The 114,033-nt window shown below is 45.1% G+C and overlaps 1 protein-coding gene across 1 annotated transcript; it reads left to right on the forward strand.

The window, feature by feature from the left end:
* Positions 1 to 14,141: 14,141 nt before the first annotated feature.
* On the forward strand, positions 14,142 to 70,105 carry TYR (tyrosinase). The gene is made up of 5 exons (XM_073569262.1): positions 14,142 to 15,086; positions 20,458 to 20,674; positions 32,812 to 32,959; positions 62,657 to 62,838; positions 69,601 to 70,105. The coding sequence occupies exons 1-5, from the start codon at positions 14,256 to 14,258 to the stop codon at positions 69,816 to 69,818; spliced, it is 1,596 nt and encodes a 531-aa protein (XP_073425363.1). The 5' UTR covers positions 14,142 to 14,255; the 3' UTR covers positions 69,819 to 70,105.
* The last annotated feature ends 43,928 nt before the right edge of the window (positions 70,106 to 114,033 follow it).

Here is a 114,033-nt window from a genome sequence, read left to right on the forward strand (position 1 = left end):
TAGTTATATTCTTGTATATAGGAGCAGTATTATAGTAGTTATATTCTTGTACATGGGAGCAGTATTATAGTAGTTATATTCTTGTACATAGGAGCAGTATTATAGTAGTTATATTCTTGTATATAGGGAGCAGTATTATAGTAGTTATATTCTTGTACATAGGAGCAGTATTGTAGTAGTTATATTCTTGTAAATAGGGTGTAGTATAGTAGTTATATTCTTGCACATAGGGGCAGTATTATAGTAGTTATATTCTTGTACATAGGAGCAGTATTATAGTAGTTATATTCTTGTACACAGGGAGCAGTATTATAGTAGTTATATTCATGTACATAGGAGCAGTATTATACTAGTTATATTCTTGTACATAGGGGCAGTATTATAGTAGTTATATTCTTGTATATAGGAGCAGTATTATAGTAGTTATATTCTTGTATATAGGAGCAGTATTATAGTAGTTATATTCTTGTACATGGGAGCAGTATTATAGTAGTTATATTCATGTACATAGGAGCAGTATTATACTAGTTATATTCTTGTACATGGGAGCAGTATTATAGTAGTTATATTCTTGTACATAGGAGCAGTATTATAGTAGTTATATTCTTGTATATAGGAGCAGTATTATAGTAGTTATATTCTTGTACATGGGAGCAGTATTATAGTAGTTATATTCTTGTACATAGGAGCAATATTATAGTAGTTCAAGATTCAAAGAAGCTTTATTGGCAGGACTAAATACACATTAGTTTTGCCAAAGCAGGTGTACAGAAGGGAATAGGGATAGGGACTGTAGGGATGTTGGGAAGGGGCTGTAGGAAAGGTGGATGGGGCAGATCCAGGTTGGGGCTATAGAAGTCCATGGCATAGGGAAGGTGGATGGCGGCATGGGGGCAGATCCAGGATGAGGCTATAGAAGTCCATGGCATAGGGAAGGTGGATGGGGGATTGGGGCATATCCAGGGTGGGGGCCATAGAAGTCCATGGCATATCAGAGTTCTCTTTCTCGCAGTCTATGGCATTCGTTCACATATTGCGCTGCTATCTCCACTGCTCTCTCTTCTTCCCCCAGCAGGATGTATGTTTTCTCTTCCTCCTTCATGGTGGTGAAATCCGGGAAGAGATGTGAGAGTCTCCTGAAGTGAGTGTCCCTCACTGCTGAGTACATGGAGCAGTGTAGCAGGAAGTGGGTCTCATCCTCCAGGGCCTCCTGGTCACAGTGTTGGCACAGTCTTTCCTCCCTGGGCTTGTAGCTCTGCCTGTGTCGGCCGGATTCGATGGCCAGACTGTGGGCACTGAGTCTATACCGGCTCAGGATCTTGCGGTCTTTGGGGTCCTGGAGTTTCTCCAGGTATGGAGCCAGTCTGTAGTCTCTCTGTAGACTCTGGTACATGGTCAGTTTCTGTGAGCTGATGATGTCGTTCTTCCAGTCACTTACATACCTCTCCTGGCCTTCGTCTACCATCTTCCTGATTCCGGCTTTTGTCAGGTTGTTGTGATTGGTTTTCTGGTCAGGTTGGGTTTGGGTGAGCTGTTCCGAGGGTCCTGGTTTTTCTGTTTCCCCTACATGTGTCAGGGCTTTATGGTGATGGGAGCTTGGATTGCTCCTACGTAGGTGAGCCCGGAATGACAGTGCCCTCCTTACAACCGTTAGGTGTAGAGGGAATCTGCCCAGCTCGGCCCGGCAAGCACTGTTGGAGGTGCTCCGATGGACTTGGAGAAGGTGCTTGCAGAATTCCAGGTGGAATATTTCTGTTGGGCTTGAATCCCACCTTGACCAGTCTGGGTAGGTGTGAGGACCCCAGACTTCGCTGCCATACAGGAGGATTGGGGCGATGATAGAATCGAAGATTTTTAACCAGACCCTCACTGGTGGCTTTAGATGGTAGAGTTTCCTTCGGATGGCATAGAAGGTTTTGCATGCCTTGTCTTTCAGGGTCTCTATGGCTTGTTTGAAGCTCCCTGATCGGTGAATCTCTAGGCCCAGATAGGTATATTTGTCCGTAGTTATATTCTTGTATATAGGGAGCAGTATTATAGTAGTTATATTCTTGTACATAGGAGCAGTATTATAGTAGTTATATTTTTGTACATAGGGGCAGTATTATAGTAGTTATATTCTTGTACATAGGGTGTAGTATAGTAGTTATATTCTTGTACATGGGGGCAGTATTATAGTAGTTATATTCTTGTACATAGGGGCAGTATTATAGTAGTTATATTCTTGTACATAGGGGCTGTATTATAGTAGTTATTTTCTTATACATAGGGGCAGTATTATAGTATTTATATTCTTGTATATAGGGGCAGTATTATAGTAGTTATATTCTTGTATATAGGGGCAGCATTATAGTAGTTATATTCTTGTACATAGGGGCAGTATTATAGTAGTTATATTCTTGTACATAGGGGCATTATTATAGTAGTTATATTCTTGTACATATGGGGCAGTATTATAGTAGTTATATTCTTGTACATAGGGGCAGTATTATAGTAGTTATATTCTTGTACATAGGGGCAGTATTATAGTAGTTATATTCTTGTACATAGGGGGCAGTATTATAGTAGTTATATTCTTGTTTATAGGGGCAGTATTATAGTAGTTATATTCTTGTACATAGGGGCAGTATTATAGTAGTTATATTCTTGTACATAGGGGGCAGTATTATAGTAGTTATATTCTTGTACATAGGGGCAGTATTATAGTAGTTATATTCTTGTACATAGGGGGCAGTATTATAGTAGTTATATTCTTGTACATATGGGGCAGTATTATAGTAGTTATATTCTTGTATATAGGGGCAGTATTATAGTAGTTATATTCTTGTACATAGGGGCAGTATTATAGTAGTTATATTGTTGTACATAGGGGGCAGTATTATAGTAGTTATATTCTTGTATATAGGGGCAGTATTATAGTAGTTATATTCTTGTACATAGGAGCAGTATTATAGTAGTTATATTCTTGTACATAGGGGCAGTATTATAGTAGTTATATTCTTGTACATAGGGGGCAGTATTATAGTAGTTATATTCTTGTACATAGGGGCAGTATTATAGTAGTTATATTCTTGTACATAGGGGGCAGTATTATAGTAGTTATATTCTTGTACATAGGGACAGTATTATAGTAGTTATATTCTTGTACATAGGGGCAGTATTATAGTAGTTATATTGTTGTACATAGGGGGCAGTATTATAGTAGTTATATTCTTGTATATAGGGGCAGTATTATAGTAGTTATATTCTTGTATATAGGGGCAGTATTATAGTAGTTATATTCTTGTACATAGGAGCAGTATTATAGTAGTTATATTCTTGTACATAGGGGCAGTATTATAGTAGTTATATTCTTGTACATAGGGGGCAGTATTATAGTAGTTATCTTCTTGTACATAGGGGCAGTATTATAGTAGTTATATTCTTGTACATAGGGGGCAGTATTATAGTAGTTATATTCTTGTACATAGGGGCAGTATTATAGTAGTTATCTTCTTGTACATAGGGGGCAGTATTATAGTAGTTATATTCTTGTACATAGGGGCAGTATTATAGTAGTTATCTTCTTGTACATTGGGGCAGTATTATAGTAGTTATATTATTGTGCATAGGAGCAGTATTACAGTAATTTTTTTCTCGTACATAGCGGGAAGTACTATAGTAGTTATATTCTTGCACATGGGTGCCAGTATTCAGAGGTGTTTCTAGGCTTTCTGGCACTTGGGGCAATTATTCATTTTGGCACCCCCCCAAAGCACACATGCGATTTGCACACTTAGTCATGTACCAACGAGCTGCTCTCCCTAATGCTGTCAATGTTCAGTGAAGAACTGAGAGAAGCAGGAAGAGAAGCTCGTTGTCACAGGACCATAAGTATGAAAGTCACATATGAGTGAAGTGTCCGTGTGATGACTATGGGAACCTGCAGAGCTGAATCCTGACATTGCAGCTTCTGAATTCTCACATGAAATGCACTACACACTTTTAGGATTCTCCCTTACCGGGGGCAAGAGTACACGGTCATGTCAGCACAAGTATGTGATTTATATACTTCTGGCCACATTCCGACTAGACGTGCCCGGCCTCGCTCCGTTCATTTTCATTGAGTGAGGCCACACATGTCTAGTCAGCACGTGACCGCATGTATGTAAATTATCGGAATGAGAGAATTCTAACAGCGTTCAGTGAGCACTGAGAGAATTCAGAAGTCTGGAGTCACATAGATTGTCTGCAGATTCAGCACAGACCTGGACAACCCCTTTAATGTTCCTAACATAAATAAAAACATGAGAAGTCAGTTTCACAAATAATATTTAGAGCCAGGTACCTTATAGATGACATAGACTCTGGAGTTGTTCTCCTTCTTTTCTTCTTCTTGTCCAGACCCCATGATGAGTTTTCTCATCACCAGCCATCTCTGCAGACTTCCATCTTCTCCGGTCTTCTGCAGCAAATCTCCACACGATGCCCTTAAAGATAGAAGTTTCATTATAATGCTTCTGAATAAAAATATCTGCAGTACGCTGAGCCCCGGAATAAATAATTGCCCCTGCACAAAATATGACCCACACTGTCCCTCTTATGGTACATGCTATTCACACTGACCTCTCCTTTCCAGACTGGGATACCTTTTTTACACTGTCCTCTCACACTGTGTTGTCCATATAGGGCTCAGTCGCTATACTGTACCTTTTCATCACACTCCCCCACCTTGGTATACTGTCCCCTCCTGGCTGTACCCTTACACTGTCCCCCTATGCTACACCCCCACTACTCAGTCTCTATTCTGTGCCCACTCATACTGTCGCCTCACACTATACCCCTCCCTCCTCATACTGTCTCCTCTCACATTCCCCTGTTCACGATACTATCTCCTCATATATTTACCCCTTCACTCTCTATAATGTCTACTCACACATACTCCTGACTCCCCATACTGTGTCTGCACACATCCCAGCACCCTCACTCCCCATAGTGTGTCCACGTACATTTTTCCCATCGCTACTCATACTGTGTCCACATACATTTACCAGTTCCCTCCCCATACTGTCTGCACCCATCTCCCCACTCACCATACTGTGTCTGCACCCATTCCCCATACTGTTTCCTCATACATGCCCTCATCCATACATACTCTTCATTTTGTCCTCAAATCTCTCCACACACATGAAATCCCCCCATCCCCACTACCACCGATGCTTCTGGGTGCTGGCGAGTGATGTCAGCAGTGTGATCACATGACCTTATCACGCTGCTGGCGTCGCTCTGACCCGGCTGTCAGAGGTTCACTTGTACTGGCGTCTGTACAGACGCCAATACTATTCACCCTTGGAAGCCAGCGTGCGGCAGCTTCTCTGCGCCAGCTGTCAGCTTGACAGCCAGCACGGCTGACTCCCATTTTGGAGGGGGGGCGGCAGAATGCAGTCGCCAGGGGAGACACTGCGGACTGCCGCATTAGGTGGCCCGACTGCGCCCCCCTGCCGGCTGCACCCGGGGCACATGCCCCGGCTGCCCCCCTAGATACAACTCTGTCAGCAATACAGTAGTTACAGTGCTATAGGTGGTATATTTTTGTATATAGGCAAGTGTAAGGCATCAAGACCCATTCCCAATCTACTAACTATGTACTTTCTCTGATAAGGGTGGGCTAAAAGAACGCTAGGGGACCCATGGTATATGCCTGATCACATGCTGCAGTTCATTCACCACTGAGTAGATCAGATCACTTGAATGTAAGTTTCTGATTAATACTAATATAAAGTCCTGATTGTAAATTAGATTCTATTGAGCACAGCTGATTCTGGCTTATTACATGTAAGTTGAATAATTTCTTTGTGTGAGTTTCCTGTAACTTTTTGACTTGTCCCATCAGTGACTCCCGGATACTCCAGCGGGGAGTCTCATGGAGTAATGCATGCAGGATTACAGGCCTCGTGCTCGTCAGGAGTCTTGTGCTGAGCTCCTGATCCAGTGAAGCCTGCAAGCTCTGAGCGCTGGTCATCTTATGACCTGCACATGCAAACAGCAGATCCTTTCATCTGCCTGCCACAATATTACCATCTCTGAATACGTTCTAACAGACACCAAAGTATGTGACTGTCATCAATGAATCCAATTGGAGGAAACACCTAGGGGAAAGGATGCTTCTCCCTAATATCCTCAATGTAAACTGACCTTACTGAGGAGAAATAACAGAGTAGTATCATTGTTCATTTTCCTCATTTCTGTTGAGGATATATTGTGTTTTTGTTTAGCTCCCAAAAACGTAGGCCAATAGTGCAAAATCCCCCCACCACCCTCCCAATAAACCGCTATTCATTTCTAGGGGATCCCAATGGTTGAACCCACAACAAGTAGAAAATAATTATCTATCCCATGGATAGGTGTCAAATTTTCAGACAAACCATTAAAATGGAGTGGCATAGTTCACCTGGTGATGGCAGATTCTCTAAGATTGTTAGGGCGATCAGCACGGACCGGAAGCGATGGTACAGCAGGCATGACTTCCCGGACGACTCTCAGTGGGGACCAGTACAGCTGGGTATGCAGGACAGCACATGAATAGGTAGACCTGAAGCAATAGAGGAAACAGAGTCATACAGTTGTGGCCAAAAGTATTGACACCCCTGCAATTCTGTCAGATAATTCTCAGTTTCTTCCTGAAAATGATTGCAAACACAAATTCTTTGGTATTATTATCTTCATTTAATTTGTCTTAAATGAAAAAACACAAAAAGAATTGTCCTAAAGCCAAATTGGATATAATTCCACACCAAACATAAAAAAGAGGGTGGACAAAAGTATTGGCACTGTTTGAAAAATCATGTGATGCTTCTCTAATTTGTGTAATTAACAGCACCTGTAACTTACCTGTGGCACCTAACAGGTGTTGGCAATAACTAAATCACACTTGCAGCCATTTGACATGGATTAAAGTTGACTCAACCTCTGTCCTGTGTCCTTGTGTGTACCACATTGAGCATGGAGAAAAGAAAGAAGACCAAAGAACTGTCTGAGGACTTGAGAAACCAAATTGTGAGGAAGCATGAGCAATCTCAAGGCTACAAGTCCATCTCCAAAGTTCCTGTGTCTACTGTGCGCAGTGTCATCAAGACGTTTAAAGCCCATGGCACTGTGGCTAACCTCCCCAGATGTGGACGGAAAAGAAAAATTGACGAGATTTCAACGCAAGATTGTGCGGATGTTGGATAAAGAACCTCTACTAACATCCAAACAAGTTCAAGCTGCCCTGCAGTCCGAGGGTACAACAGTGTCAACCCGTACTATCCGTCAGCATCTGAATGAAAAGGGACTGTATGGTAGGAGACCAAGGAAGACCCCACTTCTTACCCCGAGACATAAAAAGCAAGACAATGACCCAAAACACACTTCAAAAAGCACTAGAAAATGGTTTGAGAGAAAGCACTGGAGACTTCTAAGGTGGCCAGGAATGAGTCAAGACCTGAATCCCATAGAACACCTGTGGAGAGATCTAAAAATTGCAGTTTGGAGAAGGCACCCTTCAAATATCAGGGACCTGGAGCAGTTTGCCAAAGAAGAATGGTCTAAAATTCCAGCAGAGCATTGTAAGAAACTCATTGATGGTTACCGGAAGCGGTTGGTCGCAGTTATTTTGGCTAAATGTTGTGTAACCAAGTATTAGGGTGAGGGTGCCAATACTTTTGTCTGGCCCATTTTTGGAGTTTTGTGTGAAATGATCAATGTTTTGCTTTTTGCTTCATTCTCTTTTGTGTTTTTTTCATTTAAGACAAATTAAATGAGGATAATAATACCAAAGAATTTGTGTTTGCAATCATTTTCAGGAAGAAACTGAGTTTTATCTGACAGAATTGCAGGGGTGTCAATACTTTTGGCCACAACTGTATGTGTGGCAGCTCAGGAATAGCAGGAATGTGTAGGCAATGTGGAATCATGTTGCAGAAGTGCGTAAGCAAACAAGAACAGTAGGATTGTATGTGTGAGCAGCACCAAAAATAGCATATATGAGTAGACCTGAAAATGTTACATATGTAGACAGGGAAGCAGTAGATGCAGCAGAGCCATATGTGTGGACAGTAGTGGAGACCTCTTGGCAATTGACTGGGGACACATTAGGCTGGTGCACACAGACTCAATAAGAGCCAGAGAGTTCTGGCACCGCCCCCTATGCATACAGCGAGGAAGCATGCAGAGAGCAGGCAGGAGGCAAGAGGCATACAGCATGGAGCCGGCAGAAGACAGAACCCACAGCATGGTCTGGAGTAGTGGGTAAGTTGGTGTGTAAGTCAGGTGAGGGATGGGAGGCCATGCAGTGAAGTCCGCAGGGTTGTTACAAATATGTTCCATTTATGATGACTCTTTGTTTCCTGTCTTTCATCCAGTTCCATATCCGTCTGTGTAACGGGAGTGGTGGAACCACTGTGCCTTGTTCAGAGAAGAGCTTGGAGGGGCTTAATTTGGTGCTACAACAGAACTTACTTTGATTGAACGGCAGCTGACCCCTAAGGGACAGGACGCTGGAATGGCCAAGAAGGGAATTTCAGCTGGTACAGGCAGACATGGCAAGAACCCAGGAGAAGCAGGTGTTGACCCCCTAAGGGACAGGATGCTGGAATGGCCAAAAAGGACATTTTAGCTGGTACAGGCAGGCACAGCAGGAACCTAGGAGCAGCTGTGTAGTGAGTTCATTTTCTGGTCTACCAGTCAGGCTCCCTCTGGTGGTAACAGGAGGTAGTGAGGCTGATTTAATCAGTAGAGATCTGCCACATGATAATGAGGATGACGATTGGACCTCAGGAATCTCAGACTGGATTTAAGACAGCGGACGCCCTACTCTGGTGCTGGTGATTCCTTCTGCTTGTCAGGTCTTGGTTCTCAGCTCTGTTACAGTCAGCTCAAGCTAAATTTCTCTGCTAATGTTCACACTTGATTTTGTTGTTCTATTCAGTTTTTTGTGTGGTCAGCCAGCCCCGACTTGGGCTGTGCTGAATTTCCACTCTTATTTATCTGTATTTGCCAATTTGCTTTTTGTCCCTTATTGGATTGGCCTCTTTTTGCTCTGTCTCGGAGTGTTTCAGAGTGCTGATATAGTGTGAGAAGTCTAGTGACTTCAGGGTTAATTTTATCAGAAGTGTTGGACATTATTTTGTAGGGTTTTGGGCAGATTGCAGACAGTGTCTTTCCTTTCCTCTCCTTTCTAGTTAGTTTGGGCCCCATCGTTTGCTCAGCCTGTTTTCCTACCTGTGTTTGTGTTTTCATCTTGTTTCGCCATCAGTGCATGTGTGGGGGCTGTCTATTCCTTTGGGGTCTGCTCTGGGGCAGTTGGTTTTCCCTTTTCTTGCTTTGGGATTATTTGGTCCTCCGGCCGTGATGAGGCGTCTGGGTACATCGTAGACACGCTCCACGGCTGCTGCTGGTTGTGTGGTGGGATCAGGGATCTGCAATCTGCATAGTTACCAACCTCTCTGTTTTTCTGGGCTTAGCATGTTTAGGCTTTTTCCTCCTCGGTGACCCATTCATAACACAGCTGGTAGACAGGCAGATATGGTTGGTATACAGGTGGAAACCGGCAGGTGCAGATGGATGCAGCTGAAATACAGGTGGGCACAGGCAGGTGCAAGTAGGTACGGCTAGTATACAGATGAGCATAGTTAGGTACAGTCAAGTACGGCTGGTATACAGGAGGTAACAGGCAGGTATATGCAAGTACGGCTAGTATGCAGGTGGGCACAGGCAGGTACTCTGGAAGACACAGGCAAGGACAGGCAGGAATGAGGCAAGAACATGCAGGTACCTTCAGACACTAGCGGAACTAGCAGGTACTGGCAGGTACTAACAAACTGGGGACCTGAGAACTAGCAAGCATGCTGGGAATAGACTAACCATGTTGTTCAGGTGCCTCCCATCAAGTGGCGGTGCCTTAAATTATAAGTGTTTCCCAGCCACTGGCTAGGGATACTTTAGGACAGTGCATGCTGTTGCTTTAAAACGGAGGGATCGCGCATGCGCCTTAAGCACAATGCCAGGGGATCTGCGAGCTATGCACAGACCCCAGGAACAGCCAGAGGAGGAGGAAAAGGAAGTGCAGGAGAGGAGATGTAACAGCATCTCTGCTGGGGGAGAAGAGGAGCATGCAGGGATGCCAGCGCTACAATCTGCTTCTGGAGCTTCAGTATAAGGCTGTTATGTGGTTCTGTATCAAATGCCTTTGAAAAGTCCAGATAAATCACATCAGCTGCATTACCAACATCCAGATTTGCACTTACCTCTTCATAGAAACCCAACATACTGGATAGACACAACCTATCTTTCATGAATCCATGCTGGTTGTCAGCTTTTATATTATTCTCTGCAGGTCATCTGTTTTAATGCACTCAAACGCTCTGCACACTACTGATGTCAGGCTTACCAGATGGTAGTTGGCTGGATCCACTTTCTTACCTTTCTTAAATATTGGTACCACATCAGCCATCCTCCAATCCTGTGGCACCAAACCTGTTACAAGAGGATCTAAGAATATGAGATACATCGGTCTGTCATTTACATAGTTAAAATCCCCCAAAATAAGGACCTTATTATTATTTGCTGCCTTTTTAATTTGTTGCAGCATTTCATCCTGTTCCTGTTCAGCTATATTAGGACACTTGTAGCAAACTCCAATTAGCAGCTTTCCATTATTGTCATCCCCTTGTAGATTTACCCATACTGACTCTACATTAACGCAGCGCCCCCCAATGTCATCATTGAGCACAGGTCTTAAGTTGGATTTAATAAAAATACACCTCCCTGCACCTTTTTTGTTTTTCCTGTTCTTTCTGAGTGTAGTGTAACCGTCTATGTTTTTCACCCAGTCATGGCTTTCGCCCAGCCCGGTTCCAGTAATGCCCAGTCTCCAGTTCATTCATTTTGTTTTCAAGACTTCTTGCATTCGCCATCAGACTATTAGCGCATTTATTATTCCTACTCACATACCCACTTTCCTTGAAGGTCCCAGCCCCCTTAAATCCTCATTGACCCCTACTGTCTCACTCACTCAATTTACTCTATATATTCCCCTGTTAACACAACAACTACCCTCCTTCCCCCAGATTCTAGTTTAAAAATTCCTCTGTCCGTCTGACTATTTTTTTCCCCCAAGCACAGTTTCACCCTCCCCATTGAGGTGCAGCCCGTCCCTACTGTAGACTAAACCAAAAAATAAGGAGAAAGTTGATACCCAAGTAAGTGTATGTATCTGTATCATACAAGGTTGAAGAAGACACCACAACACTTTTAAACAAAAAGCTACCTGAGAAATAATCACTAAATAACCGAAGATCATTTAATGCAACAAATTTCATTTTTTTAGAGAGACCACCCAACGCGCGTTTCACACGTTGCTTTGTTAGGGAGTGACCGTAGAGTCTGTAGCCGACAGAAGTCATCACAGTTGTCCATGAACACAAACCCTTCCTTCCTGCACCAATTTCTGCACCACTTATTTATCTCCCTAAGCCCCGGCTGTCTTTTTAGTGGCACTGGTGGTATTTCTGAAAATGCAACCTTGGAGCATATACTAAATGAGGATAAACCGTACAAATAAAAGCTGAAAGCAATTGAAAACTAGTAAGGGAAACACCAAACTATGCTCCTATAATATTGTGTTTAACAGTACAATTATCTTCTGCCCCGTACTTAAAATGTAGCTTCTGCACCACTCAGCAACCTTCGCCGATAGTCAATGGAACTTGTTCTCCAACCAACAAGGTAGTCATAGTGTCAAAATGCAAACCAAAAGCTAACGATCGCTACAAGGCCAATGCAAAAATATCAAAAACTGTTGGTTTCCTAATCACAAGTTGCAAATTGCATGTGTCTAAGGCCCGGGATCACACATGCGAGAAACACGAACGAGTCTCACATATTAATACATGGCACTGCCACCGGCACTCGGGAGCGGAGTATGCGGCAGTGGCGGGTATTGTCTTGCGAGACTCGGCCGTGTTTCTCGCATGTGTGATCCCGGCCTAAGACTCGCAGTTGTGTGATACTTGACTGTAGAACGGGCATAAAGTTATTAAAATATGCCTTAGAATTTTTTGTAGTTTTACAAGCTTTTTTGTGTTCTTTCATGTCTTTTATGCTTTTTTTTTTTGCAGATGTTTATTTTCGTATAGAAAAATATTCAGCTTAATACATGAAAAAATATCATTGGCCCAAAAAGCAAAATGGGAAAAAAGAAGCTCAAAAATCTCATTTATATATACCAATACTGTCTATTTCTTTTAGGGGGTATGAATCAAGATTTTGTGCTAGATTTCTGCGCACACAATTTTTAGACAAAAATTTGAGAATAATTCTATTTTATGCCTTTCTTATCACATATCAAAATTGGCCGTGATTAGTCGTGCAAATGATGGTTTTGCCAGATTTATAAATTGCAACTTTTCAAAAAAGATGTAAACTCATTCCAGTAAGTGTGTGTTATACCGCAAAAATGATATAAAAAGTGTGATATCTAGAGACCCGTTGATATATGGTATTTGGTGCAAATAACGGCAACACGTCCGCAAGCAAAAAGGATTTGAAAAAGTGCTCTTATCATCACTTTCCTGTAAGTTTACACTACCTATTTCTTAGCTTAATTTGTGTCAAAAAGTTATAACATTTTGTTGCTTTTTTGGCCATACTGCGTTGCACAATAATTCGTTTCACATTGTTCAGGAAGCCACGACCCTTGTGGGATAAGGCACTGAAAGGGTCTAAGGACCCTTTCACACGTCAGTGTCTCCGGTACGTGTGGTGACAGCTTTCTCACGTACCGGAGACAATGACACACGTAGACCCATTCAAATGAATGGGTCTATGCACATGTCAGCGTGTTTTCACGGACTGTGTGTCCGTGTGCAAAACACGCAGACGTCCATTTTCACCCGGACATAGGGGCTGCAAAACGTGCCGCACACGTGCACACGGAGAACAGTGCACACTGTCTTCTGTGTGCACGGACGGCCACCGGGGAAGTAGCGCTACTGTAAGCCGCCGTTCCCCTGGTGGCAGGTGCTCAATGCGGCTGTCATCCATTCTCCCCTGCTCTGGCAGCGAAGAGAGGAGAATGAATGAATGAAAAACTGACCTGCTGTGACCTCAGGACCGTGGAAGAATGCAAGTGATGAGGTCATGGCAGTTCAAGCTCTGACACAGTGACCTCATCACTTGCATTCTTCCATGGTCCGGAGGTCACAACAGGTCAGTTTTTCATTCATTCATTCTCCCCTGCTGGCGCTCCTCGCGGCAGAGCAGGGGAGAATGGATGACAGCCTGCTTCAGCACCAGCCTCCGGATTTTTTTTCACCACTTAAATATAAAAGAACCTAGACATGTTTGGTATCTGCAAACTCGTACTGACCTGCAGAATCATAACGATAGGTCAGTTTTTGAATTTAGTGAACATGGTAAAATAAAAAGAATATTGTGGAATTGCACATTTTTTTTTTGCAATTTCACCGCACTTGGAGCTTCTTTTTTTCCATTTTCCAGTACACTGTATGGTAAAATCAATGGTGTCATTCAAAAGTACAACTCATCTAGCATAAAACAAGCCCTCACAAGTTATGGTTCTTGGAAGAAGGGGAGTTAAAAAACAAAATGAAAAATGGAAAATCGTCCAAGAGTGAAGGAGTTAAAAGATGTCTTGTGCACATAGCCACTGAGCAGAATCTCCAAGTTTTACCTTACCATCACTTTTTTTTATTTATTTTTTATTTCAATTATTTTCAATTCCTGTGGTTTTATTTGTGCTGACATCCCCACACTGATTTTATGCCTGGAGCAAAGATCTGAAATCACGTGTTGCCCTCAATCTATAAACCTCGTTAGTTCCACTTTTCGTATAGCATTTATCTAATTTGTCCTGTGTGGATCCAATTTTGACCATTTAATTAGAAAAACAAACATCTAATTAAGAATGAAAAATGAGCCGGCAAAATATCAAATCCTCAACTTTTGCAAAAAAAAAAAAAAATGAGGAAAAAGTGAGGATAAATTTTGCAATTTAAAAAAAAAAAAATCCTTTCACATTCCAGTGCCTGTGAGTTCAAATGAGAACTACTAAGGAGGGAGGGAGTCAAAATTTTCTTCACTAGGAGTGAGAGTCAAACATGGTTTAAGCTTCAACACGTGATTAAGCCAATTAATAAGTGAGGAGGACACAGGAGAACTTCCTGCCCTGGTCTGTTGTGGAGGGCTGAGGAGTTTGTGAAGTCCAGGGCACCAGGATGAGAAGTAGTATCATGCTATTTGCAGCTGTTGTCCTACTCTTTGCGTTGCCCTCAGCTTATGGACAGTTTCCTAGGGCATGTAGCTCAGCAGAAGTCCTCTTGAGCAAAGAGTGTTGTCCAGTTTGGACTGAAGATGGTTCTCCATGTGGAGAAGCTTCTGGGAGAGGAACATGTCAAGATGTTGTCCTGTCTAACTCGCCATTGGGTTCACAATTCCCCTTTAGCGGCATTGACGATAGGGAAAACTGGCCAATTGTCTTCTACAACAGGACCTGCCAATGTCAGGGCAACTTCATGGGCTACAATTGTGGCGATTGCAAATTTGGTTTCATTGGTCTAAACTGTACGTTGAGAAGAACAATGATCAGAAAGGAAATCTTTAGGATGACAGCGGCGGAGAAGGACAAGTTCATCGCCTACCTCAATTTTGCCAAACGCAGTATCAGCTCCGACTATGTAATTGCCACCGGGACCTACGAACAAATGAACAATGGCTCCAACCCGCTTTTCACAGATATCAGTGTGTATGACCTGTTTGTGTGGCTGCACTACTACGCCTCCAGGGACGCTTTCCTAGAAGGTGACCTCGTGTGGAGAAATATTGATTTTGCCCATGAAGCACCAGCATTTCTGCCCTGGCACAGGTTCTTCTTGCTTCATTGGGAACATGAGATTCAGAAGCTTACGGGTGATGAGAACTTCACCATCCCCTTCTGGGATTGGAGAGACGCCCAACAGTGTGATATCTGTACGGATGAATTTTTTGGGGGAACTCGCCCGGTCAGCGACACTCTCCTGAGCCCGGCGTCTTTCTTCTCCTCTTGGCAAGTAAGTCTTTTAAATTAACTTAATATACAAGGTGTGTGTTTTTTGTTGTCTTTTTCCTTTGTGCACAAAGTATTTTTTTTTTTTTTTTTTTTTAATTTATTTTTTTACTTTCTCCGCCTCCACCGCAGCCGTGCTGCAACCCTCTCTTTACGAGGCTCGGAGCACAATTGCATGACACTTGGCTCCCACTCGCAGCAGAGCAGGAGCCGAGGGTCATTAGTATGTCACATTGGATGACCCTATGTGCAAATATGGATAAATTTGCACGATCAGTATTTTTCCATCATTATGTTGTCTTTTTTTTTGCGTATTTTCATGTGCAAAAAATAAAATAAAGCCCAGCATATTACAGTAAAGTGGGATTTTATAGAAATATCATGTCCACTGTATTTTATTATTATTATTATTATTATTATTATTATATTTTTTTTTTTTTTTTTTCCGCTGACCTGCGGCGCGTCTCGTGATGAATGATTTTTTTTTTTTTTTTTTTTTTTTTTTTATTTTTGCATATTTTCCCCATAGACTTGAATGAGATTAGGAATATCCTGACTCAAAGCAATATTACTCAAAATCTGACTCTGAACTACCAAAAAAATGAGGCAAAATCAATAAAAAAAAAAGTAACCTAACTTTAGAGTGTGTTCACACGAGCGCATACGTTGAACGAGTGCAATCCAATATAAATTGGTCCGAGGGCAATGTAGATCTGCGTCTTCATTTGCTTTTATCTACTGCATTTGGTGAGCGAGGGAAAAAAATCTCATCATGCTGCAATGTTGCTCCGAAATCGTATGCTTGACGATAAAAAATCAGGAGCCATACAGCATCCGACAGATCACCTGCTCAAGTTGTGACCCCGGTCTATGACTGATTGAGACGTCAGACCTTTTTTTTTTTTTTCTTTTTTCTCTCCAAGCGTGGTTTTTTTTCTTGGCTTGCACTTGTTTCTGGAATAGTAAATGAGGTCATTCACACACACATGATTTTCCAGGGACTTTTGTGTCTGTGCAAAGTGGCGAGTCAGGTCAAAAAATTTTCCATGCAAGTCTATGGGTGTGAAAAAATATAAACATAAAAACCGGACTGCACTTGGACGACATAAGAGTGATCTGTCTGTTTTTTTTTTTTTTTTCAAAAAAGCTTCGAATGTGCACATAAAATTGTGCATAGAAAAGTAAATGTTGCATTTTTTTTGTGCAGTTAAAGCTTTTCTGTGTTCTTTAAAAAAAAAAAAAACAACAAAAACCTGCTGCTTCAAATGAGTGAGTGGAAATATCAGATTTGATATTGTGCAGTTTGGTGAAGAAAAAACAGTTTATGTTCCGTGTGATCATGGCCTTGGCTAACTGGTAGTTGATTTCCTGCAACATGAAATCTGCCTTTTGGGAATGTGGCCTCAAACCGCAGGAGTTTTCATGAAATGACATGCGCTTTGCTTGGACAGCTAAATGCTGCATTCACACATTGAAACTGAAAACCGCACCGAGTCGGCAGCACTGTTTTGCAGACGCCTGACGCATTTGTTATTGGCCTCAAGATAAGACCAGGTTCACGGTCACAGACCATGATCTCCAGATCCAAGCCTCATGTGAAGCTGCTCTGCACGGTATCTCTATGTATGATCATGCCATATTGGGATTGCAGAAGAACAAACAATGGTTCATATCATCTATTTTTTTTTTTTTTTTTTTTTGTTCTTTTTCCTGTAAGATTCTATTAAAGAGGTTGTCCCATACACTTATAACAACCCCTTTTTAGTATTACATTTTACACTTTATTTTCCTTGTATGCGATCCTCTGTTTGATGCGGTCACTTGGGGGAGTATATTCGGGCTTTTCATTAGACCACATTCACACAGTTCGTATTTGGTCAGTATTTTTACATCAGTATTTGTATGTCAAAACCAGGAGTGGAGCAATTAGAGGGAAAAGTATGAAATAAACATGAAAGTACAGTATTTTTCACCCACTACTGATTTTGGCTTACAAAAATACTGTGAAATATTGAATTTGGCCTTTTGCAAACTATAGAGCCACCCTCGCCTTCCCAAAATCAGCTGATCAGCATGAGTCTAGCTGCTCCACGGCTATCCACAAGTGGCCACAGATTTCCCCTTTTCATGGGACTGTCACATCAAGTTATACATGGCAAGGAGCCATTCTCTGTTCTGCAGGGGTGGGTTCCAAGACAGGCTCCGCCCTCTGAGGTCCTCCCAGGCTTAAAGACATATGAAGTTGGGAGCATGCCATGAGGAGACTTTTCTAGAGCTTTATGGAAAAAGGTTAGTGATGTTATTTCTGGCTAGTTCTGGACTCAACATCAGTGCAGATGATGTGACCGAGCTTGTATTGCATGCTATCCATATATTGCGTTGATCCAGGGAGCTAGTCTGATTGCCGTATGTGGAGTCGGGAAGGAATTTTTTTCCCCAATGTGAAGCTTACTGTTGCCACATGGGGTTTTTTTTTTTGCCTTCCTCTGGATCAACATGTTAGGGCAAGTTAGGATAGGATATGGGTTGAACTAGATGGACTCAAAGTCTCCCTTCAACCTTAATAACTATGTTACTATATCATAGGAGACTCCTAGCTCGTTCCCCAAAAAGGCAAAGATGAGAGATCAGATGGATAAACACTTTGTGTAAAACTTGCATTTTTTTCATTGTCGTTACGAGTCCAGTGGGCGGTCCTATTTAGTATTTGACAGTGTTTTTTTCCTGTATGACTACATGCGGAGATGGCCGTCAATCACCGAGTAGGGCTGGCCGCCCACCGAACTCCTGTGCATGCAAACACCAGGTATTCACTTGTAACTTTTTTTTTTTTTTTTTTTTTTCTTTTTGTGGCATTCAGTATAACCTTTGGCTCCACTTCTCGTTCTCTGTACCGTGCTGTCCAGAGATTGGACTGCATCTATTGTACAGCGTGACAGGTTACCTTTTAAGGGAGCAGTGCATGACACCAAAAGTCTCTTTACTATTCTTTCGCTGTGTCTTACAAACCCACTCCGGCTGGAGTTAGAACATTGGTATTTATTTTATTATTTCCTGTAGTGTTCCTTTTAAGTTAACCACACAATGGCAAGTTCACAGCCAAAAGAGAAATGGTTGTCTGTGCGTCACTATTAATGTGAGCGTTCATTCATAGGAATCCATGCTGCTGCCGATTAGACTTGCTTTGGTTAGTGATGGAACATTATAATCTGTCTAGTGTTGGATATTCGGGACGTTGTAGCTGACTGAGCATTATGTCCGCCTGCGCGGGTATTAGCACTTCATACTGTAGTAAATATCCTTCTGGATTAAGCCAGTATCACAAAAGTGGCAATGAAAGTCGGGTTGTAACGATTCAGACATGACGTTTGATTGCTGCAAGTTGCTATTTACAGTTATGGCCAAAAGTATTGACACCCCTGCAATTCTGTCAGATAATACTCAGTTTCTTCCTGAAAATGATTGCAAACACAAATTCTTTGGTATTATTATCTTCATTTAATTTGTCTTCAATGAAAAAACACAAAAAGAATTGTCCTAAAGCCAAATTGAATATAATTCCACACCAAACATAAAAAAGAGGGTGGACAAAAGTATTGGCACTGTTCGAAAAATCATGTGATGCTTCTCTAATTTGTGTAATTAACAGCACCTGTAACTTACCTGTGGCACCTAACAGGTGTTGGCAATAACTAAACCACACTTGCAGCCAGTTGACATGGATTAAAGTTGACTCAACCTCTGTCCTGTGTCCTTGTGTGTACCACATTGAGCATGGAGAAAAGAAAGAAGACCAAAGAACTGTCTGAGGACTTGAGAAACCAAATTGTGAGGAAGCATGAGCAATCTCAAGGCTACAAGTCCATCTCCAAAGACCTGAATGTTCCTGTGTCTACCGTGCTCAGTGTTATCAAGAAGTTTAAAGCCCATGGCACTGTGGCTAACCTCCCTAGATGTGGACGGAAAAGAAAAATTGACAAGAGATTTCAACGCAAGATTGTGCAGATGTTGGATAAAGAACCTCGACTAACATCCAAACAAGTTCAAGCTGCCCTGCAGTCCGAGGGTACAACAGTGTCAACCCGTACTATCCGTCGGCGTCTGAATGAAAAGGGACTGTATGGTAGGAGACCCAGGAAGACCACACTTCTTACCCCGAGACATAAAAAAGCCAGGCTGGAGTTTGCCAAAACTTACCTGAAAAAGCCTAAAACATTTTGGAAGAATGTTCTCTGGTCAGATGAGACAAAAGGAGAGCTTTTTGGGCAAAGGCATCAACATGGAGTTTACAGGAGAAAAAAAGAGGCATTCAAAGAAAAGAACACGGTCCCTACAGTCAAACATGGCGGAGGTTCCCTGATGTTTTGGGGTTGCTTTGCTGCCTCTGGCACTAGATTGCTTGACCGTGTGCATGGCATTATGAAGTCGGAAGACTACCAACAAATTTTTTAGCATAATGTAGGGCCCAGTGTGAGAAAGCTGGGTCTCCCTCAGAGGTCATGGGTCTTCCAGCAGGACAATGAACCAAAACACACTTCAAAAAGCACTAGAAAATGTTTTGAGAGAAAGCACTGGAGACTTCTAAGGTGGCCAGCAATGAGTCCAGACCTATTAGAAGTGCCAATTCTGGCGCTTTGACCTGCTTTAAAAAAAAAAAAAATAAAAAATCTTTATTTTTATATAGCACTAACATATTCCGCAGCCTTTTACAGTTTGCACACATTTTCATCACTGTCCCCGATGGGGGCTCACAATCTAAATTCCCTATCAGTATGTCTTTGGAGTGTGGGAGGAAACCAGAGTGCCCGGAGGAAACCTACGCAAACACGGGGAGAACATACAAACTCCTTGCAGATGTTGTCCTTGGTGGGATTCGAACCCAGGACCCCAGCTAACCACTGAGCCACCGTGCTGCTTTTCCACTTACCCTGTGGCGGTGGCAAGTGGGGTAGATGTCACCTTTGTATTGTCCACTGGCTATTTGGGGTTGGCCACCCTTTTAAGTGAGTGGGGTCTGGGTTTTGCTACCGGAACCAAAATTTTTATTTTGTGTGGTGTGTTTTTTTTTTTTTTTTTTTTTAACTGTTCGGCCAAGCCCGCCAGACCCAAACAACCAGGGGTTCGCCCATCACAAAAAAATGTTAGTGTGTAAATAAAATACTTTGCGGTCTTATGTTAATGCATCAATTATCAAATGAGCTTCAGTTTATTAAAACGGTGACTTTTACTTCATGGAATATAAATACATTAAAATAAAAGTGAAGTTTCACAATATCCCTTAAACTCATTAGATCAAGTGGTTGCACATTCTTAACTCCTTGAGAACTGTTAGAATTTAGCAATCTAGATCCTTAGTGGTTTTTATCTATTCACAGGTTGTGTGCAGTCAGAATGAAGAATACAATCGGCTACGTATATTGTGCAATGGCACAAATGAAGGTCCTCTGCTGAGGAGTCCTGGACGTCACGACAGAAGCCGGACCCCAAACTTGCCTACCACTGCTGATATTGAAGCCTGTTTATCAATAACAAACTATGAGACTGCACCCATGGACCGCAACGCTAACTTCAGCTTCAGGAACACTTTGGAAGGTAATTTTACATGAATATTTTTTTTTTTTTTTTGAGTAGCAAGACATTTTAGCTGGTTGTAGACATGATCTAGTTGGGTGATTGTGTAAGTAGATGCCTGTATTGCAGTGTTTCCTCTCGAAGACATCAGTGCTGAGTATAATGTCATGCGTGATGTGGTGTATTGTAATGTTTTGCCCCGTACTGTACTGTTAGGAAGCAGAGTTCTGCCCAGCAACAGGCAGCGAGTAGGAGAAGACCTAGTTAAGTGTTGGGACTAGCCCAGAGAGGGAGGGGCTATGTAACAGAATCAGGCTACTTTTACACTTGCATTGTTTTGCAGCGCGTTTTTCCTGCAAAAAAACGCATACAAATGCTGCGTTTTTTCAAGCATTTTTGAGCATGCATGAAGAAAACGCAGCGTTTTTAGTGTGTTTTTACCGCGTTTGCATTTTTTTCCAACATTAGTTGGCCCCTCACACTAACCCAAACCATGACTTTACTAACCCTAACCCTGACCCTTAACCAAACCATACTAACCTTAACCAAACCCTTAACCAAATCATACTAACCCTAACCCTAACTCTAACCCAAACCCCTAAATTCCATTGTCTAATTAATGGTCAACAAAAAAACGCATGCGCAAAAAAAGCATACATGAGCATGCCAATGCGCACATATGCGCACCCATAGACTTATAATGGGTGTCTTGCTGTAAAAAAACGCATTGCGCGCGCATGCGTTTTTTTGAGGCAAGTCGGAAGCCCAAAAAATGCAACAGGATGCATTTTGTGCGCCCGAGCGCACACCACAAAAAAACGCATGCGCATAAAACCGCATACAAACGCATGTGTATGCGCACATAAGCGCATCCCATGCAAAATATAGGAAAAAATGCATGCGTTTTTAGCGCTAAAATACAGCGCAAAAAAGAACGCAAGTGTGAAACCAGTCTTAGAGGACTTTCTGGTAGGGAGTCAGACATGGCCTAACTTGCAGCTAAAGCAGACATTTGGTGCTCAGTAAGGACTCATGCAGTGAGGACTTTGTGGCAAGAGCGAAAAGAATCTGGGACAGAAATGGCGTGATCCTGAGGAACAGAGAGAGTTGGAGACATGGGAAGAACAGCGCTAGCTCAGAAGACTTAGCAGAGGGACCACGTGAAAAGGGTCTGGAGAAGTTACACCTAGCGGCAAGGCCCCGAATAGCTTACAGTTCCTAAAGGTAACGTTCCAGGACTGAATAGAATGTGAGATGACGTGTGTCCCCGGTGGGAGTTCTCGAAGTGTCGGATCTTGAAGCGGAGTCCGGCCATATTGGCAAACCTTCTCTACAAGGGGATTCAAATGTGAAATTGTGGGAAGAGGAAATTACTTTCATAGACTGTAATGAGGTGTTAAGTTGGGAGGTGGTGAAGGAAATGAGATCAGTGGAGGCAGGAATGTGTGACGCCAAGGAAGAGACAAGACTGTGTATTGAGCTGCTCTGTATTAATGAGGAAGCATACGAGAAGTTGTGCACCTGCTATTATGTACATAGTGGTCACTAGAGTTGAGCGACTTTTGTTTTTTTAGGGTCGCGTTTCGTTTCGTGAAACCCGACTTTTCCAAAAGTCGGGTCGAGCAAGATCGTCCGATTATAGGGAAAAGTCGGGGTCGTCACGAAACCCAATGTAAGTCAATGGGGAATAAAAGTCGGCAGTGAGAGGAGGACAGGAAACACACCTACAGTGCCCATTTGAATGCCAAAAGCATCAATTCTTCTTACTTAAGCTTGTCAACCTTAATTAACTTCATAATACAAGTTACGCACTGAAAAATGGGGGTTATTTGGCTAAAGTTGTGGGGGGGGAGGGCTGGCTCCAGGTTTTCATGTGCCCTGGGCGAAAGAGCGCCCCTTTAACACATACCGCAACTCATCATGCTCCGATACGGCAGAGAAATAGCGGTATAGTACAATGAAAAATACCTCACTTTTTACATCTCATGACGAGGCCCATCTATTTCTCCATACAAAATCATTGGTCCCATATAATGTTTGAAACAGTATATGATGAGCTCCACATAATGCTACAGTATATGTTGGTCCCCATGGATGAAGCTCCACTGTCTTATGGGCCCAAATAATGCTCCAAACATAATGGGCCCCATTTCTAATGCTCTAGTGTATAATGGGCCCTGTAAATGCTGCTCCAGTGTCTGATGTCCACCTTTGGAATGTTCCAGTGTATGGTGGGCCCCATCTATCATTCTCCAGAGTATAGTGCTCCCCAAAAATTGCTGTCCCAACATTGCAAACAATCAAATAAGTCTCCTCGCTAGGGAATCCCTGTACTTGTCTGGACTCCTCGTCGTCCCCATTTTCCATCTCACTGCACAGTATTTCAACTTTGCAAGTGCTGTGATCCTGGGCAAGCAGGGGGGGCCCACTCGTTGGCGACGGCACTGGCACAGGGCCCCTGATAGTACGGTGGTGTGTCTGATGGCGGGTGGGCCGAACCTGCACTTTCATCTGCAGCTTCCTCTTTGTCACCGTGTAAGATGGAACTGTATATGGGAAGGGTAACCTGAGTTTCATCAGGGTCAGATTCAGGTCGTGTAGCGTGCAAGGGGAATGTAGTGGTCTGGGTCAATGTACCAGCAGATTCATCGAGCAGTGGCTGGGCATCAGTGCACTTGTGTCGCCCCCAGGAGTACGGTCGCCACAGTGGCATTACCTTCCTCCTAGAGAGTGTGATGTCATGCTTGGGAGCAACGAAGGATCTCTCTAGCAGGTTAACTGATTGGGCGGCGTTATTCCCACGAGTCATGACCCTCCAAACAGCGTTCATGAAGGCAAAGTGTTTGTTTTACGTGGGCTGTATGGTTGCAAAGCTGAACCTTAAAGGAATGTCCAGAAGGGCACCACCAGGAGTGGAGCCTACGGTTAAATTCGACTCCACCTGGGAAACCTCAACCATGCCAGCTACAGAACAGATGCACACATTGCAAGCTTAATTCCGTTAACGAACGAGACTCCGTCATGCCCCGCGGTCCGAGTCCGGCTTACTAGAGGGACACGTGAGGCTCTGGCACATGAGATTGGCCAATAACTGGTGTGTCATGCACTTACATGTCCATGGCTGCATGTGCGCTACACTGAAAATGCGAGCGTTTGTCGCTTACAGGTGCAGATAACCCGCTGAACAACGTTAGTGATGGTGATCACTGATTACAATTATTACCCGCGAACAATGATTTCCCAGTAAGTGCAGGTCAACCGCAGTTCCGGAATTAGGCCTAACCGTCATTCCTGAAAAAATGAAAAACTTACGTGTGCAAACCACAGGTGCTGTAGCTTGCTTAACAGCTCGCCAGCCGTTCTCACGCCCAGTATGGATTACACGTGATTGCACAAAGGTGAGAAAGGGTACCGTTTCCCCGGATAACATGTATGGATAGCGTACACATTCAAAATATATGTCTATACATCAGGAGGCAGGCTCAGACGGTGTTAGGCCCAGTATGGATTGCACGTGATTGCACAAAGGTTAGAAAGGGTACCGTTTCCCCGGATAACATGTATGGATAGCGTACACATTCAAAATATGTCTATACATCAGGAGGCAGGCTCAGACGGTGTCAGGCACAGTATGGATTTGACGGCCCAGATTACACAGCGGAGGAGCAGGGAGAGGTAAAGATTGCAAATGCTGGGGCCCTGCCCAAGCAAGGGGGGCCCACTCGTGGCCGTCGGTACTGGCACTGGGCCCCTCATAGTACAGCGGTGTGTCTGACGGCGGGTGTGCACCACCACCGTCAGACACTTGATTGCACTATGAGGGACCCTGTGCCAGTGCCCGCGCCCAAGAGTCGGCCTACCCACCTGTCCAGGGCAACGGCACTCGCACGGTGTCATGCGCTAGGTGGTGACCCCGGCCATGGGGGGGGGAGGCAGCACAGTTAGGGAGTTTTAGAAAGTGGCATATGTTGATGTTGGACATTCAGCTGATGCAAAAGGCGAAATAGGTGAAGTCCCAGGAAGAGGTGGACCAAAGCAAGCCATTTTTCTGTCACCCTATGTGTCATCAGGGGAAGGTGGGACAAAATCCTTGGAAACCCATGCATGGTTCATTTTAATGAAGGTTAGATCATCCACATTTTGGGTTGACAGACGGGTCCTTTTGTCTGTCAGGATTGACCCAGCTGCACTGAAGACTAGAGTTGAGCGACTTTTGCTTTTTTAGGGTCGCGTTTCGTTTCGTGAAACCCGACTTTTCCAAAAGTCGGGTCGAGCAAGATCGTCCGATTATAGGGAAAAGTCGGGGTCGTCCCGAAACACGAAACCCAATGTAAGTCAATGGGGAATAAAAGTCGGCAGTGAGAGGAGGACAGGAAACACACCTACAGTGCCCATTTGAATGCCAAAAGCATCAATTCTTCTTACTTAAGCTTGTCAACCTTAATTAACTTCATAATACAAGTTACGCACTGAAAAATGGGGGTTATTTGGCTAAATTTGTGGGGGGGGAGGGCTGGCTGCAGGTTTTCATGTGCCCTGGGCGAAAGAGCGCCCCTTTAACACATACCACAACTCATCATGGTCCGATACGGCAGAGAAATAGCGGTATAGTACAATGAAAAATACCTCACTTTTTACATCTCATGACGAGGCCCATCTATTTCTCCATACAAAATCATTGGTCCCATATAATGTTTGTAACAGTATATGATGAGCTCCACATAATGCTACAGTATATGTTGGTCCCCATGGATGAAGCTCCACTGTCTTATGGGCCCAAATAATGCTCCAAACATAATGGGCCCCATTTCTAATGCTCTAGTGTATAATGGGACATGTAAATGCTGCTCCAGTGTCTGATGTCCACCTTTGGAATGTTCCAGTGTATGGTGGGCCCCATCTAACATTCTCCAGAGTATAGTGCTCCCCAAAAATTGCTGTCCCAACATAGAAAACAATCAAATAAGTCTCCTCGCTAGGGAATCCCTGTACTTGTCTGGACAGGTGCTGTAGCTTGCTTAACAGCTCGCCAGCCGTTCTCACGCCCAGTATGGATTGCATGTGATTGCACAAAGGTTAGAAAGGGTACCGTATCCCTGGATAACATGTATGGATAGCGTACACATTCAAAATATGTCTATACAGCATGAGGCAGGCTCAGATGGTGTTAGGCCCAGTATGGATTGCACGTCATTGCACAAAGGTTAGAAAGGGTACCGTTTCCCTGGATAACATGTATGGATAGCGTACACATTCAAAATATATGTCTATACAGCATGAGGCAGGCTCAGACGGTGTTAGGCCCAGTATGGATTGCACATCATTGCACAAAGGTTAGAAAGGGTACCGTATCCCTGGATAACATGTATGGATAGCGTACACATTCAAAATATGTCTATACAGCATGAGGCAGGCTCAGACGGTGTTAGGCCCAGTATGGATTGCACATCATTGCACAAAGGTTAGAAAGGGTACCGTATCCCTGGATAACATGTATGGATAGCGTACACATGCAAAATATGTCTATACAGCATGAGGCAGGCTCAGACGGTGTTAGGCCCAGTATGGATTGCACATCATTGCACAAAGGTTAGAAAGGGTACCGTATCCCTGGATAACATGTATGGATAGCGTACACATTCAAAATATGTCTATACAGCATGAGGCAGGCTCAGACGGTGTTAGGCCCAGTATGGATTGCACGTCATTGCACAAAGGTTAGAAGGGGTACCGTATCCCCGGATAACATGTATGGATAGCGTACACATTCAAAATATGTCTATACAGCATGAGGCAGGCTCAGACGGTGTTAGGCCCAGTATGGATTGCACGTCATTGCACAAAGGTTAGAAGGGGTACCGTATCCCCGGATAACATGTATGGATAGCGTACACATTCAAAATATATGTCTATACAGCATGAGGCAGGCTCAGACGGTGTTAGGCCCAGTATGGATTTGACGGCCCAGATAACACAGCGGAGGAGCAGGGAGAGGTAAAGATTGCAAATGCTGGGGCCCTGGCCAAGCAAGGGGGGCCCACTCGTGGGCGTCGGTACTGGCACTGGGCCCCTCATAGTACAGCGGTGTGTCTGACGGCGGGTGTGCACCACCACCGTCAGAGACACTTGATTGCACTATGAGGGACCCTGTGCCAGTGCCCGCGCCCAAGAGTCGGCCTACCCACCTGTCCAGGGCAACGGCACTCGCACGGTGTCGTGCGCAAGTTGGTGACCCCGGCCATGGGGGGGGAGGCAGCACAGTTAGGGAGTTTTAGAAAGTGGCATATGTTGATGTTGGACATTCAACTGATGCAAAAGGCGAAATAGGTGAAGTACCAGGAAGAGGTGGACCAAAGCAAGCCATTTTTCTGTCACCCTATGTGTCATCAGGGGAAGGTGGGACAAAATCCTTGGAAACCCATGCGTGGTTCATTTTAATGAAGGTTAGATCATCCACATTTTGGGTTGACAGACGGGTCCTTTTTTCTGTCAGGATTGATCCAGCTGCACTGAAGACTCTTTCCGATAGCACACTTGCAGCTGGGCAAGCGAGCTCCTGTAAGGCATATTGGGCAATTCAGGCCAGGTGTCCAGTTTAGCGGCCCAATAGTCAAAGGGGAATGACCTGTGTGGGAGAACATCGATATGGGAGGAAAAGTAGTTTGTAACCATAGTTGACAACTGCTGTCTCCTGTCACTTTCCATCGATGCAGTATTACCAGTTGTGTGAGCGGTATTTGAAAAATCAGTCCACAACATTGTCATGAAACCCCTGTCTCCAACGCCACTTCTGCTGTGTGCACCACGAACACCTCTGCCAAGCTGCCCCCGGCCCGTACGGCTCGTGTGAGAACCATCACCGCTGCTGTGTGCTGGGAATGCCTCAAGCAACCGATTTACCAGAGTTGCTTGTTTATTAGCCAATATTAGGTCAAGGTTCTCCTGTGGCATGATGTTTTGTAATTTGCCTTTATAGCGTGGATCCAGGATGCTGGCCAACCAGTAGTCGTCATTGTTCATCATTTTGGCAATGCGGGGGTCCCTTTTTAGGATCTGCAAGGCATAATCTGACATGTGGGCCAATGTTCCCGGTGTCAATGATGCACTGCGAGTGCTGGGTGGAGGAGCACTTTCTGGCAAATCCACATCCCTCCAGTCACGCACAAACCCTGTACCAGACCTTGCCACGCCAACATTTTCACTTACCCACGAGATGCATCCTCCTCCCCTAAGTAATCATCCCCATCATCCTCCTCCTCCTCCTCCTCTTCTTCCTCCACCTCGTCCAGGAGAGGTCCCTGAGCAGACAATGGCTGAATGTCATCAAGGATTCCCTCCTCCTCTTCCTCCTCATCAACATTGGCTGCAGACGCCTGCTCCTTAAGGTGCGTCAAAGTTTGCATGAGCAGACGCATAAGTGGGATGCTCATGCTTAGGATGGCGTCGTCTGCGCTTACCAGCCGTGTGCATTCCTCAAAACACTGAAGGACTTTACAGAGGTCTTTCAGCTTCGACCACTGCACAACTGTCAACTCCATGTCTGCTCTCAAAGTGCCTGGCCGTGTATCCTCCCACAAATGCTTTATGGCCTGCCTCTGCTCGCACAGCCGCTCCACCATGTGCAGGGTGTCCACCTTGTTGCAATGTCGATAATGAGGCGGTGGTTGGGAAGGTGGAGCAATCGCTGCAGCTTCTGCATACGAACGGAGTGTACAGGCGACCGACGGATGCGCGCGCACAGTCTTCGCACCTTCTGGAGCAGGGCTGTTAACTCCGGATAATTTTTGAGGAAGCACTGCACCACCAGGTTCAAGGTGTGAGCCAAGCAAGGTATGTGGCTGAGTTTTAAAAGGGCTATGGCTGCCACAAAATTACGGCCGTTATCACTAACTACCTTGCCTGCCTCAAGATGTACACTGCCCAGCCATGACTCAGTTTGTCGCTTCAAGTACTCGGCCAGCACCTCGGCGGTGTGTCTGTTGCCCAAACACATCATCTGCAACACAGCCTGCTGACGCTTTCCACTAGCTGCTCGGTAGGGGGACACATCGTGTGCAACAGTGGCAGCTGCAGATGGAGTGCTCGTACGACTGCGCTCTGTGGACGAGCTTTCACTTCTGGAGGAGGAGGAGGAGGGTCGAACGCCTACAGCCAACTGTTTCCTATACCGTGGGCTAGGCAGCACTGTCCCACCACCGCTGTCCCCTGTGGACCCTGCATCCACCACATTAACCCAGTGCGCAGTGATGGACACGTAACTGCCCTGGCCATGCCGACTGGACCATGCATCAGTTGTGAGGTGCACCTTTCCGCTCACTGACTGCTTGAGTGCATGGACAATGCGGTCTTTCACATGATGGTGGAGGGCTGGGATGGCTTTGCGAGAGAAGAAGTGGCGACTGGGTAGGTCATAGCGTGGTACTGCATAGGCCATGAGTTCGCGGAAAGCTGTGCTTTCCACCAACCGAAAGGGCATCATCTCAAACGAGATTAGTTTGGCAATGTGGGCGTTCAAACCCAGTGTACGCGGATGAGAGACTGAGTACTTTCTTGACCTACGCATAGTGTCTGGGAGGGTGAGCTGGACTTGAGAGCTGCATATGGTGGAAGTAGCGGTGGACAGGGCGGACTGAGAGAGGGTTGATGATGGTGATGGAGTTGGTGTTCTTTCTGATGGCCTAGAATCAGTCTTTCGTTGATATAACAGTGGGATTCCCTGACTGCTGTGGCCTTGCAACGACACCTCAACATTTGCTGCTGTGCTAACCGGTGTGCTTACAGTGGGGGAAACAATGTAGCGTTGCTGACTACCTTCGTTGTGATCAGTTGCACATGTGGCACTTGAGGTTTGGTGTTGTGTCCACGCTTGCAAGTGCATGCTGGTTAAATGTCTAAGCATGCAACTGGTATTCAAATTTTTCAGATTTTTCCCTCGGCTAAAGGTCTTTGCGCACTTCTTACAGATAACCTTGGCCTGATCATGAGGATTTTGTTCAAAAAAGTGCCACACTGCACTCTTCCTACTTTGGCAGACATTTTGCGGCCTAGCACGCTGTGATCTTTTGACCCTCTGGACAAGCTGTCCAGCAACTCTTTTGATGTTTGGAACCTGTCTTTGGAGTGCTCCGGGCCTGCCAGATAACAGCTGTTGCGATGTCGATGTCTGCTGTGGATGCTCCTCATCTTAGCTATTGGAAGCAGCACCCTCTTCCCCCAATGGATGCCAATCTGGGTCAACAACTGGGTCATCCATCACCTCCTCTTCTATGTCATGTGCACCTTCCTCTGTGTCACCGTGTATGGTGGTATAGTGTGCGGGAAGGGGCACCTGAGTCTCATCAGGGTCAGAATCTGGCTCTGTACACTGCGAGGACAATGTAGTGCTCTGAGTGAATGTACCAGCCGAATCATCCATCAGCGGCTGTGCATCAGTGCACTCCATGTCAGATTCATCTTGGCCTGGGTAATTCACCATTTCACTTGATAATCCAGGCATGGTATGTGAAAACAGCTCCATGGAGTAATCAGTAGTATGGCCTGCGTCATCCTTCAATCTTGGTTGGGGTGAAGGACACAAGGAAAGGTGTGGTTCATGAACATGAGCCTCCAATGACGACTCAGTGCTTTTACTTTTTACAACTGAAGAAGAGGAGGCGATAGAGCTGGAGGCTGAGTCAGCAATGTAAGACAAAACTTTTTCCTGATGCTCTGGCTTTAAAAGCGGTTTGCCAACTCCTAGAAAACTAAGCGTTCGAGGCCTTATGTAGCCAGACGATGACGCAGGCTCAACACCTCCTGCATTCGGTCCTATTTTGCTCTTGCCACTACCATCAGATCCAACACCATTACCAGCTGCCAACCCCCGCCCAATTCCACGGCCTCTTCCACCAGCCTTCCTCATTTTTGGTAGAAATGTAGACAAAATCCAACAAACTATATAGTAATGTAAAACAAGGTACAAGGTGTCTATAGGACAGGGGAGATTTTGAATTTCTGCAGACACTTGTGGACACTGGACACTTTTGGATTGTGTGAGGCCCAATGAATATCTGAGCGCTATGTGACAGGCTCGATGGTACAGCTGTGACAAAAGTGACTAGAGGATAAGGGAGATTGGATTGCTTTTAAAAAAGCAGTTTGCGGAGCAGTGGGTAAACAGCAATGCCAGCCTGTCAGGAAGCCTTAAAAGGCAGCCCAACAACCAACACCACTGATACACCACTATATAGCCTCCCCTTGCACTGCACACACAGTGACTGGTGTGTTGTGCAGGCCAAATTGCTAGCAGCAGAAGCAGTTTTTTTTTTTTCTTCTCAGCAGGACAAAAAAAAAAATTGGGATTGCTTTTAAAAAAACAGTTTGCGGAGCAGTGGGTAAACAGCAATGCAGGAATGTCAGGAAGCCTTAGAAGGCAGCCCAACAACCAACACCACTGATACACCACTATATAGCCTCCCCTTGCACTGCACACACAGTGACTGGTGTGTTGTGCAGGCCAAATCGCTAGCAGCAGAAGCAGTTTTTTTTGTCTTCTTCCCTGCCTAACGCTCTCCCTACAGAATCAGCAGCAACCTCTCCCTATACTGAGATCGGCAGAAGTAAGATGGAGGTCGGCGTGCACGCCCTTTTATACCCCCTGTGACGCCCACCAAAGCAAGCCAATCACTTGCATGCCCTTCTGAAAGATGGTGGTGACCCCTGCCTATGTCATCACGTTGCCCACAGTGTCCGTGGATCCTGATTGGCTGAAAGAGCGCAAAACAAACTTTTGAAACGCGACTTTGGCGCGTAAGTCGCCGACCTCGTGGCCGACCTCATCCTAGGGTCGGGTTTCGTTTCATGAAACCCGACTTTGACAAAAGTCGGCGACTTTTGAAATTTTTCGACCCGTTTCGCTCAACTCTAGTGGTCACATAATGGCTGTTTGCATCTTCGTTTGGTAATAACTTGTGGTCTCCTTTCATGAAGTCGTTGACATATGGTCCTGGCAAATTGGCGTCATTGGTTACATGCGGCCTGCACAGGCGTGGCGCCTCCACGGCATAAGTCCGCACACCCAGCCAGGACCCCCACCTTCATGTAATGAAGCATGGAAATAAAAATGTGATGTCATGAAATTATTCTACTAGAAAGCTGTCCTGAAAAATGGGCAAGTACAATTTATAGTGTTTGATTCTTGCCATCGTTAAGCAGACACTGTACCCAACGTATTGTGGACAATAAAAAAAACCATTGATGTTGGGGCGGATTCCTTTTGTTTTTGTGCCTTTTTTGTGATGTAAAAGTCTTCCAGAGGTGAGGGCCCTTTTCAGTGGCATAGCTGTAGTCTGATGGTCCCCGGTGCAAGATTTGGACTGGAGCTCCCTCTCTACATCCTGTTATTATATGCCCCCTGCTCTGCCACTGTTCTTTAACCCCTTAGGAACTGCCAATACGCATTAAAACTGTGGCAGCTAAGAGTACCTATTCCCTAATCACCGTTTTAAAATGGCGATTGAGAATAAGGCTGTAGCGCCCCCTCCCCCCCCAGAGTCAGAAAACCTCTAGGGTCTGAGCTACTGGGTGTAGCTAAGACCCCAGAGAACATGATTAGAGCTGGAATTTCTGGTGTCTGATCACATGATTGCCGTTATTCAGTGAATAACGGCAATCACAAAAAAACAAATGTTCTGTCTGTTTCAATTACTTCTCTCTTCTGACATGGTATACTGTAATGTCCGCGAGGAGAGAGAAATGATGGCTTGTGAAATCACCCCCCCCCCCCATCCCGGTACCTCACCATTCCCCAGTTCTTCGTTGTCAATCACCTGGCGTCATTTCTGTTGGAAAAAAATGGCAGGCACATGTGCAGTGCGCCCGCCGAGATCTGCCGGCTGGCAGCAATAGGAAATTTTTACTATTGGTTCCTTTTGAACACCGTGATAGGATCTATCACAGTGATCAAAATAAATAAAAAAAAAAGTAAATCTAATCCCCCTTTGTCACTCCTTTAGTGAGATAAAAAAAATTTTTTTTCCAAAAGTATATAAAAAAATGACGATATGAGGGCTAGTGTGTTTGACCCAATTGCTCGCTTCTCGAGTATCATGGATCCACTGCATATTGTGTTTTTATTGTGTTTTTTTTTCTACTTTAATGTTTTTCTCTCTGGTACTTAGGTTTTGCAAATCCTCGGACAGCAATTGCAAACCGCTCGCAGAGTAACATGCACAATTCCCTGCACGTCTATCTGAATGGCTCCATGTCCTCGGTTCAGGGATCCGCTAATGACCCCATTTTTGTTCTTCATCACGCCTTCGTTGACAGGTGAGTCTTCAGATGACACAACATCATAAATAACAATTCGCTGATGTACCGGCTCCCGTCAAGGCAAACGCTTTGGTCAAGCTGTAGAAATTTCACAATGGAAAATGAATAGGGATAAAGTAGGAAGATTGGATGGGAAAAGTTCTCATTTCTTGTTACTTGAGATTTTGTGATCATCCTCTGGTCGTTCTCTTAACTGGGATCAAAAATGCCACTCACCACCACGAGCAGAAGACTCCACCAGCTATAACCAGAAAAAAGGTTAATTTACTTAATGCTGTCCCAAAAACTGTGTGCGCTAGTAATACTAGTCGGAAGTATCAGGACAATCCTGTGGGATCACTTGTGACATTGATGGTCCACTTTGGTTATCCACCATTTGGATAGGTCCACTTCCTCCAAGCTCTAAATTCCAGTCTACCATTGTCCTTGAAAGATTTACCATAGTTAAACCTGCAGCCAGGTCCCTAAACAAAGATTCCTCTGTTCTCCACAAAGCAGTCAATAGAAATTGCTTTCTGCCCTGCTTGTCAAAAGAAACAGAGTCTGTGCAATACATTGAAGTTTAGCTGAGAAGACCCATTCTAGAAAGAGCATTCCATTATCAGCTGCCAGAGGGAAAAGGAGCCTGATTCTGATCAGATATTCCCCAGATTAACAGGTATTAATAGCAAAATTTACGTTCAGATATTTTTTGAAAAAAGTTATGATGCCTCAAAGCCATTGTGGGCTTTATTTTTTTGCTATCCTTTTCATTGTGTCTTTCTATCCTGCATCTTAGATGTGTAAGCTGCAGGCCTAAAACAGTCTGGGTCTTAAGAGGAGAGCACACTGACATCATCAGCAGCATGGCAGAGGTGATGCAGTGACACAGTTGTATTAATAACACCTCCTATGCGCATGGTTTCCCTATGGAGCCATTACCAATTATGGACTTGCAGCATGTCACTTCTGCTATAGGGTAGGAATAGGAAAGATGTAGGCTTTGTTATGCCTGTGTTGTGAGTAAATTAAGGAGAGACATTGGATTTCTGTGTGGGTGTGGTACTAGCAGGTACGCAGGATGCAGTGACGAGTCGAGAGACGGTTTGGTGCTTTTGTAATAACGTTTATAGGCCTAGAGGTGACTTTCCTCAGGCTCAGCCTGACCGACCAAAAGGGGTAACAAGGGTTGCCCTCACAGGGGCTCAATACAAGTAAATACAAACAGAGTAGAACACAACTACATCCGGCGAGAGCCAGTCACTATAGGGCCGCGGTGTTGCCGACTACGGGTCCTTAACTATATAGTCAACTTAGCCGTCCTGACGTCCCTCGGCGTTCTGGACGGTGGTTCTTCGGTGGAGCAGCCGCTGGGCCAAGCTGCTGAAGAGTTGGCGTAGTCTTCGAGCGTTCTGCCACTCCTGTGGCGCTGGGGCACCTCCGGCCCCGGAGGAGTCCTTGGACGAGTAGGCCACAGCCCCTGGACGGGGGCAAGCGGCAGCGATGCGGGGTGGCGGGTGACAGGCCACCTGTGCAGCTAGCAGCTGCGACAGGGAATCCTTGGCAAGCATAGGCTCGGCCCCTGCCGCGGATTGGAGCGGGACAGAGGTGGCCGCCGACGGCACTGGGCTTGCCGCGACCACAGGTGAGGGCAGAGCGGCTGTGGGCAGCGGGAGACAGGCTGCGGGTCGGAGTGAGGCGGCAGCGGCCGCTGGTGACCGCGGGCAGGCCGCAGCCGCGAGCAGGAGCGAGGCGGCAACGGCCGCTGGTGACCGCGGGTAGGAGTGAGGCGGCAACGGCTGCTGGTGACCGCGGGCAGGCCGCAGCCATGGGCAGGAGCGAGGCGGCAATGGCTGCAAATGACCGCGGGCAGGCCGCAGCCGCAGGCTGGAAGGAGGCGGCTGCTGGTTGACATGGGGCAGCGGTTCTCGGACGGTCATCTCGGCGCCATCCCACTGATGTCAAGGGGAAGTATCTCTCCTGTCTCTGGCCTCCTTCCTGGCTCTGGTGAGTCGCTCTGCCTCTCAGTTGCTCCCACAATCTCCTGCACCTTCTGTCTTGTTCTGCTGACTCAGTGACTCTCGTTCCCCGCCCCTTTTATATTGGCTCCTCCCCCAGTCCACCAGTCAGTCTCCACGGTCCGTCCCTGAACTGTCACCCGGAAAGAGCTTCCCCCGGAACCCAGGTGACGGTCCCCTTGGTTCCGACCCGGACACTCGACGGGGACCCTCTCTCCCACACTGGCATTTGTTGGAGTGGACCCAAAGAACTTCTCAAAGTGCCTCTTGTGTTCATACTATTACTATTTAAAGGAGCTGGTTGAAATGAAAGGCTTACTTGGGAAGGATGGGGTAATGGGCTGCTAGGTGCACAACAGTGGACTACTGTATGCAGGCACCAAGTTCCGATACTTTCTAGGGTGCACAAAAGATGGCATTATTACTAATGAGGGAGCACTAATGGATGCTCTACTACTGTGTGTAGATTTAGCATTACTACAGTTTGGAGCATTTTAGATGCGAAAAAGCAAGGATGGAGCCAAAGATGCCTTTGTGGAAAATTCTACTAGAAGTTATGGCTGGTAGAACTTGTCAGGGTGGTCTTGGAGCCTGGGGAATCCTAACTTGGAATTCTGAAGTTTCATCTGGAAATGTATGACTGTCATGTCCCTCGACTTGAGGATCATACAGTATTGTTTCTCTGCAATGTAATCAGGTTTGCCTCTTTTTAGTAGTTTGTCCTGTCTCTTTCCCTGTAGTCCAGCTTTGCGAGTGACCACTCCCTTCTTCCCCAGTTAGTGTTGGTGACCCATCATTCATGGTTCATCTCTGGTTCAGAATTGTCTTAACTACTGCAGATGTTGCAGCTGCTGCTGTTTCTATTGTGAATAAACACCTTTCTTAAATCTCCGTATGTGCCTCTGTAGTAAAGTTGAAGCCATCTGATGAAGTTTCTTGGTGTGAGTACTGATTCAATACAAAACATTGTCTAAGAGCCCCAAAACTTGCAGCCCAGTTATGGAGTCAGAAAAATTACTTGCACAAAGACTTGTAATTTGACTCAATCTTGTGCACTGTAACCATCGGTCAATAGTTACTTGCTGACAGGGGGATTGGTATCCTTAGAGTGATCAGTCTTGATTGGGAACAGTCAAGATAGCCAAATAGTCCTCTTAACTTTATTCTACATATAGCTGATGGTGCAGTCAGAAGGCTATATAATACGGACGACGATCGCGTCGCAATGCTCGGACAGTACGGCGGCACTCCAGACAGGAGCGTGACAACATGTATTTCTATGCAGCTGTCATGCTCAGGTCAGGAGAGCATTGGCCAGTCCAAGTATTGTGATGCAATCGCCTGTTAGGCTAAGTTCACACTTGCGTATGGCTGGTCTGCGTAGGGCTGTGTACTTCCTCCCTTAAGCTCTGCCTACTTCTGCATGTGTCCTGCTTACCTATCTTTTAAGGCTGGGATCACACATGTGAGAAACACGGCCGAGTCTCACATGTTAATACCCGGCACTGCCACCGACACTCAGGAGCCGAGTTTCCCGCACAGCCCCTCATCTCACGGTCCTCCCTCTCACACAGCATGGCCAAATGTTAAAGCCTATACGTAACTGGGTCGCCCCGTCCCAGAGCTGTGGGGCACTCGGTACCGGGCCGGTGTCAGGGGAATGTGTCACAGCAGCAGTGACCCGGTCCGTGGCCCTTGGCACCACAAATCAAGGGTGGTTTGTGATATAGTTTGTGATAGTTCGTGATGCCACCTTTGGTGTTTGGCAAGCAAGATGTTAAGCCAACGCTGCGTGCAGATCCTCTGGGGCTGATGGTGTGTTGCAGCATAGATGGTGTAGCTCCCCACAGGTAAAGCTGTAACCCCAGGGCAGTGTAGAAGTGGAGACACTTTGATGGTGTAGTGTCCGGCGAAGGGGAGGTAGCAGTGCTGGTACCCAGATGTAGCGGTGTTGGCGCACAATTGAATGGAAGACACCAGGGCTTGCAGTTCCAAAGCTTTACACAGTTCGTGGTACACACTGGTGCCTGCCTCCGTGCCATGTCCTCCGGGGCAGAGACTCAATCAACCTCCCGGGCAAGTCAGACTTCTCCTCTCCAACACTCCGCCAACATGTACCTTTCCTGAACGACTCTATTGCGCCTTTTAGTGTGAAGAGCTCCAGTACCGTGGTACTCTGAAGTTCCTCCTGTCAGATGTTCCTAGCAACTCTACTTGTATGACAGACAGCTGTAGCCTCTCTCGGGGACTCCTTTCTCCAGAGTCCTGGCTCTCTATTCAGTTGCTGTTGTGCCCCAAGTCTTAGATGGGAGTAGTGCATTTACAGCCAACTACTCCACCGGTGTCTGCTGCAGAGCCATAAGTGTCCATACAACCTCGGGGACCGGGCCCCGGCCTTGCACTGAGAACCTATAGGCAGGGTTCCTCTTCCAATCCACAACTCCTCTCTGTTCTCCTACTCCTTCGTTCCGCGCTGTTCCTTCTCTCTTATGGAAGCTTAGGTTGCAGTTCTACGTCTTTCTCCTTCTGTTCCTTTGCCGTGCCAGCTGGCTCAGGTCACTGAGGCAGCTGCAGCACTCCTTCTCTCCCTCTTCCAGGGATCTCCTTCCCTCTCAGACCCATCCTCAGACTCTCCTGACTGACTGTCCTCTCTCCTCTCGCCTGACCTCCTGCCAGATTGAACCTCAAATCCTACACTTTCCCACTCTTTTAAATATCTCCACTCCACCCACCTCCTAGCACATCTCGTGTTACGAAGCCAGGAACTACGAAAGGTGCTCTGCTACCCTCTAAACATGGAGCTGCAATCTGGTCCTGCTGAACTATCCCGTGTGTGTGGGGTGCAGGTGTTGGAGTGTGGAAAGGAGTTCCCAACTTACCTAGTTGGTGGGGCATCACACCTTAGGAGAAGGTGCAGTACCTCTGTGGTGACTGAGCCTCAGGGGCGCCACATAACTAATCCAGGCAGTCGCCTCTTCTCTGCAGTTCATGCTGGCCAGAAAGTATTCTGTGAGCACAGCCTCCAATAAGTTGCAGGCCGGAAGTGGCCTGCATTGTGTTGGAGTTCTTGGCAGAGCAGGGTGCAGATTGCAACCCCTATTCTGGTGGCAGCACATCAGTTGTATTCACGTCTTACTGATGCGGATACAACTGAGTGCAGAGAGGGAGAGATGGCCTTTGGTGATGAGCGAGTATACTCGTTGCTAGGATTTTCCCGAGCATGCTCAGGTGTCCGCCGAGTATTTTGGCGTGCTCGGAGATCTAGTTTTCGTTGTCTCAGCTGCATGATTTGCGACTTGCAGACAGGCTGAATACATGTGGGAATTCCCTAACAAACAGGTATTCCTCACATGTATTCAGCCTGTCTGCAAGTCGCATATCATGCAGCTGAGACAACGAAAACTAAATCTCCCAGCATGCCAAAATACTCGGAGGACACCCAAACATGCTCGGAAAAACCCGAGCAACGAGTATACTCGCTCATCACCAAAGGCCATCTCTCATCGCTAATGGCTGTGGGAAAGCAGAGAGCAAGATGAGTGGTATCGGTAAATGACAGGGCTCCCCTGTCGTCAGTGTGCTGAATGCATGCGACGGGCGGCCGCAGACATTCAGCAATCGGTAAGCTTTGCTAAATTAAGATACGCCAACATGTGAGTTTCCAGAGCATATAAGAGAGGAAGATTTTTGACCTGACATCACAAGACCCTCAGCCAGAAATCAAGTGACCAGAAAAGCAGTTCAGGTTACAGCAGGATTTGCTAAAGAAAGGTATTTGGTGAAATGCTTAGTTCTGGTTCATGTGAAATGGACATGTAAAATAGTGGCCAACCTCATTAAGAGCACCATCCCACCTGCTAATGTGAGGTTGCTAGAAGAAACGCGGGATGCAGTGACTAGCAGGAGGCAGAACAAGAGTTAACGGGTATTCTATGCAGAAATTAATTGGCAATCAGTACTCCACGCAGGCAGATCGTGCAAACACAATAATACAAATACAGGAAAGATGAACAGTGTAGATATAACTTTAACAACGATTGGTAAAGGTATGGATCAACTTATCAGTCTGTAGCTCCCGGAAGATCAGGGTTACACGATCCCATGCTGTCGATGCAGGCGACACAAGAAGTCTCTGAAGTGATCCCGGATGAAGTCGAAGCAATGTCTCTCTTCAACGAAACAGTGGTTCCTGGCTTCCAGTCCTGATACATGGAGTTACACGGGGAGTAGAAGATGGGGGGGGGGGGGGGGGCTGGGGGAGTGGGAAACAATGTTCCGGAGAGGAGGCTGCAGAGGTGCCTATGATGTCTACGTGCTGTGCATGGTCCGTCTGGTAACGAACATCAGGCACTGAGGAGGGTGCTGTCAAGTCAGAGCTCTCAGGTATGGAAGTTTGGCAGGAGCTCTGCTGTAACTCAATGCAGGCAGTGCTTGTAAAGGCGGTTAAGCTGCGGCAAAGACCTGCTGATTGGCGGGGAACCGTGGAGACTGAGTCAACCTTCTCCTTGAGTGTGCCCTGTCTTCCCGCCTGAAGTCCTCCTTTCGCGCACTCGGCTCCCTTTATCCCTACCCCACCCCCTGCATTGGGTCGCCCTCCCTGGGCCGTGGGGTTACTCGGTACCGGGCCGGTATCAGCGGGACGTGTCATGGCAGTGGTGACCTGGTCCGTGTTCCTGGGCGCCCAATTAATGGGGGATGTTGTGAATGATGGAATGTACTGTAGTTAGATGAATAGTTTGTGATGCCACCTGTAGTGTTCGGAAAGGGAGGTGTTAAATCGACGCTGCAGACAGATCCTCTGGGACAGATGGTGTGGTGCAGCAATGATGTTATAGCCCTCTACAGGCAGGGCTGTTGTCCCAGGGCAGTGTAGATGTGGAGACACTTAGATGGTGTAGTGTCCGGCGCAGGGGATGTAGCAGTGCCAGGCGGATGGACGCGGGAAGGAATGGAGGACACCAGGGCATGTAGTTCCAAAGCTTTACTCGGTCTGTAGTACCCGCTTCTGTACGGTGTCCTCCGGGTCAGAGACTCAGTCAACCTCCAGGCAAGATGGAATGCTCCCTTCCATGCTCCGCCTACATGTGCCTTTCTGAACGTCTCCTCTATAGCGCCTTTTAAGTGTGAAGATCTCCTATTACTGAGTTACACTGGAGTTCCTCCTGACAGATGTTCCCAAGAACTCTACTTGTATGGCAGACAGCTGTAGCCTGCTTCGGGGACTCTCTACTCCTAAGTCCCGGCTCTCTATCCGTGTTGCTGTTGTGCCCTCAAGTCTTAGATGGGAGTAGTGCATTTACAGCTAACTACTCCACCGGTGTGTGCTGCAGAACCATTAGTGTCCATACAACCTCAGGGACCGGGCCCCGGCCTTGCGCTTAGAACTTCTAGGCAGGGTTCTTCCTCTAACCCACGTCCTCTGTGTTCCCTTTTACTCCTACGTTCCATACTTGTCTTTCTCTCCTATGGAAGCTCAGGCTTCAGTTCAATGTCTTTCTCCTTCTTTCCTTTCCAGCGCCAGCTGGCTGAGATCACGGAGGCAGCTGCAGCACTCCTTCCTCCATCCCTCTTCCAGGGATCCCCACTCCTCTCCGAGTGGCTTCCTCTCTCCAACTCTCCTTCTGACTGACTGACCTGTAATCCTAAAACCATCCCGCTCTTTTATGTGTTCTAAACTCCACCCACCTCCCAGCACATCTAGTGTTCCAAGCAGGGAACCACCAAAGGTGCTCTGCCTCTCTCTAGGCAAGAAGCCACAATGTGGTTTTGCTGAACTACTGTTGTGTGGGAGCGTGGTCAGGAGCCTCCAACTTACCTGGATGGTGGGGCACCACACCTTAGGAGAAGGTGCAGTACCTCTGTGGCAACTGAGCCTCAGGGGCGCCACAGCAGTCAGGCGCAAAGGTCTGTTCCGGTCAGTAAGTGCTTCCCCCTGCAACAATGATGACAGCCCCGATGGTTCCAGCCCAGACACACAAGAAGCTGCCACAGCCGGTCCATCTCCCTACATTTGTTTCTCTCTATCTCCATCCCCTCCCCTCTATTTTGATAGGCCTGGCTTTAAAGAGGCAGAGATGGATTAAAAAAAGCTGGTGAGAAGATGCAGTTAAATGTATGGTCACATGAAGTATGCTTGATAGAGCACTTACTCTGTGCTATGTTAATTCACTCCTCCCTTTGCCCAACTGCTCCATTTTCCCATATTATCTCCACTAGCTTTATTCCTACTTCTCTAGATCCTGTGCTTTAAAAGCCATGTTGCACATCCCAGGCTATGTCTCCCTTCCTCCTGATGGCTCCCTTTAGTGTCATTTATCATTTCAATTTACACAATTGACCTTCCAGGTCAAACCTTTTGTCTTCACCATAGCTTTCCTCTAATCTAACCATAGGCTACCCTATGTTTGTGAGCAGACTAACTCATCTTTCTTAATCCTTCAAGGATGCCATTATCTAAAGTGACATCTCTAAAGCTAACCACATCCAGATGGATCATATACTGCTTAGGCATGTTTCAAACAAAGTTTTTGCTAAACTTTTGTAGCTACATGGTGTTTAGTTGTGTTGTTTTTTTTTTTGTTTTTTTTTTTCTTTCAAGTAATCTGTTGATAGAATCATAGAATCGTAGAGTTGGAAGGGAGCTCCTGGGCCATCTGGTCCAACCCCCTGCTCAAAGCAGGATTCGCTAAATCATCCCAGTCAGATGTCTGTCCAGCCTCTGTTTGAAGACTTCCATTGAAGGAGAACTCACCACTTCTCGTGGCAGCTTGTTCCACTCATTGATCACTCTAACTGTCAAAGTTTTTTCTAATATCTAATCTGTGTCTCCTCCCATTCAGTTTCATCCCATTGCTTCTAGTCTTTCCTTGTGCAAATGAGAATAAAGTTGATCCTTCTATAATGTGACAGCCCTTTAGATATTTATAGACAGCTACTAAGTCTCCTCTCAGTCTTCTCTTTTGAAAACTAAACAATCCCAAATCCTGCAACCTTTCCTCATAAGACAGGGTTTGCAGACCGGTCACCATTCTGGTTGCTCTTTTCTGAACTTGCTCCAGTTTGTTGATGTCTTTTTTAAAATGTGGTGCCCAAAACTGGACACAATATTCCAGTTGAGGTCTGACCAAAGAGGAGTAGAGGGAAATAATGACTTCACGTGATCTAGACTGTATGCTTCTGTTAATACATCCTAGAATTGCATTTGCTTTTTTGCTGCTGCATCACACTGTTGACTCATATATTCCATCTGTGATCTATTAGTATACCCAAGTCTTTTTCACATGTGCTGTTGCTTAGGCCTATTCCTCCCATTCTGTATATGCTTTTTTCATTTTTATTGCCCAGATGTAGTGCATTTTTCCCTGTGAAAAACCATTCTGTTAGTTGCTGCCCACTTCTCCAGTTTATATCTTTTTGAATCCTCTCTCTCTCTTCTCTAGTATTAGCTATCCCTCCTAGCTTTGTGTCATCAGCAAATTTAATCAGTTTTCCATCAATTCCTTCATCTAAATCATTGATAAAGATGTTGAACAATACAGGGCCCAGGACAGAGCCCTGTGGTACCCCACTTGAGACATTCTTCCAACTGGATGTGCAGCCATTTACGACCACTCTTTGGGTCCGATCACTAAGCCAGTTATGAATCCACCTAACAGTTGCCTTGTCCATTCCATACTTAGTCATTTTTTCAATAAGGATTGTATGAGAGACTGTCAAATGCTTTGCTGAAGTCAAGATATACTATATCTACAGCATTTCCTTGATCCACCCAATCAGTGATTCCGTCATAGAAGGAAATTAAGTTAGTCTGACATGACTTATTAGTTACAAACCCATGCTGACTCTGTTTAATCACTTCATTCTTATCCAGGTACTGACATACACGTTGTTTAATAATTTGTTCAAAGATCTTGCCTGGTATAGAAGTCAGACTCACTGCCCTATAGTTGCCTGGGTCCACCTTCTTCCCCTTTTTGAAGATGGGAACAACATTTGTTCTTCTCCAGTCTTCTGGGACTTCTCCTGTTCTCCAAGAATTTTCAAAGATTATGGTGAGGGGTTCAAAAATTTCTTCTGCTATCTCCTTCAGTACTCTGGGGTGTAATTCATCTGGACCTGGAGACTTGAATTCATTTAGGTTAGCTAAGTGTTTCCTCACTATCTTTCTGTTTATAGATATCCTGGATTCTTCTATTCCCTTAATAGGACAGTGAATAACAGTTGATGTTACATTTCCTTTCTGAGAGAAAACGGATGCAAAATAGGAATTTAAAAGTTCGGCCTTCTCAACATCCTGTCTTACCATTTCATCATTTTCATCCTGTAGAAATCCTATAGCATCTTTGACTTTTCTTTTACTTTTGACATATCCCCAAAATCCTTTATTATTGCTTTTGACATCTATTGCAAGCCTCAATTCATTGTCAGCTTTAGGTAATCTGATTTGTGCCCTGCAGGTTCTGCAGACAGCATTATATTCTTCTTTAGATATGCCTCCCTCTTTCCATTTTATAAACATTTTTTTTCTTCCTTTATAGCATGTGCTTAAGTTCTGTGTTCATCCATCCTAGCTTCCTTAAATGCTTCCTATTCTTCCCTCTTTTCAGAATTGTTAACAATTGTGCTTTGAGAATTTCATTTTTCAAGATTTCCCATCCTTCCTGAACATTTTTGTCTTTAAGGATATCCAGCCATTGGATCCCTCCAATTCTCTTTCTGAATCCCTTAAAATCTGCCTTTCTGAAATCTAACCTTGACGTCTGAGTCTTCACAGGTCTTCCTCCTCTAGTTATCCAAAATTCTAAAATAGCATGGTCGCTACCTCCTAGGGTCCCAGCCACTTTTACCTCCTCAACCATTTCCTCCCTGTTTATAAGGATTAGATCCAAGGTAGCAGTTCCCCTTTGTTTTCTCCCCTACCTTTTGGAAGATAAAGTTGTCAGCAAGAGAGGATAAGAATTTCCTTGACCTGTTAGTTTTGCATGAGAGAGATTCCCAACAAATGTCTGGATAGTTGAAATCTCCCATGACAACTATGTCATATTTTTTGGAGAACTTGGCCATTTGATGCATAAAGAGTTCATCCATATCTTCAGCTTGCACAGGCGGCCTGTAGTAAATGCCTACAATGGTGTCCTTTCCATTGTTCTGTCCTTGTATTCTTACCCAAACAGTTCCCACAGAACTCCCAGTCTCTGAAGCTTCAATCTCTGTGCAGATATACGCGTTTCTAACATACAATGCGACACCCCCTCCTCGTTTATCAAGTCTGTTTCTTGGAAATAAGTTGTATCCTTCTAGTCTTGTATTCCAATCATGTGTATTGTCCCACCAAGTTTCAGTGATTCCAATGACCTCATATTTCTTTTCCTGTGTTAGTAGTTCCAATTCTCCTTGTTTGTTGCCCATGCTTTGTGCATTAGTATAGAAACATTTTAGTTTGTGATTGGTTTCTCTTTCTCCAATATTTTTATTAGATTCTTTTGTCTTTGTTCTTCCTTTCCACTTCTAATAACATAGTTCTCAGCAGCATTTGTCAGGTGTATGGCTTTTTCTGGTCTTTTGCTTCCCTTCCCATGTTGTTCTAGTTTAAAGCTCTCCTTACAAGTGTAGCAAGGTGACTTCCAAATACATGCTTTCCAGTCTTCGTAAGGTGCACCCCATCTCTAGCAAGTAGTCCATCGTAAAGGTAGTTCACTCCGTGATCCATAAATCCAAATCGTTGCTGACGGCACCATCGACGTAGCCAGTTGTTCACCTGCAGAATCTTATTCCACCTCCTTGTTCCATGGCCATCCACTGGGAGGATGGACGAGAAGACCACCTGCGCTCCCAGTTCTTTCACTTTCTTGCCTAAGTCTTCAAAGTCTCTGCAGATGGTTTCCAGGTCGTTTCTTGCGGTGTCATTTGTCCCCACATGTAGTAGCAGGAATGGGTAGTCATCTGTAGGTCTGAAGAGTCCTGATATCTTGTCAGACACATCTTTAATTTTTGCACCTGGAAGACAGCACATTTCTCTTGAAGTTATATCCGGTCTGCAGATAGCGGCCTCTGTTCCTCTCAACAGGGAATCCCCCATGACCACCACTCTCCGTTTCTTCTTCACAACATTTTTCTTTCTCCATCCAGGACGACTCTGAAGGCGTACAAGGTTGCTGTTTGTGGGCAAAGTCTTATCCTGATGTATTTCTTCATTGTTTTCCTACGTGAGAGCCTGGTACTGGTTTCTGAGCAGTATGGGCGCTGACTGCCTCCCGATCCTCCTGCTTCTCTGGGTCACATGTCTCCATTCCTCTGTTTCTTCAGGTGCACTTCGAATTTCTTCTCTTTCTGTAACATGAAGAGATAATTCTGCTCTGTCCAAGAACTCTTCACCTTCCTTAATGATCTTCAACGTAGCTAACCTCTCTTCGAGATTTTGCAACTTTTCCTCCAACAGGGACACAAGCTTGCATTTGTGGCATGTGAAGTTTGGCTTTTCCACTGGTAAGTCTGTGAACATGTAGCAAGAAATGCAGCTCACCAAATGGCTCCTGGCCTCTTCCATATTGAGATTTCTTAAAAACGAAAGATGAGCCAAAATTCGCACGCCGATTGGCGCGTGGTTTTCCGATTTCCTCTTTTCATCTGCAACGGCCAAAACCCAGTGATCGTTGAGCTCGCGGAGACGCTTCACTTATCCCACTGATGCATTTTAACCACTGAATAATATCACTTACACGCTACAGGCTTGATATTATTATTATTATTATTATTATGCATTTATATAGCGCCATTTATTCCATGGCGCTTTACATGTGAAAAGGGAAAATATAGACAAGTATAATAAACATGTGTAAGACAAGGGACACACAAGTGCATAAAGAGAGGGGACCCTGCCCGCGAGGGCTCACAGTCTACTGGGATGGGTGAGGATACACTAGGAGAGGGTTGATTTTGTTGATATCTGTGATCTGGCCACTTACTAAAGACTAGTGGACCTATGCACGTAGAGCGGAGTCCACGGCTCTATGGGATGCAGACTTTTTCCAGCACAGATCACTGGTTACGTTGGCTTGGCGCACTCTGTGACCCTTCATATTGGAGGGTGAGGGAGCTTGTCAAGGCCTGTGTGTGCCCAGTATAATAAATCGGAGGCATGTTGTGTTGATACTGGTGCTGAAGCTGATCCATCATACTCACAGCCCTTCTAAGGGCTAATCGTTTGCAGCACATGCAATCTGCATTTAGCCGAGGGAGGGAAAGAGTCACAGGAAGAGTGAGAAGATCCAGCCTTTAGACAGGAAATAGGCTTATGCAGTCCATTGGCAAATATATAGCTGCAGACTTTTTTTTTTTTTTTTTTTCAAATTTTCCACCACCCACACAAAGTATTTTGATCCATCAAGTATTGTGTTTTGAGGTCCTTTGTGTTGTATAGCACACCTAAAAATCGCAGAAACATTTTCCTGGACTACATATCTCAGCCATGCACTATTCCACTGTGTGGAGCAAAGTTCTGCGATCTCTAAAAGTGTGCAAAAAGTTTAATAAAAAAATGATAGGCTTCATTTTTCTGACAGGGTTACGTAAGCTGTGAATATTTGTGTTCTCTAAAACTGTGAAAAAGCATTGAAACATTTTTCTGGATTGAATTTGATTGTCCTTTAAATATACTGTACTTTTTGTGTTCTTTCTGTTACATTATGGTGGGGTAAACTCCCAAAGACTCCTGTGATAGCTGCAGGTGACCAATTTTTTGGTTTCAAGAGAACTAGCAATTTTAAAATGCATAAAGCTTGCATTAACAGATGTGCAAGTGCTGATGATGGTGCACGCAGATGCCAAGGACATGGGCAGCTGTGACTGTTGCTGCAGCACAGACATGCCCATCCATGACATAATTTTCTGTCCTACTCTGCAGTGAGGAACAGTACACCACTTGTTAAGCCAGGGCAGTGCCAACAGGGGGTCGGTTACATAGCAGCTAAAGCTTCCTGCAGGCTTGGCAGCACCATCCAGTCTTCCAGCCAGTCCAGTCTCACCAGCCTAAAGTCTGGATCACTTGATCCTCCTTCCTCCCACCATGTTGAGTCCCAGGAAACTAGGACACTCCAAGGAGCTCTTTACAACATAATTTCTTGATTGTGACCTGCAGGCTCCAAGAGGGTCAGGAGGATATGCTGGTTAGTGATGCACAAACCTTAGAGCAGCCACAGCCTCAAGAACATGATGGTGGTGAAATCAATATATATAAATGCCTTATGTCTGTCTGTAACCGAAATCGCGGGTCGCTGTTAGGTCACGGCCTGGCGGCCGCGACCAATCAGCGACAGGCGCAGCTGTTTGTAACGGTAAGTGGGTCGCCCTCACACCCAGGGCTGTGGGGTACTCGGTACCGGGCCCAATGAGCTCCAATGGGAGATGTCACAGCAGCTGTAACCAGGCCCGTGGCCCTGGGCGCCCATTGTAAAAGGAGTTGTTGCAGTGTGCTTATAGTGATGAAAGTTTGTGATTTGTGACGCCACCTGTGGTGTTCGGCAATGAAGATGTAAGTCGACGCTGCAGACAGATCCTCTGGGACAGATGGTGTGGTGCAGCAGTGATGTTATAGCCCTCCACAGGCAGGGCTGGAGTCCCAGGGCAGTGTAGGTGAAGTGACATGTAGATGGTGTAGTGTCAGGCGCAGCGGTGGCGGCTGTGCTAGTCAGGATGGCCAGGGAATAAGTGGAGGACACCAGGGCATGTAGTTCCAAATCTTTACTCAGTCTGTTGTACAAACAGGTGCCTGCCTCCATGCCGTGTCCTCTGGGTCAGGGACTCGGTCAACCTCCAGGCCAGATGGAATACTCCCTTCAAACACTCCGCCAACATGTGCCTTTCTGAACATCTCCTCTTATAGCTCCTTTAAATGAAGTACTCCTAGTACTGAGTTACACTGGTTTTCCTCCTGTCCGATGTTCTTATGAACTCTACTTGTACGGCAGACAGCTGTAGCCTGCTTCGGTGACTCCTTGTTACTAAGTCCCGGCTCACTATCAAGTTGCTGTTGTGCCCCCAAGTCTTGTGTGGGAATAAAGTGGTCACTAATTCTATTCCTCCGGTGTCTGCTGCAGCACCATTAGTATCCATACAACCTCGGTGTCCGGGCCCCGGCCTTGCGCTCGGAACTTCTAGGAAGGGTTCTCTTCTAACCCACGTCCTCTGTTCCCTGTTACTCCTCACGTTCCGTACTAATCTTTCTTTTTATGGAGAATCAGGCTTTCAGTCTATGTTGCTCTCTCTCTCTTCCTTTCCTGTGCCAGCAGACCCAGGTCACTGGGATCTGCTGCAGCACTTCCATCCATCTATCCCTCTCTCCAGGGATCTTCTCTCCAACTCTCTAACCAACTGACCTCTCATCCTAAACTCTTCCCGCTCCTTGTAATGTAATCTAACTCCACCCACCTCCCAGCACGTTTCGTGTTCCAAGCAGGGAGCCACCGAAGGTGCTTTGCTACACTACTTTGTGGTGTGGGGGTGCAGGTGTTGGAGCGTGGTCAGGAGTCTCCACCTTACCTGGATGGTGGGATACCACACCTCAGGAGGAGGTGCAGTACCTCTGTGGCGACTGAGCCTCAGGGGCACCACATCCCCCCCCCCATTAAACACAGCACGTCAGCGGGCTGCAAGGCAAACACAGTTGACAATACAGGAACATACAAATTTTTATATTGCATAATAAACATCTCTTATACTAAACTTCCCAATGTGGGAGGCACTGTTTTTTGAACGTTACAAACAATTTTAACTGTCTATATTGAAAGTTATGCTACCGAAGTTAAAGTGCTATGGAAGCAAATTCACTATCGGAGCACATTTTCTAGCAACACATTTCTTTTCTGTTATCCGTTACACTTTCTACTTCCTTAATGAGTGACAACCGTCAACACCTGGTTCGTCACCTGCATACTTTTATTCAATTCTCACATCTTTATTCACGTAGTGTAAAGCATTCTCTATTTCTTTCTCAATCGAACCCTATAAAATCTGTCATGAATACTGTTACTACACATTATCACTTTTTCTAGTTTCTTGTGCAAAGATGCTAAGCATTATTAATAAGTGCAAAGAGTAGACATTGGATCGGCCATCATGTCTGGAAATGTCCTTATAACGAGGTAGTCCTTTTTCCAAGGTGAGGTTCCTATGTAAAACCAAGAGAGAGCACCTAAAGAGGTGCAAACTATGTACCTCAACAGTTCCAGCTCACTTAGCTCCATGATCTCTACAGTTCAAAGGTAATAGAATAAAACTGGGCAACAACGGGATCAACAAATAAACATCATAATCAAAAATAGAAAAAATATAGAAAAGCTGGAAACTTGTTAATACCCTCCTGGGCAACAAAAGTTAGTTCAAATCAACATTATAGCTAGTTATCCCCTCCTGGGTTTCTGGAAGCTGGTTGCTTGGGCTGCTTCCAGGGGGGATGCTCTGGGTGTCCACCAGATGTGATTGCAGTGGTTGAAGATGCTGCCTGAGGTACAGCAGGGGTAGGCATATCAGCTGTTCCTGGCGATGTCTCCGCCACCAGTAAGTCGGTAGGAGTGGTAGCTGGTATCAATGGATAAGGTTCTTCATCCTCAGAGTACTGCTGCTCTGGTCCTTGGTCTAACATCTAGGGATGCCATGGCCTGTTGTCCTAGGTAGGAGGCTACACGGGGGTTTTGCAGCTACAGCCAAGAGAACCCATGATGCGTTTCAATGTCCCGAAGCGGCCTAGACTCTTCCAAGCCCTGAAGGTGTCGTACGGTGCGCGCCTGTTCCAACCGCACCCTCAGCAGGGACTTCTACCATTTCCCCATCTCCATCAGCCTAGTACCCCCAGACGACTTGTCCAACACCCCCATTTCAAGCTCTAGCAGGCCAGCCTCCGACAATGAGAATTCGGGGGGTAGCCCGTTAGGAGGGCCAGCATCTATACCCGGTGCCTCCCGGTGATGCAGCCTCCGCTCCAGTGCTAGCACGGTGCGGGTCCTGGTGGCAGCAGTGGTAGTTATGGTTGTCCGGTCCACGGGGGTCTCCGGTGGGACCTGTGCGGCCGCGTCAGGTCCAGGCGGGAGCTCCTCTTCCTCTGCTTCAGCTCTCAATGCCTCACACAGCGGCGGTGGTAACGGAGAGATTGCAGGGGATGCTGCCGATGGTATTGCAGCGGTCGCAAGCTCTACAGGGTTTGCCTGGGGAAGATCCGGTGCAGCGACGGCGGGTACCAGTGACTGGGGTACCGCAGGTGTAGGCCCTTCCAGGGCGGGCTGCAACTTCTTCCTTCAGAGCGCCTCCTGCTTCAGCCGCAGTTCATGAGTCAACAGGGCAATCTCCTGCTCCAGCTGTTGACAGTCCATCCTGGAAGCCGGGTCCGAGCCTTCAGCCATTGCGTCGGGGAGATTCAGCTCAACCTCCTCGCGCTCCGCAGGCCTCCTCCCTTCTCCTTCCAATATGGCGTTCTTCTTCCCACCTTGGCTCTTTTCCCACTACTGGCTTCCGCTCCTCCTTCTGGGGGCGGCGTCTTCCAACTCCTCCATACCAAGCCAGTATACAAACCCCTCGAGGGGTGGGCCATGTTACTGTCGCATAGAAGTTCAGACAGGGGAGGCCCAGGACAGTTCGCAGCCTTTTCTTAGGACCACCCAGGCTGTCACGCCCTTCTTCACCGCGCCGGCGGCCATTTTTAACATTCACTTCACAATCTATCAAATTAGGTCTTCTGCACATTTCCAACTGTTTTAAGTCCAACAGATCTCAGGCACACAGAACCCGATGACATCGGGTCTCGTCATCCTGTTCGTGACGCCAAAAATGGGTCGCCCTCACACCCAGGGCTGTGGGGTACTCAGTACAGGGCCTGATGAGCTCCAATGGGAGACGTCACGGCAGCTGTAACCAGGCCCGTGGCCCTGGGTGCCCATTGTAAAGGGGGTTGTTGCAGTGTGCTTACATGATGAAAGTTTATAAGTGATTCGTGATGCCACCTGTGTTGTTCGGCAATGAAGATGTAAGCCGACGCTGCAGACAGATCCTCTGGGACAGATGGTGTGGTGCAGCAGTTATGTTATAGCCCTCCACAGGCAGGGCTGGAGTCCCAGGGCAGTGTAGGTGAAGTGACACTTAGATGGTGTAGTGTCAGGCACAGAGGTGGCAACTGTGCTAGTCGGGATGGTGCAGGGAATAAGTGGAGGACACCAGGCCATGTAGTCAACCTCCAGGCCAGATGGAATACTCCCTTCCAACACTCCGTCAACATGTGCCTTTCTGAACGTCTCCTCTTATAGCACCTTTTAAATGAAGTACTCCTAGTACTGAGTTACACTGGAGTTCCTCCTGTCCAATGTTCTTATGAACTCTACTTGTACCGCAGACAGCTGTAGCCTGCTTCTGGGACTTCTTGCTACTAAGTCCCGGCTCACTATTCAGTTACTGTTGTGCCCCCAAGTCTTGTGTGGGAATAAAGTGGTCACTAATTCTATTCCTCCGGTGTCTGCTGCAGGACCATTAGTATCCATACAACCTCGGGGACCGGGCCCCGGCCTTGTGCTTGGAACTTCTAGGAAGGGTTCTCTTCTAACCCACGTCCTCTGTTCCCTTTTACTCCTCACGTTCCGTACTAATCTTTCTTTCTATGGAGAATCAGGCTTTCAGTCTATGTTGCTCTCTCTCTCTTCCTTTCCTGTGCTCTTCCCGCTCCTTGTAATGTAATCTAACTCCACCCACCTCCCAGCACGTTTGCTATACTCCAAGCAGGGAGCAGCCGAAGGTGTTTTGCTACACTACTTTGTGGTGTGGGGGTGCAGGTGTTGGAGCGTGGTCAGGAGTCTCCACCTTACCTGGATGGTGGGATATCACACCTCAGGAGGAGGTGCAGTACCTCTGTGGCGACTGAGCCTCAGGGGCACCACATAAGCTGCGCCTGCTGCTGATTGGTCGTGGCCGCGACCAATCAGCGGCGGGCGCAGAGCTCAATGGGGCGGCAGGCCTTGATCTGTAAAAAAGAGAATTAAAATAAAAAAATGTTCTCACCTTCTGACGGCCTCCGATCTTCTTTCCACGCGCCAGGCCTCGCGGTCCCAGTAATGCCTTGCACTTTAGACCGGAGATGACGTCACTCTCGCGAGAGTGCGACGTCATCAGCGGTGTTTCACGCAATGCATTACTGGGACTGCGAGGCAGGGCGCGCGGAAAGATCGGAGGCTGTGGGAAGGTGAGTATATAACTATTTTTTTTTTCTTAACAAAGAGCACGCATACCAGGAAAGGGGGGTAAGGGGGACCATGCATACCACCAATGGGGGGGGGGGGAAGGGGGACCATGCATACCAGGAAAGAGGGGTGAGAGGACCGTGCATACCAGGATTGGAGGGTGAGAGGACCATGCATTCCAGGATGGGGGGGGAGGGGTACCATGCATATCAGGATTGGGGTGTGCATTATTGCATTATTAAAACTTCATATTCTAGAATACCCAATGCATTAGAATCGGGCCACCATCTAGTTTGGGATAAGGAGGAAGATGATGACGATGATGAGACACAACTGCCGCTAAGTCTTGTTGTGATGTCACAAAGTCAGGAGGACCAGGGTGCGGTGGAGAATGATGAAGTCACTGACCTAACCTGGGAAGCTAGCATGCAGAGCGAGGCACTGGGAAAGGTCAGAGGCCCAGCGCCTGCGCACTGCAGTACTTTACCCTGCCCTCAACAGAGCAGATCAGTACACCTGCGCAGGAGCACGGCACGAAGCAAGCAGGATGATGACATCGCATGAAGATGGGAGGCGCCGGACCCGGGACCTGCGACACCCATTGGACCGGACTGACCCTGGGTGAGTATAATAAAACTTGTTTTCTTCTCTTTCAGGTCGGACTGGGGGCTTATCTACAGCATTATACAGGGCTGTAGATAAGCCCCAAAAGGCAGTGGCCGCATCTTATAGCAGCAAAACGAGGTGACAGGTTCCCTTTAATAAATAAAATGGACAATTACTACCTGTGCTATGCAAAGATCAGCAGGGGCCTGACCACAAAGATACTATCCACCACCATTCTGATCCGGCACATGTCATCAAAGCACGCTTCGGACTCAGTGGGCAGAATGCCTGGGTACATGATTGGTGACACCACTGCCTTTTCTCCTGTGCTTAGCACTTCCCAAACCCCTGTCCAAAATACTGGTGCAGATACCTTCTTCACTGCACCTATCCTTGCACATTCTGACTTGCCATCGTCAATCATCAGGGACTTACAAGGCATTGTGCCATGACTTGGAGCGAAAATGAAATTTCTCAGTCATCCACCCACAGGCTCAAATGCTAATCTGGCACATTTCAAGGCTGCTTACCGTGGAAATGTTGCTATTTAGGCTGCCGGAATTTCCACCAACCCATGATGGCCATTGCCCTTTGGTAGTCTGTCCACTTTTCTCACGGTGTGGCATCCTTGACTTGTACCAGCCCATGCCCTCCCCAATGCAATTACTGGCATTATCAACTTAACAACCGACACATGGATGAGCTTTTGTGGCCAAAGACATATTTCCCTGACTGCTGGCTCTACTTCGATCAGGGTTTCCTACACCAGTTCCTGCACCTCCTCCTGCTCTTCCTCATCCTCAGTCTCCCATGTGGTTTCTCAGAACACGTCATCCACATCAGCTGGAAGCTCTGCAGCACTGCCTCAGTGAAGCGGCAACAGGCTCTGCAGAAGCTAACTTGTCTAGGAGTCAAACCGCACACTGCGGTAGTTAAAGGAACAACAGACCAGACAGATTGTTGCTTTTGCCGCTGTACCTCCAACCAGGCATGGTCGTGTGTGATAATGGACATAACCTGGTGGTGGCTATGAAGCTTGGCAAGCTTACACATGCTTGGCACATGTGCTCAACTTGGTATTTAAGCGAATTCTGAAACCATACCCAGATTTGCCAAAGGTGTTTTGGTGATGACTAGAGTTGAGCGATACCGTCCGATACTTCAAAGTATCGGATCGGAATGGATCGGCCGATCTAAAAAAAAAAAAAAAAAAGTATCGGTATCGCCGATTCTGATACCGGAAGTCCCATTCAAGTCTATGGGACTTCCGGTATCGGAATAAGAAAAACCCTATTTTTGCCTTGTACAGCCTCTCTGGGGTCTGTACGGGCCTTTCGGGGGGCTGTGCCGGCCTGCCAGGGGGTCTGTGCCGGCCTGCCGGTGGTCTGTGCAGGCTTCGGGGGTCTGTGCAGGCATCGTCCGATGGGACTACAAGTCCCATCGGGCGATGCCTGCTACCATGACAGTGATTGACACATTAGCCAATGATGGGACAGTAGTAGTCCCATCATCCGGCTAATGTGTTGAATGTAAAAAAAAAAAAATTACATGCTACATACATACAACATGCATACTACATATATACTACATGTAACATACATACTACATACACTCACTGGCCACTTTATTAGGTACACCTGTCCAACTGTGTGTTAAGACTTAATTTCTAATCAGCCAATCACATGGCGGCAACTCAGTGCATTTAGGCATGTAGACATGGTCAAGACAATCTCCTGCAGTTCAAACCGAGCATCAGTATGGGGAAGAAAGGTGATTTGAGTGCCTTTGAACGTGGCATGATTGTTGGTGCCAGAAGGGCTGGTCTGAGAATTTCAGAAACTGCTGATCTACTGGGATTTTCACGCACAACCATCTCTAGGGTTTACAGAGAATGGTCCGAAAAAGAAAAAAAATCCAGTGAGCGGCAGTTCTGTGGCCGGAAATGCCATGTTGATGCCAGAGGTCAGAGGAGAATGGGCAGACTGGTTCGAGCTGATAGAAAGGCAACAGTGACTCAAATTGCCACCCGTTACAACCAAGGTAGGCAGAAGAGCATCTCTGAACGCACAGTGTGTCGAACTTTGAGGCAGATGGGCTACAGCAGCAGAAGACCACACTGGGTACCACTCCTCTCAGCTAAGAACAGGAAACTGAGGCTACAATTTGCACAAGCTCATCGAAATTGGACAGTAGAAGATTGGAAAAACGTTGCCTGGTCTGATGAGTCTCGATTTCTGCTGCGACATTCGGATGGTAGGGTCAGAATTTGGCGTAAACAACATGAAAGCATGGATCCATCCTGCCTTGTATCAACGGTTCAGGCTGGTGGTGGTGGTGTCATGGTGTGGGGAATTTTTTCTGGGCACTCTTTGGGCCCCTTGGTACCAATTGAGCATCGTTGCAACGCCACAGCCTACCTGAGTATTGTTGCTGACCATGTCCATCCCTTTATGACCACAATGTACCCAACATCTGATGGCTACTTTCAGCAGGATAATGCGCCATGTCATAAAGCTCGAATCATCTCAGATTGGTTTCTTGAACATGACAATGAGTTCACTGTACTCAAATGGCCTCCTCAGTCACCAGATCTCAATCCAATAGAGCATCTTTGGGATGTGGTGGAACGGGAGATTCGCATCAGGGATGTGCAGCCGACAAATCTGCGCCAACTGTGTGATGCCATCATGTCAATATGGTCCAAAATCTCTGAGGAATGCTTCCAGCACCTTGTTGAATCTCTGCCACGAAGAATTGAGGCAGTTCTGAAGGCAAAAGGGGGTCCAACCCCTTACTAGCATGGTGTACCTAATAAAGTGGCCAGTGAGTGTATATACTACATGCTACATTCATACTACATGCATGCTACATTCATACTACATGCATGCAACATACATACTACATGCATGCAACATACATACTACATATATACTACATGCATGCAACATACATACTACATATATACAACATGCATACTACATATATACTACATGCATGCAACATGCATACTACATATATACTACATGCATGCAACATACATACAACATATATACTACATGCATACTACATATACTACATGTAACATATATACTACATGCATACTACATGCTACATATATACTACATACATACTACATGCATGCTACATACATACTACATGCATGCTACATACATACTACATGCATGCTACATACAATACATTCATACAATACATACAGTACATATAACATAGAGTAACATACTTACCAATACTTGTCACATTGTTCCCCGAAGCCATTGTCGTCTACGGAATAAATATTAACATAACAAACCACAAAAATACTCACCCATGATCCGAAGCAGTCCACGAGTGTGTCCCACGACGATCTTGGGTAGAGAACTGCAGCATCAGCTGATGCTGCCGCTCTCTTCGGGCTACAGGAATCCAATGACGGAAGGTAGGGTATCCTTCCGCACTGTATTCCTCCGCCACTTAAAAAAAAAAAAAGTCCCTAGTCTCACTTTATGCCATTGCTGCGTGGGAATTTCCCATCTTATATATAAACTTCTGGGGAATCTTGGGCTACTTTCACACTTGCTTTGTTTTGCAGCGCGTTTTTCCCGCAAAAAAAGCATGGAAAAAACGCATTCAAATGCTGCGTTTTTTTTCAAGCATTTTTATGAGCATGCATGAAAAAAATGCAGCGTTTTTATGCGTTTGTATACATTTTTACCGCGTTTGCATTTTTCCAACATTAGTTGGCCCCTCACACTAACCCAAACCATGACTTTACTAACCCTAACCCTTAACCAAACCATACCCTAACCCTTAACCAAACCATACTAACCTTAACCAAACCATACCCTGACCTTAACCCTTAACCAAACCATACTAACCCTAACCCTTAACCTAACCCTAACCCTTAACCAAACCATACTAACCCTAACCCCCTTAACTAACCCTAACCCAAACCCTAACCCTTAACCAAACCATACTAACCCTAAACCCCCTTAACTAACCCTAACTCTAACCCAAACCCCTAATTTCCATTGTCTAACTAGGTCAACAAAAAACGCATGCGCAAAAAACGCATACATGAGCATGCCAATGCGCACCCATAGACTTATAATGGGTGTCCTGCTGTAAAAAAAACGCATTGCGCGTGCATGCGTTTTTTTGAGGCAAGTCGGACGCCCCCAAAATGCAACAGGATGCATTTTGTGCACCCGAGCGCAGACCGCAAAAAAAAAAACGCGTGCGCGTAAAAACGCATACAAACGCATGTGTATGCGCACATAAGCGCATCCCATGCAAAATATAGGGAAAAAAAGCGCATGCATTTTTTAGCGCTAAAATACAGCGCAAAAAAAACGCAAGTGTGAAACCAGCCTTAATACAACTTTATCGGTTTGGTGTTGGGGAGAGAATTAATTTTCCCTTTTTAAAAGGGGTAAAATGCAACTTCTTTAAAGTGATACCGTATATTCTGTATGAGCCTTTGCTGCTGCCAGGTCCTACACGGTGATCTCTTTGACAGTCTCTTCTGTTCCCCGAAAAGCTCAGCTCGCTGGCAGATACTTTCATTTGCTTGTTGGGATCAGACAATGTCGATCTAAGAACTGGCATGAAGCTGAACATTTTCCGCCGTACAGAAGTCTCTTCCATGTTTGCATAATACATGTCCCCTGCTGATTTTTTTTTTTTTTTTTTTGCATGATCTGTTTCCTAACGCACGGCTCTCCATGGACCCACATAGCGGTGGCTGACAAAGTGTCATACCAGAGACACCAGTCATAATGGGAATAGTTCCATTCCCTTATGAAGTTTTAATATAGGAAATAATGAGCTGTTCGTAAAGAAATTGTTTTCCTTTTAGTGTTACATAGACCTCCTTCCTAGTTTCCTCTACTGGGAGCATTTTATTTCATTTGTACAGCAGAATTATGGTTCTAGGACATACTGACTTCCAAAAAACTGGGAATATCACGATGATGGCTGAGACCTACCTTTAAAAGCTTGTTGACAGTCTTACAAAACTTAATTTTGCACCCTTGTGACCTCCCCCCACATCCTATAATAAAACCAAAATCTCTTCCTGTGTTAATCCTCCAAGCTGGGAATTATACTAGAGCTGATCAAGTAGATTCCCATGGAAATAGAATTCATGAAATTCTCTGGAACCGGTGAATTTGACCGTTTTAGCCAAGTCAATAAATGTTCCAAAATTTTTTCATAAAACAGAAAATTCTAATGTTCAGAGAAGGCTCATATGACTTCAGGAGTGACTGTGAGATTCTCCAGAATTCCTGGCACCATAAAATCATAGGTTCATAGAATGTTGGAGTTGCAAGGGACCTCCAGGGTCATCGTGTCCAACTCCCTGCTCAATACAGGGTTCACTAAACCATCCCATCACATGTCTATCCAGCCTCTGTTTGAAGACTTCCATTGAAGTAGAACTCACCACCTCTCGTGGCAGCCTGTTCCACTCATTGATCACCTTCACTGTCAAGTTTGTTTTTCTAATATCTAATCTGCATCTTCTCCTTTTCGGTTTCATCCCATTGTTTCTCGTGTTTCCATGTGTAATTGAGGATAAGAATGATTCTTCTACAATGTGATAGCCCTTCAGATATTTGTAGACAGCTATTAAGTCTCCTCTTAGCCTTCTTTTTTGCAAGCTAAACATTCCCAGGTCCTTTAACTGTTCCTTTGCAGACCGGTCACCATTCTGGTTGCTCTTCTCTGAACTTGCTCCAGTGTGTTGATGTCTTTTTTATAATGTGGTGCCCAAAACTGGACACAGAATTCCAGGAGAGGTCTGACCAAAGAGGAGTAGAGGGGGATAATGACTTCACGTGATCTAGACTCTATGCTTCTTTATATACCCTAGAACTGTATTTGCCTTTTTTTTTTTGCTACTGCATCACACTGACTCATGTGCAGTCTGTGATCGATTTTAGTATACCTATCTTTTTCACACGAGCTATTGATTAATTCTATTCCTCCCATTCTATAGATGTAATTTTCATTTACTTGCCCAGATGTAGAATCTTGCATTTCTCCCTGTTCAGTACCATTCTATTAGTCACTGCCCGTTGTTCAAGCTTATCTAGATCCTTCTGAATCCTTTCTCTGTCTTCTCTAGTGTTAAGGCCCCGTCACACACAGCGAGATCGCTGATTTTGTGACGCCACAGCGATCTTGACAGCGACATTGCTGTGTGTGGCATGTATCAGCGACTGGCCCCCCTGCCGGGTATCACTGATCGCGCTCGAACGTCCTGGGCCATTTTTTGATCATTGGTCTCCCGCTGGCCAGCACGCATCGCTGCATGTGACAGCGAGAGACCAACGATCAGCGACGCTGGGAGCTGATTTCCAATGTAAACAGTGGGTATCTAATTGACACAACTGGGTGTTTTTAGACCCGTCTGCTTCAGTGAGTCGCCGGTGATATTCACATTTTCCCTTGTGAAGGTCTGGAGCTATAGCAGTTGGCTTACTTCCCCTCTGGTTCTGTCAGAAGTAACGCCAAACGTCCTCTGAGTATACTCCAAGATAAGTTGATTTCCCCTTGTTTGTCTTCCTTTTCTTTAGTGTACAGTGGGGACCAGTACTTTCTCCCTCCCCCCCCCCCCAATCAGCGCCTAGCACTAGTGATATACAGTGTTTAGGTTCATGGTTGGCGATTGGTGTGGAACCAATATAGGGATGGTAGGGGAGGCAGGATCTGCCTAGGGGTCTCTACTCTCCTTTTTCCTAGCATTTGGGCTTCCTTCCCCTCGTGTTGCATTTAAGTCTTCTTCCCACACTGTGCGTGACAGCGACAGGACGTTCTGTGTAATCTCTTATGCTTGAGTACTGTTGGATGAATGGGGAGGCCAGAATAAGTAGGGGTGGTTTTAGATTGTATGTCGGAGAGTGCCTTTGATTCCTTTGCTTTGTCTTCCACCTGGTTCCCTGCTTAAAGCACAGATTTTGCACCATCTGGACACAAGCATCTGTTTTTTCTCCTCACCCTTTTGTTAATCAGGCAAGCAGTCTGTGCTCCAAGTAATGCAGCATTCACTTCTGCTTTTTGATGACTCCGCTGGTTGTGATTTTGTGTGCAATCCATCTGGCCGTGACCCACAAGTGGAAGAGATTGCGTGCAGTGATGCCCAACAACTTGATCTGTTTTGCATTTCCCCTCCCATGCACGTTTGTCACTGGAGCATGATCGGAAAATGCGGGAATACAAGAGCTTGCTGGTAGACTCACTACTGACTGCATACTCGCCTCACAGCGGGGGTTCAATGGAAGCACAAGGCAGAGAAGGAAGAGGAAGTCTCTAATGAAGCTGGGGCACCGGTACCAGCTCAGAAGGGAGGGTTTGCATAGCCGAAATGTGGAATGTCGTCTTGAGCATGCCACAACATCCAGCACCACCATCTGATACGGTCTGTGTTAGCCGGAGGTAGCATTTCCTTTATGCCTGTGTAGCAACTAGAGTTGAGCGAATATTCTTTATTATACATTTATATAGCACCATTTATTCCATGGCGCTTTACATGGGGGGGGGGGGGGGAAGGGGAAATATAGACAAGTACAATAAACATGTGCAAGACAAGGGACACACAAGTACAGAAGGAGAGAGGACCCTGCCCTCGAGGGCTCAGTCTACAGGGATGGGTGAGGATACACTAGGAGAGGGTAGAGCTGGTTGTGCGGTGGTTCAGTAGACCGAGGATCATTGCAGTCTGTAGACTTGTCAGAACAGGTGGGTCATCAGGTTCTTCTTGAAGGTTTCCGTTGTTTGGTGAGAGTCTGATGTGTTGTGGCAGAGAGTTCCAGAGTATTGAGGAAGCACGGGAGAAGTCTTGTATGTGGTTGTGGGAATAAGAGATGAGGGGGGAGTAGAGAAAGAGATCTTGAGAGGATCGAAGGTTGCCTGTTGGTAGGTACGGGAGACCATGTCACAGATGTATGAAGGAGACAGGTTGTGGATGGCTGTGTATGTCATGGTTAGGGTTTTGAACTGGAGCCTCTGGACAATAGGAAGCCAGTGAAGGGCTTCGCATAGGGGGGATGTTGGGGAATAGCAAGGAGACAGGTGGATTAGTCAGGCAGCAGAGTGTAGGCTGGACTGGAGTGGTGCCAGAATGCTGGAGGGCAGGCCAGAGAGTAGGAGGCTGCAGTAGTCGAGGTGGGAGATAAGAGCGTGCACTAGTGTTTTTGTGGTTTCATGGTTGACTAATGTGAAGCTCTGGGAAATAATTTTGAGTTTTAGGCAGCAGGAGGAGGCAAGGGCTTCGATATGTGGCTTGAAAGAGAGGGCAGAGTTGAGGATCACCCCAAGGCACTGAGCGTGCGGGATTGTGGAAAGCGATCAGCCATTGACATTGATGGATAGCTCTGGTGGAGGGGTAGAGTGAAACGGGGGAAAGATGATGAATTCTGTTTTGTCCATGTTCAGTTTGAGAAAGCGAGCAGAGAAGAAGGCTGAGATAGCAGACAGGCATTGTGGGATTTTGGTCAGTAAGGAGGTGAAGTCAGGTCCAGATAGGTAGATCTGCATGTCATCAGCGTAGAGGTGGTACTGCAAGCCATGGGATTCTATGAGCTGTCCCAGGCCAAAGGTGTAGATGGAGAAGAGTAGGGGTCCGAGGACTGAGCCTTGAGGAACACCACCAGACAGGGGGCGAGGTGAGGAGGTGCTGTGAGAGAGGGAGACACTAAATGTTTGGTCTGTTAGGTATGATGAGGTCCAGGATAGGGCCAATTCTGTGATGCCAAGAGATGAGAGAATCTGTAGCAGGAGGCAATGGTCCATGGTGTCGAAGGCAGAAGACAGTTCCAGGAGAAGGACAGAGTAGTGTCGTTTGCTCTTGGCGGTTAGTATGTCGTTAGTGACTTTAGTTAGGGCATGTCCAGAATATGTCTGGAATCGGTTGCCGAATCTGAATTTGCCACATTTGTGCCATATTGGTGCCCTATTCATACTGAATTTGTTTGATCGGTTTCAAACATATTCTGTCATTTCTATTGACTCCAATGACGTTCGGTGAATATTGCAAAAACAATGTTTGTCGTCGATCATAATCTGAACCAAATTTTGAAAAATTTGCTTAACTAGTAGCATCTCCGTTTGGGATTAATAGGTTAGACACTTTAAAAATGCAACTGAGCCTGCCAGTTCCTGTACAGACCAGGTATCCTGACAACCGCAGTCCCTAGTGGTGCATGTGGGTACAGAGCTAGCCCTAACCAAAGAACTATTAGATTGGATCTCGGGCCTAAACTCCCTAAACGTTTGTCGAGCTGCTTCACATTCTTCCTAAAAAAACGGAGGGCAGAGTAGAGTGTGAATTAACTAAAGAAAAGTGTGCTGAACAAAGGAAAGATATTGGAGGGAGTGACCTAAATGACAAAATACCAAACAAAGAATAAAGCAATTACTGTTAACAAATATACAGCCTACTTGCTAAAGATAAACAGATGATGGGTGGAAAGAAACAAGGCGAAAATCCTTCAAAGTTCTAACTGGCTCCACACATCAATAGAATATCTGCACATCTAAATTAATTTATCACCAGCAGGAAACTCCCACTGAGGGACCGAATACAAAGCTGCACAAAATATGGATGGGCAGTCTGGCTCTTTTGGTGATCCAGCTCTCATGGCTTCGATGACCAAAAAGTCAGCTCCGGTTGGCTCCTAAACAGATCCCTATTAAATATTTGTTCATGCGTCCGAAACCCCGTCCACCTATGGCAGAAACTCCGCCCACTTAAATTGAGTGTGTGGAGTTGTGTCCGGTTTCAACCCCAGTTTGTGTTTGCTCATCCCAACTCATTGTTTATTAAGACGGCTTCCATAGAACAGTGTCCAGTATGATGTTGTATTTCTCTTCCTCAGCATATTTGAGCAATGGCTTAGAAGACATCAGCCAACACAAGATGTTTACCCAGAAGCCAATGCACCAATTGGCCATAATCGTGACTACTACATGGTTCCGTTCATCCCGCTGTATGCCAATGTAGAGTTCTTTGCTCCATCCAGAGACTTTGGATATGACTACGACTATCTAGCGGAAGCAGGTACTGTACTGAGATTTCTTTATTGTGTAAACCTCTATAACATTGACTTTCTGTGTAAATTTGAAGATAAGGTTAGAGGTCAACCATCCAGTGGTGACCACTAAGACAATTTTTGTATTTGACAGCAAAGTTTGCATTCACCAAGTTACTTGAGAATGTTCTTCAGTTGCCGATGTGTCCTTCCTTACATTTCCATGAATTTCCTCTAAGGGGTGGTCCAGGACTTAGGGCCCCATCACAAGTTTTGTGACACAACAGCGATCTCACCAGCGAGATCGCTGTGTGTGACAGTGATCAGCGACCGGCCCCCCTGCCGGGATCACTGCAAGAAACCTCTGTTATAAAGTAGATATGACAGGCTCAAACCCCAACTTAGGTGCTCTGGGAAAAAACAAGACTAAAGTATAGGAGTAACCCCGGCACACTAATAACATGAAAGTAAAGTCTTCTCAACGACAGTCTTTAATTGTTGTGATTTTATTGATTGTGAAAAAAAAGGGTGGTGTTACAATCCAAAAAAGGGTTTGGATTGTAACACCACCCTTTTTTGGATTGTAACACCACCCTTTTTTTTCACAATCAATAAAATCACAACAATTAAAGACTGTCGTTGAGAAGACTTTGCCTGCAAGAAACCTCTGGACATTTTTTTTCGTCGCTGATCTCCCGCTGGCCAGCACGCATCGCTGCGTGTGACAGGTGGGAGACCAGCAATCAGCTGGTAAATAACGTACACATCGGGTATCCAAGGGACGCGCGTCCCTTGGATACCCGATGTGTAAGTTAGTTACCAGCGAGCTACAGGCGCCGCCGCCTCACGCTGGGGACCAGGAGCCCGCGGAGTGTGTACCTGCCGCCGCCGCACGCTGGGGACCAGGAGGCAGCAGGACGCTGCCAGGAGAGGCTGGGGATGCAGGCGCGCCCTCTGCTTGTGGAGGACTGGAACAGCAGGCACACTTGTCCGCTGCTCCCGGGCTCACTCCTCACGTCGGCGTGCTGATCGCTGGTGAAGCTGTCTGTGTGAAAGCTCACCAGCGATCACATAACAACTTACCAGCGATCCTGACACTTTGATATCATTGTCGGGATCGCTGGGAAGTCGCTATGTGTGACTCCAGCTTTAGAAATTGTTGACCTTCATTCAGGATCAGTCATCAATATTAGGCCGGTTTCACATTAGCGCATTTTCAGCGCGCGCACGGCTGGGGGTAGCTCCGCCCCCGATCCGGCTCTCTGCCCGGCGTGCCCGCCCCTTGCTTGTAGCGCCGCCTACTAGCGGACAGCGGCGCCTGCGATCGGCGCACCCTATCTTTAGCATAGGGTGCGCAGATCGTGCGCAGGCCGTGCGCTAGTTGCGCTTTGACCTGTGCTGCGCACTTTTGACGGTGCGCCGTGCGCGCCAAAATCCGAAAAGTTTGATTTTGGCGCGCACGGCGCACCGTCAAAAGTGCGCAGCACAGGTCAAAGCGCAACTAGCGCACGGCCTGCGCACGATCTGCGCACCCTATGCTAAAGATAGGGTGCGCCGATCGCAGGCGCCGCTGTCCGCTAGTAGGCGGCGCTACAAGCAAGGGGCGGGCACGCCGGGCAGAGAGCCGGATCGGGGGCGGAGCTACCCCCGGCCGTGCGCGCGCTGAAAATGCGCTAATGTGAAACCGGCCTTAGATGGATATCTGACACCCAGAAAGTCCACTGGTCAACTGTGTGCAACTTCTGTAGTGGCTGGATGCACCCAGTATATGGAACAGGCACAACTTTTTATACTGTATGTAGCTGTTGGATCCCCACCAAGTAAAAGTGAAGACCTATAGTGTAGTCCTGGAAAGCCAATTTAGACAAATTTCGCATGGCTATGAGGCTCTTGCTTTCTGGTCAGATGACTCTAAACATTGTAGTTCATACTGCTGATGTGTGAAACCAGGCTTGAAGGTACTAACTTCTCAAAATACAACACAATATTGTGACCTGATGGGAAAACAATTGAGTGGTTGCGATGCGAATTGTAGGCTCAAAGTGGCCACATGTATGCATCTGTAGCAGAAACTTCTTCCAACAGAGTACTGCAAAATCATGTGGTGAGTAGGTGGTTTTTTTTTGTTTGTTTTTGGATCCACTTTTGGGGGGGAAAAAAAAATCTTATTTCACAAGACTCCCATCGATCAGCTGTAATCTATAAAAGAACTTGGCAGCAAGTGTTCAATTTTGCAACAGCACCCACACAGGGAGAATTGGGTATTACACAATATCCATTCAAAGGACTGTATTAAATTCCAGGTGGGTCCTCACAATGGAGACCCTGTTGACAAGGGGTGGGGGCACTTATTTACAAAAGTCTCTACTAGTGTAAATTAAAGAATAGGTTTTATAACCAATTTAAAGTGACATTTTCAACTCCTACATCTGCATATAGATTACCGGTATTTGTCTTTTCAAGCTGAGCAGATTTTAGCTGCTGGAGTATTCATTGTACAGTAAGCAGGTAGCCTGCTTTGGAAAACTGCTGGAATTTTAATTAAACCATTTTAGTCATGTGTATCATTAAAAAGCCTTTGCAAAATTTTAATGAAGCTTCTGTTGATAAAAATGCTCCAGCACATTTTCCTCTGGGTTAGAAACTCTTAAGTAGATGGTGAAGAATCACATTGTGCCGATGAGGCTCAGGATCTTTCTCAAGAAGCTTCTCTCTTTATTTAATATACACTTTGCATATTTTTTTTGGCATGTGCAGGTGGGGCAGCCCCGTATACCCAGGACAATGGTAATTACAGCTGTTTTATTCATGGCTAGTTTTATTAGAACCATTAATTCTATATAATGTTATAGGCTTCAAAGCAGATTCGGGATTTTACGTGTCCTTCATCTCAATGAGACTTGTTCTGCTGAATATCATTGCCGAGGTTCATTTTGTATGCAATTGACGGGAAGAGACGCTTCTTCTCTCGCTTGAGCAGTTCTACAAGGAGACTTGAAATCCTCATCTGAAGAAACCAACACTCAGAAAAGCCAGGTGACTTGTCGTAGAAGATGACAACTGAGCCTTGGACACTTGACCATCATCTCTCATAAGCCTTTAGGGTGGTTTCACACTTGCGTTGGGCAGAGCTGCGGAGGGCTGCGTACTTCCTCCATTAAGCCCCGTCCACTGCCGCACCTCTTCCATTCAGCACCGCCTACGTCCACCAACGCAAGTGGAGGCATCCACATGGCCTGCGTACCCAATGTTAAAGATATGGACACAGGCAGACGTAGGCGGAGCTGAATGGAAGAGGTGCGGCAGTGGTTGAGGCTTAACAGAGGAAGTACTTGGCCCTCCACAGCTCTGCCCAATGCAAGTATGAAACCAGCCTTAATTGTTTTTGTTTTTTTTTTCCAATATTGCATTAGCAATCCTTTTTTTTTCCTAATTTAAGTCAGGCTCAATCAAAATTACCTACAATCTTTATTAGCAATGGAAAACTAAACATTTCATGGTCAAACAGATATTTTTCCATATATTTCATGCAAAAAGTGTAGGAAAGCTTGGTCTTAATGATGCATGTTCCGAAACTATAAGTTGAATGTCTAGGCATTCTCCAAAATCTTATTCTCTAACTGGTCATCTACTCCTTATCCGTTGGGTGGCTCCTCTTTATCCGCTTCCGGTCAGCACTATAGATGTTTGGAACTTCCTCTCACATCCAAGATGGGAGATGGATCATACCTTCCGTTGTTCAATGGAATGGCTTGCCTTAATTGAAATGTGAGGCTGCACTTCTGTTAGGAGGCTATGCAGACTGACAGGAGAACAGGAGCGTAGAGGGGCAAAAACCAGGGCCCTGTAATGGGTCTCCAGGCCATGTAATTTGTCTCTTGTAGCTGCTATTAAATACAGTAGAATTGTTTTATTTCCAAAGATTTGGGGAAATCTTAGCATAGGCCTAATGGCATTTTGACACCAATGCAATGGTCTATGACATGTGGTTTCCATATGGTGTATAACCAGTTTGCCAAAAATAGTGATTTATGTACATTCAATGGGTGGGCTCCAATTTTTTTGAAAATTCTATAGATTTAGTTAACAAAGCACCAAGAACGCCCACAAATGCCCATTCTTGCTTGGGGTTCTCACAGTCTAATCCTATTTTCTGTCTTCAAGACTTCTTAGCAGGAGACGCCTAGTCCTCTACTGATAATCTGCTGCTGATTTAAATGCACTGATTGTGTTCAAGTTACAACACACAGCCCAGCAAGTGACACATTGCTGGAATAAAGTTCTCTGTCCCTAAATTCTGCTGCTCTCAGATTAAATGGCAAAAACTTGCTGACAGACCTCCTATAAGGGTGGATTGTGGAGGTGCAATTTTAGTGAATCAGAAAAAGATGTTACAGTAGTCTTGGTGGGAGGTGATGAGGGCATGTTCTAGAATTTGTAACTGGTGGTTGAAGAAAAGGTTTACTCAAATGTTTGAGAAATGAAGGCGGTAAAGGCAAAATCAAAAGCTGTCACAAGGCAGTAGACTGGAAAACACTGGAACCATTACATTTTTAATATCTGGAAATGAAGTTGTATGAGATTGTTAATTATGCTTTCATGTAGTAGATACAGGGTTAGAAAAAAAACACACCATCTTTTAGCTTTAGTGCGAAGTAAAGGCAATTGATTGAAGTCTTTTCACCCCAACTGCCTTTACGTTCCATGTGTATGCAATAGATTTCCTGCTACTAATGAGCGAACATGTTCGGATAAGGTGTTTCCTGCCATGCTCAGGTACTAGCCGAGTGACTTCAGCGTGCTCGCTCGAATAATATGTTTTGAGTTCCCGCACCAGCATGTCTCGCAGCTGTTCGACAGTCGCTACACATGCAGAGACAGCTAAACAGGGAATCCCAGCATGTGTTGTGGCTGTCGAGACATGCTGTCGAGACATGCAGCCGCAGGGACTCTCACATTTTTTGAGCACATCGAAGACACTCGGTTAGCACCCGAGCATGCTCGAATAACACCTTATCTGAGCATGTATGCTCATCGCTATTTCCAACCATAATTTTTTTTTCTTGCGTAAATTTGAAAAAAATTTTTAAAAAAATTTAACCAAATTTTAGGACACCGTGAAAAGTGATTGCATAGTCTGTATTAATGTTGCATACCTTGTTCATCATACATGTGATTTATTTGTGGACACTATTTAGTGTTTGGACTCTATCAATATTGTTTGTGCTGATACAGACATCCAAACACTGATTCATCTTAGTGTATCAATAAGATATGATCCATGTGTACAACATGGAGTTCCTCTGGGTATTCGGCATCCTACTATGGCCGTCTTGGGGGTCGCAGACCTTGTGTGTAAACAAGGTGGTCAATAGGAGATGTTTGCATTATTGGACAGTACTGAAATAAGAAAGCGGCAACAAATGTATTACAACTCCAGTGAGGATCAATATTGCGCATTAAACCTGTCCCAATAATTAATTTCTAAATGCTTTCCAATCATCATATCTATATAACCCTAAAATTGATTACACCACTTTATTAATAAGACGCTTTGTACAGACAACCTGTCAAGAGGTAACGATGATGGGATATATTAATTCTATTTGTGATCTGGTTGTGTTCTGCTTGATTTGCTTCTTCTTCCATTCCATTATGTACATACCCTTAGTGCATAGCCACATAAAATCTTTTTGAGGCAGATTCCACCTGAAAATGCGTTGGAAAACACCCACAAAAAAAAAAAAAAAAAAAAATTGAACACAACACACACAGTAGTGTAAAGAAAATGCTGCTGTGCACATGCTCACCTTCCCAAACCTTCAGGATATCGGACCCCCTGTTGGTCCCAGGGAGGAGATACTAATGCCATATTTCCTAGGATATGAGCTTTTTTTATGGGAAACATGGCATATATAACGTTGTCCATCTGGCCGATTATTCATTCGACGCTGATGTGCAGACCATACAGTTATGTAAGTAAATACGTTATGACCGTCACAAAGCAAAAAAAAAAGTCTCCCATGGCTAAAAACCTACGCCGTTCACGACAAAAACAATATAACTGGACTTTGTTGCCAGTGTCTGATATCATTGACCCGTGTTGCTCTTGAACACTGGAAGCTTTATCTCCACAGGCACTAAGTATCGCCTCCCAGACTTTTGTATAGACAGTGTCTGCTATCCATCAGATAACCTGTTTCCATTACCTGTTTACAGCAGGGGGTGATATATAGACAGGGGTCATATGTAGTGTTGGAGTGCTAGCTCTTGTTCCCTTTCCAAGTTACTGTATGTTGAAGCTATTTCTAAATCCTCAGTGAGTGTGATAAACATGTTGATACTTTTACCTCTTCATGGTTTCTGAACTATCAAAATCGCTCCTCTTGAGTGTTATATATTTTTTAACTTTTTTTTTTTTAAATATGCCATATTGTTTCAAAGATGGAAAACTTTTTATTAAGTGCTAATTTTTATGGCTTAACTAAGAGGGCATGGCTCAGAGGATCCTCGGGGGCGGGTCTTAAAGCTGCTCCAAGTTATATCCCTATGATCGTCGCTCCTTTGTAAAGATCATAAAAATTAGAACTTAATAAATAAATCTCATATCTCTGGATCCGCATGGCAGATTTAAAAACAGAAAACTAATTCTCAGGTGAGCAACGGGAAAAAATAAGAGCAAAACCTGGCCCCTTTTGACCTTGCAACAGGTGGTGGGTTTTTTTTTTTTTTGTTTTTTTTTGTTTAATGTTAATGCTAATTTAACATTCAACATTTCCTTTTACTTTCAGACTCCATTTCAGATTTCTTGTTACGTTATCTGGAAGAAGCCAGACAAATATGGCAGTGGCTCTTGGCAGCAGCCGTACTTGGAGGCCTCATTACGGCTGTGATTGCAACGACTGTGAGTTTGGCCTGTCGACGGAAAAGGAGAGTGATCTCTGAGGAGACCCAGCCTCTGCTCATGGAGGCCGAAGATTATCAGAGCACTTATCAATCCAATCTATGATTAGAGGAGCGGCAGCTAAAAATCTCAAAAGACCTTTTAAATGGGACTTTCATCACCCAAGAGTGTGTAAAAAGTAAAGGGTCCATGGAACCAAGAGGATGTACGCCCAAGGTGCAGGGCATGTTATGACTACAAGATTTTAATATTAACCTTTTTTATTTTTGACAGGGTTGTCCCTCTGCTTGTACAGTGAAGGGTTAATAATGTGCATTTCAGTATGTACATGGATGTATTTTGCTGCTGAGTGCCACATGTCCCACATACATCTATTATATGTATAAGACATATATGTGAATTGTCATTTATTATCTAAATAATGCCCATAGTAAAAAAAAAAAAAAAAAAAAAGACACAAAGTAGACTTGTGCACCGTTTTTTTTTTTTTTTTTTTCTTGTTTATGCCTGCCCTCTAAGTGTTCCATTTTCAGCAGTACGGTAAAGCAATTTTTGGGGGTTTGCAACTATTATAGCAGAACTGTTTTACTGAACAGTCTAGGTTGAGGATCGTGCCTTTACTGTGTACTACATGACTGACCCAACAGTTAGTCAAATGGCACAACAGCACAGCGCCGATGGAATGGGGAGAGGAAGGCCCTGACAATAGGGAATCGGGGACAGTCACCTCCTGAGCCTGTTCCTGGTCTAACCGAACACCTTATGCAGGTCCTTCCCCCTGCCGACATCAGGATACCTCGTCCCTATTTGTCACCTAGATCTGCCCTGGTTAGTGCACTAGCTTCACCTCTGCAGATAATGCAGGGGGACGTGACAGACACCAAAGGGGCAAGGTAACAAAAATACAACACTTAGCTATCTGCTGCAAAGCACCGCCCAGCAGGATAAAGTCACAAGATCAATGCATTCAGCTGAAACACCGCTGCTCCCAGAGAGCTCTACTCTCCAGCCTGGTCACTGCAGATTGCGCTAACACCGAAAGTCAGCTGATGGAACAGGTGAACTCTTGAAGGATGGCGGGAGTGGTCACCACCCATCTCAGCTGACCCAGCAGCAATTCAATACACCAGCAGGGAAAGGCCGGGATCACACATGTGAGAAATACGGCAGAGTCTCGCATGTTAATACCTGGCACTGCCGCTGACACTCAGCTGCACGTATTGCTAAGCGGACACATTCTCCGCTCCCGAGTGCCAAGTATTAACATGCGAGACTCGGCCGTATTTCTCGCATGTGTGATCCCGGCCAAAAACTGACATTAACCCCTGATGGCCTGAAAGGAAAAAAGTTTTAAGTTAAAGAAATCAGATCTGTCACAAATCCAAAAATGGATTGTGACAATGTCTCCATGATTATATGCAAACATGCTTATGTCACATGTAGTAATCTTGGTGTTCTATATTGGATGATAGGGGGAACTTTAGGCTCTAGAAATAATTAAATATCAATATCTCCATACCATAACCAGTAGCTATAATACTGCCCCATGTAAAAAAAAAATACAATTTTATTTATTTTATGTATTGATCACGTCACCACTTTAATAAGAGCTCTTGACATTAATTTCTGACCAAATGTCTGTAATAACGCATCCAGTCCACACAGGCAAAGAAATCAACCATAGATGTCAATAAATTTAAGTTATGTAATAATGAGAAATGACACAGCGACAAAGTATTGAGCACCTGAAGAAAGAGGTCCAAGAAGCCCTGGACAGTCCTAACACCAGCTGAAATCGATCAGTAATTAGTAAACACTTTTCATGAAGTGGCAAGGTTATCAGCTGGGGCCACACAAACATTTCATGATGGGTAAATTCAGTGTCTCAAGACCTTCAATACCTTATTGTTGCAAAATATACTAATGTCATTGACAGAATAATTTCTAAACTATTGAAGGTTCCAGGGAACACTGTTGGGGTCATAATCCAGAAGTGGAAAGAACATAATTTCTCCATAATCTGGCCATGACCAGGTTCTCCCCAAACTCTCTTCCCTCCTCTGTCTGAAATCTTAACAGAAGAGTTGTCCAAGAGCCTAGCGCACCTGTGGAGAGCTACAGAAACACCTGGAATTAGCAGGTACAATTGTTTCAAAGAAAACAACTAATGCACTCAACCTCCATGGCCTGTGTAGGCATGCTCACTAGGCAAGACTTTGTTGCTAACCAAATGGCATGCTCAAGTGCGTTTAAAGTTTGCTTTGTAACATTTAGGCAAGCCTTGGAAATACTAGGTGAATATAGACTAGTCAGATGAGACTAAAATTGAACTCTTTGGATCCCATAATACACAAAAGGCACTGCATAAGACCCCAAAAACACCATACCAATGGTGAAGTCTAGAGAGAGGAACATCTTCGTGTGGGGCTGTTTTTCAGCATATGGCACTGGCAGGACACATATAATGGAAGGAAGGATGAATAGACAAAGACCTTTTTGAGAAGTCTGCTGCCATCTACCAGGATGATGAAGGTGAAATGAATGTTTTGATACTTCGGCAAGACAATGCTCCGAAACACACAACCAAGGAAACTCTCAATCGTTTTCCAAGAGAGAAAATAAAGCTGCTAGAATGGCGTAGCCATTCACCGGACATGAATCTAATAGAAAATTTATGGAAGTAACTAAAGCTCAGAGTTCAAATCCTGAAGCTCCTTATATGAAGTGCTTGTGTGGAAGAATGTGCCAAAATCACACCTGAGCAATGCCTGCGACTAGTTTCTCCGCACAGGAGGTGTCTTAAAGCTGTCATATAACCAATAAAAGCTTTTGTACGAAGTATTATATATCAATAAGAGTGTTCAATACTTTTTTTCCTCTGTATTTTCTCATTTTTATAAATTAACATTATTTGGTTTAATTTCTTTGGATGGGCTGTTACCATCTGGTGAGAATTTGTGTGTATTCATCTACTATAATACTGCTCCCTAAGGCCAATATATTATACACACTATGGAATTTCTATTTTTTTTTTTTTTATTTGTCTTCCCAAATGAAAGTGGCAATGAATCTTCGATGGTCTGCAGGGTCTACTTTCTTGGAGAGCTTTATACTGAGTATATATTTACAGTTGCAACTACCCATGATTTATCCTCATTTTCCTTTATAATGTGAAATGATCCTCGGAGTCTGGAGGATAAAGCTCTTTTGAGAGTATAGCTTTCTGCTGTCTTAATCCCTTCACTACAGACTAATCCATGGGAGAGAGGTTCTGCTTACAGTGCTGAACCATGGCAAATATAGCATTTGTCCGGGGAGACAATTCATTTTATGTTCGGTTTTTATAGGAGAAAGTGAAAATATAAAACCGCAGAGCATATATGATGCTGCACTTTGCAGTTGAACTAGTATTCTGATCCCAAAATCTGAGAGCTCTGGCTTTAGCTTGACTGTTCTGAAATCATCGAATTAAAAGCAACCTAAGCCATTATTAAACCTATACTCCAGAGCTGAAGGCTACATTCGATGCTCATGTTTAATCCTTTGATGCACTTTGCTGAGAAATTTTCTCACTAAACACTAATTGTGTAGTTTATTACTAGTGAATGAACAAAGCCGAACTTTAAAGCTCGGCGTTCATACTAGACGCTTGGTGCTGAACTCCGAACACTGATTTCTCCTGGAAGTCAAGAGAATGTTCTAGGTTCATACACTTCATTGAGGTTTGGATCCAAGTTCTGGTACCTGAACCAAACTTTTGACGAGCGTTTGGTCAGGTACCAGAAACTGAACAGAACGAAGCAACGCTTGGAGTGACTTTTGTCGAGGCTGGTCTCTGTGATGTTCAATATGGTATGTGGACAAGGCTTGTCTGCGAGACCAAACCTGCTAGAGTAAGCTGCATTTGTAATATACAGTGGTTGCAAAAGTTTGGGCACCCCTGATCAAAATTAGTTATTGTGAACAGTTAAGCAAGTTGAAGATGAAATGATTTCTAAAATGACTAAAGGTAATTTTTAAAATGTAAAAGATGAAAATATATACGGTATTTTTGCCTAAAATACAAAGGAAATGTGTCGTCTGTAACTTTAGACCTTTCAGAGATCATTTCATTTTCAACTTGCTTAACTGTTCACAATAACAGTAATTTTGACCAGGGGCGCCCAAACTTCTACGTGCCACTGTGGTTTTTATTTTTTTTTTCATTTTGTAATTAGTCACCCAGTACACAAATCCACCTAGTTTTGCTTTTTTTTGGCTTTTTCTGCTATCTTAATTCAAGAAATTTATTTATAGTTGGATCATATCATCTTATGGTGATTCCTCTAGGAATTAGGCCTTGCTCAGTATTTGAGTATTTCACATCAGTATTTATAAGTCAAAGTTAGGCGTATGTGGCCTAATATGTCTGTTCTCTCAAGGCGTTCATTAAAGCTGTCAATATGATGAAACTGCATGGAATGTACCATACAAGTTCTGTACAGAAGATGACAAACGGTCATCACAGTTACTGTTGATGACTAGACAGCTCCCTGGCTAGATACTTCTAATCTGATAAGCTTTTTTTTTTTTTTTTTTAAACAGAAGTTGATCACACTGCCCTCCCTAGTAGGTCGGTATGGTAGAATGAAATCTGGGAACCAATATGGAGTCTGAAGACAAGTAAAGAGGCGGCTGGACTGCAGTAAAGTAAATGCAGTAACATAATAAAAGTGAAAAGTGTGTTAGACAGTTGGAGAAGGGAACAGTCACAGGCAAAAAGTGTTTGGATTGCTTCTTTAAAGTACCACTTTTGTGCAAGATGAAATTTTTGAAACTATGTCTAACAATAAAAAAATGAAAAATTGGGTCCTGAAGGCAAAAAAATAGCCCGTTGAATGTTAAAGGAGAAAATTCAGTATATCGATGACCATATATTCAATTCTTGTATAATAACGTTTTCCTTTCACATACTACTTTACAAATCTCTTCCCACCTGCAAACTCATTAACTCTTTCATAAGGCAAAAAATATTAACCTTCAGTTAGTCAAAGGCCAAAATACTTACACAATTAGTCACCTTGCTATGATATGTGTAGTCTGTGCCTGAGCTAGGAAGCTACTGAAACTGACGGTTACCTACCTGCCATACTTGAGGGAATATGACAAAAACAAACTCTTTTGAGAGCTGATGGAACCTACGTAAGTATTTTAAAGGTTAAATAATTTTGTTAGTCCTGATGAGATTGGTATACTTTCATTGACGACCCATTTAATAATGGCTGTATAATCTTGATACGAAATAGCCATTAATGTATTTTTTTTAGCTAGAGCTAGGACAATTAAAATGCTCCTTGTTAACATCATATTTTATACCGTCATGGAGTTACATTAGTACACCAGCCTCATCAGGTCCAATATATCAATTTCATATGTGCAGTTTTTGTTGTGACATTTTTTTTTTTTTTTAAATTTAAAATCACATTCACAATAACTGGAACGATGATAAGAGTTCTGACAAAATTACTAATACTCTGAACCCCTCTTAGTTCTGCTAAATCATACCACCTACAACAAGGGTGACAATGGAATGAAACTGAAAGGGAGAAGATACAGATTAGTTATTAGAAAAAAACTTTTTGACAGTGAGGGTGATCCATGGGTGGGACAGGTTGCCACGAGAGGTGGTGAGTTCTCCTTCAATGGAAGTCTTCAAACAGAGGCTGGACAGACATCTGTCTGAGATGGTTTAACGAATCCTGCATTGAGCAGGAGGTTGGATACGATGACCCTGGAGGTCCCTTCCAACTCTACCATTCTATGACAATAGCCCTGATTAAATTTTACTTGGAGCATCACGTGGATGCCTACAGAGTATGTGTAACTCAACAGTACAAAGACACAGGGACTCGCTGTGCCACCATTCAGCCTCCGGATGTGCATCTAGGGTTGTGCAGAATCCAGAAGTTTGGGTCGGTTTCCTTGAGTCATTCACCAAATATGACAGACGAGTGACCCAAATGATGAATGTAGGTGATTGACAGGTCTGTCCCACATGTGTACAGGGTGTGAGACTAGTCTTGTGTTTGCTTGTGGTCCATGGCTGGATTTTCACAATATTCTGCAATGGTGCAGGCAGGCTCTGATGCGGCATGTGTTTTTGGCAGCATAAAGTGACTGACAAGTTTTCTATAATTCTTGATCTACCTCCTCTTAATGGTTGAACATTTATTTTCCATTACACATGAGGAAATCACTTTTGATGTGAATCGAATTCACTTTGAACTTCATGAAAAAAAAGAAAAAAATCAGGTTGGGCAGAATCCAAACTTTTGGCATTTTGCATTAGGCAAATTCGGTAAAATGGAAGCATTTTGCTCGATTCTAAACGGGCCGGAAGGGTTTTAAAAATGTATTCTTTTCACCTCGGACCTCACTGACTCACCCTGCTCCGGTCTGGTCTTCATTTGGGCACAGTCTTCCTGTATCTCCAAGTGCTTCCAGCACCGATGAAGCCATCGGCCGTCATAACATGATTCACTCTGCATTCTTGTGAGGCCAAGTCATCCTTGGAAGTGCTAAAGATATCTGAACACTGAAGTCGGATGTGGGGATGATGGGTGGGACAGATGAGGGTCAAGGTAGTATAATTTTTTATTTTTTAGTTTATTAAATTACGATCTTGGATCTGGAGAGTCTCCGGAGCATAATAAGGAATGGTCAATTCACATCTAAATAAATAAGATGCAAATCGAATTTCCGCTTCTAATGTGAACGAATCTGCGGAGTTACAATTTCCCCAAATTCGCTCATCACTACTTTACTCCATATTGTTCCACCTTCTCCCTGCGCTCTATAAAAATGAGCAAATACTCTGCTGTAAGCAAATATGTAAATGGCAAGAGCACATGGAAATTACATGGGGTTCTTAGTTAACACTCTTTTAGTCAAAAATACATAAGGAATCTCACCGCGACAAGGTGTACCCAATAGAGACGACCCAAAGTACCAGCAGGCCTCAATAGACAGGATTAAGAGGAATGGAAGTCTAATGTAGACCCCTATTTTCCCCTGAAAGTCAATGTGCGCATTCTTTTCTTTTCTCTGCATACTTTTTGCTTCTATTTTTTATTTTATTTCTTTCTATTTTGTAAATTTGCATTTCATTTATATATCTATAGAGTTTTATTCTTTTTATTTTAATCTGAATATTTTCTATTTTAAGTCCCTATAAATAATCCCATCTCTATAGAAAATAATTATTCCATGTGACGTAGGGCCCTGACCTTCTATTAAAGTCCTTTCCATGAACGGTTGCATTTTGCTACCACGGACCTGTCTGTCATCTTATTTCTTTTTTTCTCGCCTGAATGTAGCCGTGTCAAGTTCCTTTAGCTACAAGCAAGTGTAAGATGTCACCAGTCCTTTCCACTTTAATACATGTTCAGATCCACCAGGCTGATGACCTACACTCTGTTATTTCATGGCTTTTCTGTGCCGCGCGTCCCATATTTATATGACATTTTCATACTGTTTCCAATATTGCCCAGATCTCCCTGGACGTAGTCGGACAATATTCTTAAAACTAAAACGACAAAGGCTTTTGCATTTAGAATAAGACTAAAGGGGTTTACAGTCATTCATATATATATAATTTTTTTTTTAAATAAATTTAAGAAAAGTGCATAATTTCCAAAATTTCAATGGGTTAGAAGCTGGAAATGTTGGCAAGCATGAGGAATAGAGGCGAGAAAATGTCCTCAAATTTTTGGGCAGATTCGCTAAAAAGAAGTATAAATTCTCACGTCTTCTCCTCCCTTCCCGGACCTTTCCCGATTTGGTTCTTCTGTCTTTTCTATCTTCCTTTCAGTTGGATTCGCCATTCACTAGTCCTTAAATGGGGCACACTGAGCATCGTTGACATGTGTCAGGGTGTTAGGGTGCATCTGCTCATGCGGGGCCAAGTGGATGAAAGACCTTGTAAGACGGAAGATGAAAGAGCTGAACGGAAGCCCGGCAGGACAGGTATGGGAACCCCTTCCCGACCTTCTAAAAATCAAACAAAATTGGTGGCCGGCCACCATTTTGCTCAATTTGACTGACGCAAATGCAAAATTTAGAATTCTGGTAAATCCGAGTTTTGTAGTTTTGCAAAATTTCTCTTGAATCCATTCATTAATCTCGAGCGAGGATCTGAAGGAGGAAGCCTAATTGTGATGACTAAGATGACTGGGTAAGAACATCTAAATCAAAATAAATCAACTGTATTGTGCCAAGTATTGCATAGGGGCCTGTTATGATTGAGTCACCGTAGGAGGCAAAAACAGAAATGCTAGCTAAGTCCTGAAAACCAGAGAAGTTGGCAACTATCGGATTGCAGACCCCTGAACCTATCAACACAACTAGCAGTAGCCGTGGGGGGTTCCTACGATGACCTAGACCCCTCGATCACAGCCGGAGAGATACATAGGCCTAAAGAAGGAAAGGGGAAATCTAACTGCCCCAGAGCAGACCCCAAAGCAATAGGCAGCCCCCCACATATAATGACGGTGAAGCAAGATGAAAACACTAAGGCTGGTTTCACATTAGCGCTTTTTAAGCGCACGCACGGCCGGGGGTAGCTCCGCCCCCGAGCCGGCTCTCTGACCGGCGTGCCCGCCCCTTGCTTGTAGCGCCGCCTCCTAGCGAACAGCGGCGCCTGCGATCGGCGCACCCTATCTTTAGCATAGGGTGCGCAGATCGTGCGCAGGCCGTGCGCTAGTTGCGCTTTGACCTGCGCTGCGCACTTTTGACGGTGCGCTGTGCGCGCCAAAATCCGAAAAGTTTGATTTTGGCGCGCACGGCGCACCATCAAAAGTGCGCAGCGCAGGTCAAAGCGCAACTAGCGCACGGCCTGCGCACGATCTGCGCACCCTATGCTAAAGATAGGGTGCGCCGATCGCAGGCGCCGCTGTGCGCTAGGAGGCGGCGCTACAAGCAAGGGGCGGGCACGCCGGGCAGAGAGCCGGCGCGGGGGCGGAGCTACCCCCGGCCGTGCGTGCGCTTAAAAAGCGCTAATGTGAAACCAGCCTTACACAGACAGAAAGACAGGCTGAGCAAAGACGGGGCCCAAAAACTACCTAGATAGGAACGGATAGGAAGGCTGCTGTCTGCAATCTGCCAAAACCCTATCAGAGACAACAGCCAACAAGCTGATATAAAAATGGCCCTGAAGCAACTAAGCTTCAAAAACTAAATCAGCACTCAGGTACTTTCAGAAGACAGAGCTCAAAGAACACTGCACACTCCAGCAGGGAGTGGAAGAATCCAGAAAGCAAGAAAAACAAAAACAAATCTTAGATGCAAAAAGGCAAAACAGAAAACTTGGCTTTAGGAGAGCAGGAATCAGACTGGTGTCCAAGAGTCCACAGAGAAATCACCCGCAGGGCAGAAAGGGCGTAGGCTGCCTTAAATCCAGTCAGTGACTCCACTCAGCCAATCATCTTCATCAGTCCCAGGTGCCTGATAGTCAGGCTCACTACCTTCCTTCACTAGAATAGGGAGTTCACCAGGCCTCAGTGACGGAGGAGAAAATGAACTCACAACAGTACCCCCCCCTTGAGGAGGGGTCACCGAACCCTCAACAACGCTACCAGGGCGATCAGGGTGAGCCCGATGAAAGGCACGCACCAATCTTTTGGCATGACTATCAGAGGCAGAGACCCAGGACTTATCCTCCTGACCATAACCCTTCCACTTAACCAAATACTGGAGTCTCCGTCTAGCCAGACGGGAATCCAGAATTTTCTCTACCTCATATTCCAAGTTACCTTCAACCAATACAGGGTCCGGAGGTGCCACCTCAGGCACAATTGGCTCAACAAACCTCTTCAACAAGGACTTATGGAACACATTATGGATCTTAAATGTGACAGGAAGAGCCAAACGAAAAGAGACCGGATTAATAATCTCCAAAATCTTGTAAGGTCCAATAAATCTAGGCTTAAACTTAGGAGAAGCCACCTTCATAGCAATATTTTTTGTTGATAACCACACCATATCACCAATCTTAAACTGGGAACCAATGGTCCTATGTCGATTGGAAAACCGCTGGGCCTTTTCCTGGGAGAGAGATAACTTATCCACCACTTGGTCCCAGATCTGGTGCATTCTCTCCACCACAGTGTCAACACCTGGGCAGGCAGAAGGCTCCACCTGCCCTGAAGAAAATCGAGGGTGAAAACCAAAGTTACAAAAAAAAGGTGACATCAAAGTGGCAGAACTAGCTCTATTATTTAAAGCAAATTCGGCCAAGGGCAAAAATGAAACCCAATCATCCTGATCAGCGGAAATAAAACATCTCAAATACGACTCCAAGGTCTGGTTTGTTCTCTCTGTCTGCCCATTGGTCTGAGGGTGAAAAGCAGAGGAGAAGGACAACTGAATTCCCAACTTGGAACAGAAAGTCCTCCAAAATCTAGACACAAACTGAACTCCTCTGTCAGATACAATGTTCTCAGGAATCCCGTGTAAGCGAACCACCTGTTGCAAAAACAGGGGCACCAACTCAGAGGAAGATGGCAACTTAGGGAGTGGTACAAGATGAACCATCTTAGAGAACCTATCACAAATCACCCAAATAACAGTCATTCTTTGAGAGACCGGCATATCAGAGATGAAATCCATTGAAATATGGGTCCATGGCCTCCTGGGGACCGGCAAAGGCATCAACAACCCACTAGAGTGAGAACAAGATTTAGACCGGGAGCAAGTCCCACAGGACTGCACAAAATTCCTGACATCATGAGACAAGGTGGGCCACCAAAAAGACCGACTCACCAGATCTCTAGTACCAAAAATACCTGGATGACCAGCCAATGCAGAGCAATGAACTTCAGACATCACTCTCTTCTTCCACTGGTCAGGGACATACAACTTTCCACTGGGGCAACGCTCAGGTTTGTCCTCCTGGAACTCTTGCAGAGCAAGTCTCAAATCGGGCGAGATGGCAGAGAGAACTACCCCTTCGCCTAAGATGGTAGCAGGCTTGGTCAACACAGGAGAATCAGCAAAGAAACTCCTAGAGAGGGCGTCTGCCTTGACATTCTTAGTTCCAGGAAGAAAAGAGACCACAAAATCAAAACGTGTAAAAAATAAGGCCCACCTAGCCTGTCTAGGGTTAAAGCATTTAGCCGACTCTAGGTAAATCAAATTCTTGTGGTCAGTGAGGACCACAACTTGATGTTTAGCTCCCTCCAACAAAATGTCTCCACTCCTCAAATGCCCATTTCATGGCCAACAGTTCCCGATTCCCCACATCATAGTTACGTTCAGATGGAGAGAACTTTCGGGAAAAGAAAGCACAGTGATTCATTTTAGATGTTACAGGATCCTTTTGGGACAAAACAGCTCCTGCACCAATCTCAGAAGCATCCACCTCTACCTGGAACGGGAGTGAGACATCAGGTTGCCGCAAAACCGGGGCGGAGGTAAATCTTCGCTTCAGCTCCTGAAAGGAAACAACAGCCTCAGGAGACCAATTCAACACATCAGCACCCTTCTTAGTCAGATCAGTCAATGGCTTGGCAATACTAGAAAATTTTGCTATAAATTTCCGATAAAAATTAGCAAAACCCAAAAACTTCTGGAGGGCCTTCAAGGAAGTGGGCTGAACCCAATCATGAATGGCCTGTACCTTGGCCGGGTCCATTTCAATAGTTGACGGAGACAAAATAAATCCCAAAAATGAAATCCTCTGTACTCCAAAAAGGCATTTCGATCCTTTGACATACAGGGAATTCTCCCTCAAGATCCGGAACACAGTCCGAATATGTTCCACATGAGAATCCCAATCCTTGGAAAAGATCAAAATATCATCCAGATAGATAATCAAAAATTTATCGACAAAATCTCGGAAAATATCGTTCATGAAGCACTGGAAGACAGAAGGGGCATTAGTGAGCCCAAATGGCATCACCAGGTACTCAAAATGTCCCTCCGGAGTATTAAACGCCGTCTTCCATTCATCCCCCTGCTTAATGCAGATAAGATTATACGCCCCCCTGAGGTCAAGCTTGGTAAACTAGCAAGCACCTCTAACTCTAGAGAATAGATCCGAAATCAGGGGTAACGGATACTGATATTTAATAGTAATTTTATTGAGAGCACAATAATCAATACAAGGCCTTAAAGAACCATCCTTTTTGGCCACAAAAAAAAAACCAGCACCTAAGGGTGAAGAGGATGGTCTAATATGACCCTTCTCCAACGCCTCCTTAATATAGGACCGCATAGCCTCGTGCTCGGGTACAGATAAATTGAAGAGCCGACCCTTGGGAAATTTACACCCCGGGCTTAGTTCAATTGCACAGTCATAACTCCTATGAGGAGGCAAGGACGCAGACTCATTCTCACTAAATACATCATAAAAGTCCACCAAATAGTCAGGAACATCATGCGACTGAGGAGAGGTGGAAAAAGCCAGAGCCTCACTAAAGGCACACCGACAACCCCAACTCACCACAGACACAGATTTCCAATCCAAAACTGGATTATGAATTTGCAACCAGGGAAACCCCAGAACAACGGCATCATGCAGACCATGCAATACCAAAAATCTGCAATTTTCTTGGTGGTCTGGGGCGACCCGCATGACCACCTGGGTCCAAAACTGAGGTTTATTTTTAGCCAAAGGAGTAGCATCAATCCCCCTCAAAGGGATAGGCGTCTGCAGAGGTGTCATCGGAAATCCACAACGTTTAGCAAAATCCAAGTCCATTAGGTTTAGCGCTGCTCCCGAATCCACAAAAGCCTTGGCGGAAAATGTGGACAGGGAGCAGATCAGAGTAATTGCCAGAAGAAACTTAGGTTGAACACCACCAACAGAAAACGTGTGTGCAAAGCGTTTCTCTCGTTTAGGACAAACAGAAATAATATGCGAGGCATCTCCACAGAAAAAACACAGCTTATTACGCCTTCTGAACTCCTGACGTTGCGCCTTAGACAAAACTCTATCACATTGCATAGGTTCAGACGTCTGTTCAACCGGTGGCAGCACCTCTCTTGCAATCCTGCGTTCACGTAAATGCAGATCAACCTGAATGGCTAATGACATAGAATAGTCCAGACCAGAGGGAACTGGAAATCCCACCATAGTATCTTTTACGGCTTCTGACAAACCCTTCCGAAAGAGAGCAGCCAAGGCATTATCATTCCAGGTAGTAAGGACCGCCCACTTTTGGAACTTTTGACAGTACAACTCTGCAGAATCTCGACCCTGGTTCAATGCCAACAGGGTCTTTTCAGCCTGATCAATAGCATTCGGTTTGTCATACAACAACCCCAAAGCTTGAAAAATGCGTTCACATTAGTCAGAATAGGATCATCTTGTTTCAAAGAAAACGCCCAATCCTGGGGATCGCCATGCAGCAAAGAGATGACAATTTTAACCTGCTGCGCGGAGCTCCCTGACGAGTTAGGCTTCAAGGCAAAAAATAATTTACAATTATTTTTGAAACTCAAAAATTTAGATCGATCCCCAAAAAATACATCAGGTGTAGGGATCTTTGGTTCAACAGCATGCGAACGAGCAAGGTAGGCGGAAATTCCCCGCACTTCCGCAGCGAGCTGCTCCACATGATCAGACAATTGCTTTATCTCCATTGAGAGAGAAAAAAAAAAATTCCCCCTACGGCCTCAGAGATATAGAGGAAAGAATATACACACACCTTTTTTTTTTTTTTTAAACACAATTCTTTCCTGCTATTGAGTACCCTAGGATCTGCGGTATGGCGGGTGATTCTGTTATGATTGAGTCACCGTAGGAGGCAAAAACAGAAATGCTAGCTAAGTCCAGAAAACCAGAGAAGTTGGCAGCTATCGGATTGCAGACCCCTGAACCTATCAACACAACTAGCAGTAGCCGTGGGGGGTTCCTACGATGCCCTAGACCCCTCGATCACAGCCGGAGAATTAAATAGGCCTAAAGAAAGAAAGGGGAAATCTAAACTGCCCCAGAGCAGACCCCAAAGCAATAGGCAGCCCCCAACATATAATGACGGTGAAGCAAGATGAAAATACTAACACAGACAGAAAGATAGACTGAGCAAAGACGGGGCCCAAGCTAACTAGATAGAAAAGGACAGGAAGGCTGCTGTCTGCAATCCGTGAAAAACCCTAAGAAAATAAGAGTCAACAGACTGACAGTGAAAAAGGCCCTGAAGACGCTAGGCTTCAAAAAAGCTATGTCAGTACTCAGGAATATTCTGAAGACAGAGCTACAGGCAAAAGGAGATTCAGCTCACCCCAGCAGGGAATGGCAGAATACAGAAAAGCAAGGAAAACAAAAAACAAAACAAAAATGCCAACAGGCAAAACAGAAAACTTAGCTTTAGAGGAGCAGGAATCAGACTGGTGTCCTAGAAGTCCACAGAGAAATCACCCGCAAGGCAGAAGGGCGTCGGCAGCCTTATATCCAGTCCGTGACTCCACTCAGCCAGTCATCCTCATTAGGCTCAGGTGCCTGATAATCAGGCTCATTACCTTCCTTTACCAGAATAGGGAATTCACCAAACCTCAGTGACAAAGGGGAAAATGAACTCACAACAGAAGAGTCTTGAGGAGATCATTTGCATATTCCCAGTGCCTTCTGGGATAAGTGAAGAGTCTCCGTGAGCTCAACGATCACTGGGTTTTGGCCATTGCAGCTGAAAAGAGGAAATCGGAAAACCGCGCGCCGATCAGCGCACGAAATTTGGCTCATCTTTCATCGTTTTTAAGAAATCTCAAGATGAAAGAGGCCAGGAGCCATTTGGTGAGCTGCATTTCTTGCTACATGTTCACAGACTTACCAGTGGAAAAGCCAAACTTCACATGCCACAAATGCAAGCTTGTGCCCCTGTTGGAGAAAAAGTTGCAAAATCTCGAATAGAGGTTAGCTACGTTGAAGATCATTAAGGAAGGTGAAGAGTTCTTAGACAGAGAAGAATTATCTCTTCATGTTACAGAAAGAGAAGAAATTCGAAGTGCACCTGAAGAAACAGAGGAATGGAGACATGTGTGACCCAGAGAAGCAGGAGGATCAGGAGGCAGTCAGCACCCATACTTCTCAGGAACCAGTACCAGGCTCTCACGCAGGAAAACGATGAAGAAATACATCAGGATAAGACTTTGCCCACAAACAGCAACCTTGTACGCCTTCAGAGTCCTATTGGATGGAGAAAGAAAAATGTTGTGAAGAAGAAACGGAGAGTGGTGGTCATGGGGGATTCACTGTTGAGAGGAACAGAGGCCGCTATCTGCAGACCGGATATAACTTCAAGAGAAATGTGCTGTCTTCCAGGTGCAAAAATTAAAGATGTTTCTGACAGGATATCAGGACTCTTCAGACCTACAAATGACTACCCATTCCAGCTACTACATGTGGGGACAAATGACACCGCAAGAAATGACCTGGAAACCATCTGCAGAGACTTTGAAGACTTAGGCAAGAAAGTGAAAGAACTGGGAGCGCAGGTGGTCTTCTCTTCCATCCTCCCAGTGGATGGCCATGGAACAAGGAGGTGGAATAAGATTCTGCAGGTGAACAACTGGCTACGTCGATGGTGCCGTCAGCAACGATTTGGATTTCTGGATCACGGATTGAATTACCTTTACGATGGACTACTTGCTAGAGATGGGGTGCACCTTACGAAGACTGGAAAGCATGTATTTGGAAGTCGCCTTGCTACACTTGTAAGGAGAGCTTTAAACTAGAACAACATGGGAAGGGAAGCAAAAGACCAGAAAAAGCCATACACCTGACAAATGCTATTGAGAACTCTGCTATTAGAAGTGGAAAGGAAGAACAAAGACAAAAGAATCTAATTAATAAAAATATTGGAGAAAGAGAAACCAATCACTAACTAAAATGTTTCTATACTAATGCACAAAGCATGGGCAACAAACAAGGAGAATTGGAACTACTAACACAGGAAAAGAAATATGATGTCATTGGAATCACTGAAACTTGGTGGGATGATACACATGATTGGAACACAAGGGTAGAAGGATACCACTTATTTGCAAGAAACAGACTTGATAAATGAGGAGGGGGTGTCACATTGTATGTTAGAAACGCGTATATCTGCACAGAGATTGAAGCTTCAGAGACTGGGAGTTCTGTGGAAACTGTTTGGGTAAGAATACAAGGACAGAACAATGGAAAGGACACCATTGTAGGCATTTACTACAGGCCGCCTGTGCAAGCTGAAGATATGGATGAACTCTTTATGCCTCAAATGGCCAAGTTCTCCAAAAAATATGACATAGTTGTCATGGGAGATTTCAACTATCCTGACATTTGTTGGGAATCTCTCTCAGGCAAAACTAACAGGTCAAGGAAATTCTTATCCTCACTTGCTGACAACTTTATCTTCCAAAAGGTAGGGGAGAAAACAAGGGGAACTGCTACCTTGGCTCTAATCCTTATAAACAGGGAGGAAATGGTTGAGGACGTAAAAGTGGCTGGGACCCTAGGAGGTAGCGACCATGCTATTTTAGAATTTTGGATAACTAGAGGCGGAAGACCTGTGAAGACTCAGACGTCAAGGTTAGATTTCAGAAAGGCAGATTTTAAGGGATTCAGAAAGAGAATTGGAGGGATCCAATGGCTGGATATCCTTAAAGACAAAAATGTCCAGGAAGGATGGGAAATCTTGAAAAATGAAATTCTCAAAGCACAAATGTTAACAATTCTGAAAAGAGGGAAGGATAGGAAGCATTTAAGTAAACCTGGATGGATGAACACAGAACTTAAGCACATGCTAAAAAGGAAGAAAAAAATGTTTATAAAATGGAAAGAGGGAAGCATATCTAAAGAAGAATATAATGCTGTCTGCAGAACCTGCAGGGCACAAATCAGATTAGTTAAAGCTGAAAATGAATTGAGGCTTGCAAGAGATGTCAAAAGCAACAATAAAGGATTTTTGGGATATGTCAAAAGTAAAAGAAAAGTCAAAGATGCTATAGGATTTTTACAGGATGAAAATGATGAAATGGTAAGACAGGATGTTGAGAAGGCCGAACTTTTAAATTCCTATTTTGCATCTGTTTTCTCTCAGAAAGGAAATGTAACATCAACTGTTCTTCACTGTCCTATTAAGGGAATAGAAGAATCCAGGATATCTATAAACAGAAAGATAGTGAGGAAACACTTAGCTAACCTAAATGAATTCAAGTCTCCAGGTCCAGATGAATTATACCCCAGAGTACTGAAGGAGATAGCAGAAGAAAATTTTGAACCCCTCTCCATAATCTTTGAAAATTCTTGGAGAACAGGAGAAGTCCCAGAAGACTGGAGAAGAGCAAATGTTGTTCCTATCTTCAAAAAGGGGAAGAAGGTGGACCCAGGCAACTATAGGCCGGTGAGTCTGACTTCTATACCAGGAAATATCTTTGAACAAATTATTAAACAACATGTATGTCAGTACCTGGATAAGAATGAAGTGATTAAACAGAGTCAGCATGGGTTTGTAACTAATGAGTCATGTCAGACTAACTTAATTTCCTTCTATGACGGAATCACTGATTGGGTGGATCAAGGAAATGCTGTAGATATAGTATATCTTGACCTCAGCAAAGCATTTGACAGAGTATCTCATACAATCCTTATTGAAAAAATGACTAAGTATGGAATGGACAAGGCAACTGTTAGGTGGATTCATAACCGGCTTAGTGATGGGACCCAAAGAGTGGTCGTAAATGGCTGCACATCCAGTTGGAAGAATGTCTCAAGTGGGGTACCACAGGGCTCTGTCCTGGGCCCTGTATTGTTCAACATCTTTATCAACGATTTAGATGAAGGAATTGAGGGTAAACTGATTAAATTTGCTGATGACACAAAGCTAGGAGGGATAGCTAATACTAGAGAAGAGAGACAGAGGATTCAAAAAGATATAAATAAACTGGAGAAGTGGGCAGCAACTAACAGAATGGTTTTTAACAGGGAAAAATGCAAAATACTACATCTGGGCAATAAAAATGAAAAAAGCATATACAGAATGGGAGGAATAGGGCTAAGCAACAGCACATGTGAAAAAGACTTGGGTATACTAATAGATCACAGACTGAATATGAGTCAACAGTGTGATGCAGCAGCAAAAAAGGCAAATGCAATTCTAGGATGTATTAACAGAAGCATACAGTCTAGATCACGTGAAGTCATTATTTCCCTCTACTCCTCTTTGGTCAGACCTCATCTGGAATATTGTGTCCAGTTTTGGGCACCACATTTTAAAAAAGACATCAACAAACTGGAGCAAGTTCAGAAAAGAGCGACCAGAATGGTGACCAGTCTGCAAACCCTGTCTTATGAGGAAAGGTTGCAGGATTTGGGAATGTTTAGTTTGTAAAAGAGAAGACTGGGAGGAGACTTAATAGCTGTCAACAAATATCTCAAGGGCTGTCACATTGTAGAAGGATCAACTTTATTCTCATTTGTACAAGGAAAGACTAGAAGCAATGGGATGAAACTAAATGGGAGGAGACACAGATTAGATATTAGAAAAAACTTTTTGACAGAGTGATCAATGAGTGGAACCGGCTGCCACGAGAAGTGGTGAGTTTTCCTTCAATGGAAGTCTTCAAACAGAGGCTGGACAGACATATGACTGGGATGATTTAGCGAATCCTGCTTTGAGAAGGGGGTTGGACCAGATGGCCCAGGAGGTCCCTTCCAACTCTACGATTCTATGATTCTATGATCATTTTTTCCTTACTCTTAACCCTTTGCTAGCCTTTTATGAGTGTATGTGTTAGAAATTTTGCTTTATTAAGGGGGGCTAACAGAGGCATAATGTTTATTTTGCATGGGCTACGGAAGTTTGTCTGGGATCCATACAGTATTTAGTCAGGTTATGGGGATCTGGGATCACTACGGGTTATGGGGATCCGGGACTCCTCAAGGCAGGGTAGCACCTTCCTCAGCAAGGCTGGGTAGGGCTAAGGATAGGTGTTTTTTAAGGCGATATGAGTGGGTGAGATATATACATCCAGTTCAGCATGAAGTGCAGCCCATTAGTGAGGGCAGGAGGCGAGGAGGAAAGAGTGGATTCATTGCTATTAGATGAGTATGCTAAGGGTGAGGTTTGTGTTTGAGGGGACTTTGGGGGTGCACTTGAAACATCGGGTAGGGGACACTATTTGGAAAGGACAATATGTTGAGATATTTTCATTGCTTCAAGTGGAACGTTTTAATTTAGACAAGGTGAGGCGAGGATAAAAAGAGGGTTCATTTAATTTGGAGAATCTTCTCTAATGGGTACAGTTATCCGCTATACTAGCTATCATTATTTACAAAAGGTCCCCGGAGAACTGCTTGGGATTTGTGGTTACATGAATGTGATTAGTGAGGTTTTTTAGGCTAAATATGTTGCGCAGTTTCGACAGTGAAAAGCAGGATAAGGGCCCCGGGTAGGCTGGGGCATAGGAAACAATCGTTTCCTGTATGCACCGGGACTTTGTAGTGGTCAGGAGACTCGGTGGCAATGGAGAAAGGGTTGTGTTTATTATTTAAGTAGGTCATGGGGTGGTAAAGTGTTTCATGGGAAGAAAGCAAAGGGGATAATGATGGAATTGAAAAAAGGGTCAAGGTCATTGTGTCAGGAAGAGAAGCTTCCTAAATAGGTGTCTTAATAAGATGGCAGCCCACGGGTAAGAGAGGGTTTTAGGGCCGGTTTTCAGGATTCCTCTTGTTGACGTTAAAATTTGGTTGTCTACCGAAACTTGAAGTGGGCTTTGCTTTCTAAACAATTATATAAAGATGTGGCTTTGGGTAAAAGGGCTGGACTGTTTAAATAGGCTCTCCTTCAATAATTTGAAGGTTTCAATGATTTGTGTGGTGGTAAATGGAGGGGCCTAGTACATGTAAAGAAATTCATCACAATTCTTTTACGTAAAGGTCATCGGTAACTGAGGGTATCGACCCTCAGTTGGGTTTGGTGTTGTACACTTCTTTTGTTGCTGCTATGGATTGGGTACGGTTGTGTTGAAAGGGAACTAGGCCAAAATGGATAGTATGCATTGGTTGGGTTGTTTTTGGGGATTAGGTCTTTGTTGATCATTGTCTACTTATGGGGTGTCCCCTTTCCTGTTCATATTCTTGTGACGCTTGGTTTGTTTTTTGGAATGGTCGCTTACAGAGATGTTTGTTTTCAATTCCTCTATTCATAAATTGGATGAATTTTTGGTCGCTGGTTTGGCGCAGGATCCTGATTGTTCATTCTCTTACGGACAATGGAGAGCATGGCCAGGAAGTTTCGGCCCCTTAAGTGGGCCCTGTGACAGTATTGAGTTTTTCTTGGGTATCAAATTGATACAATTTGCGTTGGACGGCGGGTCGCCGGTTAAAATGATGGTTGACATGAAGGCAGAAGCAAGTCGGGTTAATGATTTATAGATGGTGACGTTGCGTGAGGCTCAATCTCTACTGGACAAGCAAATTTTGCCTGTAAGATTATGCCGTTGGGCAAAGCATTCTGCCGTCGGCTATCTATGGCGACAGTGTCTACACATTTGTTTGCCTGAAAAGAGAGTTGTATAATAGCAGGTCCATCTGGATTGCACTGGTGGATTTAGGTCCTTTTGTTGGCTTGTCGGGTCAGCATGGTTTCGGTTTGTACATTTCAGTTTGGGTGGTTGGTAGTCAGGGCAAAAGGTTTGGTTTAGTAATGGTGGTTGCTAGAGTCAGGGCCAAATGTTGGGAGTAATAATGGTCTGGCGTATAATCGGGTTTGGTGTCAGGTATTCCCAATCATTGTGGAACTATCATTGTAGGTTAATGGAGTTCTTTTCAGGGTGGAAGATTCGGTTTGGTTTCGATTTCAAAGGTTTGGGAGGATAGGCCCCTAAAATTCCTTACCTCCTCCAGAGCGGCCGTTGGACAGGGTGTTACAGCATTTGATTTGGTTGGGCCTAATTTGACTTGTGGTTATCAGCTGAGGTTGGGCGTGGCGTGAGTTACTTTATTCTATTCTTGAAGCTTTTTCTGGTCCACAGTAGGACTGCGTTTAACAAGGTGGATGTGTCCGGTGGAGTTCTGGAACTTTCCATCAGGCAGTAATGGCAGTAAGGGATTTATTGTCTAGGTCTTTAATGTATGTGGACATAGTATGTTTAGGCATGTGGTAATTGGGAGGATTGGAGGTCGGCATTGGGCAAAGGGCTGGAGGAGGAGAGCAATTCGGTGTTTTTGGTTGGGTATAGTCGGGAGAAGAGTTGGTCTGTTCCTAAATTGAATAAATTAACGTTGGATATAGCTTTTGAATTTTTAAGTTCAGGGGTATTTAGGATTTAGCAAAAATCCTTCTGGTCTAAGGGTATGGGACGGAAGTTGGCCGGTGTTTTATCATATACTTACTGATTTTGTCAGTCAGCTAGTGGATGTCTGTTCCTCTTCACAGGAGTTACCTCCTTTTCAGGGCACTTTCCCGGCAACCTCATTTTGGTTTTTTTCTTTTCAATTGAGGGAGTTAGTCAGTCCTTCTAGATTTCGGGAAGGAGTTCTGTGGAAATGGGATGCAAATGGGTTTGAGAACAGGGGGACGACATTTATCCGTACCTCCAAAACAGATGTCGAAGGCAAAGTTTGCAAAGTAATGTTGTTTAAAGTGGTTGGTTCTCCTTATATGTCCAGTGGATTTATAGGAAGAGTTCTTTCTGTGTATAATTGGCATGTTGGGTGCCCTGTTATTGGTACATAAACGGTTCGTTTCTGTCACATTTTCAAAAACCGATGTCGTAGACAAAGGTTGCAAGGTAAGGTTGTTTGATGTGGTTAGTTCTCCTTATTTGTTAAGTGGATTTGTATGAAGAGTTCTTTTTGTGGATAATGGGCGCGTTGGGTGCCCTGTTATTGATACATAAGGATGGTTATTTTCTGTCACATTTTCAATTTGAGGCAATAAAAAAAGGTGTTTGGACTAGGAATTTATCCTTTCTGAGGATTTCAATGGGCATTAACTTCTGATGGGAGCAGCCATAGAGACACTCAGGAGAGACTTAGGCTAGGAAGTGATGAAGAGTATCGGTCGTTGGGAGTCTGTGAGGTTCTAATAGTACGTTGGTCCAGCGTTGATTTAGTATGGATAACTGCGCTGGTGGATTATGGGACGTTCATTTGTCTTCTGGGCAGCATTAAGGGCAGCGGCCTGCCTAGATAGTTGTCAGCTTGGGTGCCAAGGAATCTAGTGGTCTCACGGTGGATCAGAAGGTGGGGGGATGGTTTAGAAATAGTTACACTCCGAATTTCAAAGATTTGTTTGCTTGGGCCCAAGCTTCAGATGTACTGGAAATACATCTGGGAAAGATTGGTTTTTGGAAAAGGCCCTACAGGGATGTGATTAAGGATATGAAGTTTGATATGTTGCAGTTATGGCTATGTCTCCTAGGTTTCGGTGGTAGGGTATGATATCGTTTTCAGAAAGGTGTGGCATGGAGCGAGGTCTGTTCAGTGAGTGCACAAATCTGGGATCAAGGTGAATAAAGCAGTGTCCTGTCTTTCATGGCAAGGAATGAGGAGGTTGTGGTGCGCCACACGGATTTGGAATTTGGTAAACAGGGTATTTTGGAAGAGGAACAAGATCTGCCTAAACAGGGTCGGTTTGGATACGTGGCATTTGGTGAAACCAGAGGACATTAAAAAGAGGCTTGGAAGTGTGAAGGGACATAAATGTTTGATTGATTAAAACATTTATGTTGGTGGCGTGGGGGGGTCCTCGAAGTTGGTGGTGCTGGTAAATAGCTGTTCAGGGGGGATCTCAAGAGGTCCTGGACTCCCCCCTGGGTGGATTCAAGTGGACGGGTAATTGAATTATCCCGCGGAAGGGATTTAAGTGGACCCGTGCTTAATGGTAATGGAAACTGGCCAGGTGGGTTATTATGTGTCTCTGAGCTGGTGCTTAGCGGCTAGAGGCAAGACTCAACCTGGGGACCAAGTTGGGAATATCAAATCTGAGTTTTATGGTTTGGGGCTTCGAGGACCACCCCTTCTGGGACATTGTGTTTTAAAATGTTATGTTTAGTGTTGAGCATTCCGATACCGCAAACATCGGGTATCGGCCGATATTCGCGGTATCAGAATTCCAATACTGAGTTCCGATTCTTTTTGCATATCGAATACCGGAATCGGAAGTTCCCATAATGCTATGAGCCAGTTTGATTTGATTCAGCCAATGAGGAATCCTCTGAAGTGTGGGCACATCCTGTTAGGCATGTAGGCATGTTAACTAATGGCATGGCTGTGATTGGCTGCTGAAATGATGTCATGATGCACTATAAAAGCCGCCGCCGCCACCATTTAGGGTTCACTCTGCTGTGAATTCAGTTAGGGACAGGCTGCTATTCAAGACTCTGAGGGACAGTTAGCGATAGCGATTTGCTATATAATATTGTGCTTTACCCAGGCTACATTATCAATCACTGTAGCTTTCTTTTGCCTTGCAGTGCTGTTCACAGCTGTCTGCAAGGTCTGTGTGAGTGCAGCTCATGCTGTAGTGTCTCCTGAAGCCACCTCTGGTTGTAGGCCGCTCAGCGTGCGCCACTGCCTCATACATATTTTTGTTTTATTGCTGCTCATTTTTCATTAATTCTCCTATTAGTGGTCATCCATCCGTATCCATCTACATTGGTTGCAAATACTATAGGAGTAGACAGCGGAGCCTTTCTGCAGCCTTTCAGTGCTAGTGCCCAGTTCTCTGCACTGTTCACGGCTGTCTGTGAGGTCTTTGTGTGTGAGTGCAGCTCACGGTGTAGTGTTCTGCAGCCACCTCTGGTTGTAGTCCGCTCAGCGTGCGTCACTGCTTCATATATAGTCCTTTCTTTGTTTTATTGCAGCTCATTTTTCCTGATTTTTTTTTCTCCTATTAGTGTGCTTCCATCTGTATCCATCTACATTGGTTGGTTGCAAACACTATATAGGAGTAGATAGAGGAGCCTTTTTTCTGGCTTGTGCCCTGCAGCTGCAGCCAGATTAGTATTAGCCTATTTTTTGGAGCCTCATCTATTGCATTGTAGGTTACCTTCCTGCATTGTAATAGCTCCAAAAAGTTTGTGATACTATCGCTTTCACATCTTTGGTCACATCCTTTTTGGTTTTTTTTTTAAAAAAAAAAACACGTAAATAAAGATCACCAAACACTCCACTTGACAGTTGTGTAGGCCTCATTAGCTCATATTAAAGTGTAGTCCACACACTTTATAAAATTAGTGTTTCTTATACCTGTTAGCAGCTGTTCAGGAATAAGCACACTAAGCCCCCCTTTGTACTTTTCTGCCTATCTTTATCAGTCTACCAAGATGAAGAAGGCAGGGAGTATGGCACGTGTTCGTGGGCATGGAGTTTCAGCAGGGAGAGGACGTGGGGATTCTGTGCCTGCTGTGGGCACCAGTGACTCAGCATCCCCCAGTTTTATCAGGCAACAGTTCTTTACGCGCAGCTTTGTAGGACCTCGCCGTACCCCACTGCTGCGGGACGAACAAATTGAAGCCGTTGTCGGATGGATGGCAGCTAACGCATCGACTTCAATTACTTCCACTTCCTCTCAGGGCCAGAGCACTGAAGAGCAACCATCTGTCTCTTCACCACCTGCCAAATTGCCCAGGTAGTCAGAGAGCCTTCTGTTCTCTGAATCTCTTGGCTTGGAAATGGGGCCAGCCAAGCAGCATTCTAGAATGTGAAGAAGAGGGAGAATGCAGTGATGCGCAACTGCTTTGTCCCTCTGAATCTGAAGAGGCGGGTGGGTCAGTGCCTATGGGCAGTACACCTCAGTACGCATCAGATGATGAAACTCAGGTGCCACTTTCTGGTGCGTACTGTGCTGGCGAGACTACCCAGGAGAAGCAGGTGTTTGAAGAGGGGAGTGTAGATGATGAGGTCCTTGACCCATCATGGCGTGAGGAGCAGGAAGGTGGTAGGAGCAGCTCTGAGGAAGAGATTACCTAAACGGCCAAAACAGGAGGGAGAGGGAGGGGGCAGACTTAGTTACCTGTAGCCTCCACTTCGGCACCCATTAGGAGCATTCCTCTTCCAAAACCCAAAACGGGCGCTCCCAGGACTTGCAGTGCGTGGTCCTTTTTTGACACAGTTGCAGATGACATTTGCTTTGTCAAATGCAAGCTGTGTAATCATAAAGTCAAAAGAGGGAAAAGTGTCAGCAACCTCAATACCACAAATATGTGGAAACATGTGCGGACCAAGCACGTGGTGGAGTTACAAAGACACACTGAAGACGTAGGCCAACCTACAGCACCACCTACCACCTCTTCAGCTCGTGTTGTAGCCTCACACACAGCTGGTTCAGATTCCTCACAGGATCGCCATGGAAGAACCTCCTGGCACTGTTGTCCAGAGACCCAGTGACATTCCACCCACAGCACCACGTTCCCATTCATCCTCACACTCCCAGGCCACTCTACAGCCATCGGTAGCACAGGCATGGGAGAAAAGGTGGCCATACTCGGCAAACCATCCCCGAGCACAGGCTCTGAATGCTGGCATTGCAAAACTACTGGCCCTTGAAATGCTCTCATTCAGGCTGGTGGAGACAGACACCTTCCGTAACTTCATGGCATTGGCAGTCCCACAATACACCGTGCCCAGCTGCTTTTATTTCAGCAGGCAAGCCGTCACTGCCCTGCAAAAAGCATGTGGAGGGAAAAATTAAACATGCGCTACTAAACGCCGTCAGTAGCAAGGTCCACCTGACCACCGATGCGTGGACGAGTAACCATGGACAGGGACGATACCTTTCCCTCACTGCCCATTGGGTCAATGTTATGGAGCCGGGTACAGATCTTGAGAGTGGCGCTGTACGTGTTCTGCCAACTCCAAGGATTGCAGGAATCCAGTCTGTACACATTGACTCCTCCTCATACTCCAGATCCTCAGAATCAGCGCTGCAGGAGCTGTCACAGTCTACCTCCACATGGACCCGTGAACGCTTACCTTTTACGACCGATATGAGCACAGCCGTGGCCAAACGTCAACAGGCTGTACTGAAATTAATTTCTTTGGGGAATCGAAGCCACACAGCGCAGGAACTCTGGAATGCCATCAAGCAGGAAAGCGACGTGTGGTTTGTGTCAGCGAATCTCCAGTCAGTCTTGGTAGTGTGTGACAATGGCCGAAATCTGGTGGCAGCTCTGGCCCTAGGCAACCTCACTCACATCCCATGTCTGGCACATGTGCTCAACTTGGTCATGCAGAGTTTCTGAGGGACTATCCGGATCTTGATGCACTGCTGCACAAGGTCCGCATAGAGTGCGCTCACTTGCGGCGTTCCAGCATGGCAAGATCGCGCATTGCAGTTCTGCAGCACCGATTCCGCCTTCCGGAACATCACATGTGACCTACCCATCAGGTGGAATTCAACGTTACATATGTTGGAGTGGTTGTGTGAGCAGCAGACAGCAGTAATGGAGTACCAGCTACATCAGGCGCAAACAAGTCGCACTGTGCGCCGGTCACACTTCAGCACCACTGAGTGGGCCTCTTTGAAGGACATCTGCAGATGAGGCACTAGTCAGCATGACTGTCCCCCTTATCTGCCTGCTTCAAAAAACACTGCAAGCACTAAGGGAGGAGGTTTTGGAAGAGGTGGAGGATGAGGAGTCACAAATGCCATCTGCTTCTGGACAGTCTGCGCAACGTGGTTCCTCACAAAGGCCTAGGCAGTGGACACTTTGTGAGGAGGATGAGGAGGAGTCAGTGGAGGAGGAAGACCTCTCTCCAGAGGAGGGAGGCACACAATGCTCTAGTAGTCAGTATGTAGAGCGAGGGTGGGGTGATGCAGAGCAGGCAGAGATGACGCCTCAAGCAGGGGACAGCGTTTCTTGGGCAGTTGGGAGTCTGCAGCACATGGTTGATTTCATGCTGCAGTGCCTGAGAAACGACCGCCGCAGTGCCTGAGAAACGACCGCCGCATCGCCCACATTCTCAACACGGCTGATTATTGGGTGTACACCCTCCTAGATCCTCGCTACCGGGACAACTTACAAAGCCTCATAACACTGTTGAACCTGGGAGCGTAAAATGCGGGAGTACCAAGACACACTGGTGCATTCCATCATGTTCTCCACTCCACCCGAGAGCAGTGCTGCTAGTGCTTTACAAAGCAGCTCTGTTAGTCGAGGCAGTGGAGGAAGCTCTGCACAAAGAGGGAGCAGAGGCAGCGCCTCAGCACAAGGCAAGACCTGTATGGCCCAAATGTGGCAAAGTTTTGTGTGCCCGCCACAAATGTCTACACCATTACAGACGGCTCCAGTCAGCAGGAGGCAACGTTTCCGTCAGATCGTGACAGACTACATGTCTTGCCCTCTCAGTGTACTCCCAGATGGCTCTTCCCTCTTCAAGTTTTGGGTCTCTAAGCTGGATACATGGCCAGAGCTTAGCCAGTAACCATTGGAGGTACTGACTTGCCCTGCTGCTAGTGTATTATCGGAACGCATCTTTAGTGCCGCAGGTGGTGTACTAACAGACCGTCGCACGTGACTATCCTCCGATAACGTTGATCGGCTTACTTTTCTGAAAATGAACAAGGCCTGGATCTTGCTGGAATTTGCCAGTCCTCTTCCAGAATAAATAATTGGCTGGCAACAGTATCCAGGTCTCCTGTTGTGTTCATGTTTCTACCACCTGAACTGTAATCCCTGGGCTCCAACACCGCCAGTTGTTGCTCAGAAGTGCCGTATGCACAGAGAAAAACACATGCTCCAGTGTTAGTGGGGTTCAGTAACGCCAGCTGCTCCCCTGCTGTGTGTCCGGCAAAGTCTCCTGCTGCCTCCACATTCAAACTACATCAAATATAAAACTTGCTCCAATTAGGCCTCAGCCTAAACCCTGTTTGAACCTGGGCTCCAACACCGCCAGTTGTTGCTCAGAAGTACCATCTGCACAGAGAAAAACACATGCTCTAGTGTTAGTGGGGTTCAGTAACGCCAGCTGCTCCCCTGCTGTGTGTCCGGCAAAGTCTCCTGCTGCCTCCACATTCAAACTACATCAAATATAAAACTTGCTCCAATTAGGCCTCAGCCTAAACCCTGATTGAACCTGGGCTCCAACACCGCCAGTTGTTGCTCAGAAGTACCATCTGCACAGAGAAAAACACATGCTCTAGTGTTAGTGGGGTTCAGTAACGCCAGCTGCTGCCCTGCTGTGTGTCCGGCAAAGTCTCCTGCTGCCTCCACATTCATCCCAACATCAGATATTAAACTTGCTCCAATTCGGCCTTAGCCTACTTCATGAATGACCCTGGGCTCCAACACCGCCAGTTGTTGCTCAGAAGTGCCATCTGCACAGAGAAAAACACTAGCTCCTATGTTAGTGGGGTTCAGTAACGCCAGCTGCTCCCCTGCTGTGTGTCCGGCAAAGTCTCCTGCTGCCTCCACATTCAAACTACATCAGATATAAAACTTGCTCCAATTAGGCCTCAGTCTAAACTCTGATTGAACTTGGGCTCCAAAACCGCCAGTTGCTGCTCAGACGTGCCGTCTGCACAGAGAAAAACACTAGCTCCTGTGTTAGTGGGTTTCAGTAACGCCAGCTGCTCCCCTGCTGTGTGTCCGGCAAAGTCTCCTGCTGCCTCCACATTCAAACTACATCAAATATAAAACTTGATCCAATTAGGCCTCAGCCTAAACCCTGATTGAACCTGGGCTCCAACACCGCCAGTCGTTGCTCAGAAGTACCATCTGCACAGAGAAACACACATGCTCCAGTGTTAGTGGGGTTCAGTAACGCCAGCTGCTCCCCTGCTGTGTGTCCGGCAAAGTCTCCTGCTGCTTCCACATTCACCCCAACATCAGATATTAAGCTTGCTCCAATTCGGCCTTAGCCTACTCCAAGAATGACCCTGGGCTCCAACACTGCCAGTTGTTGCTCAGAAGTGCCGTCTGCACAGAGAAAAACACTAGCTCCTGTGTCAGTGTGGTTCAGTAGCGCCAGCTGCTCCCCTGCTGTGTGTCCGGCAATGTCTACTGCTGCCTCCACATCCACACTACTACTGATTTCAAACTTGCTCCAATTAGGCCTCTGGCTCCACTCTGTGTCTAGTATTTACCCTAGCCTCCAACACCGCCAGTTGCTGCTCAGAAGTGCCTTCTGCACAATCAACACTTGTTCCTGTGTTACTGGGGTTCAGTAACGTCAGCTGATCCCCTGATGTGTGTCCGGCAATGTCTCCTGCTCTGTCCACATTCCCACTACAGAGCAGGAGACATTGCCGGACACACATCAGGGGATCAGCTGACATTACTGAACCCCAGTAACACAGGAACAAGTGTTGATTGTGCAGACGGCACTTCTGAGCAGCAACTGGCGGTGTTGGAGGCCAGGGTAAATACTAGAGACAGAGTGGAGCCAGAGGCCTAATTGGAGCACGTTTAAAATCAGTAGTAGACTACAACAGATTTTAAACTTGATGAAACTAGGCCTCAGCCTACACCCTGATTGACCCTGGGCTCCAACATCGCCAGTTGCTGCTCAGAAGTGCCGTCTGCACAGTCAACATATGCTCCTGTGTTATTGGTGTGTCCGGCAATTTCTCCTGCTCTGTCCACACTCACACAACTACAGATTTTAAACTTGCTCCAATTAGGCCTCTGTCTCCACTCTGTCTGTAGTATTTTCCCTGGGTTCCACCACCACCAGCTGTTTCCTGGCATTGTCTTTGGCACAGGTACTCCCTCCTGCCCAGCCTGGTTCCAGCATGCCTGCTGTTTCCGGGTAGTGTCAATGTCACTTTGCCACCAATACGTTGTCCTGTCATGTTGCGGTCGGGTTAGCCGAGTCTATGGTGCCTGCAGTTTATGGGATTCCTATGTGGGCTGCGGGATCTGGCAACAAAGGCGGGTTCCGTAGTGCCAATAGGACAAGCACCCCCTGTAGGACTGTGGGTTTCGGTAACTGTGGCCAGCTCGCGGCCTTGCAACTTTGTTTTTCATGGGTACCTTCTGCTACCCATCCGGGTTCCCGTCAGCTGGTTCTCGGCAGTGCCTTTGGCTGAGGTGCCTCCTTCTCGGTATCCGAGTTCCAGCAATGTCTGCTGGTCCTTGGTAGTGCTTTCTAGCACAGGTACCTCCTGCTTAGTAACCGGGTACCAGCACCATCAGCTGGTCCTCGGTAGTGCCATTGGCTCTTATTCCTTCTGCTGCCCCTCCGGGTTCCAGCACTGTCAGCTGGTTCTCGGCAGTGTCTTTGGCACGGGTACTCCCTCCTGCCCAGCCTGGTCCCAGCACACCTGCTGTTTCCGGGTATTGTCAACGTCACTTTGCCACCAATACGTTGTCCTGACGTGTTGCAGTCGGGTTAGCAGAGTCTATGGTGCCTGCAGTTTATGGGCTTCCTATGTGGGCTTCGGGATCTGGCAAAAACGCTGGTTCCGTAGTGCCAATAGGACAAGCACCCCCTGTAGGACTGTGGGTTTTGGTAACTGCGGCCGGCTCGTGGCCTTGCAACTTTGTTTTTCATGGGTACCTTCTGCTACCCATCCGGGTTCCAGTACCGTCAGCTGGTTCTCGGCAGTGCCTTTGGCTGAGGTGCCTCCTTCTCGGTATCCGAGTTCTAGCAACGTCTGCTGGTCCTTGGTAGTGCTTTCTAGCACAGGTACCTCCTGCTTAGTAACCAGGTTCCAGCACCGTCAGCAGGTCCTCGGTAGTGCCATTGGCTCTTGTTCCTTCTGCTGCCCCTCCGGGTTCCAGCACCGTCAGCTGGTCCTCGCTAGTTCCATTGGCTCTTGCAGCTTCTGCAACCCATCCGGGTTCCAGCACCGTCAGCTGGTTCTCGGCAGTGCCTTTGGCTTAGGTGCCTCCTTCTCGGTATCCGAGTTCCAGCAACGTCTGCTGGTCCTTGGTAGTGCTTTCTAGCACAGGTACCTCCTGCTTAGTAACCGGGTTCCAGTACCAACAGCTGGTCCTCGGTAGTGCCATTGGCTCTTGTTCCTTCTGCTACGCATCCGGGTTCCCGTACCGTCAGCTGGTTCTCGGCAGTTCCTCAGCCTTCTTGTACCTTCTGCTACATTTCCAAGTTCCAACTTTTGGAAATGGTTTTTGGTTATCACTCTGGATCTCCCTGACGATGACCCTGAAGACGACGACCCTGAAGACCACCCCGAAGAAGACGACGACCACGAAAACGATGACCCTGAAGACGACGACCCGGAAGACCACCCCCAGGAAGACCAAAAAGATGACACTGAAGAAGATGACCAAGAGGACAAAGAGCATGAAGACAACCACCAAGATACAGAACAACAAGAGACTGAAGACCAAGAAGCAGAAGAACAAATAGCAGAAGAACAAAAAGCAGTAGAACATTAAGCATAAGACTAAAAATCAGAACAAAAGATATTATCTAAATTATAAGCAGAAGAAGACTAAGCAGTGTATGGGGGTGAGTCCGTTACTTCTCGTGGTGCCCCTGGAAAATGCCTGCTGCTTCAGGCCAAACTGAATGCGGACAAATCCTGTTGTAAATCTTTTGTGACAGGCAGAACGGAAGGTGTAATCTTCAAACTTTTATAGATAACAACTACAGGAATGCCTGTCACAAATAAGAATATGATGAAGAAGAAGAATAGGAAGAAGATGAAGAAGTAGAATATGAAGAAGAATAATAGTTGAATAAGAAGAATATGAAGAATGTAAAAAAAAAGAATAATAGGAAGAAGGTGAAGAAGAAGAAGAAGATGAATAAGGTGAAGAAGAAGTTGATGAAAAAGATGCTGCTGCTGCTGCTGAGGATCATGAAGGAGAAAGTGTGGGAGAAGTAAAAAAGGTGAAGAGCATGGAAGTAGTGAAACATACATATCTGACAAAATATAAAAAAGGTTAACATAGTCAATATCAATATCTTTGTAACTCCGAAAGTCTTTAAAAAAAAAAATTTATTCCTGCTATTCCATTTGATTGGGCTAAACCTCTATGGCTTTAATGTCTCCTCCATCTCCCCCAATACATTCTACATAATTATTAGTTGTTTTTCTTCATGTAGAATTAACCTACAAGGAAAGAAAGTGTTTACTTTAATTCCGATATTTCTGTCCCATTGACTTGCATTGGCTTCCGGTATCGGAATCGGCGATATCCGATACTTTTTGGGTATCGGTCCGATCCAATCCGATCCAATATTGGATGGTATCGCTCAACACTAGTTATGTTATATGCTTAATAAAAGGCTGCTGTGGCCAATTTATCCAAATACCTCTGGAGTGTTTATTTTGTTGGTGTATGAATCGATGGGGTTGGGTGCCCAATAAGAGTTTTAAATAACTAGGTACGGAAGCTCACATGAATCACGAATACCCATTTGTCATGTACAATAACTGCCGCAATTATAGGGGCCCTGCTATTATGCATGAGGTCTTTTGAGAAAGCAAATTATTTTTTAGGTGGTAGGACAAGTCTGAAAATGTGGTTTTTAGTCACATTCCCTGCAAAAAGAAAATAAAAAAAATTACCGTAATTAAAATTCTCCCCAGAAAATTCTATTTGTCCCAACCTTTAAAATCAACTAACTTGTGTATCCGCTGGATTTGCTGAGCAGTAAAAGTGCCGGCGTGTAAGATGAAATATATTTTGGAGCGAGTTAGCAGGACTGACCTTTACCCGGGCAGACAGACGAGCAGACAGCTCCGCGTAGTACACAGAGCGGTGACAGAATCGGTAAGCCGCCCATACATGATAAATCTTCTATTTATAAAGGCTGAATAAGGGTGTGACATCATTTATCTGCTCAGGATCCCCCCCGTTCATAGGGGCCATAAAATATGTCCAGTGTCGCACAATGGTTTACATCATGGCTGCTGATATTAGACCTATTGTGTTTTATAGTAACATTCCTCCTTACAGGGAAAATCTCATCGGGAAATGATCTGTTCCTCAAGAATTTGTATTAAACATCTGGGTCGCCCTCCCAGGGCTGTGGGGTACTCGGTACCGGGCCGGTATCAGCAGGATGTGTCACAGCAGCGGTGACCCGGACCGTGGCCCTGGGCGTCCAAGTAATGGGGGAATTGAAATGGTGGTATGTAGTTAGATGAATAGTTCGTGACACCACCTGTGGTGTTCGGCAAGTGAGGTGTTAGGCCGACGCTGCATGCAGATCCTCTGGGACTGATGGTGTGTTGCTGCCAAGATGGTGAAGCTCCCCACAGGTGGAGCTCTAGTCCCAGGGCAGTGTAGATGTGGAATTAGAGGAGAGGCACAAGCAGTGTAGAAACTGGTACCTAGATGTAGCGGTGCTGGGTGCGTTGGTGCAAGAATGAATGGAGGACACCAGGGCTTGTAGTTCCAAAGCTTTACTCACAGTCTGTAGTACACACAGGTGCCTGACTCATTGAAACTCCAGGCAAGATGGAATGCTCCCTTCCAACACCCCACCAACGTGTGCCTTTCTGAACGTCTCCTCTATAGCGCCTTTAAGTGTGAAGTACTCCCAGTACTGAGTTACACTGGAGTGCCTCCTGACAGATGTTCCCAAGAACTCTACTTGTACAGCAGACAGCTGTAGCCTGCTTCGGGGACTCCTTACTCCTGAGTCCCGGCTCACTATCCGAGTTGCTGTTGTGCCCCCAAGCCTTAGATGGGAGTAGTGCATTTACAGCCCACTACTCCACCAATGTCTGCTGCAGGACCTTCAGTATCCATACAACCTCGGGGAACGGGCCCCGGCCTTGCGCTTAGAACTTCTAGGCAGGGTTCTTCCTCTAACCCACGTCCTTTCTGTTCCCTTTTACTCCTACATTCCATACTATTCTTTCCTTCTTATGGAAGATCAGGTTTCAGTTCAATGTCTTTCTCCTTCTTTCCTTTCCCGTGCCAGCAGACCCGGGTCACTCAGGTCTGCTGCAGCACCTCCTTCCTCCATCCCTCTCTCAGGGATCTTCTTTCCTCACTCCTCTCTGAGTGGCTTCCTCTCTCCGACTCCCTGACTTGACTGACTGAAATTCTAAACCTTCCCACTCTTTTATGTGTTCTAACTCCACCCACCTCCCAGCACGTTTAGTGTTCCAAGCAGGGAACCACCAAAAGGTGCTCTGCTACTCTCTAAGCAAGGAGCCGCAATGTGGCTTTGCTGAACTACTCTGTTGTGTGGGGTGCGAGTGTTGGAGCATGGTCAGGAGCCTCCAACCTACCTGGATGGTGGGGCACCACACCTCAGGAGGAGGTGCAGTACCTCTGTGGCGACTGAGCCTCAGGATGCCACAGAAGAATAAGTACGGCTCATACGAAAAGCCCCAAGAAAAAGATAAAAATTACGTTTTATTAAGTAAATTAAAAGGGCTAACAACAACTGTGACAACAAGCACACCAAAACAAAAACAAGTAGCATCAACTTATCTCACCTCCTGATGATCCTTTGTGGCGAAACGTGTTGAGATTTATGATGAATGTACATGGATATGTACCCCTTCGTGTTTCATAATTTGTCTCCATGCACTGGAATTGTTGCATATCTAATGCTGTCTATATACTCCATTGCAATGTTTCCTCATTGAGGAGGATTACGGTTACAATAAAACATCACTTGTGAATATATATCTGGATGAGGCCATGGCTTTTATATCACAACTTGTGATTCGTAAATATTCTCTTGGGGTAGTGTGCTATGAGTAATATTCAGGCATGCCCGTCATTTCCATAGTGTAGCCTAGCGGATTTTGCATTGATACATTGATTATCTTCTGCTAGAACTAATATATTTGCATGGCTTCATAGGGACAGCCTCCGAGGAGCGGTGGCGCCATATTCACCATAAATTAGGGTGCCAACCTCTGCTGTTTAGGCAGGTGTCTCGTTATTAGGAGATTTGTTGTCACAGTTGTTCTTAGTCCATTTAACTTGCTTAATAATAGTTAATTTTTATGTTTTTCTTGCGGTTTTTCATGCGAGTCATTGTTATACTGCACCCACAGATCTCAGGGAAGAAGAAGTAGGAGCTTCAAGAAGCGACATAAAATTGTGGTGCTTTCTAGTAAGCGTTTTTTTCTCACTTCATTGCTAAAAATAAAAAGGCTGCTCATAGCATAAAATCATTATCGTATGCCTTCTAAATTTATAAATTTAAAGTATTTCTCAAATCATAACCTATGACCATTTTCCAGAAAGCAAATCGCCTTACAGAGAGCCTTCTTTTATTCTTCATGGAGGACTAACCATGCCAGTACATTAATCATAGTCTAGTGATTTGAATGGGCAGCATGTAATGCTTCATCTCTCCTGAGGTGGCACTGCTGGGAAACTGAACACTCAGTGCTTAGTTCATTGGCTGATTATAGGCGATCGCTGGTGATCAGCTTATTTTTAGGAAGCTTTTTAAAAGAATAGAAATAAAGGACAAAGTGTCCCCTCCCCAGCAGGTATATTAATTATACAGAGTGATTCACTCGCTACTTTAAGTAGAAAAATTGCTTTAACTTCAAATATCAAAAATTTGGGCAGGAAATAGCTAAAGCAGGTGCTGAAAATGTTCATCGTTCACATCCAAGCACTCCTATATGCGAGCGTATTCCACAGGAAGTCTTGGGTAATAGCCTGAATTTCTCGCTGTATGTTCTGAGTACCTGTAATGTTCGTATCTTGTTACCGTACACCCGACCCTTCAGAAAAAAATCCAGCAGTGTTAAATCTTGTGATCTTGGTGGCCACAGTCCCTTGGAGATTATACTTTGTCAGCAAATTGAGCTTCAATAGACGGTTTGGTCAGCAAATTTCGATTTCCAAACTTCTTTAGAAAATCTTTTTAAGGACTCGGTTTTCCAATAAGTTTTCTCAATGAAAACCCGTTCCTCCTCAATGTATCTTAACAAGTGAAGGAATTAGTCAGGAGTGAAATGCAAGCACCGCACAAACTACTGTTGGGCAGAAAGGGGCAGTACGTCGGCGAGACCACTCGCCACGAGTATGTTTCTCATTGCTGAGGTTCCTTGCACTCACTTCTTATGAATCAAAGTACATACAGTCCAAATTTCAGTCTCTTTTTACAAGTTACAGCAATTTTTCCAGGTAAAGTAACGAGCGAATAACACTGTATTTTTTGGAAATATTACATTTTGGATTAAAAAGCTAAGGCTTAAAGGGGCTATAAATAGCAGGTTGTGTGAGCCATGGCATGCATTAAAAGGTTGACTCCGCAGTGTGAGATTTCCTTTATGTACTATGCCAATGTCACCACCTGATAATACAATGTATGTTGGGGATTTTGGGGATTTACTGCTGTTGTTTCAGGCTGTTTGATTGACACCACCGTAGTCAATGAAGCTCAGCAGATTTAGGTTTTCTTCCATTTATTGTGCTGTTTTTAGGATCTCGTATATAGTGTGACCTTTATCTGTCACTCACACAGGCTGTAGTGCAGGGCTGGCACTAGGAATTTTGGGGCTCCATACTGGCAAAACTTTCGGGGCCCCCTTGGGACTCCACCCAGCCCTGCCTACACCCCTCAAACTGTCCACAGTCCCACCGCTCTCTCTTGGAAAAACTCCACTTCGCACCTATCACACATTAATAGTTCCCATCACAAGATCACACATATAGCCGGCAACTTTTGCTTTGGACAAAAGATTTTTTTAAGCCGCCAACATAATAGAGTAGACACTTTTGGCCGGGCTCTACTCTACTGTAACCTATTAAATATTTGTTAAAATATGCAATACACTTTAGTTATATTTATATTTATTTTTCAATTTTTAAAATGACCAATAATATCACATACAAGGAACAAATACCGCAACACCATGTCCAGACCACATATTACCACCACATAGTGACCTGTTGTGAGTTCATTCTCTGGTTCACCAGTTGTGAGTTCTCCTTCCAGACTCCCTCTGGTGGTAACAGGAGGTAGTGAGGCTGATTTGATCGGTGGAAATCTGCCACCTGAGAATGAGGATGACGATTGGACCTCAGGAGTCTCAGATTGGATTTAAGACAGCCGACGCCCTATTCAGTTTCTGGTGATTCCTTCTGGCTTGTCAGCTCTTGGTTTTCAGCTCTGTTCCAGTCATCTAAAGCTAAGTTTTTCTGCTGATGTTCACACTTGATTTTGTTGGTCTATTCAGTTTTTTTGTGTGGTCAGCCAGCCCCGGCTGGGGGCTGTGCTGAATTTCCCCTCTTATTTATCAGTATTTTGTCAATTTGCTTTTTGTCCCTTACTAGTTTGGCCTCTTTTTGCTCGGTCTCAGAATATTTCAGAGTGCTGATATAGTGGGAGAAGTCTAGTGACTTCAGGGTTAATTTTGCTATCAGAAATGTTGGACATTATTTTTGTAGGGTTTTTTGCAGATTGCAGACAGTGTATTTCCTTTCCTTTCCTTTCTAGTTAGTTTGGGCTCAGCCTATTTTCCTGCCTGTGTTTGTGCTTTCATCTAGTTTCACCGTCAATACATGTGTGGGGGCTATCTATTCCTTTGGGGTCAGCTCTGGGGCAGTTAGTTTTCCCCTTTTCATGCTTCAGGCTTATTTAGTCCTCCGGCAGTGACGAAGCATCTAGGAACATCGTAGGTACGCTCCACAGCTGCTGCTAGTTGTGTGGTAGGATCAGGGAACTGCAATCTGCATAGTTATCATCCTCTCTGGTTTTCTGTGACTTAGCTTGTTTTGCTTTTTTCTCCTCGGTGACCCATTCATAACAGTGACCTATAATACCACATACAAGGAACGAATACCGCCACACCATGACCAGACCACATATTACTACCAGTGACCGAATAATATCACATACAAGGAACAAATACCACCGCACCATGGTGAGACCACATATTACCACCACAAAGTGACCAAATAAAAGCACACACACAAGGGACAAATACCACCGCACCATGCCCAGACCACATATTAGCACCACATGGTGACTGAATACTACAATACTGATCATTAATAAAAAAACATAATACTATCACCATAAGTGGCATTATACACAGGAGATCTGTATTTAGTATGCAGTGTCTGTGTACAGGTAATATAGTGATCAATGACATTATACACAGGAGCTCTGTATATAATGTACATGTAACACAGTGATCACTGGTGGTGACATTATACACAGGACCTCTGTATATATAGTATACAATGTATACTTTAGTGTCAATGTACAGGTACCACACTAACTCACCAGTGACATCTCTAGGTGAAGTCCTTCATCCTTGCTTTTCATCTTTCATCCAGCACAGATCGCCATCACGTCTTCCAGCCAGGGCTCGTCTCTGCAGGAAATAACAGTTATCTAGAGCTCCGCTTGCAGAACACATTACTTATTTTTTCCCAACTTCTACATTACACCACATGAAGAAAAAAAGGTGACATAGTGTCGCTCTGCACGGTAACAGGACCGCCCCCCATTTAAAACAGTATCCTCAAAAAATTAAATACATCACTGCAGTAATAATATCCCTTAAATAGCCCCTATGGTAATAATATACCCCATCCTGACCCCCGTGTGTCTCATTCCTGGCTCCAGTCATAAGTTCTCCCATCCCACCCTCATGAGTATCCATTCTTCCCCATATGATCTCCATCATATCCATCCTGCCCCATGATCCTGTGCGATCTGTCTCCAATCATGCACCGTATCTCCATTCTGCCCCAGTCTCCAGCATTCTGCCCCCATGTTCAGCATTCTGCCCCATGTTCAGCATTCTGCCCCCATGTTCAGCATTCTGCCCCCATGTCCAGCATTCTGCCCCATGTCCAGCATCCTGCCCCAGTCTCCAGCATTCTGCCCCAGTCTCCAGCATTCTGCCCCATGTCCAGCATTCTGCCCCATGTCCAGCGTTCTGCCCCCAGTCCAGCGTTCTGCCCCCAGTCCAGCGTTCTGCCCCCAGTCCAGCGTTCTGCCCCAGTCCAGCATTCTGCCCCATGTTCAGCATTCTGCCCCCGGGCCCCCTGGCCGCGCTCCAGCGGCGGGCGATGCTCTGTCCCTGCACGCTGCAGCGAGCTCTAGTCGGTGACTGACACGGACGTCAGACGCCGGCGAGGTGCGCGCTGCGGCTGACGTCAGCTGCCAGCCTCCGGTTGGCTGGCAGCTGTTAACTATTGACGTGCGGGCCGCCGAGCCCGCATGTCAATAGCGTTTAGCTGCCGCCCGCAGCGCCGCAAGCCAGGGCCCGGTTTACCTGCCAGTAGGGGCCCAGTGAGCAGAGGAGATCGGGCCCGATGTGGGCCCCCTCTGCCTGCCGGGCCCCATACGCCAGTCAGGGCAGTAATGCCATGATGGCGGCCCTGCTGTAGTGTTCTTAAGTGGAAATCCCACCTCTTCCCATAATAAGAATAAATTCTCTGTTTCCAGATTCCGGAGGATATGGAGAAATATTGGTTATTTTTTTGGATCTCACGGACAGAAAATAGTAACCCCTGTTATGATTAGGTCACCGAGGAGGATAGCCGGGGAATAAGCTAGGCAACCAGAACACCAGAAAGGTTGGTAACTTAGTGGATTGCAGACCCCTAACACTAACAACACAACTAGAATTAGCCGTGGGACGTACCTATGATGCCCTAGACGCCTCAGCACAGCCAAAGAGTTAACTAAGCCTAAAGCAAGAAAGGGGAAAGCTAAACTGCCCCGGAGTAGAACCCCAAAGGAATAGATAGCCCCCAATCATATATTGTCGGTGAGACAAGATGAGGCACAAACACAGGCAGAAAATAGAGTAAGCAAATGATGGGGCCCAAATTGTCTAGATAGAACAGGACAGGAAAGAACACTGTCTACAATCACGCAAAAACCCTAAGACAAATCCAACACATCTGATATGCAAAAATACTGAGGCCACACGACCTCTCCCCCACTAGATCAGCATTCTGGTGTGAACTGGAAGCAAAACAAAGCATACTGATATAACAGGGGACTAGCAATACTGAACAGACTGACATAAGCTGTAGCATATGGAACGGGGTCCAGCACAGGTCCAAGCAGGGAACCAGGCTGAACCCACACAGCAAAGCAGAAAGTAGAGAAAGGCAAAAACTGGATCAAATGCAAAAAGATTCCAGCAAACAAATAACTTATCTGAACGATGCAGGACCAGGCAGGGGGCAAGCGGACTTCAAAATGCATAGGAAGAAAACCAAATCACCAGCAAAAACTGAGGAAATCTTGCTGACTTAAATCTTCCCAGTCTGTAACACCTGACCTCCAATCATCCTCTTCAGGTGATTGACTTCTGTCCTCCCGACCAGCTCCATTACCCGCAGAAACCACCAGAGGGAGCCCAAACTCACAAGTCAGGTCAAAAGTGTTCACAACTGACCTCCATTTGGACTACCTTTGGCCATCTTGACCTGTTCATCCCCCCTGTAGGTCATATCTCTGTATCTACATATGTAGCAAGCTCCAACTTGGTGCTATTTTATTAACAGAGTGAGGCAATATTTATTAGTGGGCAGGCCATAGGTTTAAAGGGGATATCATAAAAATCGCACCCTTTGGATGCCCACTGGTCAGCTGTTCGCCGCTCCCGCGACAGCAGGATGTACAGAGATGGAAACTTCAGCTCCAATGAAGTTGAATCGCAGCAGAGGGATTGTACATCCAGATACATTGCGAACTGCAGCTAATCAGTGGGGGGTTCTACTTGTTGTACTCCCTCCTATCTAATATTGGTGATCTATTCCAAGGACCTGTTCCAACTACTTAACGTTAAAGCACTGGACAACCCCTTTAAGTCACTTGGCGGAAAAGTTCTTACCTCCGTGGCCATTTTTGTTCTTATGTAAATATTTGTATTTTTGGCTAAAACAAATTTTTGCAATTGGGTTTTATTGCAAATTTTGTGCCATTTTTTTTCTTCTAAAGACTTTGTGCTGCACTTTACACTGCTGGCTGTATAATGGTTAACTAAGAATCCATCAGTGTGTTCATTCTGAAGCTATGAGCAAATTTTGTTCTCTTGTATCTCTCTTCTTCTAAGCTCTTCTCAGCACAAAGAGCCTGTAAAAGCCAAATGCTGCAATATGTTTAATGAAAGCAAATTGCAAAAATGATTTTTAGTCTAAAATACATGTATTCAAGTAAAAAAAAATGAAAAGTCCCCAGAACAATCCCTTCAACCTTTTAGTGACCGAGCCAATTTTGATCTTAATGGCCAAGCCAATTTTTACAATTATGACACCACCCTAACCCCAACACCACAACTGCAACCCCAACACCACAACACCACCCTAACCCCAACACCACAACCGTAACCTCAACATAACTATAACCATAACCCTAGCCCCAACTCTACCTCCAACCCTAACCCTAACCCTAGCCCCATCCCTAACCCTAGCCCCAAACATAACCCTAGCTCTAACCCCAACCCTAACCCTAGCCCAAACACTAACCCTAACTGCAAAGACTGGAAAAATAAATATATATATATATATTTTATTATTTTTACTTAAGTGGGTGACAAAGGGGGGTTTGATTTACTATTTTACTATTTTTTTTATTTTGATCACTGTGATCAAAATGAACCAATAGGAAAAAATCTCCTATTGTTGCTGGGTACCGGCCAGCAGATCTCGGCAGGTGCACTGCGCATGCGTCGGCCATTTTCTTCCAGGAAGAAGACGCGGAGGGCCGGGGGACAGAGCAGGAGGACACGGGGGTGGCGGAGGTACCAGGGAGGGGGGCTCAGGGGACCCCATTTCTCTCTCCTCTGCTATGCTAGGTCACATCAGAGGAGAAATGAACAAAAAATCTGACTTTTTTTTTCCGATCGCCGTCAATCGGCGATAACGAGACTGGGTATGGTAAAAACCGACTCAAATCATGTTCTCCAGGGACTCAGCTACTCCTGGTAGCTGAGAGCCCAGGGATTTTCTTGCGCTGGGGGGGCACTATACACTTATTTCTGAAAGCTGTTAAAAAGCGGCTTTGAGGAATAAGGTCCCCCTTAATTGTCGCTGTTAAAAGGCGTATCGGCGGTCGTTAAGGGGTTAAGTAAGTCCTCATATATAGTCACTTCTGTAACAATATAATAATTTTGTTTACTTGGGAGTGGGGGTATATATCAGCTGTGTACCAATCACTTTCATGGAGCTGAACTGCAATTTTCTGACAGCCTATAAACAGGTGTGTCACTATTTCTGGAAGAAAGCAGCCATGTTTTCCTAAACTGTCCAGTCTCTTTTAAGAAGTTGTCTTTATAAGGACAGCACTTTTTCACACTGAAGACAGCCTGATATCAGAACCCCCAACTTTTGGCGATTTGAATGGGGGCACTATGTTTATTTGTTGTAGGAGCAGGATCACTACTTTTAGAGTATATCCATTTTAAGATACAAAATGAGTACAGAAAAATGTAGTTTTTTTAAAAAAAGCAGATGATGTAGAATGCAGCATGAAACACTTTCACCACTAGGCGGTGCAATACAACATTGTACTATGAATAACAGAATAAATTGGTGCTGAGTGATAGGCTGCTTCACAGAGGAGTCTCTTCAACAGCACTCCATGTGGTCAAATGTAGTATTACAAGTTTTAATCATCCAATTAGTTCATTCAGAACTCACATTTTAAGGGGGGTTTATGTAATATGAATAAAAAAGTTTTATAGATTTCTAATTTACTTTTTTACATTCTTCTCTATTCAAAATCTGTTTGCTGTTGATGAATGCCAACCCTTTGTTTTCCCATTCAGATGCAGTAACCATGTCCATAACTATAAAATAAATAAAGAAATATATATAAGAAAATATATATTTTGCTATATTTTTATAAATTATACACATATAATACTGTATATATAAAATAGAATGTAAATAATAAATATACAGAATAAAAAATATATCTTTTTTCTATATAAAATTGAAAAAATATGCATATGTATGTACGTACGTGTATATGTATGTGCCTATATATGTGTAAAATGTTTGCTTTCTTGGCCTTTTTTCAGAGAATATGAATGATAACATCAGAACTTATTCTCCACTCATGGTTAGTGTTTTGGTGAAGTCACTTATTTTCAGACTACTGTGTCTTCTCTTTTTAAATCATAATGACAACCCAAAACATCCAAATGACCCTGATCAAAAGTTTACATACCCCATTTCTTAATACCGAGTATTGCCCTCTCTAACATCAATGACAGCTTGAAGTCTTCTGTGGTAGTTGTGGATGAGGTTCTTTATTTTCTCAGATGGTAAAGTTGCCCACTCTTCTTGGCAAAAAGCCACCAGTTCCTGTATATTCCTGGGCTGTCTTGCATGAACTGCGCGCTTGAGATCTCCCAAGAGTGACCCAATGATATTGAGGTCAGAAGACTGAGATGGCCGCTCCAGAACCTTCACTTTGTTCTGCTGTAGCCAATGACAGGTCGACTTGGACTTGTGTTTTGGATCATTGTCATGTTGGAACATCCAAGTATGTCCCATGTGCAGCTTCCGGGCTGATGATTGCAAATTTGCCTCCAGTATTTGCTGATAATGTGCTGCATTCATCTTTCCTTCAACTTTGACCAAGTATCCTGTGCCTTTGTAGCTCACACATCCCCTAAACATCAGCAATCCACCTCCATGCTTTACACTAGGAATAGTGTTCCTTTCATCATAGGCCTTGTTGATCTCTCTCCAAGTGTACCGTTTATGGTTGTGACCAAAAAGTTAAATTTTGGTCTCATCACTGCAAATTAGCTTGTTCCAGAAGTTTGGAGGCTTGTCTCTGTGCTGTTTTGCGTATTGTAGGCGAGATACTTTGTGGCATTTGCACAGTAATGGCTTTCTTCTGGCTACTCGACCATGCAGCCTATTTTTCTTCGAGTGCCTCCTTATTGTGCATCTTGAAACAGCCACACCGCTAGTTTTCAGAGTTCAGTATTTCAGCTGATGTTATTTGTGGGTTTTTCTTTGCATCCCGAACAATTTTCCTGGCAATTGTGGAAGAAATTTTTGTTGGTCTACCTGACCGTGGTTTTGTTTTTACAGAGCCCCTGATTTTGCATTTGTTAATCACAGTTTCAATGCTGCTGACTGGCATTATCAATTCCTTGGCTATCTTTTTGTATTCCTTCCCTGTTTTATGCTGTTCAACTACCTTTTCCCGTAGATTCACTGACTCACAATCTAGAAACATCAGTGGCTGGACGAAAGATACCAGAGTCTGTCTGGATCCCAGAAACTCGCTCAGCTTTTATGCACACATTGATTACAAGCAAACAGGTCACAGATGAGGATGTTACATTTAGTAGCCAGTCAAACCCATTTGTGCCAACTTCTGTGCATGTCATCAGGACAAAATCACCAGGGTATGTGAACTTTTAATCAGGGTCATTTGGATGTTTTGGGTTGTCATTATGATTTATAAAGAGAAAACACAGTAGTTTGACAATAAATGGATTCACCCAACCACTAACTA

The sequence above is a fragment of the Dendrobates tinctorius genome, unplaced genomic scaffold, assembly GCF_039654945.1.
Source record: "Dendrobates tinctorius isolate UK_male_01 unplaced genomic scaffold, ASM3965494v1 ptg000023l, whole genome shotgun sequence".
Lineage (NCBI taxonomy): Eukaryota > Metazoa > Chordata > Amphibia > Anura > Dendrobatidae > Dendrobates > Dendrobates tinctorius.

Excerpts from the sequence above, each read along its gene's own strand:
- TYR (XM_073569262.1), top strand. The coding sequence starts at position 14,256 with ATGAGAAGTAGTATCATGCTATTTGCAGCTGTTGTCCTACTCTTTGCG. Across the intron at positions 15,087-20,457 it reads CTTTCTTCTCCTCTTGGCAA|GTTGTGTGCAGTCAGAATGA; the intron begins GTAAGTCTTTTA and ends ATCTATTCACAG. Across the intron at positions 32,960-62,656 it reads CATCACGCCTTCGTTGACAG|CATATTTGAGCAATGGCTTA; the intron begins GTGAGTCTTCAG and ends TCTCTTCCTCAG.